Source organism: Anguilla anguilla, chromosome 3 (genome assembly GCF_013347855.1).
Source record: "Anguilla anguilla isolate fAngAng1 chromosome 3, fAngAng1.pri, whole genome shotgun sequence".
Classification (NCBI taxonomy): Eukaryota; Metazoa; Chordata; class Actinopteri; order Anguilliformes; family Anguillidae; genus Anguilla; species Anguilla anguilla.
The window spans coordinates 14,527,109-14,670,487 of NC_049203.1; the positions used below are offsets into that span (position 1 = coordinate 14,527,109).

The 143,379-nt window shown below is 50.0% G+C and overlaps 2 protein-coding genes across 2 annotated transcripts; one reads left to right on the forward strand and one right to left on the reverse strand.

The window, feature by feature from the left end:
• The first annotated feature begins 1,001 nt into the window (after positions 1–1,001).
• ctnna1 (catenin (cadherin-associated protein), alpha 1) lies at positions 1,002–114,163 on the forward strand. The gene is made up of 18 exons (XM_035409060.1): positions 1,002–1,346; positions 6,636–6,754; positions 7,081–7,276; positions 14,386–14,552; positions 15,972–16,091; positions 18,258–18,527; positions 23,842–24,045; positions 68,215–68,295; positions 69,759–69,911; positions 78,363–78,455; positions 78,714–78,870; positions 79,756–79,956; positions 81,419–81,570; positions 87,551–87,661; positions 90,541–90,722; positions 95,809–95,914; positions 109,219–109,353; positions 111,618–114,163. Exons 2-18 carry the CDS (start codon positions 6,650–6,652, stop codon positions 111,906–111,908), a joined length of 2,724 nt encoding a protein of 907 aa, XP_035264951.1. The 5' UTR covers positions 1,002–1,346; positions 6,636–6,649; the 3' UTR covers positions 111,909–114,163.
• lrrtm2 (leucine rich repeat transmembrane neuronal 2) lies at positions 58,311–62,720 on the reverse strand. The gene is made up of 2 exons (XM_035409061.1): positions 61,834–62,720; positions 58,311–60,755 (listed from the first exon to the last, which is right to left on the reverse strand). The coding sequence occupies exons 1-2, from the start codon at positions 61,835–61,837 to the stop codon at positions 58,954–58,956; spliced, it is 1,806 nt and encodes a 601-aa protein (XP_035264952.1). The 5' UTR covers positions 61,838–62,720; the 3' UTR covers positions 58,311–58,953.
• Positions 114,164–143,379: the final 29,216 nt, after the last annotated feature.

A 143,379-nucleotide genomic window follows, 5' to 3' on the forward strand; every position in this document is an offset into this window, starting at 1 on the left:
CTACATTTGAGAACGACTACAAAACTCTGATTATAGCCTATGGCCAATTCTAACTGCTGCAAATTGAATTTAGCAGTGACTACGCCTACGTTTCTACATTGGTCTGTCAATGTAAAACAAATAACAATACGAAGCCATTATATAAAATAGGCTAGTAATAGGCCATCTTTATCGTTCAGTAGGCTAATGTAACAGCATAAAATAAATGACAAATCATGAGTTATAAATCACTGAAATATTTATATTCCCCGTTAATGTCCACAAAAATTAGGCCTACACCACGACCAAACAAATGATCTTAATTTCAGCGCAAATCCAGTTGATTTATCTGTCGGTTAAAAAGCAGTTGGTAGTCGTGGGAACACATTCTACTGAGTAATTCCCCTCGCACTGACATATGCTATGCAAGTAGGCCTACTCAGACAAATCGATTAACTAAAAAAACATGCTTACCAAAACCATGTATGTGTTAATCAAAACCATCTATAATCTTGTCAAATAACAGGTTCTATCGCAGGTTGTGCGCTGTTCTGATTGGAGCAGGTGAAATTTAACTTTAATTTAAGTATTCAGTAGGCTAGTCACCAAAACCAAGGGAGAAACGTTTGAGATAGCAAAAAAATAATGACGTACACAAATAGGCCAACATTGTGTTTCAGGGTTTCAGCTTGTTTGATTTTATGAGGGTATGTTTACAAATCAGCTAGATATCGCAAACATTTTAAGGCAAGGTACACAGGTCCAAACAGACCCCTGGCTTGGGAGTTATGCGTGAGCGTAAGCGCTTGTGCATGTGCATATAGGCCTACATGTTTGCTGAAGGCCCGTGATATTGCTTAAACAATACGTGTAGTTTTAAATTAAACCTTTTAATTGTTATTACTTTCCGCTATTTAAAAAAAAAAATCTGGTTATCACAACTTTAGCATATTCGCCACGCCTTACAAACACCTGATCCACGACGGCTGTGTGGGTGTGGACAGTGCATTGTTCCGACACGCCTGTTTGTCCCGCTGACGCTGTTCTGGGAAGCGTGCGAGCCCCCCTCCGTGGAAAACCAAAAGTTTACAGAGCATTTATTGAAGTCCGTTTCAAAACTCTGCAAGTACCTGTTGACTTCATTCCTGGTTTTATTTCGGGACTTTCGTTTTTGCCTTTTCAATTGATTTATTTTCTAACAGAGGAAGTTCAATCCTGAACTCCTTATTTCTTTAGTTGCAACAACTCGACAGAGTGCCAGAGAAGGGGGGATAGCGAAAGGAAAACTTTTGCGGAATTTAACCACCATTCCTCCATTTTGAAGCGCTCGTATTACTCTACAGTTTCCCTTGAGCGAATTGCTTTGGGTAAGTTTAATTTTGTTTTCATTCGTGTGTCTAGCTAGTGAGAATGTTTAGCTAACAAGCGAACCAGCTGCCAAAAACATTCCTGAAATGTTGTTAGTAAACTAGTTTAATGTTAGGGACTTTATCCTTGTTCTCGGTGGTTTGAATGCTGTTTGGGTGGGTTCAGTCTTTAGCGTGTGTGTTAGCCAGCGACCGTGTTTTCGGAGTTTGTATAACAGTTTAACTAACAAATATACTGGCAATCTCGAACTTCAGGCCGGGCTATATCAACACAATGGGTAATTTTACTGTTTATGGGTGTCTAATATTCGCGTTAAAGTTAGCTGCAACATTCCGCTAGTGGTAGGCAATGTTAGGCTATCTGCATTTGTCGTGCTCCTTGCGTAGAAGGCTTGGTTGGCTTTGGAATACTTGTGTCCGTTTTAAATATACGATTAACCTGCACCTTTTCTGGAACCAAAACCCACTGTTGATTGCCAAGTATGGCAACTACTCTGCCATATTTGGCTTTTTAGTGCGTTTACCATTGCAACGTTAATGCACGTGTGATTTTGTTAACTGGCGAATGTTTTCAAACATTCTTTGAAGGCCCTATATTCTAAATTTAAACGAGAATACAAAATGTAACGTACTTTTGTAGTGGATGCCCTGGAAATAACTTTGGTTTGCTCGCCAAGGCCATAGTATTTGATAGTTTGCAGAACTAGTCAGCTCAGTTGTTATCGATAATTACGATTAGGCTCATACGTTGCTTGTATGGGAGTTTGTGGGGAAAAGGCGCGGCTTCCTGGTCAGTGTTGCAATAGGTAAAGGTGACCTAGGTAACGTTCACAGGGAAATGCAGTGAGTACTGATCTTGGATCAGTTTTAGGTGCTCAATTCCCGCAACCGCTGTAGCAATGCGGTTCGAGTATTTTAAAAATCAGGTCAGCGACTGGGGTACGCTCGTTCTGGAACTGATTCATGTGCGGTAATGTGGTCTCACGACGCAGGAAACGTTTTTTTGAAGAGTTTGGCCTCTTTCCTGGCCACTGGACACAGGATTTTAGCTGTGCTCTGGGTATAGACTAGTTTCCGTCTGTGGCTGTTTGTGCCCTGCAGTTTGGATACGGATTTAATGTGGACAGTTTCTAAATTATGACATCGGGAATGTTTTTTTGAGGATGAGGGAAATACAATTCTCGAAGTACTCGTAGCAATAGGAAATGACTCTGAGATAGACGGGAAATTGCCCCCTTCATTCGTCAACCCGATGACGTCTCCCAAAAGCATTTGGGCAACAGTGGTGGTATCGGGGCAGACACTAGACGATTCGCGTCATTTGGGCTGTAGAAAGCAGACTGACCCACCCGGATGCAGACCGTTTCTGTCAATCAGTCTGGACTATTAACGGCTGCTACAGACCCCGAGGGTTTGCCCTGACAATCAGTGCGTGAAGCCTAATCAATAAAGCTGTCGTCCTGGCACGGACGCTAAATCGAACAAGAGCCCCAGTAATAGTTCTATATGCCTAATAGCTGTCAGTCTAACCCTTCAGTGCGGCGAATATTAACTCTTAGTGTTTTATCACAGTTATTTTACATTCAGTAGACGCTGGTTTTCTGATTGTACGATTGGAAGACACTCTCCATTAAAATCAAATTACATGATGTATATACTTTTTTATACCAGTTATTAATTTTTATTCCTTTTCCTATTTTAGTGATGGCGGACAGAGAGCAGCCTCACTTGTTTATCCGAATCATTTCTTGCCCATTATATACCATTAAGAAATGACTTATGTCAGTTACTTAAAAAACAGTGATGGTGGTTCCACAACAGATTGTAATTGCTTTCCTGAACAACCAACTGAGCAAGTACTACATGGTATGGGAGTAGTACCAGTGTCTGTTGTAAGTGCATCTGGGATTTATAGTTCCAATCTGATTATTTTTCATTACTCTGACGCTACAGTTCAGCCTGTGCATTATGCTGAGATAGGCAGGTCTTGCCACTGGGGTGCATTGGGGGTGTGCAGGCATTGCCAGAAGGGCTGCTCTTTTAAAGGTTTTAATAATGTTCCTGGGAGTGGATTTCTGCCTCAAGTTTGGTACCTCTTAACAGCTGTACTGAAAAGTCAGTGATTGCAAATTCCCCCTAAATTATCTCATTTGCCCAGGGTGATATTTTTAGACCAGTGGTCAGAGCCCCTTCCGGCACTGACACACACGCTCACAATAGATGAGTCAGAAGTAGTCGTGCATGCACGTCAAGTGGTGTCCAAGTTGTTGGGCGGTGATTGGAGTTTGCTTGATGCCACATCTGACTGTAGTAAAAAGGTATTAACAGTTTACAAAAATAGCCCGAGGTGTTGCTTGGATATTCTAGAATAGTCTGCGCCAGTAAAAAAAAAAAAAACCAAAAACTGCATATGTCTGCGGTTGAGTCAGATTCGTCAGTTTCTTAAATTTCTTGGTTGAGCACGGCTCCTTTAGCCTTGTGTTCTGGATAAGAGCATCTGCGTGCTTGCCGTAAATGGACATGGGAATGTGGGCGGCGTCAGTGTGCGGCTTCAAAGGCCGTCATATTAAAAGCACGGTGCAGAAGGACTGCTGGACTGTACCACAGAAAGGGATGCTGGTACACAGTTCAGGTGTTGCATCGAGGGAACCTAAACCGCTAACACCTACCCCGCCCTGCACCTCTACCTGTAACCCATTAACACCTACCCCGCCCTGCACCTCTACCTGTAACCCATTAACACCTACCCTGCCCTGCACCTCTACCTGTAACTCACTAACACCTACCCCGCCCTGCACCTCTACCTGTAACTCACTAACACCTACCCCGCCCTGCACCTCTACCTGTAACTCACTAACACCTACCCTGCCCTGCACCTCTACCTGTAACCCACTAACACCTACCCCGCCCTGCACCTCTACCTGTAACTCACTAACACCTACCCCGCCCTGCACCTCTACCTGTAACCCACTAACACCTACCCTGCCCTGCACCTCTACCTGTAACCCACTAACACCTACCCCGCCCTGCACCTCTACCTGTGACCCACTAACACCTACCCCACCCTGCACCTCTACCTGTAACCCATTAACACCTACCCCGCCCTGCACCTCTACCTGTAACCCATTAACACCTACCACACCCTGCACCTCTACCTGTAACCCACTAACACCTACCCCACCCTGCACCTCTACCTGTAACACACTAACACCTACCCCACCCTGCACCTCTACCTGTAACCCACCTACGCCTACCCCACCCTGCACCTCTACCTGTGACCCACTAACCCCTACCTCTGTTGCATCCTGCATCTCTTTTTTACACACAGATCAGCATCACCATAATGCCCCCCCCCCCCCAGCATCGCCATAATGTCCCCCCCGTGACAGAGTGCAGAGTTCAGAGGGCCTGGTAAAACGACCTTGTTGGGAGAGATGAAGTGAGGCTCTCCTCTCTTTTTTGAGAACGTTGCCGTTTCCTCAAGGTTGTTCCGGCGGGAATCCGCGGCAGATCAACCTCGTTTTTTTTTTTTTGCGAGCCGCGAATCAAGGCGTTTTGTTATTTATTCTTTTGTTGTTCTGTAACCAACTCGGCGGTAATGGAAGTCTCGTACGAATGCCCAGAATGCATTTTTCGCTCCCTTTCAAGCTCAGGTTGAAATGCGCTTTATTTGCATGACAACAGAAGTCAGGCTGTCTTTCTGAAGCAGTGAGTGCATATCTTTCCTTCTCTCTATCTGTATTTCTCTGCCAGACTTGACTGTTAACTTGTTGCCCTTCTGCAGCAAGTGCCATTTGTTTTTGGAGAGGGCTTCCCCATTGCTGTTTTTGACAGAGGGCGGATTTTGCCACCTTAGGTCATCCTGTTCACAGGTCTCTGTAGGCTGGGTTCGTGGGCTCAAGGCTCGAAACCACGGAAACGGCGCCCCTGTGCCGCGACTCTTCCCTTTTCCTCGCCGTGGTTTTTAACAGAGGACAGGAGAGTCGTGGACCTCTGGAATTATGGGATGTTTGGCTCTAGCCCATCTGTCGATACAGAGCTGATGCAGTCGTATTGGTTAATTCACATGTTAATGTTTGATGTCACTCTGGCAGATGTCCCATACCTTTATTTGTTGCTATGGCCATTCGGTACATTTCTAAGTTAGTTTCTAAGAAACGCATGGGTGTCTAAGATATAGGCTAATTCATGGATACATTTTAACTGCTGCTCTTGTACCTGCTCATTTAGGGGTGTGCCTCCCTGGGGTGGTGGGTGGAGGAGGAGGAGGACTGATGGAGCTGCATTGTGTGAAGGGAGCGTTCTGAACTCACTGATTACGGTCTCGTGGTTTGGACCGCTCTCTGTGTGGTTAACCTCGCTCGGTCCCGGTTCATCTCCCTCCGGAACGTGGCCGTCATCAGGCGCCTTGTCAGGGTTGTCAGGCCAGATAGCCCGGAGGCAGTCAGGACTTTGAAGCATTTTAAGAGGGGCGCAGTCCGTTCCTTTCAGCCTCACACTTCAGCGCATCGTCCACGGCCCTGGGGTAGAGGCCTCGACCCCCCCCCTTGGCGATGGCCGGGCAGGGCGAAAGCACTGCTTTTTCCATGGGGGCTGAATGCTGTTTAGGCTGCGCGTGGAAGATTCTGGGTTCCTTTCTTGGCACACCCTGGCATCCCAACTCGCACTAATTAGGCAGCGTTGGCGGTTTCTGTACGGGACAGCTGGCAGGGGTTCAAATTAAATGGGTGAAGGTCGAGGCAGCAGTGACCGTTTCCTCTTGAATCTTTGGCATTGCTGTCCAGTCTGGTTTCCTGTGAGCACTCTGGCTGTCTCTGAGGCTTGTGCTAACTTCTGAGGGCATTTCAGTTCTCTCTGCAGGCTGGCGGTCTGTTTTACCAGTTACTTTAATGCCTCAGGCTATAATCTGCCTGACCACCATGATTATCTGCTTCAATAGATTCCCCATTACCTCCATATTGCCATTCAGCCTATCTATAACTATTGACATTGGCCCTGCCAGTGGGTGATGGACTCCCTGTCAGTAGCAGTGGTGTTCACTCAAAGATTTCTCCCTACTGGGGGGGTTTCTTTCCCCACTGTTTGAGCATTATTTTTAGTGCTTTGAGTGTTATTTTGAGTCAGTTTTTTTGTGGACTGGGGAAATTTGAGGGCTCAGGTTCCCTCTTCCCCCAATATTCCCACTTCCTGTTTTTCTGTAAAGCATCTGTGCGGCAGAGTTCGTGGAAAGCGGGATATGAACGAGGCGGAATCGAGCTGTGATTGATTGGCATGCTCCTCCCCCCTCAGAGCCAGTGTGGAAGATGACGAGCATCAACACGGACAACATCAACTTCAAATGGGACCCCAAGAGTCTGGAGATCCGGACGCTGGCGGTGGAGAGACTGCTGGAGCCGCTGGTCACCCAGGTGAGTGTCCTGCCCCGCCCTGTCCGGGACACGGGGATGAGCAGTTTGGGCGTAAACGGTAGCAAAATGAGCGGTTTTAACAAGGCAAATTGGGTCCGTGATGGGCAACTCTATGCAACATTTGCATGAATTGTGTTTATGAAGGCTTTGAAAAAGAAGCCTCTTCTGGGATTTGGTGGGATTAGTGAATGCACTAGAAAGTTCTGGAGGCTCGCGCGGTGGGGATGCAGACAAGCTGCATTCTAAGAGCCATGTTACGGTTTTGATTGACACCTCTCCTGCATTTGGTACGAAATGCCTACCTGTGCTTCTTTCTCTCTGCGTAGGTGACCACCCTGGTGAACTCCAGCAACAAGGGCCCGTCCAATAAGAAGAAGGGGCGGTCCAAGAAGGCCCACGTGCTGGCCGCCTCGGTGGAGACGGCCACCGAGAACTTCCTGGAGAAGGGCGACAACATCGCCAAGGAGAGCCAGTTCCTGAAGGAGGAGCTGACCGCGGCCGTGGAGGACGTGCGCAAGCAAGGTGAGGGCGGGCGTGACCGTGCGCGACCGTACGCGACCGCGGAGGGGCGGAGGTGACGGGACGGTCACGGCACAGACAGGGAAGCCCAGGATGAAAGACGTTTAGATTCCCACCCTGTTTCCTTGGGGGAAACTCCTCAGCTGGGCTTAGCACGAGCCCTGCAGAGACATTAACATGCCTCAGATATGTTAATCTGTGTGTGAGTGTGCGTGCGCCCACGGGGTGTGTGTGTGTGTGTGTGTGTGTGTGTGTGTGCGCGCGTGCCGGCACCTGCTGCGTACTTGCCGGCCAGAATTCCGCAGAGGGAATTGGACGTTACTCTTCCTTGAAAGTCAATCAATTTGCGCTTAGCTGAAGACAGCGGGGTGGAAAAAAATAGTCCATCACACATCATTCTAGAATGTTCCCTAAATGCTCAGCTAATGTCGCGTGAATGTGTTCACTGTTTAAAGTGCGATCGAGGCGGAGCGGAAGGGGCAGCAGGTCATGGGGGTGTGTGACTGCTCTCCCATCTGCGAGGTGGCCTCCGGGTATGAGATGGGTTTGCAACAACAACACTGAGGCACAGGGGAGGTTGTAAAAATGTGTGGCAGGCTGTAATGCTACGCGCTACGGTATGGGCGTATTGTCATAATGTTCACTGCTGTACCGAGCAAATTGAAACTGTGCATTTACAGTATGGAACGGGCAGCGATGGCACTGGCAGACGTGCCAGGCGTGCTGTAGTCCTGCGTGGGAGGGTATGGCTCAGGGTGTTATTGCGTGCCCCCGTCCCCCGTCCCCAGGGCACAGGCGGTAAATGCGTTCGGTACGAGCCAGGGCGAATAACGCTCCCTCCGTTTATAACCCCCTCCCGGGTGAGAGGTGGGCCCCCGGATGCTTATCCACTTACCCTGCTTATCTCCGCGCTGGAGGGGCTAAGAGGATTTGCGTGCCGCGCGCTGTAAATGGCTGTCTATCACATGCTAATCCCGGCGGCGCGGCGCGGGCCCGGAGGGCGGCGGCGCGGCACGTATGCTGCGGGGCAGCCCCAGGCCCTTCCGCCGGCACCGCTGGGTGGGGGGGCTGCCGTAGAACGCGATGGGGGGGCTCCCCGAATTACTGCCGAAACTCCCTCGCAGCTGTGCCCCGTGGAGAGCGGTTAGGAGGATGTCTCTCGCACTCCACACCCCCCCCACCTCCGACCACCACTACGCCCACCCCCTGTCAGGACGAGCCTGAGAAAGGGGCGGAGACGCCCGGCTCCAAAAACTGTGCCTGACTCAGTGGCCGTCTGGAGAAAACACCTGAACCAGAAGAAATGGCGGTAAAAGGAAGGGGGGCGGGAATATAATTTGTGATGATGATTGACACCTGCCATTCAGGTGTCTTGAACTGCGTTCCAGCTTCATAGTCTCTCGACCCCATTACCCCCATCCCCCAGATTGACCCCCCCACCTTCCTCAGATATAGGTAAGGGGGTCAATTCTGTACATTCCTGAATATATGGAACTGACCCCCCTGCCCCCTAAAATTTGCGGAATAGTCCTACCGCCCCTCATATTAGTCCTGGGCAGGGGCGGGGCCGGGGGCGTGGCTTCACCGGTGCGGAGCGCGAGGGCGGGCCGGCCGCGGGCGACGGAACTCCAGCGACGCGGCGTCAGCTCTCCGCCGCGGGACCGGCCCCATAATGCCTCCGTTGAGCGAGAGTAAATCTGCTCCAGATTGGAGACGCGTTCCCCCGCCCCAGCTGTGGGACGCCAGCTGTTGTGTGGAGGGGTGCGGAGCGCAGGGCGGAATCGCCGTGTTGGTTTAGCAGATTTCTGCAGCTCTTTACTGGGCTTTATTCAGTTCAGTTGACCGGACCTGTCTTGGGTTTAAAAAAATAAATAAATAAATAAAAATTCATTTTCTTTTTCCCTCCATTTTAATGTATTCGGTTTTGAGTCCTCGTCTGTTCCTTCCATACCCCTGTGTGTGTGTGTGTGTGTGTGTGTGTGTGTGTGTGTGTGTGTGTGTGTGTGTGTGTGTGTGTGTGTGTGTGTGTGTGTGTGTGTGTGTGTGTGTGTGTGTGTGTGTGTGTGTGTGTGTGTGTGTGTGTGTGTGTGTATGTGAGAGAGAAAATGTGCGTGCATGTGGGTGTGTATGAAATGGTGCGTGTGTGTGTATGAAAGTGTATGCATGCATGTGGGTGTATATGACACGGTGTGTGTGTGTGTGTGTGTGTGTGTGTGTGTGTGTGTGTGTGTGTGTGTGTGTGTGACAGTGTGTGTGTGTGTGACAGTGTGTGTGTGTGTAACAGTGTGTGTGTGTAACAGTGTGTGTGTGAGAGAATGTGTGTGTATGTCTGTTTGTGTGCGTGTGAAAACGTGTGTGTGTCTGTGCGTGCGTGTGTGTAGTTTGAGCAGGTGTTGTGTGTGCAGAGGCATTAGTGGCTTCAGAGGCAGAGCTCTCTGGCTGTGTGACGTGCATGCTAAGCTGCAGTCTCCTGGTGGTCCTGCAGTGATGGATGGGAGTTTATTAGAGGAACGCTGATCACTATCTGTCCCGTCAAAATGGGCTCATCAATCGAGCCCGCGGGGCGGTGACGGAGACTTTAAAGACAGGCTGCAGCCGTCCAGCTGGGGTGTCCCCGTTTCGCCCCTTCATCCACACCACACGCGTGCCTCGGTCTGAGCGTGTGTGACTGCTACTGCTACCACTAAACTGGCTACCACCAGTTTAGTGGGAAGACTAAACAGGAGTGACCCCCCCCCCTCCCTTCTGTCCTGTATGTAATTCCCCCCCCCCACTAGATCTGTGTTTTTATATTTTTAAATGTGTTTGCACATATACTGCTGTTTTTTCATTTAAAGAATCAATCGGAAATGTATCACACACACGCAACTGGAACTAGTGGGACGGTTTGTTATAATTCGGCGATGCGATTGGCCATTCGGTTGCCTCACTGGTGATACCATTGGTCAGTGCGTGGCCTCGGGCGATCCTGTTGGTCAGCGCGCGACTGCTCACTCGGTATATGATTGGTCTGAAACCGCCAACCACCTTCACCGCCGAAGTAAAGACTAACAGCAAGTTCGGAATGTGTTCTCATTAAATTGGATGACATTTAAATTTCCATGATTACTGCCTCTCGGCTTGTGTTTTATAACGCTTCTTCGCTTATTCTCATGAGTGATCTTAACCTCTTAGCGCATTGCCCCTAGTGGTGGGCACGCCCGCGTGCCTAGATTACTAAAGTCAAACATTCGGTGCTACTGCAACCAACGTGTGAGATGAAAACAGAAACGCGTTGTTTCAGTTTCATTAGTAGACGATACATGACAACTATGCCGAAAACGGAGTTTCGCAGCCCCACCATAGTCGCTCCCGTCGTTCATTTAACACACACCCCCTCCCTGCAGTCTCATCTAAAAAAACACCCCCCACCCTTGACATAATGGACAATATTGTCTATCTTGGCATTCATAAAAATATTCTTTCACCACTAAAAAATCGTATTCCGTCATAGCAACAAGATAAACCCGACAATAGCCCTAAGATTTGCCTATACAGCAGTGAAAACGCTGCTCACTGAATAACGAAATAAACGAGAAAAAGTTTTTAAAAATGATACCATGTCATTCTACAGTCAATATCTGGGACTAAATATTGAATAAATATAAAACCTTACTGTTGGTTTTACGTGTAGAGATGTCCCTTTTGAGACTGCGTGGTCATATATTGTCTTGGACAATCCGTTTGGGAAATATAGGCGCATCTGTGACGCCTGGGTATCTTCCAAAATAGCTGTGCGTAACACCACACCTGTTGTTTACGGCGTCGTCGCCCTTTTTAGTACAGTCTGACTAGATTTACAATTCATTTATTCGGTAGGCGAGAGTATAAGCTTTCTAACGATGTATAACATGTCTAATTCTGCTTTCGGAATAGCGTTTTATAGGTCAGCGTAACAGAAAATATTCTTAGCATAGCATTCACTTACGCAATCACACTCTGTTAGCAGACAAATACGATGCACCTAACGAAACATGTTCAAGGATATTTCGTAATTTCTTGGAAAATACTATTATTATTGAGGACTTCTGAACATAGCTAAGCCATATGTTTGCTGATAGACCTAGCTGACATCGTTTTCTGGAGCAAAACAGAAGCGAATAGAACAATATAATTGATACTGTCTCTCTGTCTCTATCTACTGAACATAGAGGAGATTTCACCATTGCTATGTAAGTATTATCGTTCAAAATATTTCGGTTATATACGTTCTTTTTGAAATTGAGTATTTTTAAATAGGTTAGTGGTGTTATATAATGTAAATATTTCACACTGTAATGTAAGCGTTAGACGGAAGTGTAATAGTTTTTGTGAAGCATGCAACAGTGATGACGTCAGAGCTGGAACATTGCCAAAACGTGGTGGACGGGTGAAAATTGTTTTCATGTTGTCTCATCCCCATACAATAAAACATACGAGAGTACAGAGTATAGAAATACACACGAGTTAATTATTACACATTTAGGGACTGTACCGCATTGTGTGACAATGTTTTTGCATTATTTTTTTAATCTGATAGCAATGTTTCATCTTAAACCCTCATAAGGGGCTCATTTATATGCTTTATAATGGACAAAAAACATTTTATTCAATTTTGGAGAGATTTTGGATATGTTTCTGGACACCTAGCTATTTTAGACCACTGTACTGACTGAAAGCTTGTAATTCCCATTTGAAAATTATGCAACAGTGATTTTCTTGAGTCAAAACAGTTGATTTGTAGTGAAATACATGGATATGTTATGATTTACAGCAATGCATAATTTAGACATTTTGGATAGATTTGGAGATGCTGGGTACACTGCTTAGTTTTTGCTTCATACATCTATAGTAGTTCTACATATCCACCCTTAGATTTTATGAACTTGTGGTCAAGAAGTTTTTGACCTAGCACATGTATAGTTTAACCTCCTGCATATATTAAATCTCGCAGTATTTCATTGCGAACTTAAAAAGTGCAAATTTATTTTGGATTTTTTGTCAAAACAATTGCATTTGTGGCACTTTATTTCTTCCAAAATTATGAATATAAACTAATCTGTGTTAGTATTGTAAATTGTACAAATGTCTTGCTTCATTTAAGCCATTTTTCAAGTCTCTGTGGTGTTCACGTCTGGAGTTATAAAGCTTTAAATAGGGTACCCCCTAAATGGGCAAGGATTGGCAAAATTTGGCTTGTTCCTTAAGAGGTTAACAAGCCAAGAAAATTCTCCCTTTAAAATTGAAAAGCTTAAAAATCTGACTATCGGAGAGCCATCAGACAACCGTGAGGTCATTAGCGCTGCTTTTGAATCCATCTTAGTTTATTGCCTTTTCTAAAGAGTTCTCAGAAGTCTTGAAAGGCAATATAATTTGCACCCGTTCTTGATCTCGAGTACATTTTCTGGCTGCTCGGAGGATTTTGTTCGGATAAGGACTCCTGCGCTCGACATGCTCGACTGTAGCCCGTGGTCTTCGTTTCGCTCCGCAGGCTGTAACGCTTTACCACTTCCTGTTAATCAAGCGGCGGCTTCAACGTTTAACTGCGATTTGCCTTTTATGATGAATTAAAATTTAAAAACGGGATAAAACCGTGGACACATCCATCTCATTCTTTATATGTTATTGTAAATACAATTTTCGTTTTTATTTCTCGATTTTTAACGATGAAAACTTTTATCGTTCATTTCTTTAAACGTCTTCTAATAAAAGGCAGTGTGTACGTTTTTAAGAGCGCGTTGCGTTGATTTACTGGCTGGAGGAACGCGCTGATCCTGGCTGGAGGAACACGGATCACCCCGCCTCTGCGTGGGCCTGGTTTGTGTGCCGTTTTAATGAATTGCAGTTTTTTGCGCCCATGGCTTTCCACGCCGTTTTGAGCGAAGCGTGTTCTTTGCGGCCCAGCGCGACTCTGCTGCGAGGTCGGGCTTTCAAAAGAAACGGAAGCACACGACGCATCGCCTGGGTCGTATGAAGTTTAAAAAAAGAAGAAATTATTGGCAGCACTGCAGTCCAGTTCTTGTTGTAATTGGGTGGGTGTGTGGACTGTATGTGAGCGGAGGGGGAGTTAGCGGTTAGCGGTTGAGGGGTGGCTGTTGGAAGGCCTTGTTGTTGCGGCTGGTACGTGACCCCGTTTGAAGCGCTCTCCTTTGTGCGAGGGCGGGGTTCAGAGGGCGCGCGGTCCTCACAGCGAGGGGCGCTGGGGGGGTCATGTGCGGGAGCTGTTCTTCAGTGAGCGCCTTCCGTCGCAATTAACCGCCGGGCCAGGGTCGGGCCGGCGTCGGTCCAGCGCCGGGCACCGCCGGAGACTGAAAGAGCTGCTGAGATGAGGCTTCTCGAAGATGGAGAACCCCCCCTAACCCCCCTGGTTGCCTCTCACCTGGTGCAGTGCATCTTGGGTATAAACAAGGAGTGGTTTGCGTTCTGGATGATGGCATCTGGCATTTGGCGACTCTGCCTTACCGTCACGTTGGCACGGTCCTCAAACAAATTTGATGCTGGAGGACAGCAGGCTCTCCTACGTGATTGAGTTGCACTTTGTGCATTTGTACCGACTCTCATGCGTCATCCTAATCTTATGATCCTTGTTCTGTTTTTCAGTTATGTTGTCTACTGCTGTGTGAGTCTTAAGACAGACTAGCGTTTGGGACTTTGTGAATGGCTGTGCTATAAGCCAGCCAATGATCAGTCGCGCATGAAACCGTTTTCATTTTGACACGTCTGGTCATCGTAGGGTTGACATAACATAGAGTGCAAAGCTTTATGTACTGCATACCATACTTAACCTAACATACTTAATTTCAATGGCAGTAAAATACTTTTATAGGAAGCCTCTATTTTCATTAGTTTTCTGTGCTAAATTATTATTTCTTATTACATTTCTCTTTGAAAATTCTGAAATATCTTAGGGAGGTTTTTCAAACCAGCGCATGAAGCAGAATGGCATTTGACCCAAATGTGATGTGATTTTCTGAGAACAGATAATGGTAGTATTTTTTTTTTGACGTGTCTCATTGTGGATGCAGGCATGTTTAGAAGCGTGAGTAGCAGCGGCTAGGCTAACCCCTCTGTCCCCCGCCTGCGTCCCTGCCCAGGCGATTCCATGAAGACGGCGTCGGGCGAGTTTGCGGAGGACCCCTGCTCCTCGGTGAAGCGGGGGACCATGGTCCGGGCCGCGCGCGCCCTCCTGTCCGCCGTCACCCACCTGCTGGTGCTCGCCGACATGGCTGACGTCTACAAGCTCCTGCTGCAGCTGAAGCTGGTGAGCCGCTCAACCGGTCCCGCCCCCCCCCTGGGCGGAGCCCTGCTTCGGCCACACCCCCAGAGGGGGAGGGCATCTGGCTCCCGGCCCCTCCCACTTTTCCTTTTTTTTTCCCCCTCCCTCTCCCCTGCAGTGCTTCACTTCTACTCTCCTCCCCCTGCTCGTCTTCTGCTCTCCCTCCACCCTTTTCTCTTCCCTTCTGCCCTCCCTTCTTTCCCCTCGCTCGTCTTCCTCTCCCCCCCCCCAGGTTCCTTTTTCCTGCTCCCTCCTCCTCTCTCCATCCTGGGGCCTTGCTCTGAGATGTGTTCTGGTTTAGAGGCCCTGCCAGCTGGACTCCACGGGCCCCCCTGGAGCCTCAAACTTAAAAAAAAAAAAGAAAAAAGAAAATAAAAATATTCCTCCTTATGTTCCCCTGCCGGGATTGAGATTTTTCAATCTATCCTTTTATTTTATTTCTCTCCCCTCCCCACCCCACCCCCACCCCCTGACCCACATGTCTTCACCCATCCGTGTCCCTGACGTCTGCTCCAGCTGACATTTCATATTCCGCTTTCCAGTTTGCCTTCCAGCGCAATCACGGCTCGGCCTCCTAATTTCCCCCTTTTCACCGCTAATGCTTTCCTTTCCCGGCGCCGCGGCTTCTGCGCGTCTGACGAATGCCTGGCTTTGGACCGCCGCCGCCGTCGTTTCCTTTAATTGGCGTGCTGATTAATTTGGCGGCGCGCGTGCGCTGGTTAGCTCGTGTCGTTTATTTGCGTCCCGGGCGCATTTGGCAAAAAAAGAAGAAAAAATGTGCAGACAAATTGGCTGCCCCCTTCCGCTCTCCCGCAGATTGGAAACCACCCTCCGTGCCTCCCCTCCATCTCCCGCTAATGACGACGCTTCTCCCTTCTCCATTAAGCCAAAGCTTTCACAACAGAATTTTGGAAAAGAAATGTATGAGGAGGTATCGACCGCTTAGCAAAACCGCACCAGGCGGCGCGTTTGTTTCATAACCCGCTATTTTACAGACCCGCTATTTTACAAAACCGCTATTTTACAAACCCGCTATTTTACAAACCCGCTATTTTACAAACCCGCTATTTTACAGATCCGCTATTTTACGAACCCGCTATTTTACGAACCCGCTATTTTACAAACCCGCTATTTTACAGACCCGCTATTTAACAAACCCGCTACTTTACAAACACGCTACTTTACAAACCCGCTATTTTACAAACCCGCTATTTTACAGATCCGCTATTTTACGAACCCGCTATTTTACAAATCCGCTATTTTACAGACCCGCTATTTTACAGACCCGCTATTTTACAAACTGCTTTTCTCGGCGCGAGGGTTAGCGATCGGCGCGTTCTGCGTAGTTTCGCCGGTGTTCTGTCGCGCCTTTCTGACCTATGAAACCCCTTTCCCGTTGCGCAGGTGGAGGAGAACCTGGTGAAGGTCCGCAACGCGGGGACGGAGCAGGACCTGGGCATCCAGTACAAGGCCCTGATGCCGGAGGTGGACAAGCTCAACATGATGGCGGCCAAGAGGCAGCAGGTACCGGTCTCGTCGTCGTCAGCCGAAAGAGAGAGAGAGAGCGCGCGCCTATCCATTTAAACGCGCCTCGCACGTCCGGCCCTCGAGTGGTAGCACTCGAGGTCATGACTGAAGGGTTCTGATTTAATTTGGTATTCAAATATCCCCCCGCCCCCTCCGCCCCCGCTCCCTCTCCGCGAACGTTGAAGTGACTCCCTCCCTGTGCGCTGTGCGAAGCTCCGGCTCTTTCTGCGTCAGCGACCCCCCGCAGAGAGATCCGCGCTCGCTCGCTCGCTCGCACCACCGGGAAAGAACGAGGAACACCGGCGAAACCTCCCCCAGCGCCGGGGTTTAGGCCCGTCCTTCATTAATGCCGCTGTGAAAATCAGATTGGGTTATTCGTCTCTTAATTTTAAGGCGATGATTAGCGATGGTGTCACTCATCACGGCGATGGAAATTGGGGTCTGTGTCCTTCTCCTCGTCTTTGTCATCAAGTGCTGCTCTAAAAAAAACTCCTTTCTGAAGATGCATGGATGTGACCATCCTCATCCTCAGACTGAGAAGTCTGATTGGCTGGTTGAAGCAGAGCCTCTGGAAATTGTGCAGAATTTGATGGACCCATGTTAAAAAAAAAAAAAAAAAGTCCCTGTTGAGCTGGCGCCTGAATGCTCCCCTGATTCACGGGGTCCCACACATCGAATGCACCCCTGCTTCAGTTGGAAAAACGAGCTTGGGTCAAGTCCTAACTCAGGAAGGAGTTTCAGGCCTCGGGGTCAGGTGCAGCCGAACCGCGACAGCACAGCTTGTAGAACAGCAGTTGGACTGCTTTCGTGAGAGATGGGGAACCCTGGTCAGATCTGAAGCAGCTGTATATACTCAGGTCTTTGTTTATACCAGTTACCCTGACTGCGGTCATTACAAAAGCTGCATGTGCAAACAATGCTTTACTTGTAGATCAGGCCTCCGTAGAATGCTTCCTATCAGGATGAGAGAATAGTCTTCAGCAGTCATTCATGAGTTCAATCAGCGAGCATCGCTAAAATACTAGAGGTGTGAAATATGGGGTGCTCAGCAAGGGCCGATCCGTTTCGGGATTTTGTGCCAACTTCGGCTCGGAGTGATTTAATTAGCTCAATCGTATCTTGATCTGACACTCGTGTAAGCACCGGCTACAGCCTCAGACTCCAAGTGTATCGTAAAGGTTTTACTGTGCTCTAGTACCACGGCGAACCGGCGTAGTTTACAGAGCTGTCAGAAAAGTAAAACTAATGTAATTGGTCGGAAGAAAAACCCGCGCACGGATGAGCCCTCCAGGACCGGAGTCGTGCAGCCCCGGCGCAACCGATGGGGTGGAGTAAATAAAGAGCGAAAGTTGGCAGGAAATCCGGAGACGGATGCGTCCCCTGCAGGAACGGGATTCCCCCCACTCCTGGCCTAAGTGATTAATAAAGGGGACATCACCGTCGTGGGTGCTGTGATAAATCGTGAGGCGCCCTGGCAGGCCAGTCGATAGTTATGGCAGGTAAGATGTGAGCTATCGCAGCTATCGAGCGGCGCCCTTGTTTATTTATTGGCGAGAGATGTGTCATTTAATTTCTCGCTATTTTTTTTTTTTACTTCTCCTTCCTCGTTTGGTTAATTGCGATTCTTCGAGAAGAGGAGACGCTGAACGCGGGCCTTTGCGGGGGCGACGCTGTTCCTGGCTGCTGATTGGCTGGAGCGCCCGTTTGAGCTTGTTTATGCGGGCCCGCGAGGCTAATTCTTCCTGCTGCATTATTGCCGTGTGACACCTTTCTGACAGCGGGGAAATGACGGCGGGGCCAGGTGCTGCTGAGGATGACTCAGTTAAACGGAGGCAGTTTGTCAGCGGGCGTGAGCGAATTGTGCTTTCAGAAAAAAGCGATTTTTAAGGAACTGCAAGCTACACTGGAGTAAAAACAAAAAAAACAAAAGCGAAAAACAACTAAAAAAACAAAACAGGAAAAAATGTTTTAAGGGGCGCGGCTGGCTTTTTAAAGGGATTGGGTGTTAACAGGGATGGGGTGTCAAAAGGGGTGGGGCCAGATGTTAAAGAGGGTTTGTAATTAAACATGGGCCGGGCAGTAAAATGGGCAGGGCCAGACATTAAAAGGGCGTGTCATCAAACTGGGCGGGGTTTTTAAAGGGGCGGCGTCTCCTCGTTCCAGGAGCTGAAGGACGTCCACCATAAGGACCAGATGGCGGCGGCGCGGGGCGTTCTGCAGCGCAACGTGCCCATGCTGTACACGGCCTCACGCGCCTGCCTGCAGCACCCCGACGTGGCGGCCTACAAGGCCAACCGCGACCTGATCTACAAGCAGCTGCAGCACGCCGTGTCCGGCATCTCCAACGCCGCCCAGGCCACCGCCTCCGAGGACGCCGCCCTCAACCAGGGGCCCGGCGGCGGCGAGCTGGCCTACGCGCTCAACAACTTCGACGTGAGTCCCTGCCGCGTGTGTGTGTGTGTGTGTGGGTGCGCATTGTGCCATGAAATTCAAGACCCTGTACCGGATACTGTCCATATCAAGGGTCCTCAGCTCTTTCCTAGAACCGCTGGGTCTGTTCTCCTGCGCCCTGATTGGCTGCCTTCCTCAATCCACCCCCCCCCCCCTTCAGCCTGCTCAACCGTGTGCCAGGCTGAATGTCTTTATCAAAGAAAAGTCACTTTATGCAGGGTTTTTTATCGCCCGTCCTCAAAACTTGTTACGCTCCGAGCGTGATTTACCGGCGTGCGCGACGCTAATACTCGGGGAGATTTATAAAATGCTCGGAGCGGTGCTTCAGAGGCCCCTCCAGGGACTGCGCTTCAGACAGCAGGAGATATGAAGAGTGCGGACGGCTCCAATGGCCTGCTCTCATCAGTTAACGTTCCCGGGGTGTTTTACTACCCCGTCTCAACTTGGCCGGAAAAACGCTTCCCACCGCGGCGCCGGGACGATGCGTTCCGCATTCAGAGGGAAAGTTTTAAATCTAATCATCCGCCAGTGACACCCGGAGTTACCCCCACCGGGGGAAAAAACCCCGAAAATGATTTTGGCGTGTTTATAATAGCCGCCCGTGTTAATATTGGCTTATTCTTAATTAGTTGAACTAATGGGCAGACCTTTAATTAGCTTATGCAAATAACAGGCCCCTTGTCCCCGTGTCCGTTCATCAAATATTAATATTTAATATAACCCGGTGCTTGTGTTTTTGCTCCGGAGGTTGAGCGCGCCCAGAAGCGTTCGATTCCGGCGTCAGAATTCTCCGGAAGGTTTCTGATACAGGGCTGCGGGGCACGTTCCGGGGGATTTTTGTTGCCGTAGATACGGCTGAAAAGGCGTTTTTTTATTTCTTTATTTTTTTCTTGCCGTGAAGCTCAGACTCGTCACCTTTGACGGGAAACGGGCACCCCGCCGCGATGTTCGCGGTTTTCCGCGCGGGGTGGAAGACGGACGACGCGCTCTCGGATCAGTACCTTTTCCGACCGGGGATTCCGATCTCCCGTAATTAACGCTTGCGTGTCCGGGGGGGTGACTCAGCGCTGACTCACGCCGCTCCCCTGTCGCTAATGAAAAGTTGCCAACGGGGCCGACCTTTGGAAAGCACCGCTTTAATAAGGGGGTTTATCCAGGTCACACTCGCTTAGCCACTGCTAAATGTCAGGTGGTCTGACAGACATTAGGCAAAGTACGGAGTCGCGCCTAATGCGGCTTTTGCTGAAAGCCCACCGATCGCGCGCGTTAAGGCGGCTCCGAGAACATGGCCGTTAATTACGGAAGCACGCCCGAGTTCAGGCTGCAGCGCGATAGGTTAACGCTCGTCATCCTCATCCCCCCCCCCCCCCCCACGGCTGGCGGACGCGGCGGGCTCTCACCGAGGCGTCTGCGGCCGGGCAGAGCAGCGCTCCCTGCCCCGCGCGCGGTTTCCTTCCCCTTCTTCTGACGTCGACGAACCGCTGACCCTCCCCTCCCCTCCGCTCCCCTGCCCACACACCCACCCTTCAGTCTCCCTTTCACTTTCCCTCTTTTCAAAGCCACCGGAGCCACAGGACCTCGCTGTCTCACCAAAAAGGAGAAGGAAAAGAAACAAAACCAAATGATGTGCTCGGATGTTGGTGTGTGTGTGTGTGTGTGTGGGAGGGAACGTGCAGTTCCTTTGTGCACCTGTAGGGGCAGCTCTTGAGTCATATTTGGCCCGCAGTTATTGAGTAGGAGCAGGCATCCGCGAGCGTGTGGACGGGGTATGAGGACTCGTGCAGACGGAGTCCAGCCATTGTTTTGGGCCAGGTCCCGCTGAGCTTTGCCTCAGATTGCCTGTGACTGCTGTCCTCGCTGATGCACGCGTGGCCTGACTGCAGCGTGCGTCCGTTGACCTGGTTGTACGGGGCAAACATAGTTGTGGGGGTTGTTTCGGCTTCCTCTTCCTGGGAAAAAAACTCTTCACAATCAGTAAGCCGCTGTGTCTGGGGGCAAAAATTCTGTAACTCTCTCTCTCTCTCTCTCTCTCTCTCTCTCTCTCTCTCTCTCTCTCTCCCTTTCTATTTTTCTCCATCTCTTTCTCCCTCTCACTCTCTTTCTGTTTTTCTCCCTTTCCCTCTCTCTCTCTCCCCTCTGTGCCTCTGCGTCTGTGTCTTTTCGTCTCTGTCTTTGCCTCTCTCTGTCTCTTTCTCTACCTGTCTCTGTGTCTCTCACTCTCTATTTCACCATCTCTCTCTCTCTCACTCCCTTTCCCTCCCTCCCTCTCTCTCTCTCTCTGGTTTCACCAGTCAGCAAACGGCAGGGAGGAGTAAATCACGAAGCGTTTTTTTTATGATCATGAAGCAGTTTGCACGAAGCGGGGGGGTTTGCGTTTCAATCCCCCCCCGCGGCCCCGCCCCACAGAGCAGGGCTCCACGTCTTCCGAGAGTCGGGGGCCAAACGGAAGAGAGGGGAAAGTTCAGGGGGGCGGCGGGGGGGGGGGGGGGGGTCACTCAGTGCAGAGGCAGCGCGTCCTTCAGAAAGCCCGAGGCGAGGAGGGCTAACCTGCGCACAGCACATCAGTTTCCCAGCGTGCCTTGCAGCCGGTGACTGCGCCGACGCGGTCATCGCGCGCACAGGCTAGCCTGCTGGTCTGTTTGTTCCCCCCGTTTTGTCGAATTCTTTCTTTGCGCAGCCCGAGCTTCTTTGAGTGAGTCACTGTCTGGTTGCCGTGGAAACGTGACGCGCGGCAACGGGGGTCAGCGGCGATGTCGCTGGTAAACGTAGCTTTTTCTTACCTGACAAATTGTTGCATATTTCAGCAGGGGGGACCGGGGGAGTGGTGGAGGAGGGAGTGGGAGGTTTGTCAAAGTTGAAGATTGCTTATGCAGCCAGAGGCACCAACATTTTTACATACTTATCACTTTCTCAGCATGGTCCTTCACAGCTACCCCTCAAGAAACCGAGCACGAACGAGCTGCCTGTTCCTTACTGCTCTTTAAATCACTGCTGCGCTATGCTACCTGTTTGCCTTAAATGGCCTCTGTATTCTGTGCTTTGAAACAGTGATGCACTCGCTGGACAGAGGAGGCAAGCCTGTCTGACAGGGCTTTATCTGCAACTGCACTGCATTGCATTGTGAAACCCATGCGTTCAGACTGAACGTTGCCTCTGTCGTAGACTAATCCTCCATGTGAAGCTGTATGGTATGACAAGCCTGTCCTGGTTAACACCTTGATGTCAGAACTGCCTGACTCCTGGGGACCTGTTTGCTGATAAACCAATGGTCGGATACTACTTCTGACCAATCAGGATCTCGTTTGGGTGGGGCTGCAGTCTTGGAAGGCAGTTTCAGTCGACTCAGTCAGGGGTCTATAACATAATGCGAGCTGAATCTTTCTGGACCAAATTGGAATGTAGGAATTATTTTTGCTTGAGATTAGATGCATTGTGGTGTCCTGTTCCAGCCACTAGAGGGCATGTTTTGGGAGGGAGCTAGGTGCCGTGCGGTCGGGGTCAGCTGTGGGAGGGACCGGGGCTTGCGGTCACCCCTGGTTGGCTTTGGCTCCGATGCGGGACCTGCCTTTTTTCCACCCGGCCGTTGAATTAAAAATGAGTTTGGAATGCAGAAATGGCCTCGTTATTATCAGCGTGAGCAAATGAATGGGTTTCGAGTGGCGATATTAAATCAGTCAGAGGCCTCAGCAGCGGAACAGCAGCTCTAAAAACCTCGTTTTGGATGCTGTCCGCTCCAATCCCATACAGTGCCAATGGCCATTCCAAGGGCTCTCGAAAACCGCGCGCCCCCCCATGTCTATAGGTTAAGAGTGAGGCGTTATATAATCACTGGGCAGGGTCAGGGGTCAGTTTAGTTAGCGACCGTAGTTTCTCGTACACTAGTGTTAGCGTAGCATTGTCACCGGCTCATTTTGCTTGCGTTTGAGTTTGGGATGGAGAGTCCGGTCCGTAGCGGCGTCCGTCGAGGAGATGGGCCGACGCCCGCGGGACTGTGCTCAGCCCCTTCTCGGCCCCGCCTCCTCCCGGAGGAACATGCGTGCTGTACTACTTGAGCCCTTCTCTACGCATTGATTGGGTTGTTTTTCTTGTAATGTTCTGTGTGTGCAGAACGTATCAGGTGTTATCTTGGTTTATAGCTGGATTTGTGTGTGTTTGTGCGCGCGCGCGCGCGTGTGTGTAATGCAGCCATATCTGCGGAACCTCATGCACACGCAGTTCACACAGTGTAAACGCTGTGTACCGTAATCACGGGTAAATGCTTGCGGTGTGTACCTGCGCGTCGGCACACGGGCGCGTGTGCGAAAGGAGGCTTCCTTCCTTTCACATTCATTACCGGCCATTACGTTTCCAGGGGAGCCGGCGCGGGGCAGACAGAGGCAGATTAAAGCGGCTCTTCTCACACAGCCACTGTCTGTTCTGCACCGCTGCCTGACTGATACCAGCCTTTCATCGCTGCCTTCACACTCATGTTTTTAAATTGCTTACTCCGCTGCCCCCCACTACGCACGCACGCACGCCGTACCACACACACACACACACACACACACTCGCCCGCACGCACACACGCACGCGCTCGCTCCCACTGCAAGTGTGTAAAATTAATATTAGGCTAATGGGTTTTCTTGGGTAATCTCCTCTGATGTGCAAGGCGAATCCTTATCTCAAATAGGTGCTCCAGGATTACTGTATTTTAAATTGGACAGAGTCATTGCCTTTAAATAGCTCGGCGGATCCGAAGCGTAAAACATTCTGAAAGGCGCGTCCCCACGAGTGCGCTCTGGGCGCCGGCACACACCCCGGGCCCTGCTGGCTGAGCCAGGCCGGTGAGCAGGAGTGTGTGTGTGTTTGTGTGTGTGTGAGTGTGTGTGAGTATGTGAGTGAGTGTGTGTGTGTGTGTGTGTTGGGGATAGGATGGCCTGTGTGTGGGGGCCTGCTGGTTGTAATGTTAAGGGGGTCCCGTGTGGAGGCTCTGCTGGTTCTGGACGGGCTGAGAGGGTTTACCCCCTACGGTGGCGCCTGGCCTCTGGAACCGGCCTTCAGTTTACCCCCCACCGCAGCTTTACCGCCGTCTCTCGACTTGACACTACTTGTGCTGTCCCCGTATGAGAGCTGAAGTCTCTCAGTCTGTCCGCCTCTGTTCTATTCTTCCTCCTGTTCCTCCCCTCCTCTCTCACCCCCTGTCCCCTTCTCTGTGCTCTCCATCCGTCTCCTTCGCTCTCTAAATTGAGTAAGCTCCACATGTCAGGTCCGCTCACCCTGCGCCCCTGTCTCTCTCACCCTCCCCTCCCCCCCGCAGAAGCAGATCATCGTCGACCCCCAGAACTTCAGCGAGGAGCGCTTCCGCCCCTCCCTGGAGGAGCGCCTGGAGAGCATCATCAGCGGTGCGGCGCTGATGGCCGACTCGTCCTGCACGCGCGACGACCGGCGCGAGCGCATCGTGGCCGAGTGCAACTCCGTCCGCCAGGCGCTGCAGGACCTGCTGAGCGAGTACATGGGCAACGTGAGTCTGCTTCACACTGTTACGCACCGCGCTACGCTGTTTTACACTGTTATACAACATCTTACACTGCCTTACGCACCGCGTTACGCTGTTTACACTGTTATACAACCTCTTACACTGCCTTACGCACCGCGTTACGCTGTTTACACTGTTATACAACATCTTACACTGCCTTACGCACCGCGTTACGCTGTTTTACACTGTTATACAACATCTTACACTGCCTTACGCACCGCGTTACGCTGTTTACACTGTTATACAACATCTTACACTGCCTTACGCACCGCGTTACGCTGTTTACACTGTTATACAACCTCTTACACTGCCTTACGCACCGCGTTACGCTGTTTACACTGTTATACAACCTCTTACACTGCCTTACGCACCGCGTTACGCTGTTTACACTGTTATACAACATCTTACACTGCCTTACGCACCGCGTTACGCTGTTTACACTGTTACACAACATCTTACACTGCCTTACGCACCGCGTTACGCTGTTTACACTGTTATACAACATCTTACACTTTTACACCATTTTGCACTTTTACACACTGTTTTACACACACATTTTTTTACAGTTTTACACTTTATGGTTTTACACTGCTGTGCACAATTTCACATGATCTTTACACTTTTGCATCATTCTACATGGTATTTACACTGTTCTATACGTTCTACATTGTTTGTACACTGCTCCACATTGTTTTACACTTACTGATATTGGGTACATGCAAATTATGAGTCCCTATTTATGCGCCTTTAAACGTGTTGTGCGGGTCACTCAAACATGCTGACGCTGCTGTTCCCTGTTGATGCATGGGTGTCATGCGCCAGTCCATACTGACACTCCGCTCCTGGCGCTGGGCCTGTTTCGGGCTTAAAGCCTTCCTCCCGCTTCTGTGTGCGTTACGATCGCCACGTACATGTCTGAGTGGAAGCTCTCTAGCTCCTGTTTTGGTGCATTTGGGCCCGTGTCTTAGACTTGGTTAATATGGGTTCGGGTCTATTTGTGGTGTTTCATTAGTGTCTTTGGACCCTGAGTGATGTGTGTTTGCGTTCTGTTCTGTGCACCCACTGCTGTCTTAGGAGGACATTTCAGGAGCCATTTTAACACTGAGTTTATTTCAGGGAGTCCCCCTACATGCAAAATAGTTTTCTTTTTCCCAGTCTATATTTGCATGTTTATAATTATTCATACACTGGTAGTTCAGTTAAAACGTTGTGTGTGGGTGGGTGGGTGTGTGCCATGGTTTTTTGCAGTAATAACCGTCTCTCTTCTGTCACCTGGAGAAATAGCCCGTTTGTGATTCGTGTTTGTGCCGATTTATTTATTATTATTTGCGGAGAAGGGAAAAAAGCTTGCATGTTCTTCTGGGTGCTTGTTTTCCTTGGGTAGAAATGGCACTTTGGTTCGCTCTGTATTATTAGATAAAAATAAAGTACCCCCGCAGTTCCCTGCGTCTATTTTCTGCCTCCCCGGCGCCCGCCTCGTTCCCCGGCCCCCGTTCCGCAGTCAGCGATATCCCAGAATGCTCATTCCAGGGCTTTTTACCTTTCGCAACCCCCTTTGATTTAGGGTCGCGCTCGCCCGATCGCGATTTACGCGCTCGCCTCCGTCACTCATAAAAAGCCTCCCTCCTTTTATATATATATATAGAGTTCCTGTGGAAAGACCCGCCGCCTGGCTTGCGGGATGTCCCGGTTAAAAGGACAGCGGTTGTAGGTTTTAGGGAGCATGAAGCGGTGTGCCGGAGCTGAGGTAATGCTAGTAAAACACCGGTCTGCTCCGCTGAGCATCGCTGCAGGGCAGCCGTACTCAAGCCCCCCCCCCCCCCCCGAGGCCCGTGGCACCGCCATTTTTCTTCTGCGCCCCATAGCTAATTGATCGCCGCCTCTGAGTGGCTGGAGATTTTGCTCCCACGGGTGTCCCCGGTGTAAAATGGTTCCTGATTGGGGGGGAGGAACGAGAACCCAGCTGTGCTACTGGCCTGGAGGGGCAGGCAGGAGCTTTCCCGTAGTAGCGTTTCCCGTAGTAGCGTTTCCCGCAGTAGCGTTTCCCGCAGTAGTGTTTCCCGCAGCAGCGTTTCCCGCAGCAGCGTTTCCCGCAGCAGCGTTTCCCGTAGTAGCGTTTCCCGCAGTAGCGTTTCCCGCAGTAGCGTTTCCCACAGCAGCGTTTCCCGTAGCAGCGTTTCCCGTAGCAGCGTTTCCCGTAGCAGCGTTTCCCGTAGTAGCGTTTCCCGCAGTAGCGTTTCCCGCAGCAGCGTTTCCCACAGCAGCGTTTCCCGTAGCAGCGTTTCCCGTAGCAGCGTTTCCCGTAGCAGCGTTTCCCGTAGTAGCGTTTCCCGTAGTAGCGTTTCCCGCAGCAGCGTTTCCCGCAGTAGCGTTTCCCGTAGCAGCGTTTCCCGCAGTAGCGTTTCCCGTAGTAGCGTTTCCCGCAGTAGCGTTTCCTGTAGTAGCGTTTCTCGCAGCGCTCTGACACGGCCGCTGGGTTTCCTCGCGGGTTTCGCGGGTGAAGCGCTGGCCTCGATTCAGGGAACGCCGCGTTCCCTCCTAAGTTTCAGCCGTGCGGCCAAACGGGCATCGCGGCTTCCCGCCATCACTGGATTTCAGAACCGTAGCGAAAACGTGATTTTTGCCAGATTTTGTATTTTTTTTATTTATTTATTTTTTGCTCAATATTTTCTTGACATTCTGCGAAGAAATATGCTTGAGAACACTTTGCGTTTGGCAAACCGGCCTTACTGGGGGAAAGGGAGTCTGGCTTCACAGCTTGGCGGTGTTCGCGAAATTGGCACTTCATTCTTGGTCTGTGTCACGCAGAGACGACGTGCTGGGCTAGCAGCTTTCAGTAAAATGAGCTCGCGGCTTCATACCTGTTATTAGAGAGCGTACCCCTGTTTAAACCTCTTCTCGTTTTAAACGTTTAGCCCACGCGACGCAGACGCGTTGAATAGTACAGACGGGGCGGAGATACGGCATGCGCCAAATGACCGTTAATTTGCATATTCCGACCGTGAGATCCTTAACTGATCGCTTTGATCCTTTTCGGAGCGTTGGACCAAGGGGAACCCGCCAGAGCCAGTGTAAGACCTGCTCCTCCTCATCAGTATTCACAGAGAGCAGAGGAGCCCACAACAAATAACTGATAATTCATTAATGCTATTAATTTTCCAGGCTCAGTGCGTGAGTGAATGCAGATCTCTTCTCAGTGAAACATGAAAAAAAACGAGAGAAGCATTTTTCGTTCCGCTCTCTGGGGGGGGGTGGGGGGTGGGGGTTGCTGGGTAGTGTTGTTTCTTGCTGATGTCTCGTAGGCCACGGAACGCTTGAATGTCAGGCAGCTCAGAGCCAGGAGCGCCGGAGTGGCAATTTAAAATCAGAAACGAATTTGCGCGGGCGCTTGTTTCACCGAAGGTTACTCGACGTTCGGCGGCCTCGGCGCCCCCCCCCGCCTTCCTCCGTCGTCCTTGGTCCGAGAGTTTTACGAGCCGCTCCTCCGAAAAAGCCCGTCCCGTGGGATTTATACGGGCGGGAAAAACAAAAGAGACGAGAGAACGGCGGAGAGAAAAGCTACTGCACACCGCACCGCCACCCTCCTCCCAATCACATGGACCTGGGCTCCGCTCCCGACGCTCAGGCAACATAAGAGGCGGAGGTTTGGGAAGAGGGTTCGGCGGCCCTCCGGATTGGCTCCGCTCCGCCGGTGACACGGAGCTAACGGGCGCGGGCTCCCCGGCTCTCTCCGAGGGGACCGCTCCCGCTCCGCTAGGCGCTGGGCGAAGTCTCCGTCATCCCGATGGTTTACCACGTCCTCACCGCCCGCCGCCGCTCCCCGCTGCCGGCTAACGGCTCTTACGCTCTCACATCCAGTGCGAAACGGGGAAAAACACTCATCGCATTCCGCAGCCAGTCTGGGGCGAATGCGCTCGCGGCCGGCGAAAGACACCGCGGCGCATTAAGAAAGCGCGGCGGCTAACCGCTAACCGCTAAGCTCTTTAGCGCCGTTTTTCGGGGGCCGAGCGGGCTGAGCAGGCGCTCGGGCCGCCGCCGTTGAAGGTTTAACGCTCTCAGGCTAAACACGCGACCTGAGAGAGAACCTCCCCTTGGTTTTGAAACACTACAGCCGCCGCGCCGCGCATTAGCATTCGAAAGGCTGCCGTCAAAAAAAAAGAAAAAAGGGAGGAAAGGAAAAGGCGCAGTTTCCATTTCCCTGGCGAGTTGGGGAGCGGGCGGTAAGCCGCTCGCGCCGCCGCGAGTTACTGTTATTTACATTTTGTTTACATAATTATGTCTGTTTTTTCAGTGCTGTTTATTCCAGGCGTACAAACACGCCGCCGACTCCACGCTGCTTAACGAGGCTGCTTTTAGCAGGATTCGGGTCGAGCAGACGGCCGCTCTCGGGATGAAGCGATCGCTCGGGCACGCCCTCCTCCCTCCCCTGCCCACCCACGCGGGTAATATTAACGATGCTCCAGTCATATTTTTATATTAATGAAGTTTGTTTCGTTCACTTCTGGCTGGCGTTTGGAGCCTGGTGTTGATTCATTATTTAAGCCGTATGTATCATAAGGCCTTAGTTCTATGAAGATGGTCATAAAAAAACTGCAGTCCCTTGTTGCAGTTTGGACTTTGATGCATAGTTAAAAAATAAATAAAAAAAATAAATAAATTCACCTCCTTCATCCATGAATTTCAAGCCTCGGATTCCAAACTCTTGTTATTGTTGCGGAAGAAAGTAGAAAAACCCTTGTGACGGTGTTTGAGAGGCACCATCAACCCTAAAATGGATGGAGCTCTCACTGTCAATCACTTTCCTTTGCCCGAATCGTAAGACCTTAATGTTCATGGCCCGACACATTGCTTTCATATTGGAGCGTCATTGATGTTATGTGTCCGTACAACTCTATGGTTCTTGGACCCTGCCCCCCCCCCCCCCCCCCACCCTCCTCTGATGAAATGGGTGTGCTGAAGGGGGGGGTCAATCAGGGCCCCTGTAGATGGACTGGTTTTGCTATGGAAACCCAAATTGGTTCAGGAGGAATTGCACAGGGTGGAAGATTCTGGAAAACTATTTTAGCGGGCCCAACATATGCAGTGAAGTTTCACTGTGTTTGTATGCCTCTGAAGAATTGCACATTTCTCCCCATATTAGAGTCTGGGGTTATGAATTAGCAAGTTCCTGTCTGAAACATTTATCAGCATCAGGCCGCAATTTGAACATTTCGCTTGTTAAACTTTCATGAACTTTGTTAGGATCTGCCAGTGTTCTATGACTCTGCAGCAGCCTTTGCTCTGATGGAATAATACATCTGAGAAATGGTCAGCACGGCAGTTCGTAATCCATGAGTGAGTGCTATCCCTATTACACTCATTCTGACACACTGTGTTGAGTGTTATCAGTACAGTCATTCTGGTGTTTCCAGAGAAATGTTCAGTTCCAACCATGTTCAGTGTTATGTGAAGTAACGGTCATTTTGACCCACTGTGTGTTGTCCTCAGTGCGGTGGGACCATACACAGCAGGGCGACAGGTGATCAGGTTCTCAGCCTATCACGGATGGATCATGTGAAGACATCGTCAGTTGTTGTCATATGTCATCCGGTCCTAATGGCCTAATTGGTCCATTTCGCTCAACCGCTTTCTTTCTCTCCCCCCTCCCCATATCTCTACCTCTCTCATTCTTTCCATCCCTATATATCTTCCCCTGCCTCCCTCTTTCCATTTCCTCTCATGTCTCGGTCTCCAGCTCCCGGTCTCTCTCTCTCTCTCTCTCTCTCCCCCTCTCTCTCGTCCGTCTCTCTCCTCCTCCCTGAGCCTCTCCCTGAGAGGCTGCGGTTTCTCACTCTGTCCGGGCCTTTGGCTCCTTCTCTTCCGCTCCATCGAATGCGCTGATGACTCCTGCGGAATTCTCCGGAGCGGACCCAAGCCTGCGAAAACGCCCTTCCCCTCCCCCGCCCACCCCGCGAAAAGAAATGAGATTCTCGGCGCGCCGCGGGGGTGCGAGCGAGCGTGCGGGCGCAGGGGCGTGTGGGCGGGGGCGCGGGCGAGCTCTGAAGCGGAGCTCAATAATTCATGGGCCAGCGGTGCCCGCCGCTGACCTGGTAAAAGCAGGTGGATGCTTTCTAGAAAAGGGAGTGGAGGAGGGGCGTCATCGGGGCGGCATTAAACGTGTGCCCCCCCCCCCCCCCCCCCCCGAATGTCCATTACCGGGATGGCCCGCGTGAGACACGGGACAGCTGGGCCCGACGCCCGCCACTGCGCCCCTCCGCCCCTCCCGCCTTTTAAACGCCAGCGCGTCTCGCGGTACCCGTCTGGGGGAAAGATTTATTCATCACGCTCATCCTGCAGACATCCGTATCCACGGCAACTTGAGCAGCTCGCCGCTTTTCTATTACACAACGCGCCGTGGCCCGGTTAATGCTAAATTCGGCGTTGGCGGCGCCCCGGGGGAGACTGACCTGCTCTCGGTCAGGGCAAGAGGCCGAGCTGCCCCCCCCCCCCCCCCCCCCGCCCCGGCTGGCTCGCCTGTTCCCCCCCTGCCTGTTCGGCGGTAATGGCGAGCGGTCGGTTGGTGCTCTCTCACGTAGCGTCTGTGCTGCGTTCGGTCAGTGCTGTCGCAGTGGAGTCCAGCCGTAATCATGCTACACCTCCTCATGCGTAACGGTGTTGAGTGGAGGTGTTCGTGTGGCTGTCTCATCCTTTTCACTGCCTCTCCAAGCGGAGCCGCAGGTAAGGCGCTGCTTTCCGGCGTCCCCCGCTGTCCTGTTTTTCCCACAGACAGCGACGCGGCTGTTTGTTTGGATTCATATGGAAATATTCTTTGTAAATGGCCTTTCCGGCGAGGTTTCCGAAAGCGTTAGGAAGGGGCGGCGCAGGAGGAACGTGTGAGTAATGCCAGCTTGAAGCCGGAAGCCCTCCAGACTGGGGCTAGCGTACCTGCGTCAGAACATTACTCAAATCAAGTCAAATTAGGTCTCTACTGGCCTTATGTTTTTCCGTCGATTGTACCGTCGAACATGCGGCGGTGTTGATAAAAAGCTAAAAAAGATCAAGGATGACTTAAGGACAAAGTCTTAAACATGCTGCACTTCACACACCGTTTTTCCTGGCCAGTTAAGGACCTGAGTAGACGACTGTGGAAGCCTTGCATAACTGGCTCCATACGCTCTTAATTAACTTGCTGTCCCCAGCCGCGCCCCCCCCCCCACAACCCGCCACCATCAGGAGGCGGAGAATTCAATTTGGGGAATCGGGAGTCATGGCAACAAATCACAGACGAGTCATTGCGAGAGAAGTGCGTGCGTCACTCAAACCCTTTCCAGACAGGACCCACAGCGCAGTGATATGCAAACGGAGGAGGGGTGGGTGGGGACTAAAACTAAACAAAAAAAAAAAAACACAAAGAAACCTACCGACAAACAAAGAAGTGTAATTCCATCCGTGCGGTTGTAATCTCATTCAAATGCATAATTAAAACAAATTACAGCACGCTCCGCCATATCGGGGGGAGAGATTTAATGTCCCAGAGGCTTTTGGAATATTTAAGACCCTCAATAAAACACAGACCTGTCACTAACGAGCTGTCAGATGGCTTTTCCCGGACCCCGGCCGCACGCCACACTCTGATTGGCCGCCCTGGCAGGGAGGATGAGATGTGGTTCCTCGCCGCGCTTTAATTATCGCAGCCTGAGATTGGCGGATGACTAATGCCCCGCCGCTCACCCTTCACCCCTCTCTTTAAAAAAAAAAAAGAAGTAGAAGCAACGCAGCGGTGCTTTTAATCGCTGTGGGCGGGGATGACCCAACCCAACATTAAGTAGTTGCTTGAATGTTCCAATGTGGAAGTACATTTTTTGTAAATATTCAGATTTATTGTGGAAACGATGCGTTTGGATGCTAACCAGCGCTGTGAATGTAGTGTAACAGGTCCAGTCCTCTGGCACACGCCGAGATATTATTTCATTGTCCTGTTCAATAAGCGTACAGGCCAGCCAACTGATTTTTCACACCCTACGTGTCTGTGGCCACTAGTATTTGGCTGTGTTGCTTAAAATTCCTCCTATTATCTGCCGGTGTCAGCTTTTAGTGTGTGCGTGCGTGCGTGCGTGGGTGGGTGGGTATTTCGGTGGGTCAGTGCGTGGGTGGGTGTGCGTGAGTGCTTGCGTGCGAGTGCGTGTGTGTGTGCTTTGCCTCGCATTCAGGCTCTGAAAATCATGATTAATCAAAAAATCACACTTGTGCTTATTGTGTTAGACGTCTACCTTGTGAAGATACCGTGGCCTGGATTATGGGTGCTAATTGTTTCTAATTAAATAAATAATATCTGGGGATGTTCCTGACTGTGCAGCAGTGCTTACAGTGACAGGGTGTCACTTTGTGCGACCAAGTGTAATGAAACATAACTAGGTCAGAAGCTCTTGTGGAGTGCTTCATCTTAACCCAGACCTGCTGTAGCCAGGTAAAAATCTCCTCACCTGGGTCAGCCAGGTAACTAACTCCTGAAACTCCTCACCTGTGTGCTTGGGAGAGGAGATGTGTTTTCTGTGTGCGTGCACGTGTGTGTGCGCGCTCATGTTGCTTCAGTACTCAGTGTGGCAGTGTCTCTGTAAATTGCTGAGCCCATTTCCACACACACACACACACACACACACACACAGCGGCCAGAAAATGGCAGCTTCTGCCCTCTGTAGGCGTCTTCGCTTCCTGTTCAAGCTCTTTCCCTGTGTGTAATCCACACAAAACATTCGAACACATGCGCGTGCACACACATGCACACACACACACACACGCGTGGCAGGCTGAACTGTGTTACATGATGTTGGCAGTGTTTCTCATGCAGTCCCGGTCTTTGGGCTGATTTTCCTGCATCGATGGCGCACAGATTCATCGCAGATTCACTGATCCGTTCATTAAATCATTAGGATGGGTAATCCCATTCACCCTGTTCACCGTAATAGCCCATTCTCATGCGATAAAGATCTGTCAATCTGCACAATATCGATCCAGGTGAGCCACAGCTTGTTCTGACTGAACTGCATGCCTGCAGTCCTGTGAGGCCCCTGCTTTCTGCCATGCTCTGTGACCCTTCCTCCTGTGTGGCCCTTGTTTCTTTGTGACCCTCACCAGAGATTGAATGTTCGTATCATAACCAACAGACGGTGTTCCCTCCAAGACTAGAGTTTGACACCTCTGCTGTAAATGGTGGTTGGTCTCGGCCCTCACTTCCTGTAGGCGGTGTTTTGGTCTCGGGCGTCACTTCCTGTGGGCGGTGGTTGGTCTTGGCCCTCACTTCCTGTAGGCGGTCGTTGGTCTCGGCCCTCACTTCCTGTAGGTGGTCGTTGGTCTCGGCCCTTCCTTCCTGTAGGCGGTTGGTCTCGGCCCTTCCTTCCTGTAGGCGGTCGTTGGTCTCGGCCCTCACTTCCTGTAGGTGGTCGTTGGTCTCGGCCCTTCCTTCCTGTAGGCGGTTGTTGGTCTCGGCTCTTCCTTCCTGTAGCCTGTGCTTGGCTTCGGCCCTCACTTCCTGTAGGCGATGGTTTCTTTTGGTGTTTCCTCTTCCTATTCCATTTGGTTCAAACTCCTTGTAATGTCCATGTGTGCATTTACCATCCCCCCCCCCCCCTTTTCTTTTTAATTTCTTCGTCACCATACGTGGTTGGCTGTTGGAGGACCTTGACTGCCGTTACAAGGGGTCAGGGTAGTGCATCTGTGTTCCTCCCTTCTCCAGTGCCTCAGTAATTACATTTAATAAATATTCAGAGGAAAGGAGAAAATTGCCTACCGACAGATAAATGAATTTCAGGGGAGAAGATTAATTTCCAAAGAGCTCAGAAAACAAATATTTCAATTACTTAGAATAGAACACAAACGACGCCACATGCTGTCAGGAGCGAGACAGGCGTCCAGATAGACGATTCATTCATTAGTGGGCTCTCTCGCTCTCTCCCCCCCTCCTCTCCTCCCTCCCGCTCCCTCTCTCTTTTAGTCTCTTTCACACTCCTGTTAGAGCTGCCTCCCATTAAAAATCATGCACGCTCAGTTACGGGCCTTTAAAATAAGCGCTCCCTGGTAAATGTGTGTTTTCTTTCTCCCTCCAGTGAGATATCGCGTATATTATTAATTGGCCCATTTTGTGCTTTTTATTGTGTGCGGGGGGAAGAGGATATAACCTTTATGAAGGTTGGGATCTAACGAGGGTTTAAAATTTTTGAGAAAACAATCGGACCTGCCCGTTCTGCAGGGGCTCATTGTTTAAGACCAGAGAGCTCGTTTAGCTTCTCAGTTTTACGCTTTGGATCATTGGCTCTAATCTGTCATTTCCTTACAGTAGCTGATCCCTCTGACCTACCCCCACCCCCCCGCCGCAGAGCGAAGCGTCGCTAATTCCGCGTCGCTCCGAGCGTCACGCTCGCGCCAAGTCTTCGCTCGGGCCCATTGTTTGATGTTAATTGCTCGTTCTCTCTCTCTCTCCGAACGCACTTTTGACTCCCGTCTGTACCGCGGCAGCTCCGCAGCGCACGCGTTCAGAGGCGCCCTTAACGGCCTCGTTTCCGACGGTCTGAAAAGCTCGTTCTGTTCTGATCTGCTTCTCTTTTCCCGTTTAGTTTTTAATCTGGGCGCGGCCCTCTTGCGGAGTTCGGTGCGGTACGCGCGGCGGCGCTTGCGTTAGCCGCCGCCGCGGTGTTGCGGCTCGCTGCTGACGCGCGGCAGTCTGAGCTGGAGGTGCCGCGGCGGTTCGGCTCGGCGGGATTGAAGACGTAGCCGCGCGCTAGCTGTGCGTGTGCCAGTTTGCGCATAATGAGGTTGTACCCAGAGGCGGACATATTTTTGGCTTTTGTTCTATTTCTGACTGTGAATTTGAGATATTGAAAAGATAATTGAGCTGTGCAAATAGTCTTGAGGAAGTTAATGTGTAATATTTTATATATATATATATATATATATATATATATATATACACACAAATTTGGCATGCCATGTGAATGTGTGTCTGCAAGCAATACATTGCATCCAATTATAATTAATGTATATTAATGTTACATTGATTCAATTAAGCCTGTTTACTTTATTAAACAGTGTAGTTGTTCATGTTAAACAATAATCTTGTTGCTAAACATTACAATTTAAGAAGAATGATCAAGATATTTTTTGTCTAGGATATCAAAAAAATTAAAGCATCCTTTTTCCACAAACGTTGATTTCATCAAATGTCATTCAGCAGCCTGACACTCCCAGGCTATTTAAAGTCATATCACATGATGCCAGCCATGTGACTGTGGGTCACGTCACAGAGAGGAACCCTGAAGGTCACTGCCAAATGAGTCCATGTCAGTAATTCATTCCCAGTTTTTAAATAATTAAACCTCTTTGCACTCTGGCACAACGTGACAAAGAGAAATACCTGCCATTCAGGATAACATCCAGAAAGTGGTCCCAGACTGAATTTATTAAAAAAAAAAAAATTTGATCGCATATGAAAACGAATGCTTTAAAGTTATGGCAAAAAGCGAACTCTTATATCCGTGTCTGAGCAATTTCTTGTTAGAAATGATTATGTAGGGAATTTATCATTCTGCAACATGGTCATGTCCTTCAGAAACTTTAGCTGTTTTGCCCAGACGTCATCCATTTTGATGAAAAAATCAGTGCCTTTGTGCATTTTTTGCAGATAGATTGTGGTGTAAGATTTATGTTTGATACACAATACTAAAAGGTAAAAAATCCATTTTTATCCATTTAGCCTTTTTTTTTTTTTTTTTAAAACAATGCCTCTATCTAGTAAAGAGATGTGCACATTACAAGGAAACGTTGATGGCCAGTCCAGAAGAGAGGCTAACCAGGACAAGAGAGTGGTGTTTCTGTCATTGGGTTATGCAGTTTTAGTGACCGATGGTGCAGACTGTCATATATAGTGACCAAAAAATGTCGTAGTTTTAGGCAAACCCAATTTGATTCATTTCTTTCACGCGCACATGTGCAAATGCTAAATTATGTGCGTGCCTGCAAACACCAAACACACACACACACTCATTTATTTGAAAAAATTATGTCCTATCCAAATTTGGAAGGTCCAATTCTCCAAGCATGCTCATATACGGCTCCTGCTGCTGGTTTGGGAGAGTGAAGGCAATCCTTGGAAATCCCCTGAAACGCTCGCCTGCCAGCCAGCTGCTTCTTTTCACAGCGTGGCCACCAGCCGCGCAGAGCAGGGGAGGAGGAGACCCATTCATACGCGTGCGCAGCGAGAGCGAGCCACGGGAGCCTGGGCCGCCAGCAGGAGTTACTCGAGCAGCGAGCAGTGCGTACGAGCGTGCATCTGTCTCTCCCCGCAGCCCGTATCCCTCCCCCGAGTGACGCGAAGCCAATTATGCACCGCCCCCGCGGGACTGCCTGCCTCGGCCGGCCCCAGCGCGGCGCGGGTTCGATCCGAGACCGTGACGCTCGCTCACGAGCTGTACCCAGCAGTACCCAGCAGCCCCACACACACGCTCGTACACATGCACAGACGCACACACATGCGCTCATGCGCGTAGACATTCACTCTTATCTCTCTCCCTATCACACACACGCTTGTGTACGCGTGCTCATTTGCGGATGTGAACGAGAATTAAGAAGTACAATGTAATAACAATGGGAAAAATTTTTTTACAGTAGGATTATGTGGCAAAGTTATGAAATTCAAGGACATACGTGGCATTTATGGCTACAGAATAAAGTAGTTAAATTAGAATGAACATGTATCATGTTTATTGGATTTCAGTGTTAAGAGCTATGTTATATTTAAAACAATGTATAAATGTATTCTTTAATTTTAGTTATTGCAGAAGGAAGCAGTTTGGCCAGACTGATCACCCTCCTGTATTTACTCAATCCTCCCATGCAGGCGATAGGAGAAAAAATGGTATTTAATGTTTATCTGGGATTATTCTTAGGTTTTAAGTGCTTGCATCTTGATGTGATTCAATTTAGATCATATGTCACAATAAATTATCTGCCAAAAAGTCTGGATGTCATTCAGAGCAACAAAATCATGTCATTCAGTTAAACTATGAAATTAAACATTAAAAAAATATATTCATCGTTTATTCTACCAAAACGTCTGACGATGATAAAATGTGATTGAACAATATGAATTTAAAATTCATTTAATCTACAAAAAAAGTTTATTTCTACTTTTGTTTTTACTATAAAGATGGGGAACTGGCCGTACAAAAGTTGAGACTTTTCTTATAAAATGATAAATATTTAGTATAAATTCTTTTTTATATTGAAATTGGCCAATCATAATAATTTCTTGTTTGATGGATTTTAGTTGTATTTACAATGAAAGTATTTAAAATAAGTTCATTTTCAACAAAAACCATTGTGTCCCTGAATGACGTTTTAGGGAGTAAAATTGGACAAAATATATATGAAGTACAAAATTTGTTCATGAATAAAACATTTTAAATGCCAAGGAAGCCCTTTAAACGACTTATAAAATGGCTGCTGCTATATTTTACACATATTACGTGTGAGTAATACGCACTTTGTGAAATGTGCAGTTGGTTATGCAAGTTGTGTGCATGTGTATCATTATGGCCAGCTGTGCTGGTGATTCTCAACTGAAAAATGAAGAGTTCTGTGCAGCATAAATCTGCAGTTCCCCCCCCCCTCCCCTCTCCTCTCTCTCCATAGGGCTCTGACACGAGTCCAAAGGGCCCCAGGATTGGCCCAGCCCAGTTTTGGCGATCGTTAGATTTCCCCGGGAGTCATAATTAAGGCCGCTGCCCTCCCCCCGCGGTCGTCCAGATGGGCGTTCCTGCCCGGCGCGGGGCAGGGCGGCGCGGGGCGTTCCTGCTCTGTGACACGTGCACACATGGCCGTGCTCGGCGCCCGAGCTCCGATTCGCCCGTCCGCTCCGTCGGGTTGAATTTATTCGTCTGCGCCGACCGCATCCTGCGCTCGTTGTTGTTGTTTTTTTGTTTTTTTTCGTCCTCCCCCCGACGCTCATAGAAGATATGTTCGCTCTGATTGGATAATTGGCACCACAGAACGCCGAATCTGGCCGCTCGGATCCTCATCCAGATGTCCGGCGATTCTAATTAAGCTCTGAATTTTTAAGAGGCCGCACGCTGTCGAGGCCCAGGTGGCGGGTTTAGCCAGCTACATCACAAAGGCCGTGATTGCCATCAGTGGATGGGCCAGATAACAGGGGTAAGATGTATTCTGTGTTTGTGTTTCTCCATAAGACACAGCAGTATTTAGTCACACGCGCCAGGCACAGCAATATTTAGTCACACGCGCGTGTGTGTGTGTACACACGCATTACCTCCAAGTACACATTGGATCGAATCCAGTGCCCAGGTGCTGGCCTTCAGACATGGTTAGAGAGTCTCTGGCAATGCTGGTGCACACGCACGCACACACACACACACACACACACACACAGAGCTATCACATTCAGAATGGGCACATTGCCATGGTGCTTCGGTATTCAGACAGGCAGTCTCTGGTGTGGTGGTTTACCCAGAAAGGTAAATGGTGAGGAAAGGATGTTTTTTAAACAGCGTTTGGAGATCAGCCATCAGAAAAAGCCTGCTGGACAAACTAACAGCAGAAGCAAATGTAAGCAGTCATAAAGCATCTCCAGGTACAGCTCTCTACGGTATCCCAGTTTAACCTGCATCCTGTACAAAGTCTTGTTTCACCCTCAGCCTTCGCTCGGTATATTCATAAATTGCCTTATATAAACATGTATATCCCAAATCTGACACGCTTGTGCTCTCTCTCACTCTCTCTCTCTCTCACACACACACACACACACACTCAGTGTTGGTCCTAATTCAGCTTAAAAATGCCCCCCTCCCAAGTGTCTGGTTCTTATTTACCGCTATAGAGTGCTGGTTTTCCCTGGACCCCTCTCTTGCCCATGCCCGCCGTACCGCCGCAGAGATTTACAGATGTACTCCTCGACCTTGACTGCAGCCTTGAACCTGGAAGTGTTTTAAAATAAAAAGCTTATTTTATTGTGGAACACAGATCAGGGACAGAGAGCTGACAGAGTGCAAGAGCATACTGCTCTACAGAGGCCTTCGGCACTGTCATAACTTACAGTAATACTTTTCTGCGCTCTGTGCTGTGTAAATACTCGACTGCGCTGTGTGGTGTGTGTAAATACTCTTCTGCACTGTGTGCTGTGGATAAATACTCTGTGCGGTGCGTAAGTACTCGACTGCGCTGTGTGGTGTGTGTAAATACTCTTCTGTGCTGTGGAAAAATACTCCTCACCTCTCTGTGTGCAGTGTGCAGCTGCTCCCCTGTGCTGTGTGCCCCGTGCATGAGCGTTAGCATCATCTTGCTAACTGTTGCGTCTTTGTTCTGTGATCTGCATGAGTGATTTCAGCTGAAGGCCAGTGACATTTGATTGGGCTTCATGGTACCATGCTTCAAAGCGGGGTGCATGGTTCTCTTTCTTTCTCCGGATATATGTTTTTGACAGACTAATTGGCATCGACAGACAAGTTTCTCTTTCTCTCTCTCTCCCCCTCTCTCTCTCGCTCAGTTCCTCTGAGAAATCACAGCTCACTTTTTGAAGTGTGCAACCACTGTACGCCGTGAAACTCCGATCAGAGATTGTTGGTTGTGAGATTGCTAACGATTTTTTTTTGAGAGTCTAATTCAAAAAGTAAATGAGCCAATTATGTTCTTTTAATTGATGTAGTAATTTTATGGCTAAGGCTGAAGGGAAACAATGGGGAGATCCTTAAGCAGCTAGCGTTTTGTTTAATTAGGAGAACAAAACGTTTCTCACTGACCTGTCTTAATAGAGATGGCCTGTAGTCCCTAGGTGGGGTTCAGTATAAGCCTAAATTTCTTACTGCTTGGGAAATGTATGTTTTGTTTGCAAAATATGGAACTGAAATGGAACAGGGACAATAATTATCTCCCCCTGGAGCCTGTTCCTTATGTATTAAAAAGCTCTTAGGCTTAGGGTTCATTGGTCAGGCTATGCATCTGTGGGTCCACAGTTCTGATTGATTGCAAACCTTGTGTGTGTGTATTTGTGTTTGTGCGTATTTGTGTGTTTGTTTGGGGGGGGGGGGGGGGGACACGGGATAGCACTGTACACTTCTCCTGGAGTCCACTGTAAAGGCCCGTGTTGGTGAGTCAGAGGCCCGGCTTGGTAAACACTCCGGTAATGTGCAGTAAATCCCCGGTCACACTGAGGCCCTGCTGCTCTGCCACCCCCGGTGCCGCCTGACAGCGGTGTTGGATGCGTCGGTTCAAAGCGGCTGTTTAGGTGCATTCTGGGAGCGGTTGTCTCCTGATTGCCAATTATCATAAATCCGCGGGCGAGCCCGGGAGTCCCGACGCCTTCCGCCGCTCGCGGGTGATCACCGTTAAGCGGCCGCAGCCCGAATCGCAGTTAAATTGACCCGCAGGTCAATGCGGCCTGCTTTATGTTGCCCCCTCACACATCTCCGCTGCCATCCGCTGCCCCCGACATTTTCATTAGGAGTGAGGAGGACACGCCGTTCATTGTGAAGGAGTTCACCTGATATTCGAAAATCTATTTCAGGCGTAAATTCCCCTTTCGGCGCCGGTGTCCCCCCCCCCCCCCCCCCCCCCCCCCCCCACGCGCAGTTTAAGCTGATAAAAGCAGTCTGAGCGAGAGGGGAAATGACGCTTTGGCTGCGCGTTTGCGCGAGCCTGTAATACGGAGGGGGCGTGGCGAACGGCCAGAGTTCAGCGACGTCGCCGCTCGTTCCTTCGGGCGCAGTCCTCCTTCCTCTCCTGAGTCACGCTGGCCCCGTCTTTATTTATTTATTTCTGGAAGCCGCCGCTTTGGCGCGGGTTAAAAAGTTGCTCCGAACAGCTTGCCGCTCTGTCTCTCGCGCGCGTCGGCCTGGAGCCGCGGTCGTAAGAACGTCTCGGCTCGCTGTTTAAAAGGCTGGCAACCCCCGGCAGCCATATTGCAAACGCGGGGGCCGCCTCAGCCGTCTGTTCCTCGCGTTCTGAAGGACATCCACTCCGCGTACTTGAGTGGGACTCTATCGGGCCGCCTGCAGGTGTTTAGCAAATTGAATATTAAAGTTTAATGGGCTCTGCCCTCACCCGCCACTTCCTGGTGCGCCAGGGCGACGGCGTGGCAGCCGGGTGAACTGCCCTCAGGGTCACATGACGGGATCGATCGGCAGTTATCCGTTATTTACAGCTGGTCGGTCCGGCTGCAGGATCTCAGATGTGTACCCGCTCGGGATGAGCGGGATCTGGGAATGTTCCGCGGCGCGGCTCGTGGCGTTTACCCGCGCTGACGATAGGGCTTTGTCATCCGCGCGCGATGGAGGCGGGGCTTGGGCAGCTGCTCGCGGTGAAGCTGGAGTCTCTGTTCGAAAAGCTAAGAAGCAGCTGTGCTGTTTTGTATTTGTGTGTGCTAAAGGGGAAGCTTCGGTACAGGTCGGGTAAAGACGACGCTATGATACCTCTGTATTAAACGATAGCTTCCGGCTAACATAACCGGCCCCACACCGACACCCCCAGTAACACCACTTACCTGGGGAGGTCATTAATCTTTAAAAACACTTCTAATGTTGTGATTTACCATGGAGGAGACGGACGCTAGTTTGAAAGCGTCTCTCTGCGGCCCGTGTCGGAGCTGGAAGCGAGCGCTGCGCTGGTGTCAGCGAGCGCAGCGAGGTTAGCGGCGGGCGTTCTCATTAGAGCCGCGGCCCCGAGCCCCCGGCCCCCACCCCCCCGCCGGGCCCCGCCGCGGGGCTTCCGTCTGATGTGCCGTTTCCGCGCGGCCGAATGCGACAGGGGCATCCGCGGAACGGGAGCCGCTGACTCCCGGCTGGCTGTTTGGGTGACCGCTGCTTTGAAACCCTCCCCCTCCCCCCATGCCCCTGCCCCTGCCAGTACTCTGAAAAACAGCCGATGTGACGTTCGCGGACGGAGGAATGTTTATCCTTTTCTCCGCTGCGCCGCCGCTCGACAGACGGGCGGGGGCGGGGAGGGGGGGGGGGGCCGCGACCGCGTGCTCGCGAACCCGAGTCCTGACACCCGCCCCGCTGCGCTTCCCGCCAACCTGGCTGCCGCACGCCTGCAGTCTCACAGGCAGACCCCGCGACATCTTTCAGGGATTTCTCAGAACGCTCTGAGGTGCTGCTCTGGCAAAGAGACGTTCGGTTAAAAAGTGACAGTTCTGGAATAACTGCAGTTTTACATTTCGCATTTCTAAGTCATATTTCAGCTGAATTCAGGTTTATAGGAGATTAACGAGTGTTCACCAAGGCTGATTGTGGGATTCGGATCCTATTTGATTTTATATATACAACTGTTTCGTGATTGAGTTGGCGGGCTATTGCATTGGCACATTCGAGCCACACACATCTCCATAGTGGTGGATAATTTGTGTTCATCCCCGTTTAATGCACCAGATAAGACAGCCACACTGCTCTCCTAATACACTATATGGCCAAACGCATCAGGACAGGCCCCTTTTTTCCAGTGAAGGCTGATTTTAGTGCTACAGCAAACAATCACATTCCAGATTATTCTGAGCTTTCCCAACAGTTTGGGGAAGGCCCTTTCCTGTTTCAGCATGACGATGCCCACAGCATGGTTCATATAGAGATTTTTTTGTGGAAGAACAGTGTGGTAGAACTTGACTGGCCTGCACAGAGACCTGACCTCAACCCCATCCAACACCTTTGGGATCAGTTGGAAAGCCAAATGCGAGCCAGGCCTAATCACCCCAATCAGTGCCCAGCCTCACTAACGCTCCTGTGGCTGAATGGAAGCAAATCCCTGCAATGCTCCAACATCTAGTATTAAGCCTTCCCAGAAGAGTGGAGGTTGTTACCAAAGGGTGGACCAACCCCATATTAATGGCCATAAATTTGGATGAGATGTTGTATGTCAAGTGTCTGCGTACTCTTGGGCATGTTGTGTATTTGTTGACCATTTTCACGTGGCATTTGAATTTTAAAAAAAAATTATGTAACAGTGTGAACATAAAATGCTTTATCACCCGAGTTGATAGCATGCGTGGTGTACAGTATACGGATGCTGTTCGCCGTATCGACAAAATTCAAGTTTATTTTCCCCACCGCCCACTACGCACGGTTCAAATTACCATCCTGCACTTTCTGCAAACAGCTTAGTACAAGCTCTTTGCAAACAGGAACACGTCTGTGCTCTTGTTAAGAGCGTCCTAAGATGCTTTTACATGGAAAATCAGAACAGCTGTCCTTCAGATAATAAAGTAGATTAATTCTGAGCTAGATGAGCACCAATCTGCAGGTATCTTGGACTTCAGTATGACGTCATAAAGTCTTGTGCTTTGCGATATAACCCGATTCGCGATTCCCAGAACATAGTTACTAGCACTTCTCTCTCTCTCTCTCCCTCCCTCCCCTGCGCATTCGTATTGGTTCCAGTAGCTTGTGGCGTGCGCCTCGTCTCTTGCATTTTTCTGCCCGTAATTGGATCGTCTTCGTTCGCGGATCACGTTTGCCATTCAAGCAACGGTAGGTGTGAAGTCCGGAGCAGATGGCTTCTATTTTGAAGCTGTGTGCTTGAGTTGGAAACGGCATTTAACCCAGACTTAAGTCTTCTGGTGCATAGCAGCAGCGGTTTTACTGGGGAAGGGGGAAAAAAAAAAAACAACAGACGGGCTGAAATTCAGACCCTTAGAGACATTAATTACCACTCACTGGAGTCTGAGATCTTACTTCTTTTTTTAAAACATTATCGCCACTGCCATTAGTCACTTTCTAAAAAATGAAAATAAAAAGTTTTCATTAAAACTATGTACATTATTTATACAGAAGCGTACATCGTAGGTGTGTGGGATTGATGTCAGACAGCATATGCTGTCAGACGAGGCAGGTTTCCATGGTAAATAAGACGGGCTTTCTCGGTGAGGGAAATTGATGTGTGGTACAGTTGGCAGGCAGGCGGTCGTCGAGGGGGGGTGGGGGCGGATCTGGTGACTGCATTCGGGGGCTGGCTGGTCGCAGCAGATGCGCCAGACGCGTTAGAGCATTGACATGCAAGCCCCCGCGCGGCGGCTCCGGAGAGGCAGCTGCTCGGAGCGCGTGGGCCGCGTCCTGCAGTCACGCACCCAGCCCGTCAGCCGCGTCCTGCAGTCACGCACCCAGCCCGTCAATCTGGGCCCGCGCTGGCACAGCAAGCACCCGCTGCCCGCCTGACCCCGCCCACTCCCGCCTGAAACTAGAACCGCGCACGGTCGCAGGCTGAGTGGAAGAGTCCCGCCCCCTACTGCCTGAAACTAGAACCCTGCACGGTCACAGGCTGAGTGGAAGACTCCCGCCCTCTACTGCCTGAAACTAGAACCCTGCACCGTCACAGGTCTCGCTGTGCTCAGGTGGCGCTGTTGTGAGGGGTCTGTGACGCCCGTGCGTTCAGAACGTGTTTCTGTTCACTTTGCGGTGATATATTAACGCTCCGCTAGATAACGGTTCCATCCTCTTCCTTGGATTTACGGTCAGCTATGGCGCAGAAGTAGTTTACCAGATCTGTAGCTGCTTCCGTTCCCTGCATTACCGCACACTCTTTTATTACGGGATTACTGGGTGCTGTACTCCAGTGCACATTGTACATTGTCACAGTTGTTAGGTCATTTAAAGAATGTTCAGATAATGTATGGAATTGGAATGTTCTAGGCTCTGAGGACAGATATTTCGGTTTTAAGAACAGTACCAGAGTCTGCAGAAAGTGCGGTTTCAGTTAAGGCAGTGATAAATTGAGTACGCTGTGAATGCTCCAAATTCATCTTGGCGTTGACCTGTAAGCATATCACGCCGTGCCTTAAATGGCCGCCAGTCAGGCACCTGACAGAAGATTGAAGATTGAGAGAGACGGTTCCCAGTCCTCCCTCCCCTGCAAAGACGTTCTGATTCACAGAGCGCTAACGGCGGCTAGCGTGCGGCACCGCCGTACGAAAACAATGATGTTCCCCCGCTTCTCAAAGTTGCTCTGGATAAGACTGTCTGGTAAGCGAATGTATAATAAAAGTTCAGAAGCCTATTTGGAGAGCCATTTGTCATCGCTAGCGGCCCGGCTAAGGGTTGGGGCGGCGGGCTAGCTTCGCCGTGTTTGTCGGGATAAAGAACAGCGGGCTCTCCAGCCCCTTATTTACTGCTCTGCGGGGTACGCAGGGCTGGAGCTGACCCTGGAGCAGATTGATTTGCGAGGATGGATGAGTGTTGGCCGAGTCTGGAACGCTCGCGCACCCCCCAACCCCAACACCCCCCACAACCCCCACTCCCCCGCTCTGAAGACGCCAGCCCGCTCGCTGCGCCGCGGCTTTCACGCAGAGAGAGGGGGAGAGAGAGAGAGAGCTTTCCCCGGGCGCTCCCGCGACGCGGCGGTGAGATTTAAAGCGGCCCAGGCGCGCTCTCTCTCCCGCCAGACTCTCCGCCCCCCGGAGGCGGGATTAATAAGGCTGCCGAACGCGGCCGCCGCCGCGCGCCGGAGGAGCTCCGGGGATCAGGGGGGGTTTAACAGCGAGAGCCGGGAGCCGCCTCCGCACCCCGGGACGCCGCGGCTGCCTCCGCGTCCCCCGAGCGCCGGTCGCGCACGCCGAGACGCGCGGTTATTATCACCGCCGCTAGCTTAGCGCGGAACAACCGTTTGACATTCAGAGCCCGTGGGCTTAATGCAGAGGGATCTCAGACTCGCGCTCTGCACTTTCTCAAAGTCTGAACACTCTTTGTGTTTTTACTTCCAAGCAGCAGCCAGCTTAAGCCTTTAGAACAAGGCGTGTTGACTCTTTGGTCCTTAATTTAAACTCTTTTTAAAAAAATTTTTTTTAAGTTGAGCACGAGAACCAAGACACTGCAGTCCGTAAGCACTTGGGTCTGACCCCTGCTGCTACGGGACCTACACACCCAACGTTCAGTCCTCAGCCTTGATGACACCGTCCGTGTCTGAGTAACTGCTCTTGGCAGAGCTAGGCCTGCACCGACAGCTGAAAGCCCTCTTTTTTTCCTGCCATTTTTGAGTCCTTTTAGAATGTAAATGCAGTCATGTGCATTTACCCAGGCATGCTAAGAGCCTGCAGCACGCCGTTGGGCTCCAGCCTGCGCTGAGGTCAGAGAGAGGGCGTGCTGCACGCCCGTCCTGCGCACACGTGTCTGAGACCGCTGCAGCCGCCGGGCGGTCATCGCGGTGCTTTTTTTGGAATCGCCGCCCGAGAGGTGCGAGGGAGGGTTTGGCAACCCGTTTTGGGTTTGGGTAGGAAACTAGGTTGGGATGAACGTTTTTGAGAAGTCGTTTTGAGCCCTTTCACCCTCTCGTCGAGCTGGCTAGCAGGGCTCAGAATGAAGAGCTGCAGTTTTACCGGCTCGGGAGATTCGCCATCAGCCTGTCGGAAGAATGCTGCAGACTGCCTGATTGAGGATCGCTAATCGGCATGTGACACTAAACCCTGCCCGTGGGTGGATTTCATTTGGCTGCCATTTAAATTCATTGTGGCTGCCGTTCCGTCCAAGATTGCTTTGCATCGACGTTCTTAAGAAGCGGCGCAAACAGTGTGGAATTAAAGAACCAGAGCGTATTTGTGTAACTGAATGATACATCACTCGCCTTGCAGTGGCCGCCCCTTTAAGGCTCTTTGTGAGATGCTGTTCACTTGCAGCTCATTGCAGTGGCCGCCCCTTTAAGGCTCTCTGAGATGCTGCACATGAAGCTCCTTGGAGCGACCGCCCCTTTAAGGCTCTCTGAGATGCTGCACATGAAGCTCCTTGGAGCGGCCGCCCCTTTAAGACTCTGAGATGCTGCACATGAAGCTCCTTACAGCGGCCGCCCCTTTAAGACTCTCAGAGATGCTGCACATGAAGCTCCTTGGAGCGGCCGCCCCTTTAAGGCTCTCTCTGTGAGATGCTGCACATGAAGCTCCTTACAGCGGCCGCCCCTTTAAGACTCTCAGAGATGCTGCACATGAAGCTCCTTGGAGCGGCCGCCCCTTTAAGACTCTGAGATGCTGCACACATGCAGCTCTTTTGGCACAGTTTTTAATCTACTTGTCATGCTGGGCAGGCACGCGGCTCTTATCTTTTCCCGAAGGTCGTGCAGTCTCTAAGAAGGGAAGTCTGGGTCTCCTGCCTTTCAGAACATCGCGTTTAAGGTGTGTGTGTGTGTGTGTGTGCGTGTGCGTGTGCGTGTGCGTGTGCGTGTGCGTGTGCGTGTGCGTGTGCGTGTGCGTGTGCGTGTGCGTGTGCGTGTGCGTGTGCGTGTGTGTAGACTGTCAAAATGAAGCGTTTCCAAATATGTCTCAGCCACTCGCCGATTATCTGACAATAATAATGACACCATATTATGGCACAGTGCTTTACATATGACACATTTCTTTGATGTCAGCGCACCTCCAGTACCTCCACGTGTGCTTCTTTGTGTGTGTGTGTGAACGTACTTCTTTGTTTGTGTGTATGTGTGTGTGTGTGTCTCCTGCAGTACACGGTTATTCTGTAGAGCTGAGCAGATCCTGGTGTGGTCTGCCTAGCAGGGGTGCTGTTCAGATCCACAGGTAGCCCCCCCCATAGCCCCCCGCCCCCCCCCACACACCTTCCCGTCGGTGTGAAAGCGCTGTAACTGGGTTTGGCTGTAAATGCATTAGGAATGTATTTGCTGATGAGAGCTCGGATCGATGCGTCCTTCTTTGTAAGCATTTTCCGCGCTTACTGGAAGGCCGGACTGAGCACTGCGGAAGCTCTGCTGAACACAGCAGCCCCCCTGAACACCACCCCCTGCTGGCCGTGCTGCAACCCCGCATTCTCCACTTCCCTTCCCGCCCAGCAACAGGTGGCCCTTTCCATCCTGTGCTGATGCGTGATTGGCCCAGTGAACAACAGGAGGGCCAACGAGCTGGTAGCAGTGGAGGCCTTCACTTTACATTAGTCTAACTTGTCTGGAAAAACTATGTGCTGCTAATGTCTCGCCCCAAAAATTGACCAGCAAAAACGTCCTGCAGTTTTCTAAGGATGCGCGTGTCTGGATGTTAGGCTTTTTTAAATGGGTATATTTGCTTTACCTCGTCTTGTCTGACCTTTCTGCTTTTTTAATGTTTTTTAATGCGGCCAATTAGCGGCTTCTCCGCTGCTTTTGAGTGTAATTACCCCGTTACGCTTCTGACATCACAGGCTAGCGCGAGCGCTCGGCTGCCGGGGCCGTCTGATGTTGGCTGGCTGTCCCGGCGGCCGGCTTTTTAAACCAGGACCGGCGTGTGGCTGGTGAGGTAGGAAGGTAATTGGTGTCTGAGCGGCGGAGGTTGCCGCGGTTCCCTGTGAAAGGCGCTTGAGTAGGCATGTGTCAGCATTAGCGAGCGTACGTGTGGCGTAACCTGCGCGAGCTCCCTTTGATACGTTCCATGATGCTGTTTGTAAAGCAGGTGCGCAGTGTAATAGCTTAGCGACGAAGGTGATTTTTTTAGGGCTCCGCGCGGCCTTTTCCTCCCCCGTCTTCGTTCCCGAGGTTTGGAGCCCTGCTCTTCGCCGTCGGTCAGCGCCCTGTCAGTGATGGAGTGCGCAGAGCCGCGGCCCACCGGGCTGTGTTTACCACGAGGCCGGCTCGGAACGCAGGGGAAATCACCTCGGAAACGCAGAAAAACGCTGCGTGCGCTTTCTCGCCCGCCCGCCCGCCGTAAGCGGTGACCGTGGACGACGGGGGGAAGGGTGGGGGAGAGAGGAAAGAAAGGGGGAATCAAAAAAGCACACACACCAGGTCTTTTGTCAGCTTGCGAGATGATTTCATTCCTCCCCCCTCACTCCTTCCCCCGTTCTCCTTCTCCCTCTCTCTCTCGTGCTCTCGCTCTCCTCCAGAGCTCAATCAATCTTGTACAGTCTTGCATAGGATTAGTGTCCTTCACAATCAGACGGCCAGAGAAGCTTCCGGTAGAGCCTGCTCAGCTGCAGCGGCTGAGATTCCCCCCCCCTTTATTTATATATATATATATATATATATATATATATATATATATTTTAACAGACCAAGGCTGCCCACTGAAATGCTCATTTGCTGATTTGCTGCCCAGATTAGATGCATTAGTGAGTTCTGCCAGTTCCAAACTTTGCAGCATCTACGCATTTTGCATACCAAGTACTCGCGGACCGACTGCGTGCTGTCCTCATTAGCTTAGCCTTCAGACGTAGCTGTTCCCTGGCTGCTAGTAGGGAAAACTGCTGCAGTGCAACAGGCAATACCCTTACAAGGGCCTGGAAGTACCTGCAAATAAAGCAGTAGGGCTGTTTGTACTGTTTATAAGCAGTACTGTTCATTAGCGCTATATGTACTGTGCATAAGGGCTGTCTCTACTGTTTATAAGCAGTACTGTTCATTTGGGCTGTCTGTACTGTGCATAAGCAGTACTATTCATTTGGGCTGTCTGTATCGTTTGTAAGTAGTGCTGCTTATAAGGGCTGCCTGTCCTGTGTATTAGCATAAATGTTCATAAGGGCTATCTGTACGGTTTATATGTAATACTGTTCATTAGTGCTATCTGTACTGTTCAGAAGCACAACTGGCCATTAGGGCTATTTCTACTGTTTATAAGCAGTACTGTTCATTAGGGATGTCAGTACTGTTTAAGTAGTACTGCTCTGCACCGCTCCCATGCCAGCTGATGCCCTGTATTACTCAGCATTAGTGTAAAGGTGTGTGTACAGCTCTGCGAAACCCACACGTACATTGCGTCCGATGTCTGTGCCTGTTAGAAACCTGACATTTTGTGTGCAGAATTAAATGTGCTTTGGGAGCATCACATCGCGAGCTAATATATCCACATCAGGCCCGCCTCGACCTGCTCTTAAGCTTGATGGCATTTTCCATGCTGAGCGAGGGAGACGTACTTACGCTCTGCTCATTTGCAGAGCGTGTCCTGCACTGCGTACGTGATGCACATTTCCCAGCATGCTTTCTTGCATGAGTCTTGTAGACCTACAACATTTTTATACTGCACTTTTTGTACAGTTTCTGAGAGGGCTTTACAACAAAGGGTAATATAATTATCTACTCATGATAACATTATAACAACAAGAATTATAGCACAACGGTGAAAGTATTGTTTTAATTAAAATTAAGTCGACTGCCCCTTCCCCCTCCTGATACACGAAACATTTTGTGCGCCAAGTTAATGTGAAACCAGTTTGAAAACTGGCTGAGCAGGCGCACACACACACACACACACACACACACAGCCCTGAAGAGAGAGCATGAACAGTTCCCTAGCAACTACATGAAAAAGCAGTGGAGAGTTTTTATGCTGCCAAATGAAAATGCTGTGAACCCTGTTCTGCTGTGTTATCCGGCTGGTGCCCTGCTCACCAGGACCAATCGCCTTCCTCCCCTTCACCGTGTCGTTCTCACGAGGACCAATCGACTGCCTCCCCCCTCGCCCCGCCTTACTCATGAGGACCAATCGCCTGGCCCCACGCCCCCTCGCTGCGTTGTAGTCATGAGGTCCAATCAGCTTGCTCCCCCCTCGCTGTGCAATAATCATGAGGACCGATTGCCTACCACCCCCGCCCCTCGCTGTGGTGTAGTCCTGAGGACCAATCAACTGCCTCCCTCGCACCGTTCCGTACTCGTGAGGACCAATCGGCTGCTTCCCCCTCTCGTCGGGAATGTTTAAAAACTGCACGTTGCACGTGTTCAGTCAGAAGACGTTTTTCCCTCGCTATCTGACGGTAACGTATTGTAGCAGGTAGAGAATGAGGACTGGCAGTTGGGCCAGGAGGCTGCAGGCTGAACGGCCGGTTTGGAAACCGCTGCTGTACTCTTTAGCAAATGACTTTACCTGATCGGCCTCGGCGAACATCTAACTCTGTATGTATTGATAAAACATAAATGAAAATGACTTGAGTCCTGACTGGACGGAGCTGTCTGCTGGCAAAGTAAATCACAGGGGCTTTTAGCTTGTTTCACGGTGGACCTCTCCGCCTGCCGCCAGAGGACAAGTCTCTTCACTTCAGAAAAGTACAGAACAGTGGAAGAGAACCAGACCTAGCTTTCTTTTCTCTGTGTGCACTTGGCCTTCTTTTAAAGTGAACATGAATGGCCCACAGCTCAGTGAAAGATCACCGAGTTCTCTCAGCGGTCGAGGTCCTGTGTTCTCTCACCGGGGAACGAAAGTTCTGTTTGCCGACAGAATGTAAACGCCGTCGGTTTGAGAGGCGCCAGCCGGCCAGCCCTTGTGAGCTTCGCCATCGCGGTGTCCTCCACTCTCCCCCATTGACCGGCCTCCTTTCCCGGTTCTGTGTGTGCCTGCAGTCCGAGCTGGCGGGAAGCAACGGCCAATGAAATGAAATTAAGCGCTCGCCGAGGCCTGACCCAAGCGTCCCCACGGCAACAGGACTGACGCGCGATTGGCTGGCACTCGGAGGGAGCGGTTCCGCCACGCAGGCCTTTCGTGCGGATGATGACGATGATGCAGAGCGGGTGGAGGGGGTGGGGGTGGGAGGGGGCCGGAGCTGCAGGGTCGGTACCACCCCCCAGTGCACATTTGCACTCGCTACACTGCACTTAGCCTTGCCTTGGAGTGCTGACCTTTGACCTCCCCCCCACCCCCACGTCAGCCTCTATTCGCTGGCAGCCTTAAGTGTGTCGCAGTACGGCCCTTGTTTGCTTTGCAGTACAGATATGCAGTCCCATGTACATACTCGCAAACTCGTACCCACACACACACACACACACACACTCTCGCATGCACTTTTTCCCTACACGTTGCGTGTTCATTCATGTGTGTCTGTAATATACGTCCACGCTCCAAATAATAAATATTCTACGTTAACTCTTGGTGGAATGTGATATGTAACGTGGTTGCAAATTGGCAGGCTGGAAGCCGCGTGCTGTAACACCGGTGTGCCTCGTCCCTCCTCCGGACGGCTTTGATCAATCAGGGCTAACGAGCTCTACCCTGCGGGCGCTAACGACGGCGCTAATGACAGGACTGCCACTCAGCGCGATATAGGATTAGGAGGCGATGTTGATGAAACATTCACAGTGCGCCCTTCGCTTCTAGCCAAGCCCACCCCCCCCTTTCCCCGACCCCCCTCATTAACGCAATAGCGCAAACGCCCCCGCTCCTGCGCACCTGAGCCGAGACGCCCCCCCCCCCCCTCGCCTCTTTCAAGCGTGCGTTATTTTTAAACGTTCCCCCAGGAGCCATCTTTAAGCGCGGCCCTCTCCCATCTGTTCGCCCGACAGACGTGATTGATCGATCGCTCGATTGATGCGTCCTGGCGCCGGGCGCATCACGGAGACGGCCGCCCGCCCGCCCACACCTTCGCAAACGCGAGGCCCGCGGCTGACGGGCGATTGGCCGAAAGGACGAGACGCAAAGGCGTACTGCGAGGCGTGCAATTTTCACACGAAGACTATTTAATAGCCCCTCACTTTTCCTGCCAAGTTTTGGAATCAGATAAACAGGCTCATGTTATATGGGGAAACTCTTAAGTGGAGCGTCGTAGCCTAGCCTACAGCTTTGAGGCATTGAGTTTAGGGGAGGGGGGTTACATAAGCACAGGACTGCAGATACAATCCAGCTACCGCCATTTCCTTTTACAGCCTGCTAGCAATAATGCTGCTTTTCATCTTGAGTAAAAATACTTGCTCGATTGAAATAAAAAAGCCCTTTTGCATGCTGGACATTTTGCTAGCTGGTGGCAAGAAGTAGTCATGGGAACCCCTTAACGGGGTGGAGCCTTCGTGCGCTGTCAGTCACCTATGCGCGTGAACCAATCAGAAGCTGACACTCTCCGAGGCAGGAAGGCTGTGACTGGTTGATAAATGGCCCGATGCCCTCCCGTTCTCTTTTCACTGCCTGACATGGTAAATCCTGCCTCCTCTGCCTCTCCCGCTGATTTACAAAAGGCGAGCGTCCGTAAATCACACCCAGCTCCGCACCTCCAGGCTAAATAACCACCGCCGCTGTGCTAGGCAACCTGTCCAGGTACCCCACTGGCTGCTTTCCCAGCTAGTCTTCCTCCACACCTACACTCAAACAATCCGCAGTCTTCTGTTAAGACGAGGCTAAAAAATGCTAATGTCAAGGCAAACTAAGTTCATCCATGAAACGGTATCATGTGCTGGGCGGGCTTTTGTGTACCCTAAATTTAAAGGGTCACCACAGGCGTATAAGCTGATTGGACTGGAACTACCAATCAGAGCCTCTCCTTTAGCTTGGATGCTCTGCTGTGGCCTGCGTCTCTAGAGCGTTTCAGGAAGAAAGGCTGTGAAACGTGGGAACGGACGGGGCCCTGCTCCAGATTAATCTCTGTTTTTGAGAAATGCCGGTTATTTGCTGTTTTACCGAGCCCGTGACGGATGGCGCGCTGCGGTCCCCCGTCCCGTTCTGGGGTTTCGCGTGGCCAGGCGCGTCCCATCATGCACCCGGACGTGGACTGCTGCCGGTCAGGAGAGCCGGACGGCGGTAAGGTCACGAGGAGGAGAGAAACGAGCGTGAAAAACGAGCGTCCCCCCCCCCGTTCACAGCCGACGCAGTGATCCAGCGGCCATTTTAAGAGCCTCAGACACGCGCTGTAAAAGCTCTCGTTTGGCGGAAATGTGCCGAGCGGCTCCGTTCCCGTGGCGACGTGCCGAACGAGGCCGTCGCTCGGGCGAGCTGACAGACTTTTGTTTGCGTCTTTGGCTGTTGACAAAGTGAGCGGAGACGATGACTTTGGTCGCGCTGCGACGGTCGCCGTGATCAAGGAGAATTAAAGATGCGGCTCTGTCTGCTCGCGGAATGATAATGCGCAGCGCGGTTCTGTGTGTGTGTGTGTGTGTGTGTGTTTTCCTTGACGAGTGCCATCATGCATGATAACTAGCAAAACAGTGAAATGCCAGCGTGCATTTTAATCAGCTTTCCAGTCAGGTCAGATAATCAATTGGAAGCAGGGGTTGCCAGACGTGTTCCTGAAGAGCCGCAGAATATGCTGCTTTGTGCTACAGTGTTTAATTAATCACTGATTGATTGCGTAGATTCTTGGGTCTAAATTGGTTGCTGGCTTCAAGGCGAAACTGTAAGCCAGCTACACCGTGACTGTTAGGGGCCAGGACTGGCCAAACCCTGCTTTAACTATTTAAATCGTAAGATCACGAACTTGGGATCAGTATGTTCTTAACTGAATGTTCTACTGCTGATGTAACCATGGCTACTGGCAATTAGAATTCTAGAACATTGAATTTTGACTTAAAATAAAAGAAATAAAAATAAAAAAACATTTAAAAAACCTTCTTTAATGTCTGTCTGGTGGCCCTGACATGCTCTCAGCTCTCCATTGGCTGTTTTGATCTGTTCAGCACACTCTGAACCGCAAGTTTAACGGCGCCTTTAAACACCAGGGGCTACAGCCCTGCTTAGCGGTTATCATTTTAAAAGAAAAGATGTCTGAATTCCAACATCCTGCTACAGAGCTTTATTGGAGCGAGCGTTGTGTGGGGGTGGGGGGGGGGGTGAGAATCCGGTTCGCTACGGTCTGCCTGCGAAAAGAGCCTCCTTACATAATGTGCGAAGTGGAAGTCGTCCGAGTGGAAGGCACGGGAAGGAAAAACGCCGGGCGAAACGAACCGCGTTGGCAAATCCTTTCGGCGAAGCTCGCGGCTAAGTGTTAGCGAAAATCTGCGCTGCCTGATTTTAGCCACCCCCTCCCCGGCTTGTCCGGACACACGGCGGGTGTGTAAGCGCCCCCCGCCGCGCTCGCTGCAAACCAGACCGCAAACACGGGTAAATTGTAACCATTTTTATTTAAAAATATATGTCTTAAGGAAAAAAAGATCTTTTCAGTTAAAGCCACATCTTTACCCACTATACAGATATGAAATTGTACATATTACAATACAAAAGGAATAAAAGGTGGTGAAAAGCATTCGTTTTGCGCACGGGGAGGGGGGGCGGGGTGAGGGATGTGACTTTGGGGGGGTGTTTTTTTTTTTCTTTTTTTCCTTGAGGTGGAGAAGGGGAGGGGTTATAACCAGAATAACAAAAGTACAGGAGACAGAGGAGTGCTAATCGATGCACATTTCTACATAATGTGTTTTTTTTTTTTTGTTTTTTTTTTTTTTTTTTGTTCCAACGCATCACAAGCTGTTGCCTTTACGGTGAGATTCCAGAATGTTTCCAAAAGTACTCTTCTTATTCTTCTTCCAAAAAAAAAAAAAATAGTAAATAGTGTTTTGGGGCCCACCCCAAGAGAAGTATGCACTTACAATACGATCTGTGATCCGCCGTGAGCCATTGCCATTGGAAACGAGGCTTGTCCATCACCTTTGGGGTCGAGAAATGACAATCCAAGGAAGGATCTCGATATCCTTTCTTTCCTGGGACGTGCAAGGCGTGAATGAACGAAGGAACGCGGGCACCGAATACTGGAAGCAGGAGCTAAACCTTTTTCCCCAAAAGTAAAAGTTCTAGAAAGCAACAAAATGGCGACACATGGGGTTTGTAAACATGGACACATTGGGACACACAATGCCATACTGCTTAAAGAACCTCTTTTACTTTTGGAGTGCTGTTGGTTGTAATGAGGACTCTCCTAGCCCTCGGGCTGGTGGTGTGTAACGGGTCACAGGTTTTAGATTACTGGGATATGTAGTTTTTATGAGCTGGCTGTTATGCCCACATTCCCCCCGCATTGTCTCTAGGCCTCCTCTTTAAGGGTGTTATGGAGACGAGGGCATTAAAACGGTTGGAATTTTTAAAGCTGTCTGGCTCTTGCACCTATATCCGTGAACTGCCCCAATGTGGTTTTTATATTTAAGATCGTACTTAATTCATAATTAAATGGGTGGGAGAAGACCGGTGAATTAGCAGTGGGTTTTCAGTGGATGTCAGCGAGAGCAGGACGGGATTCACATCATCTTTCGCAGTTAAAAGCTCGAGCGAAACCGTCGCTGCTCCCTTCGGCTCTGTCAGTTCGCCGTTTTATCGCGGCTTCGAGAAGACCCCCGAAAATCAAACGGAAAGACCCCCCGCCCCCCCCCCCGTCCCGCCTCGCGCTCCGGCACTTTCCCTGAAACGACTGAACGCAGCTGCTCTGCACAGACGCCTCTCTCGCTAGCACCCTCTAGGGGACACTTTCGCAATCGCTCCCAGCTCTCCCATAAAGAGGCACTATTTCCAGCCAGCCGCTCGCTCCAGAACAGCTCGTTCCCTCTAACCCCAGACACTCCGCTCACTCCGGGCCAGTTCCTTTCTTAACTGACTGACTCCATAACCCTTTCATTCCCCCCTCAGTCCCATACAGGAAAGCAAAACTCTACCATTTTGTGTATCTGTAGTCTCTAGCATCTGTTGTAATCCAGCTCCTTAAGAAAGCACTCGTTTGATAGCCTGCTCTTTCTCTTTTTCTCTCCCTCTTCATTTTTTTGTGATTTTTGGTTTTTTGGAGTTCTGATTCCCTCCTGGGTGCGGGTTCGGAGCGGGAGGTGTTTGGGGTTCGGGGGGGGGGGGGGGGGGGGAGCGGTGAAGGAGGACCTGTTTGTGGCGAGCGCGGGGGGGAAATGATAGATGAGCCGCCGGCTTCATTGGGATTCCTGGCGCCTCCGGCCGCGGCGCTGAAGCCAGCCATTGTGCTGCGGCTCCCTTCCGCCGCCTCCTGTTAACCCCTCTCTCCTCCGCGCCGGATGGGCGCGCGCTCGCTCTCTCTCTCTCTCTCTCTCTCTCTTTACCCCCTCCACTTTATATCTTTCCCCCTCTCCCTCTCTCTCTAGCCCTCTCTCTCTCTCTCTCTCTCTCTCTCTCTCTCTCTAGCTCTCTTTACCCCCTCCACTTTATATCTTCCCCCTCTCCCTCTCTCTCTAGCTCTCTCTCCGTCTTTCTCACCCTCTTTCCCTCTCTTTTCTGCCCTCTTTTTTGTCTGACCGTCTCCCTCTCTCTCCTTCTCTCACACTCTCTCCTAGTCCTCTCTCCCTCCCTCTCTCTAGCCCTGTCTCCCCTCCTTTCTCTCTCTTGCTTTCTTTCTCCCTCTCCCTCTTTCTAGTCCTCTCACTGCCTCCCTCTCATGCTCTCTTTCCCCCTCCCTCTATCTTTCTTCCTCTCTCTCTCCCTCTTAACAGCCCTCTCCCTCTTCCTCTCTCCCCCTCTCCCTCTTTTTAGCCCTCCCTCACTGTCCCCCCTGTTATCCTCTGAATCCGGTGGGAATATTTCAGCAGCACCCTAACAGTCGTATATTAGCAGCTGCGGCCCATAGACAGCCTCTCACCTCTCCTCCTCTCACCTCTCCCCCTCTCATCCTGTCCTCCCCCCCTGGCCTTTCCTGCCCTGTCACCCTGCTCTCCTGTCGGAGCTGATGAAAGAATAGCATGATGTCTTGCGCGCTGGTTTTTGATGGCTGCCGGGTTCTCATCAGCGATCCTTTTCCCTCTCTCTCTCTCTCTCTCTCTCTCTCTCCCTCGCGAGGAGGGGCCAGTTCTTTACCGCCGTCAGCACTAAATCTTGCGCCAGAGTGCTGGTGCGGGTGACAGAGTATTAATATATATATACGTTTTTCCCCCCCAGACTTAATTGGCTCAATCTTGAGTCTGTCGGACCCGATTACTTTCTCAGCTACAGGCGCTGGCTGCTAGACCCTCCTTTCTGACTATCAAGCATTCTGCCAAATTGGGGTTGGGGGGGGCGGAGTGGGGATTTAATTATTTAATTTTTTATTATATGATTTATCTGAGTTTGTAAATGAAAGTGCTGTCCTGGCCAGCGCTCTTGTAATGGCGGTATGGCGGTACGGTGGAGAGGACGGGCTAAGCCCTGCCCCCCTCCCCCCGCCCCTCCTCCTCCTCGGGACCGGAGGACGCGGCGGTCGCTCGCGGCCCGGACGCGGCGGCGCTAACGAGCTCCGCGGTCACGGCGTCCCACCGGCAGGCGACGCGCGGCCGAGCCGAAGCTCGTTCGGAGCGCTGCGGCGCTGCGGCCGCTAACCTCCTCAGAGGCGGCGCTCGCTGCTCTCCGCGGTTAACAAGAGGTTAATCGGGTTCGCCCGGAGGCCGAGTCTTAAAAAACCCCCCAGCGGCTCGCAGTTTTTTACAACACGGTTCTTAAAGAGCGCAGCTGATTTGGACCCAGGTGCTCTTGCCTCTCTGTCGCAACCCGCAAGTCAGCCTGGCATTCTTTTTCCAATCATTCCAAAAAATGTGGATTTAAAAAAATTTTTTTTTTTGGTAGTTTTTTAAAATTTATATACCAAAATGATGTGCAGTGGGGGTGGTGGGGTGGGGGGGGCTCAAAACTATTCCATCTGTGAATCATACAAGAACTAGACTGAACCAAATTTTCCTTTTTTAAATACAGAGAAACATCCACATCTCGGAAATTGCAGTTCCGTGTCTATCAGAAGAGGGCAGAGTTACTCCTCGAATAGTCATCTCAAGCATCGCAAGTTTCTAGAACGATATTTTCCCCCTCCTTTTAAGTATGAATCTCTCTCCCGTCTCGAACCTCTCATCCTCCATGTCGCAAAGCGGCTCGAGCGAGCGATTGGTCGCATCGCCTTCACAAGCCGACGCAGCAGTTCGCCTGCTCGATATGACCTCTTGTATTCATATTACAAAAATAAATTTGTGAATAATTCTTTACATCTGTTAACTTAAAAAGAGTTAATTCTCCTGGAAATCCAACGGCAAACAAACGGATTTGCAACGAAAAAAAAAAAAAGAATCGGACTCCTCAGTTCTGCTACTTTCTCATTAGCCCGCAAAATCCCAAGTGCCTCTAAGTTTCAGAGCTAAGGAGTGCTTGTTTGTGTGTATGTGCGTGTGTCTATATATATATATATATCATTTCGTTTTTTTTAATATATAAACTGGAAAATAACAAACGGGGAAAGGAAGAAACAAACCCTGTTTTGGACTGGAATGGGCGAATGGCAGCGAGCAGCGGGGGGGGGGTGGGGGGGCAGGGGGTCAAAGGTGAGTTCACACTTCGCACTCTTTGTAAGGCAGCTGCTGGCACTTGCACTGCCCGTAGCCGTTGATGATGACGAGCGCCCCTTCCTCGTGGCTGGGCTCGTACTCGTTGTAGGGCACCTGGGTGGCCAGGTCGGCCATGGGCTGCCGCGCCTGGGTCCTCATCTGCCGGCGGGCCTGCATGGCGGAGCAGTGGCGGATCCTCCTCAGGGTGGGGGGGCAGCACTTGCGCGAGACGTACACCCCGAAAATGATGAGGAAGAAGGAGAAGAGCAGGGCCATGGTCCCGATGATCACCCGCTGGGTGAGCACCGTGTCCCGCTCCGAGAACTCCCCCTCGTCCGTCACGCCCGCCCCCGGCCCCTCCCCCGCCGCGCCCTCCGCCGTGGTGACCCCGGGGCGGTCGGTGCCAGGGGTGGCGGGGGCCGCGGCGCCGGGGGGCGGGGCAGAGGCGGTGGCGTCGGGGGCGGGGTTGTAGGGCGCGTCCGGGGCGACGGCGACCGTGGTAAAGCTCCTAAAATCCTCTGCATAGAAGTCCTGCGTGGGCGTGTGCATAATTCCAAAGGAGTTGCTCGAGGCCTCCCGCGGGGGCGGGGGCGGAGCCCCGGAGGGGGGCGGGGCCCCGGCCGGCGCCACCGGGGCGGCCCCGCCCCCGAACCCTCCCCCGGCCGCCGCCGCCGCCGCCGAAAAATTCTGGCAAAGCTGGAACCCGTAGACGGCGTCCAGGATCTCCTCGCCCTGCGCGTACTCGGGGCTGTGGCACAGGATGGCGTGCTCCCAGCGCCCGCGGAAGGCGCCCAGCCAGGCGGCCAGCGGGCAGATGCGCTTGCTACATTCCCACAGGTTGCTGGAGAGGCCCACGGTGCTGAGCGAGCCCCAAGTGTCCAGGGTGTCCGCCTCCAGGCTGCTCAGCCTGTTGTTGTCCAGCAGCAGCACCCTCAGGCCGGGCAGCGTCAGGAACACGTCCGGCGTCAGCGCCCGGATCTCGTTGCCCGTCAGGTCCAGCTTCTCCAGCGTGGCCCAGCTCCACTCCATGCCGCCGCACGTCAGGTTGCTGATCTTATTCCACTGCAGGTGCAGGAACTGCAGCGCCACCAGCCGCGGGAAGTGCGCCAGGTTGACGCGGGTCAGCTGGTTGTGCTCCAGGTGCAGCTCGCGCAGCTTGACCAGGCCGGCGAAGCCGTTGCGCGCCAGGCTGCGCAGCCGGTTGTTGCTCAGGCCCAGGTACTCCAGGCTGCGGCAGTCCCAGAAGGCGCGCACGGGCGTGGTGCGCAGCGAGTTGGAGCGCAGGTGCAGGATCTGCAGCTTGCGCAGGCCGTGGAAGAGCTCGGGCTCCAGGGCCGTCAGCTGGTTGAAGGACAGGTCCAGGATCTGCAGGTTGACCAGGTGGATGAAGGTGGTGTTGGGCAGGCGGGCGATGCGGTTGGAGCTCAGGTTGAGGTCCTTGAGCTTGTAGAGGCCCTGGAAGGCGTCCTCGCGGACGCCGGTGATCTGGTTGTGGTCCAGGTGGAGCCAGGTGAGCTGGGCGAAGCCGTAGAACTGGTCGGGGCTGAGCTCGCCGATGGCGTTGTGGCGCAGCGAGAGGCCCAGGGCGCCGCGGTCCACGCCGTCCGGGGGCGCCCGCAGGCCCTGCGTGTCGCAGTAGAACTGCAGGTCCTCGCAGCGGCACTTCTGCGGGCAGGTGGTGCACGAGGCGGGGAGCGCGCTCAGTAGCAGCCCGAGCAGCAGCGCGAGCAGCAGCGGCCAGAGCGGACCCATGGCGCCGAGCGCCGCCGGGGACAGTCCCGCCAGATCCCGCCGCGAAGGGAACCCTGCGAGGGGGGGGGGGGGGCAGATTTAAGCACAGCGCGGTGAACCTGGAGCTCCGCTCCGTCCCCCCTCTAACCCACCGCCCCCCCCCATTCGCCCCCCCTCGCTCCGTCCACCCCCCCTCTTCCCCTCTACCTCTGCAGAGCACAGCACCCCCCCCCCCCCCCCACCCCAGCCAGCCAGAGAGTCCGGGAGCCTGCGCTCCTCGATTCATGCCAGAGATCCCCCCACCCCCTCAACACACATTTGCATGTCTGTGCGCACGCATGTGAATGTGTGCTTTATACTTTTAATCCATGTCTCAAGTCTTTATCCCCCCCAACCCCCCCAAGTTTTTTTTTTTGGTCTTTTTTTTGGTCAAGGAGCAGATTGTGTATAGCGATGCTCGCTGACAGACGCGCGTGCACGCATGTATTTTCGTGTTCCTACATCCGTTAACATTGGCATGATAAAATAAAGAACACTTTTTTCCCCCCTCTCCCCCCTCCTGTCCCCCCCCCCCTCCCCCCCAGCGTCTGCAGCTTTCTCTCGAATTCTTTTTGCCACGGGTTCGACGGATACGCTGCGTTTTAATTAAAAAACCGCAAACGCGCTGTGACTCCTCGGTTTTGTGCAAACGAACACTGTTGCAGCCTCTCTTCTCTGCCCTTGCAGTACGCTGTGGGATTTTTGTCCTAGAAATCCCTTTTTTTTTTTTTCTTTCTTTTTAAAAAAAAAAATCTACAGAATAAATTTACCAGCTCAGACAGGGGGTTAAAAATGAGCATTTTTTCACACCAATTGATCACTTCTCATCTTCAAAAAAAAAAAAAAAAAAAGAAAAACTAATGAATAAAAGCACGGGGAAGGAAATGCAGTGCAGTGGCTCCGCTCCAGAGCGCCACGCCAGAGTTTCCCGAGCGGGGGAAGACAAACGCTTTTTCCGCTAAACGGACGAGGGGTTCCAGGAGCCCGTGAGCGGTTAGCCGCGCTCGCCCCCCCCCCCCCCCCCCCCCCCCACCTTCCCTAACCCCCCCCCCCTCGTCCGCACCGAGCCGCACATTCAGAGCCCCGACGTGCCGAACTGAAGAGCCAACTTACCCATTCTTTTGTGCACATCGGAGGCTGCATTCAACTGTCCTCCTGGCCGGACTCCGTGGGCACCCAGTCGGAAGGGGAATCCAGCGCTGAAAAGCCCCTTTCAGGAAACACAAAGGGAGTCGTGCACTGCCGAAATAAAGCCAGACCCAATCCCCTCAGCCCTGACAGAGGCGCAAATTCCATGTCCGACGACGACGCTGCCTTCCACCAGAGCCCCCCCCCACCCCCACCCCCCAATTTCCTCTTTTTTTCGGTTAATTTTTTTCTCCTCGTTGATCCGTGTGCCTTTTCCTGTCGTCGCGCTCTTTCCCCCCCCCCTCTTAAATCTCAATTTGGGAAAAAAGGACCTTCTCTCCCCTCGTCCGCAGCAAAGCTGTAATTTTTTATATGTTTTTTTTAGTTGGAGTTGGAAATTTGCATCCAAAGCGATCTCGGAGAACAGAAATCCTTCCCCCCCCTTCTTCTTTTTTTTCTCCTTTTTTTTTTTTCCTCCCCCCCCCAGATCCCCCCTCCGCGACCGAGGTGGGCTCGCTGGCTGATTTAAGATCCTCCGGCGGGCTCTGCCGGCTCGGGGGGCGCGCGCAGACCCCCTAACTTGTTGATGGGAGCCAGCTTCCGAGCGGCGAAGACACGGCAGGCGATCCGCAGCGAGTCCCGCACTCTGAAGCGATGCAGCGAGCAGGGGAGAGAGGAGAGAGCGAGCGAGAGAGAGAGAGCAGGAGGAGGAGGAGGAGAGAGGGGGGGAGCGAGAGAGAGAGAGAGAGAGAGAGAGCAACGCTTTTCTGTGCTTTAGGTTGCAGGCACTCAGAGCTACAGAGTGGTGGCAGGCTGGCGTCGATCAATGATGCTGTTTCTCTCTCTCTCTCGCTCTGTCTCTCTCTCTCTCTGTCCCCCCTCCTCGCTCGCTCACTCCTACTCGTGTTTGATTCCCCCCTCCCCTCCTCTCGCGCTGGTTCTGTTCTTCCGTCGGAATATTGATAACTTGAATGTGTCACAGCTCACGGCTGAAATTAAACGTCACTATAAGCGGCGGGTTTTTTTTCCTCTCTCCTGCGTTTGCCTGTTTTTTTTTTTCCCCCCTTTAATATTTTGTTTGCTCCTCTGCGGAAGGGGAGCTTTTGTATTTTATTTTTTTAAACTGTGCGCTCACGTGCGCGCGTGTATCAGTAAGAGCGCTGGGAGACGGTCACACAGAGGACTGTCGCTTTCATTAGTCCGCCTCCGCTGACGCATTCTGTTGCGATCGCTTCTCTTCTTTCTTTTTTTTTTTTTTTTGTTTTAATGAAGCCCCATACAGGAAGTGATGACGGCGAATGGAAACTCGGCCCCTAATTGTGGCAGCCGAAGCTTCGCGCCAGCCCGCCTTTGATTAGAGGGTCAGGGGGAGAGTGGCGGTGAGCCGTTCCGATTTATAAACCCCCCCCCCCCCGGAGCGCCCCGTGCGCTGCTTTAATTTTTCAGAGGGGGCGTGCCCCAGCTGAGATTGGATAGTAATTTAAATGTAGCCGAGCAGCGAGGAGTGAAATGACAGGCACACGTACGTGTGAAGTTTGGCAGAGCGGCAGGAGCGAGTGCGGAGGGATTTCGTGCCTTATTGCTGTTTATGTAACGGAGGTCCTGCTTGTTTTCCTTCCTCTGATCCTGCTCGCATTTTCCCTTTGAGGTTTTTCAATGCTTTTGGCTTTTTTAAAAAGATCATCTTTCTTTCTGCTGTGTGTTGTGAGGGACTGAAAGGGGTCCTTCACCTGGTTTTTTGTGCGGTGTTTTTTAAATTGCTGTGCTTGGACATGTGTGCGCGCACGCACTGACACACACACACACAGAGAAACGCACACATTTGCGCATATTCATGTGCGCTCACACATTCACACATACACGGCGTATGTGTTTGTCACATTCTGTCACATGGAATATGTCTGATGTGGCTGTAATTGTCGGTCTGCATATTTTATCCAAATGACAGTCTGCATCAATGATTAAAAATGAGGGGGTGAAGGACCCTCCCCCCCAGTGTGGCCCCCTGGACCGCACATGTGACAGGCTGACAGCACTCCAGCTGTGTGGCACCCAGGGGTGTGTGGGGGGTGTGTGCGCGTGGGTGTTCGCGTGCGTGCATTTGGGGGGCGGGGGTCAGAAGCACGTAAGCCTTTGATTGGCGTCACAAGCAGACAATCACGCCGATTTGGCTTGTGATGCTTGTCCTATGGGAGCATCGCCTGCCTTGTCTCATGACCCCCCCCCCCCCCCCCCCCCATTTCATCCCGGTCTCCCCAATCCTAATGGACAGGGACGTTTAACCTCGTGATTACCTGCCTTTCAGAGGTCACCTGAGCCCGTGTCACCCGGGGATACCAGACCGGGGACCAATCACACGGGCGCGCGCGATGCTTGCCGCGTAGGCCCGCCGCTCGAGCCGAAAGGGTGTTCAGCAAGGCCGTCCGCACCACCCCAGCACTTCCCAACCCCTCCGTGCAGTTTCCTCCTCCTGTCGGGGGTGCCATCGATTTTCCTCTCATTCTGAATCTCGAAATATAGATTTCTTTCTACTTCTTCTTAAAAAATGTTTTTCCCTTTTCTGTAATCCTAAACGTTTTTCGGCTCTGCTGTCGAGCGCGCCCTCCGGCCGCCAGCGCGAGGGCTCTCTCCCCGGCCCGCGTTCGCTTTTTGACTCACTCACCCCTAGTGCCCCCCCCCCTCGGTGAGAATGAGTGTTTACTGATTAGTCAGTTTAAAGAAGGTCACATCCCTGCCTAACGAGCCCGGTAATTCAGTGTGAACCGCCCGGCCTCCACACGCACCGCGGCGTGTGTTCACGCTGCAGAGTTAGCGTGCGCGTGCTAACTAGGGCAGCGCGCGCAACGAACGCGACGTCGAACTCCGCCGATGGAAATGTCAGCGGGAAACCCGCGTGTCCTCAACGCCTCCCATGATGCAGCTTGTTTGGCCCGCCCCAGTTTTGGCAAACCCCCCCCTTTCTTGTCAGGTATTACTCACGGAGGCTTTGATGTGCCTCGCTGCACGGCAGTGCCTACACACAGACGCATCAGACCCCCGTCAGGAAGTTTGGGGAGGTGGGGGGGGGTCCCGCTTCATCATCGACGCGTCTCGGATTCACGCGGAGGTGCGAGGGGGGACTCACGACTTCCTGCCTGGTAACAGCTCGGCCGAAGGAAGCGCGTCGGGGCGTGCGAGGGGGCCTGTGTGCGGGCGAGAGAGACAGACAGACACAGAGAGAGAGAGAGAGAGAGAGAGAGAGCGTGACGTGCGCATGACTCTGTAGAGCCGCCTGGCGCCGCCTGCACTTTTCGGCGCCCCGGTGGACAATATGCGGCGTCCCACTGGCGGCCGGCGCCGCGCTGACTCTCACGGTTTGGCCGAGGACGCCGAGAGCTCGGCGCTCATCCCGCCGGAGGAGAGAGTCATGGGAGCCTGACGCGTCTCTCTCTCTTCCTCTTTCCTTCTCTCGCTCTCTCTCTCTCTCTCTCTCTCTTCCTCTTTCCTTCTCTCGCTCTCTCTCTCTCTCTCTCTCTCTTCCTCTTTCCTTCTCTCGCTCTCTCTCTCTCTCTCTCTCTCTTCCTCTTTCCTTCTCTCGCTCTCTCTCTCTCTTCCTCTTTCCTTCTCTCGCTCTGTCCCTCTCTTCCTCTTTCCTTCTCTCGCTCTGTCCCTCTCCCTCTCTCCCTCTCTTTCTCTCTCTCTCTCTGTTTTCCTCTCTCTCTCTCTCTCTCTCTTCCTCTTTCCTTCTCTCGCTTGCTCTCTCTCTCTCATTCTCTCTCTCTCTGTCCCTCCCTCTCTCTCTCTCTCTCCCCCCCTCCCTCTCTCTCTCTCTCTCTCCCCCTCCCTCTCTCTCTCTCTCTCTCTCTCTCTCTCTCTCTCTCTCTCCCTCTCTCTCTCTCTCTCCCTCCCTCCCTCTCTCTCTCTCGGTGAAGTCCTGGTCTCACGGCAGAGGCCGCGCTGGGAGAACCCCGGTCCGGCTCGCGCCCCTGTCCCGTTCCGCTAGCCCGAATAACGCGAAGTGAAGGCTGCGGCTCTGTGCGAGCGTGTATGTCGGGTGAGAGCCGGCCGAGCCCTGAATAAATGCATGAGCGCGTTGGCGGTTACACGGCAACGGGGCAGGGGGCGGTCATGACCTCTGAGGGGTTTTTCCTTCTTTTTTTTCCCCCCTCTGTGATATTAGATGCTTTTTGACTCGTTCCCCAGCAGCAACGAAAAGCTGGAGTTCCCTAACCTGGCTCAGCCCAGACCTGTTGTCAGCTAGCATTCGATTTCCCATTTAAGTTCCAGAGCTGTCGACGGGCGCGTCTGTGCATAAGAGGATACCGGGGCCGCGTTTGAGGGGAACACACAGATGGGCGTGAACAGACAGGTTGCTCCGTCTCAGCGGTTGTTAGGCTGTTGCTGCCCTGGCCAGGCTATGTGTCCAGCTGCTGGGTCTGAGATTCTGGTGTTCGGCTGACGCCCGTGCAGCTGACAGCGTCGTTGCTCCAGGTCGCGCCCCGCCCCCTCGTCCCGTCCCGTCCCGTCGAGAGTGGCTACGCTGGCGGGGACAGCAGGTCCGCGAGTTGAGCGGGTTTGCGGGCAGCGGCATCTGGTGACTGGGGCGGGTCTAACGAGCCACGCACTCAGCTGTCCTGTCCATTCACAGCATGGCAGCGACCGGTCTTTCTGTGATTGGCAAGTGGCTGGGCCAGTCGCGCTGTGGTTGAAGGGTGGGCGGAGCATGGTGGGCGTGCCTGTAAAGTAAAGAGGTGAGGTTTCTGCATTAGAGCTCCCTCTCGCAGCACATGTACGCTTTCATGCCCTTATCACCCTTTACGCTCTTCAGTAAAACCTCTCAGCTGAGCTAATAGCACACGCATCCGTTGAATGTGCAGTCATGCCTGAGAAAAGTTCTAAAACCGAATGCTTTTGAGAATGATCAGTGGTCTGTTGGGTTTGTACTGAGCGAATGACATTTTCTAGGCTTTTCTACAAGTTTGTGTGCGTGCACGTGTGTCGTTCTGTGCGGTTCGCAGACGAACAGCGTCGAACGGAGCGTAGTAAAATTGATCTAATTTCCTTCAGTCTCTCCCATTCATTTCCTGTCATCTTCCCTGGACACGCATTGAAACGACGAACAATCGAAATATTTTCTTTCGGCTCTGCCGTCAATATAGTAAAAAAAAAAAACAGTTTTTAAAAAGAAAAATTTTTGTTGTACTGTCTGAATTGCTTCAGAACGAGCTGCCTGGGAAGGTGGGGAAACTTGGGTGTAATCGGTTCACCCAACGCCGAAGTTGAGTTGAAGTTGCTGCTGCGTGCGGTGTGTCGCAGTTTGAGCTCTGGGGTGAGGGCAGGACACGGTGAGGCACATTTACAGTAAGAGGAAAAAAAAAAAATCTTGTGTTTTTTACACCAGCTTTTATTTTATGGAGCCGGGATATGGGATTTCACAGTTCGGCTGTTGCTATGGAGATTGTGTGGTGTGCTAATGCAGCGCTGGCTTCCTGCGTGCGTGCTTGTGTGTGCGTGCACGCGTGTTTTGCGTGTTTGCGTGTGTGTGTGTGTATCTGCGTGTGCTTGTTTGTGTGTGTGTGTGTGTGTGTGTACATGCGTGCGCTGGATGGCAGAAGGCATTCCAGATTACAGATGAGCCGGGTTTAGAGCGCTGGATTAGGGAGCGGGCGGGAGGCGAGGAAACCGCTCCACCGCCGTCCAGCGCGTCCTGAGCCGCGCCGAGAAAGTCAGGCGGCCCGTCGCGGCGCGGCCGAACGTCGTCCCGGCACTTCCGCGCGCCCCGAGACTCACGCCCGCACACTAGCGCGCGGGAGCATGGGAATAATTCACTCGCGCGAAACGTGCGTCCGGTCCGCTGAGGGACATGTCACAGGCGTGACACGCACACACGCGACGCGCGGCGACAGCTGTGGGGTCCATCTGCGTTAATTGTTTACGGAGAGGGTGAAACGAGGCGCGAAGCACTCTGCCGCCGCCGCGGTGCTCTCTGATCTCGTAGCGGCGCTGCCCCCTCAGAAGACCGCGTCGTCCGTCTGCGCGTTTCGCCTTTTGCGAATTTGCCCCGGGCGAAAGCTCCTGCCGAACGCCCAGCGTTAAGATGCCGGGAGCGGTGATGTCATGTGACCGCAGAAGCGTGGCGGTGTGTGTGCTTGCGTGTGTGTGTGTGTGTGTGTTTGCGTCTCTTCGCGGGCCCGTGCGTCTGTGCGGAGCAGCACAAGGCTTTTTGGTCATTAGTGATGTTCTGGCTCGCTGCAGCAGGGGATGGTAGTCAGTGCTGACCAGGTTAATTCATCACACCGGTTTCAAATCCCCGCTTCCTGGCCTGTGACCTGGCTCTTTGACGGACGTCGTTCTTAACCAACGCCCTCTGTCTGTCTCCTCCCACAGGCCGGCCGCAAGGACCGGAGCGACGCCCTGAACACCGCCATCGACAGGATGACCAAGAAGACCCGCGACCTGCGCAGACAGGTGAGCCCCGCCCCCTCCTCCTCCTCCTCCATCTCTCCCTGTCCTCCCCTCTCCTCTGTCTCACTCCCCCCTCTCCTTTTTTCTGCTCCACATCCTCCCCTGTCCTACTCTCCCTTTCATCTCTTTCTCTCCTTTCCTCCCCTCCCTCCCTCCCTTCCTCCCCGCTCTCGTGTCGTCTTGGCGATTATCAGCGGAGAGCCTGTAAAGACCCTCGTAATGATTGTGCAGGAAGTAAGCGCATCTCCAGCTGGTCGAGCCGTTCGCAGGCCCGTCGCGTGGTTGAGGGCTGCGCGGAGCGCACGGATGGCGGCGGCCGACCCCACTGAGCACGTGCGAGCTCGCCCCAGAGCCCGCGGCTGCCACTGCTCAGAGGAGCTTCATTAGGATATTGTGTCTGCCGCTTGTCCGCGGGGGTGGTGTGAGGGGGTGGGGGCGGGGTGGAGTTACCCTGCATCTGCTGGATTTCTCTCCTCCCCCCTCCATAGAGTGTAAGAAACAGTTAATTTAGCAGCAGCAGCCCGCTGTCGGGTAATTTGCAGTCTCGCACCCTTATTCAGGAACACACACAAGCGCACACGGCAACTCACCCCCCCCCTCCACCCCACACACATACACATGGTCACACATACACACTCTCTCTCTCTCACACATACACAAACACACACACACACACATTCACAGAAAAACACACAGGTACTTGCACGCATACACACACAATTTCTCAGGCACACACACACATGCGCCCGCACACTCTCTCACACACACACACACACACACACACACACACACACACACACACAGGTCCTCACTCAGACACACACACAAGCGCACACACACAGACGCACACACACGCACACACTCACACACACAGGTCCTCACACAGACACACACACACGCACACACAGACACACACTCACATACACACACACAGGTCCTCACACAGACACACACACACACGCACGCACACACACGCACGCACACACACACACACACACAGACACGCACATGCACACACACACACACAGCGCTCCAGTTGGCAGGGCCGCGGGTGCAGCAGTATGGCTCTCCCGAGCCCCAGCCGCTCATTGCTCTCTGCAGTGATGTTAATGCTGTGTAAGTACAGTCAGCCTGCTCTGGAACCCCCCCTCCCGGGGGACGGACTGTACGCTTTCCATACATATGAAAAGGTCTCCGCTTAAAAAGACCATTTTCAGTCCCATTTCCGCGCAGTTAATTTCTTTTTCTTTATAACCCAGCAGAGTGGCTCTCTGGGATTCTGTCTCTATCTGGGCCTAACAAAGCGTTTCTGTGAAATGTCTTATTTCTTTGGCCTTCTCCCGCCGTCCTCAAATCCGCCAGAATCCGGGGTGCTTTTTTAATTGGCCGACGCCGCGGCCGGGGTCGGCTTCTCCCCTGCGTGTGACTGACTCGGGGTTTTGGGGGTGTGTTTCGGGGGTCCTCAGCTGCGCAAGGCGGTGATGGACCACGTCTCGGATTCCTTCCTGGAGACCAACGTGCCGCTGCTGGTGCTGATCGAGGCCGCCAAGAACGGCAACGAGAAGGAGGTGAAGGAGTACGCCCTGGTGTTCCGCGAGCACGCCAACAAGCTCATCGAGGTACGTCTGCCCGCCCCGCACCGCCCACACACCCCAGACCAAACACCAAGCCTGTCGGTGCTCACAGTGTTACAGAATCCAAACACCAAGCCTGATGGTGCTCACAGTGTTACAGAATCCAAACACCAAGCCTGTCAGAGCTCGCTACCTGAACACTACCGAACCCAATCACCAAGCCTGTCGGTGCTCACAGTGCTTCAGAACCCAAACACCAAGCCTGTCAAAGCTCGCTACCTGAACACTACCGAACCCAATCACCAAGCCTGTCGGTGCTCACAGTGCTTCAGAACCCAAACACCAAGCCTGTCAAAGCTCGCTACCTGAACACTACCGAACCCAATCACCAAGCCTGTCGGTGCTCACAGTGCTTCAGAACCCAAACACCAAGCCTGTCAAAGCTCGCTACCTGAACACTACCGAACCCAATCACCAAGCCTGTCGGTGCTCACAGTGCTTCAGAACCCAAACACCAAGCCTGTCAAAGCTCGCTACCTGAACACTACCGAACCCAATCACCAAGCCTGTCGGTGCTCACAGTGCTTCAGAACCCAAACACCAAGCCTGTCGGTGCTCACAGTGCTTCAGAACCCAAACACCAAGCCTGTCGGTGCTCACAGTGCTTCAGAACCCAAACAGCAAGCCTGTTGGTGCTCACAGTGCTTCAGAACCCAAACACAAAGCCTGTCGGTGCTCACAGTGCTTCAGAACCCAAACACCAAGCCTGTTGGTGCTCTTAGTACTACAGAACCCAAACACCAAGCCTCAGCGCTCACTACCTGAACACTGCAGAACCCAAACACCAAGCCTGTTGGTGCTCACAGTGCTACAGAACCCAAACACCAAGCCTGTTGGTGCTCATAATACTACAGAACCCAAACACCAAGCCTCAGCGCTCACTACCTGAACACTGCAGAACCCAAACATCAAGCCTGCGTTTGTGTGTAAACGGTGCGAGCGTGAGTGTGTGTTTGTGTGTAACCCGGCGAGCGTGAGCGTGTGTGTGTGTGTAACCCGACGAGCGTGAGTGTGTGTTTGTGTGTAACCGGGCGAGCGTGAGTGTGTGTGTGTGTGTAAACGGGGTGAGTGTGTGTTTGTGTGTAACCGGGCGAGCGTGAGTGTGTGTGTGTGTGTAAACGGGGTGAGTGTGTGTTTGTGTGTAAACGGGGTGAGTGTGTGTTTGTGTAGAAACGGGCCGACCGTGAGTGTGTGTTTGTGTGTAACGGGGTGAGTGTGAGTGTGTGCGTGTGTGTGTGTGTAACCGGGCCGAGCGTGAGTGTGTGTTTGTGTGTAAACGGGGTGAGTGTGTGTGTGTGTGTAACCGGGCCGAGCGTGAGTGTGTGTTTGTGTGTAAACGGGGTGAGTGTGTGTTTGTGTGTAACCGGGCCGAGCGTGAGTGTGTGTTTGTGTGTAAACAGGGTGAGCATGAGCGTGCGTGTGTGTGTAACCCGGCGAGCGTGAGCGTGCGTGTGTGTGTAACCCGGCGAGCGTGAGCGTGCGTGTGTGTGTAACCCGGCGAGCGTGAGTGTGTGTTTGTGTGTAACGGGGTGAGTGTGAGTGTGTGCGTGTTTGTGTGTAACGGGGCGAGCGTGAGCGTGCGTGTGTGTGTAACCCAGCGAGCGTGAGCGTGCGTGTGTTTCTCCGTGAGAGAGGAGCTGCCACAGGCTGTTGTCTGGGTAACCTTGTTAAAAAGCATCGCTGCGCTCCTCTGGGAGCCGCGCTTTAACACGCCGCACCCGTCCGCCCGCTCGCCTCGCTCGCCCCGTCTCCGCTCGTCCGTCTCCAGGTAACGGCGCCGCATCCCCTGCAGTGGGAGGGGCCAGCGCGTGCGTGTGGCCAAATTTGTACGAGCAGGAGCACCCGCCAATCAGATCCGCCAACTCACCGGGGGGGCGGGGGAGGTGTTCCTTCACACCCAAGGTTAAGTGTTGCCTCGGGGGTGGGTGAGGTGGGTGAGGGGGGGGGGCACCGCTTCTTATTGACAGATGGACGATAAAGAAGTGCACCGGTTTTATTTCCTTAATAGACGAGGCTCTCATGCCAAATCTCAGCCTTTTAAACTCGCGTTCCTGGCCGCGGGCATGAGCGGGCCTGACAGAAGCGTTAGCCGTCCTCGTTAGCGGCCTTCCCGCGTGACCTCTGACCTCTGACCTCCTGCCATTAAACAGACGGCCTCTCCCCGGGGTTAAATCCCGCCCCTCCCAGAGCGCCCCGCGCGCAGGGAGCATTCACGCTCACGGGATTGTGGGAACGCCTTTTTGGTCGTCTGGGCCCCCTCCCCGCTCCCCCCCCCCCCCCCCCCGCCGGTCAGACCCCGGTGGTCGCCGGGGATACGAGCCGACAGGATGCGGGCTCCACGGGGCTGACATCACGCGCTCGTCAGTCCCGCCCACTCGGCGGCGTCCTTTCAGTCTCCTAATTAGGCCTAATTATGAGTCAGCGGCGCGCCGGGCCCACGAGACCATGTGGCGTGCGCGACGGAGGCAGCGGAAGTGTTAACGGGCTCTTTAACGAGCACGGGGCTACGGCGCCTCCAGACGGACCGCGGGGCTCTCCAGACTGGGCCACGCACGCTTTTCACCGTTACCGCGCCGCGAGGCCTAGCGTAGCGCACGCGGGACGCTTTCACACACACGCCTCGCACACACATGTACACACACTCACTCGCACGCGCACAGACGTGCTCGCATTCACACGCACGCCCACATTCACACTCACTCGTTCACTCGCTATCACGCATCTGCGTACCCACATGGTCACATTCACTTGTTCACACACACACACACACACACACACACACACACACACTCTCACTAACCTCTGCTCTCCCTAAGCTTGCTTACAGGGGAAGGCAGCTGAAGTGCTGTCGAGCTCGGATTGGGGATTGAGTGAATAATTCTGATCTCCGTCCGAGGCTGACCCTCTCCCCAGATGGGTGCAGGTAGCCTGGGGAGCGGGGCTCTGTGTGATCGCTGCCCTGCTGGACCGCGGGCTGGACTCCCAGCAGTGCTCCTTAGCGTGCCTCACAGACATTCACAGCCGTAAGCGCCGCAGATACTCCTCACAGCCCGACACCTGGGCCGGGTGAGAAGATAAGTGTGTGTCGCAGCCGTACCCTCTGCGCGCCGGTGCGCTCACGTGCGCTAGCGCCTATACGCTCACGTGCACTAGCGCCTGTGCGCTTGTGTGTTTTCGAGCCCGTGTGTGCACGTGTGCCTGTGAGCGTGCGTGCAGTCGTACATGCGTGAGTGTAAGGTTCTACAGTACTCCCGTTCTAGGTGCATTTGCTTCTGAAAGTTGATGTGTGCTAACTGGAAAAATCATTTGGAGCGCATCTACTAAATTTGGATGCATTAGTTTGGCTCCTGAGTGTTTCAGCTTAGGAGCACATGTGCTCCTTGGAAAGAATGTTAATGTAGAGCCCTGGAATGCTTCTGTACTTGTATGTGTGTGTGTGTGTGTGTGTGTGTGTGTGCGTGCGTGCGTGCGTGTGTGTTTGTCTGAGAGAGAGTGACGGTATGTGTTCGTGGCCAGACCTGTTCAAAGCCTTTGAGCGCAGGCTGGCGTGTCCGTTCACCAGGGCGTTTAATGTAGCGACGTTCCCCGACGACCGCAGCAGTAAAGCGCTTTCCCGCGGGAGGGGAGGGGTCAGAGCGCGGGGGAGGGGGGGCGGGGCTGCGCCTCTCTTGGGGGATCCCCCGATTGGCGCTTGTGTTTAGCGCCCAGCGACAGCCGCCGCGCTCAGTTAACGCGACCGGACCAGGAACACCGCGCCGCTCCTGGGGGAAATGAACGCCCCCCCGGGGAAATGGAAGAGCGGGAAATAATCGCTTAAAAAGCAATCTGTTTATAAAGAGGGGCCGAGGCTCTGGCTTCCCTTTGCCCCGGCGGGGCTCTCCAGACTCTGGCTTCCCTGTGCCCCGGCGGGGCTCTCCAGACTCTGGCTTCCCTTTGCCCCGGTGGGGCTCTCCAGCCTCTATCGCCATTATCGGCGAGGCACTGTAGCAAGCGCGGGTCATTCGAACAGCTCTGTTAAAGCCGGATTCTGATTGGATGACAGCTGAGCTTATGCCATCTCCTCATGAATCATCGTAGCTAGGCTGCTCGGCCAACCTAACCACGTAACCACTAAATGAAGTCTCGTGTTAATAGGCCAAACATACAAACCGCATAAACGAGGATCGGCCTTCTGCTGAGGCTCGTCTTGGTTGTCAAGGCCAGATTATAATTCTGTTACAACCCTCGCTTACCTAGCAGGCTGTGTATGAAAGCAGATGGGACGAGTGTGCTGGTAGGGGCTAGCTAGCTCACGTGTGTTTCGTGGGCCAACTTCCTCCTTAAATTCCAGAGCTGTTGTGGTACTGTGTGTTGACTCTTACTGTGAAATAACACTGAACAAAGTAATAAATAAATAATAATAATGAAACATTTTTCCTGGCTGATCCAGCTAGCGCTGGATGCATGGGAAATAGTAATAAGCGCTGTTAGGTGGCGTCTCCCTGGGTGTTTTGTGCATAATTATGTAATTACTGCATATGAACGAGCAGCGAGCAAATGGAAGCAAATGCAATAGGTGGCAAACTTGCCATCAATTTCCGGCTCATCAAGGCAGATGAAAGCTTTTTGCGAGTGAACTTCCCGCTTTGTTCGCAAATCTGGGGATTTGTCGCTGAAACATTTGTGATAATTTGATCCGCAGACTGACTAATGGCTGCAGTGACAGACAGCAACAGCAGCTGCTGCTGTGGCACCTAAAAGACGCAGTGCTTTCAGCAGTCCGGATGTTCACCTTGGCTATGCGCTGGCCTCGGATTGGAACCTGCACACCCCCGAGGCTAGAATGTTCCGAAAGGAGTAAATTAGAAAACTGGGCGTGCGCATCAGTGCATGCGTATGTGCACATGCCTGTGCTGTGTGCCTGTGCTGTGCGTGTCTGCGTTCACTTGTGTGGGTTTTTGTGCAAAACTGCTGTGTGTGCGCGGATGTCCATTTGTGTGTAAGTTTATGCATATGTGTATACAGGTGTGAGTACTGTGTGCAGTTTTTTGGTGTGTGGTTGCGTATGCGCGTGTGTGTGTGTGTGTTTGCGTGTGTATGTGTGTGTTTGCGTGTGTATGTGTCTGTGTGTATGTGTCTCTTTGTGTGTGCGCGTGTGTGTGTGTCTCTTTGTGTGTGCGCGTGTGTGTATTGTATCTTGCGGTGTACACTGAAGCCTCTGAGAGATTTGCTCTGATAGCACATCCCTCAGTCTGGTGACTCCACACAGTGCATTCCTTCAGTTATGATTTGGACTTCCTCCAGCTAAGGCTAAATATTGCCTCAGAGTCGAACGTTAAAAATAGGATCCCTGAACTGAAGAAAGTCTTCTGAGACTATTAAATGTAAAACAAGGAAATTAAACTCTGTGGGTGTTAAATATTTTGATTTACCTGCTGCACATAGCACATGGCACATTGGATAAAATTAGTTATTATATATGGAGGGGCGGGCGGGGGGGTATGTATGCTTCTCAGCGGTCTTGTTTGGTTCACACTCTTTTTTGTGTGTATGGTCAAACCATACAGTCAGTTCTTGCTCCAGCCACACACACAGTAGAGCAGAGCCATGTTTCTGGAAGGCCCCTCCAGACCTTGACAATTTCATATATCTTCAGAGATATATATATGTAATATTTGCTTTTGGAACTGGCATGGGTTAGTTTTTTTTCCAGATCAGAGAGAGAGATGAAAGAAACAAGGAAGATGTACAGGAAGCACACACTGGCCGTGCGCTGTCCTCACAGCACACAGCGCAGCAGATCCTGTAGGAGGAGCGGCGCTGATCTCAGTGCTGCTCGGTTATTGATGCCGCGGCTGTGGGGAAGAGCCCCTTTCCCTCCCTGCAAACTGCTGACCTCTCGCCACGCTCCCCGGGCCCCGCGGGCCCCGCTCGACCCCACGGCCGGCGCACGCTCGGATCGCTTATTTATTTAAACAAAAAAAAAAAAAAAGCAAAAAAGTTGCACTTGATGCTAATGACTGCTAATTTTCACGGCGTCTGCATTTTTTTTGGGAGCCTCGCGGATCGATTCCGGCACGTTCCGCTCAGAAAGTTGGCGCAGCCGCGCCGCGGCCCGACCTCGAGCCGAAGAGCGGGCGACGAGAACAGACCCGAGTCCGTCATGCCCCGGTGCACCATGGGAAAACGCCACGCACGCTCTATCAAACCCCGTCACCTGGCCACAGGGGCCCCCGTAACGGACAGCTGCCATTCGCCAGCTCCTGCGTTTTCCCCTCCAATCAGCAGCCAGGGTCAGGGCATGGATACGAGGCGTTTGGGCTCGGCCGAGCAGTGAGCGAAATGAGGCTCCTAAGCGCCATGAAATCCGCCAGAGAACCAGCGAGACGCCGGATCTCTGATTTAGAGCGGGTCTCCGGGAGGAGACGGGGCCGCCCCGAGCCGCTCCGAGCCGCCGAGGCAGGCGGAGTCCGCTGAGCGCCGCGCTCCGCAGGGAACGCGGGGCGGAACTCGCCCGCGAACATCAGATTCATTTCTTTAAAGAACGTTCTTTACGGAAAATGTGCACGTTGAAGCAGAAAAGTCACGGTGGAGAAATGGCGTCCCTCGCGTGCGGAGTGTGCCCCAGCGGCGTTTAATACGCGACGCCCTGTCGGCTTCATTTAAAAGCCATTTGCCGCGTCGTCTCAAGGTTATTTATTAAAGTGGAAAAATGCTCTCAGCTGTCCTCTGTGCCGTTTTTTAATGCATTGATGATTTAGCCATCCGTTTTACTAGACTGACAAATTCCGTGTGCTTTTTTTTTTCTTCTTTTTTTTTCGAGGGCGCGTCTGTGTGGGCGTGAACGCGCGTGTTTGCGTGCATGCGTGCTTGCGTACACGCTAGCACGTGCGGGCGTTCCGGTCTGCGCGCGCCGCCTGTGCGTCCGCCCTTACGCGATTGGATGAACGAGGCGTGACCCGCGCTCCCGATTTCAAAAGGACCGGCTTTGAGCCGAGCCTCTCGGCCGGGAATGAGCGCGTCGATTCTTTCAGAGGCGATAAATAAACCGCCGATGCTCGGGTTCAAAATAAAGAAGTAATTATACAGAAAATGAGCAGAACTGTGAAGCCGTTACCGAGCGGTCCATTAAAACGGGCTCTGTGATTTACTTTCATAAAGCCGCGCTTTGCTTCAATTATAAGTCACATCTCCGGAACAAAGATACAGAACAGATTGATTTTTTTTCTTAAATGGCCGCTGATATCAATCCCCATTCCCGTTTCCACAGATGTTTGAATGGATTTTTTTTTTTTTTTCCCCCCGAGTCGGACCCCGGGAGTATTATGGTCTGGCCGCGGTCTCCCCCGGGAACGGGCCGGAGTGTGGAGTTTAATCAGCGGAGAGAAATCGGTTTTCCTTCGCGGGGCAAAGGGGCAGGCCGTCCGTCCGTCCGTCCGTCCGCGGCTCGCAGCCGGGGCGTCGTCACGGCATTGACCCGGTGTTCCCCGCTCGCACGCGTGCAGTAGCGCGCGGTAACACCTTTGTGTCGCACCCCGCCGATGGACGTTTACGTCTCGTCCACGCTCTCTCGGAAGACGTTCGGTCCGTGTTGATGGGCGGGGCCCACCGGAGAGGCGGTACACTAAAGCGCCTGCCTCCAGGGCGTCGTTTAACGGCGACGCTCCAGGTCCGCTCGGCCCTGAGCGCGTCAGTTCCCCCGTGAGGTACACGCCCCGGTGTAGCCGGTGTGTCTACCTGTCCGCTTACACGCCTACTTAACCTGGTTCCCTGCGCCTGAATACCGGCTCATACCCAAATATATTCCTGCTTTATGTAGAAAATATTATTATACATTCGTATTCATTAACTTAGTGTTCATATGAGAATTTATGACGATGGGAATACATTTTGGTGAAATACAATAGCTGAAATAGATATTATACTGAAATTTTAAGTGTAGTTTGTATGTTTTTCCCCTCTCACAGTGATTCATTCTGGAGTGTGCTTGAAAAAATTCAAACCTGCTGTTGGAATATAGCCATTTTTTGTAGTTTGTCAGTTTTAGTTTTTTTTTTCTTTTTCTGTGTGTTTTTTGCCCTCATCTTTTCTCACTTGCTAGACTTTTGTTTGAGAGGAGTCCCAAAATGCTGTGTGTGTTTCTCTTCATGTGGTATTATTGACTGACTGCGCCGTGTGTGTACAAGAGAGATTGCCTGTGTGTGTGTGTGTGTGTGTGCGCGTGCATGTGTGGGTGTGGGGGTTATGTTATTGACTCACTGTGCTGGGATGCTGTGTATTTGTGTGTGCGTGTGTGTGTGCATGTGTGTGGGTGTCGGGGTTGTTATTGACTGACTGCTGGGATACTGTGAGGTTACAGTAATTGACCGACTGCCAGGATGCAGTGTTTGGGTGTACGTGCGGTATGTATGTTCTGCTATGTACAGACTGTGCCAGACCGTGTTTGTGTTCCTGCAGGTGGCTAACCTAGCCTGCTCCATCTCCAACAACGACGAGGGCGTGAAGCTGGTGCGCATGGCCGCCTCCCAGCTGGAAACGCTCTGCCCCCAGGTAGACCGCGCGCCGCGATCTCCCCCCCCCGCCCCCCCCCCACCACCCCCCGCCCCGCCCCCGTCCTTTTAATCTCGCCTAAACGCTCCCATCCATCCCCGCTTTGATCCGCGCAAAACCTCTTTTTCCTTCCTAACACAAAAACCCCCGCGCCCAATTCACCCGGGACGCGCCGCCGCGGCGATGAATCACGAGGCATTGTGGGAAGGCGGCCCGACGGCAGCTCTTTAACGGGCGCCCCTTAACGTGCGATTGCAGGTGATTAACGCGGCCCTGGCCCTGGCCGCCAAGCCCAACAGCAAGGTGGCCCTGGACAACATGGACCTGTTCAAGGAGCAGTGGGAGAAGCAGGTGCGCGTGCTCACCGACGCCGTGGACGACATCACCTCCATCGACGACTTCCTGTGCGTCTCAGGTACGAGCCGGCCGCCGCCGCGGGTCTTCAGGCGACGGGAGACAAGGGCATCACGAAGGGGGGCCCCTGCTGGGGATTTGGGCCGTCTGTGGTCCCAAAAAAATGCCTGAGGAATATTCTTTCCTTAGAAATGTGACCTTTCCAATATATCTAAAAATATAATGTTAAAAATGTAGACATTTGGCAGGTAGATTTAGCCAAAGTGGCTTAAAGTGCCCTTCACTTCGTACACCGCTAGCAGTAGGAAACTAATCGCGTAGCTACCACCATCAAGGTGTGCATGTCAAGTCCTACAGAACATTCAGCTGTTCAGAAGCACCAGTGGCATCCGTCAGTTGGGTCATGCGCTGTTTGAGTGCCCTCTGGCAGACAAAAGGAGTCCTGCATCAGCACCACTACCGTGACCATCGGCAACCTGTCAGCACCTCCCCATCTTACACACGTGCCACTGTTCCCGCTCTAAACACACACACACACACACACACACTCACATGCATGCGCTCACACACAGGCGCACATACACACACGCGCGCGCACACACACGCCCGCAAACGGCACATATCTGCTTGGTCAGGTTTGGCCTTAAATGGTTCTCATTAAGAGGAGTGACTCTCTGGGCCCAAGGACAGAGCACTCTTGAGGAGAATCCTCTAAAGCTACCCATTAGATTCCTGTGAGCATGCCAGACACAGACACACATGCGCGCGCACACACACACATGTGCACAAACACGTGCACACACACACACACACACACACACACACACAAACACGCACGCATGCTCACACACGCGCACATAACCGCGGTCGTCCTCCGAGCTGGAATGAGCGTGTTTTATCAGGGTATTAAAACGGCGGCGTTTGCTTTCGTTGGGCTCTCCCGCAGAGAACCACATCCTGGAGGACGTGAACAAGTGCGTGATCGCGCTGCAGGAGAAGGACGTGGATGGGCTGGACCGCACCGCCGGCGCCATCCGCGGCCGCGCCGCCCGCGTGGTCCACGTGGTCACGTCCGAGATGGACAACTACGAGCCCGGGGTCTACACCGAGAAGGTTCTGGAAGCCACCAAGCTCCTGACCGATACAGGTGAGCAGGGGAGCGCTGGCACACCTCATCTCTCTGTCCCTTTCTCTCTCTCTCTCTCTCTTTTGCATTTGAATTATTATTTTCAGCGTCTGAATTAAGTGCACTCGTGTCATAATTATGGGTGTGCATGGAGCACCGTAGCCATGGTGAATCTGAGTGCCTGGCCTCCCTGCCATTGTGCGGCTGGTGATTACAGACCACAGGGGACCTGCGTATCTCTTTCATGCATGTGTGCGTGCACAGAAAGCACGTGCACACAAACGCATGCGCACACACACATGCACGGACGCACACAGAAAAGCATGTGTGCTCACGCGTGCGCACACAATCTCTCTGATTTCTCTCTCTCTCTCTCACACACACACACTTGTGCTCCAAACCCGCGCATTGAGAATACTGTGCTTTAATCAGCAGAATGTCCTACAGTAACCCCTAATTCCCTCACACAGTTGGTCAGCTCCTGAGAGAGCTCTTGGCTGTGACTTTGTGGCTAGCTACTTTTAAAGCTCCTCCCCCCTCAATCGGCAGACAGGTCCGATACCCGTACCACCACCCCGCAGGCACCCCGCCCCTCGCCACCCCCCCACGTGTTCTGTCTGGAGCGATGCGAATCGATCTAATTACGCTCTGGATAGGACACAGGTACGCGGTGTGTAAACGGTTGTGTGCTGGGGACGAGCGCCTTACTTCCTGGTTCTCAGAGCTGCGGGGGAGCGATTTCCACGCGCTGCTGCGACCCGGCAGCTGGCCCTCCCATTGGCTGCGGGGTTCGTGTCCCGCGTTGCACTCCGCAGAAACTAATGCCCCTTAAATCCTGTCCAACAGGGCCCGGGAAAACCAATCCCGCAGTCAGAGCGGGAATAAATGGATTAAATAAACGTCCCGGCCATTTATTTCACGTTTAATCATCAGTACACTGCCTCATTAATGATTTAAAGATCGGCTCCTCTGCTCACTTAGTCCTAGAGAATCCTCCTAAAAACATCGGGCCTTCCTCCTGCTTAGCTCTGTCCTCCAGAAGCACTCTGCCTGTGTTCCTGTGTCTGAGTGGTTATTAATCAAGCCGGAATGCGCCCTGTTTATTCTGAGCAGATGCGCAAAGCTGCTTTGAGAAAAGTACATCAGGTGGAGGAGGGTGAAGGTCCCGGAGAGAGGGGACCGTGCGATATTAAATTTGCTAAACCGCAAAAGAATGCATGCACAGTCATTCGAGCAGTGATGTCACAATGGAGGGGAGGGACTCTCAGTATAGTTGTGATGTCACAATAAGTGAAGTATGTCAGTTATACCTCAGTGAGAAAGGAATCTCCTGGTCGTAGTGATTTCGCAGTCAAGAGGACCCCTCAGGAACAGTGATGTCACAGTCAAAGAACCCAACAGCAGCAGTGATGTCACAACGGAGTGTCACAGTGAGGGACGCGGTCTGATGCCTTCGCTCTGTGTTTGACTGCCCTCCCCCCAGTTATGCCCCGGTTCACCATACAAGTGGAGGCGGCCGTGGAGGCCCTGAGCGCCAACCCCACCCAGCCCGTGGACGAGAACGAGTTCATCGACGCCTCGCGGCTGGTGTACGACGGGGTGCGAGACATACGCAAGGCCGTGCTGATGATCCGGGTGAGTCCCGCCCCCCTCGCCGTGACAGCGTCGCCTCGCCAAACGTGCCGCTAACAAGGCGAGCGCCGCAAACGCGTGATAAAAAATGGATAAGCGTTAATGATCTCTGTGTTAAGTGACCTGGTAATGTCACCGCCTTTTCCGCACCGATATGAATTTTCCTTTCAGCAGCCGAGCAGCGCTGTCAGTCTGCAGGTTATTAGAGAGCACAGGGAACCCTGGGGGATGTTGTTTGAGGTGTGTGATCACAAATGCGTAATTGGAATGTTCTTAACCGAGCGTTCCAGTGGTGATGTAACCCGCCCCACCGGCACTTGAAAGCAGTGCAGTTCTAGAACTCTGGCTTTGAATCCTCCTCTGACCATGTTTTCGCTTTAGATCAAAACTGATCTCACTTTTAAGCGCAGCAACTCGCAAGTGAGGTTATATTAATGCACTGTTTCACAGATAAATTAATACCCTTGTTTCTCTCTGCAAAATTAAGCAGGAAAAGAATCCGGTGTTAAATTAAAGATACTCTCTAAAATTCCTTTGAATACTCAGAAGATACACAGAAATTCAGTCACTACTTGCAATTCAAGTACGGGTATTATCGTTATTTAAGTTTTGATGTCCTTAAGTGTTCCGTTGTGTTTTGAGTATAAAACTGCTCACTTCACGCAGCGTAAGTGGTTAGAAATGCCCCCGGGGTTTCAGACCAGCGACCGGTCCGATTGACCGGGTCGTTCTCCCCCGCCTTTGCCGAGCGACTCGGCCACAGGTTAACGTTCTCGGGGGCGGGCCGGGCCGGGCGGCTGCTTTATCGGGCCATTACCGGGAGAAGGCTTTCCGCCGGGGAGCGGCCGGGCGCTTGCTCTGCGGTTACCGCCGGCACACCCTGGCACTGATCAGTGCCGCGCACGCCTCTGTTTGCTTTGTAATGCGGGGGCCGGACGTTCCGGTGATTTCTCAGGCTTTCATTTCCCCGTCCCGCCTCTGCCATAGAGTCCCTCCCTCCCCCTGTCTTGCCCTCCCCCCCTCCTCCCTCTGTCCTGCCCTCTCATATCTCTCTGTCTCTTTCTCGTTCCCTCCATATCTCTGCATCTCATTCTCTCCATATATCTCTATTTCTCTCTAAACACCATATCCAGGTCAAGTATGTATTTGAGTTCATTTCCCTCCCCCCCCCCCCCAAACATGAACCATGTATCCAGGCCGGCACCGCCTGTTGGAATATGACAGATACCTCACCCCTCAATCACAACCTTGACTATTGTCAGGACTGTGCTGAGCGATGAGACCTCACTGGTATGTGTGAGGAATGCTCATTGGTAATTGTGTTTTTTTTTTAATTAACTGCAAATGAGTTTTCAGCCGTTGCGTTTGACTGATGGCAGGCGGTTGAGGTGGGGCTGTTTTTATCCGGGGAGAGGAGGAGTGTGACACGGCAGATAGTCCCCTGGATTCCGCTCGGCGTGACTGAGCGAAACGCGTTAATGCCTCGCTCCCCCGCTCCCCCACAGCATCAGTTTTAGGAGGCCGGGCGGGTAGACCGAGGGGCCCTGGGTGAGCTCTGAGCCCGCCCCGTCCCGGAGCAGACACGCTACATCCCGCGATTGCGCTTTGCGTTTATCAGTGTCTGTCGCGCGGAGCGCGCGTGCGTGTGTGTGCGCGTGTGTTCCTGTGCGTGCGTGTGCGTGTGTGTGCGCGTGTGTTCCTGTGCGTGCGTGTGCGTGTGTGTGCGCGTGTGTGCGCGTGTGTTCCTGTGCGTGCGTGTGCGTGTGTGTCTGTGTGTGTGAGAGAGCCGCCTGCCTGCTCCTATTTGGGCTGGAAATGAGAAGTTGCCGTTAAATGCTCTGCATTCCCCCCCGCCCCCCCATCCCTGAAGGACAGATTATGTAAACTGTAAATCCCCCTCTGAAATCTACTCAAGTGTGCATCCCCTGTGCCTCCTTGATCCAGCAAACCCCCCCTCTCCCACACCTAACACATGAGAATAAGAGGACAGGATGAGGCTGAGTCAGTGTGACACACACACACACACACAGGGACACACACATGCGCGCACACACACACACACACACACACACACAGGGACACACACATGCGCACACACACACACACACACACACACAGGGACACACACATGCGCACACACACACACACACACACACACAGGGACACACACACACACACACAGCCACAGCCCGGACCAGCAGATAAACAAAGAAAGAAAGAAAGGATGCGGGGAGGGAGAGCGGTCGCGTCTGCGGGATCCCGGATGCGAGGGGACGCGTGCGAGGGGGCGGGGTTTGCTGAGATGGACAGCGTCTTTAACCCCGGTTAGCGCTCCGAGCTCCCGGCTCTCACCGAGCGCCTCCCCGAGCCTGACAGCCTGGCGGCCCCCGTGCCCGTCGGACAGACGAGGGGAGGCAGGGGGGCCGCAGTGGGTGCGGGGGGGGGGGGGAGGTTTCACCTGTGTTTACGGCGCTCTTCAAGGTGCCTTTGTCATACGGGGGGGGGGGCTGGCGGGGGCTGTCTGCAGGCCTGCTCTGGGCAGAGGGGGTGGGGAGGTGTGCACCAATCTCCACATCGCTCTCTCCTTTTTTTGGGGAGGGCCACACCCACCTGCGTCAAGGTCGTTGGACCGCCATACGACAGACGCACCCCTGGCATCCCCCCCCCCTCCCCCCTCCAACATGGCGTTTCCACTGCGTTCTTTTTGACTGGTGATGCCGGGCGCCTGTGTGTTTTCTGATGCTGCGGGCTTCTCTCGCCGGTCTTTAGCGTTGTTCTTCGTGACGTCGCCGGTCTGTTCTGCAGTCAGGCTGCGTGAAGCTCGCAGAGCTATCCGACCCCGTAGCGCAACAGGTCAGGCGGTCTGTCTGCGCACCTGCTTCCTCATTTCCCAACATCCATTCAGGTTGTGAACTCGGTGTTAATCCCGCCTATTCCCCAGCTTTAGGATTTTTTATCTGTTGGATTAATATCCCCTCCCTTTTTTTTTTTTTTTTTCTCCTGTGGAGTCAATTGGATTAAGTTTCCTGTGTTCTGATTGGCTAGTCACCAGTCTCCAGTCAAACCTGGATCACGGTTTCAAGAAAAAGCTTTGCTGCACAACACTTTTTTTTCTCAGGAGATCAGTGAAGTGACACTACTTTACTTGGAGTTTAATAACCTGTTAAAGAGTAGAACTCTCTGTGTGTTTTTAACTCATTTTTAACCGGTATTACTAGTTCCTAAAGCCAAACCATGGCGGTTCTAGTCCTGAAGGGTCTTCTACAGAAGGCTTCAGAGCACTGCGCAGTTATCAATTTATCATAAACGTTTCAGCGCGAGTGCATGTAGCCCTCCTCTGCCTTCTAAATAATCACTCGGCAATCATTTAATTGTTACGTAAGGCTCTCAAAGTCCTCGTTTCTGCCAAAGAATGCAATTAGCGAATGAGTAAAGAGCAAATTTAGGCGCCAGCCTTCCATGTGGATGGGGCCACGTTGATACTAAGATGAAATTTGTTTCGAGCACTTCTGTGAACCCTCAGTCCCACTTCACTCAAGGGCATAATCTATTTTGCCGCTCATCGCGCTGATTATATGTAAATTTAAATCCGCTCCCGTTTCTATTATATTTTTTTTTCCGTACGCGCGCTTTTATGTATTTTGTATCTTTAATAGTCCCGTCTTTCCCATGAATGGGGAAAGGCCTGTCGGTGTGCGGTTCTCGTTAGTGAAAGAGTGCGGTTTCGCTCCGGAAGCCGTCCCCGGACTGGGACCTGTGGAGCGCGCGGTTCCCCTTAGCAGGAGGCGGCTAACAGAAGAGCCGTATTGTTCCCGTTATCATCGCCGACGATGGGGCTCCGGGCGAAGTGCACCTGGCTAAATTAAGCGCGCCGCGACCTCGGCGTGTTCATTAAGGCTGTGACCCAGCTAAACGGGCAGCGCTCTCTCACTAGGCTGAATTCCCACGCAAGATCTTGCAACAGTTGTTTTTCGGGCATGATGTTGTCAGTGCTGGTCGGCTAGGTAGTGTGAAACTCGAGTGAGTGAATTTGCCAAACAGAACACGAAGCAGTATGTTTATTGTGTGCGCTCTATTGTAAATTCTTATATTCTTATCTACTTCCTGCCTCTGTTTAATGAACTTCCTGTGCCATGTTCATCTGCTTCCTGCATCTCATTAATAAACTTCCTTTTCCTTGTGTATGTGCGTCCTGCGCCTCATTGATGAACTTCCTGCGCTTCGTTCACCTACTTCCTGCTCCTCTTTAATGAACTTCCTGTGCCTCGTTCATCTACTTCCTGCTCCTCATGAATGAACTTCCTGTGCCTCATTTATCTACTTCCTGCACCTCATTAATGAATTTCCTGTGCCTCTTTTATGCGCTTCGTGTGCCTAATTTATGTGCTGCCAGTGCTTACATGCGCTTTCTGTGCCTCGCAGATTAATTTCCTGCAATTTGTTCATGCACTTCCTGCATCTGACTAATGCAGTTCCTGAACCTCATCAGCGCGCATTCCGCTCCTTGTTAACACTCCTCCTGAATGCCATTAACCTCCTGCACCTGTATTGTATGGCAGTCCGCGGTGCTTTATTACAGAGTCTGTTTGGGTTTCAGAAGCTCTTATTGGCTCTTGCGTCGCTGTTCTCTAATTCCTGCTGCGAGCTTCGTCCGTACGGCGCTTCAAGAAGCCCGCAGCTAAATCGTGAAGGTCCCCCTGCCAGTGGAGCTAATGGCTGTGTCTGCGGAGCTCCGGGGGGGTGGGGAGGGTGGGGGTGGGGGGGTATGACGTCACCGGGCAGCCGCGCGCGGGCCTGCGGTGTCCGGCGGCGCTGCGCTGCATCGCGAGGGCGGCGTGTTTAGCATGCGCTGCAGGCTCTGGAAAAGGCCACGCCGCTGCCAGCGCAGGAAAGGGCAGCCGCAGAGGCGAGCCGGAGCCAACGCCGCGCCCTCCCCGTCCTCCCCCCCTCCCTCCGCCCCCCTCCTGCCCCTCTCCCTCCCTCCTGCTCTCCTCTTCCCCTCTCCGTCCCCTCGCCTTTCTCCTTCTCTCTCTTCTGTCACTGTCTCTCTCCCCCTCCTGTCTCTCTGTTTACCCTGCTCTTCGGTGTCCTCCCACTCTCTCTCTCTCACTCCCTCTCCCTCTCTATCCTGTCTCGCTCTCTGTGCTCTGTCTCTCACACTCTCCCTCTCTCTCTCTAGCTCTTGCTCTCTTTTTCTCTTGCTATTTCCCTTTCTCTCTCTCTCCCTATGTCTCTCTCTTTCTCTGTCCTGTATCTCTCTCTCTCTCTCTCTCTCTCTGTCTCTCTCTGTCTCACTCTCTCTATCTCTCAGTTAGGACAGGGTTCCAGGTTCCAGGTCTTTATGTCCCGTACCAGGCGAGTGTCTGTGTCTCCCCCCTATCTCAGCACATTACCTTTGATTTACAAATTCATTTGCAGCTTTACAGTGTGGCGTAGCGCGGCGGGCCAGGGGAGGCATTTATCTGAGCGCGCCCGGTTTGGCAGGGGGGTAGGGCCCGCCGTAGATCATAATCAAGCCGGCCCCGCATTCTGCGCCGGTCCTAACGCCCCTCTAAATCAAAACCGGGGCCCCCGTTTCCGTGACTCATTCTGCTGGCCCCGAGGAGCACGCCGCGGGTCCCGTGCCGGTCCTCCGTCCGGTTTCGTTACGCTGTTATCGGCACTTTGCTGACGCACTTACCCGCCGAGGAGCGACTATGAGAGTGGGAAATACCCGTGCTGCTGCGCCTACGGGAATGAGAAGGTGCCGCGTTCCCGCAGAGCGGGGCCCAGCGGGCGAGCGTTTAAGCTGTAATTTCACGAAAGCGGCTCATGAAACCCGAGGAACGGCGTCGGCGCCGTCGGCTGAACGGCGTTCCCGTCCTGACGTCTCGGTTAAGATGGCGACCGGGTCCCGCGCAGGTTTCGGGTCCGAGCCGGTTCCGGTGTTCTGGTTCCGGTTCCGGTTCTGGTTCTGACTGCTTTCTTTTTTCTTGCCCTGCAGACCCCGGAGGAGCTGGACGACTCGGACTTCGAGACGGAGGACTTTGACGTGCGCAGCAGGACCAGCGTGCAGACCGAGGACGACCAGCTGATCGCCGGGCAGAGCGCTCGGGTGAGACGCCTGATTGGCTTAGGCGCAGGGCACTCGCGGCCTATCAGGACGCAACACCCTCCTTCACCTCCACCTGTCAATAGCGGGAGACCTAGAATAGCAAGGCAGGCTTCATTTGGTTTGGTTACCGATGACAGCGACTCAGTGAGAACCAATCATAATATTTTACGAAGCAGAAATTCTTTTTAATTGGCTAATTTAGTTTTTAATAACTGAATATCCGCCTGCCATCATGAGTCAGTGAAAAATGTACTGAGTGGAAAAAGCTTTTAACTGTAATCAAATGAGGAAATGTTTCTTTTTTTAAAAGATTTTTTTTTGTTGTTCTATTTCACTTGGATTGAAAAGTTAAGTGGTAGTGTTGGCATGGTTCTCACATGTCATGGATGGTAGCCTCTGGGTAATTAGTGTACCTTAGTGTAACAAATAGATGCATTATAAAAGGCTGGGATGTAAGAATAATACAGTTTTAATAATAATAATAATAATGTCAAATGTGTAGTGAAGTTGGAGTGGAGTGCAGACTGAATGCATCAATAATTTTGGAGAGGGGGGAGGGGGGGTTGGCGTGGTATGGAAACCCTTCAGCCTGTAGTTTTCGGAAGCGATCCGCGTGAGTGTAGCGGTTCACAGCTGCCTCAAACAGGATTCCAGTGTGCAGGATGGCGTAAGCCTGTTTCAGGCGTTTCGCCACGGAGGAGCGGGGTACAGTCGGGTAACCTGGCACCGCGCTGGCACGCCGCGGCGATGCGTTCGTTTAGACCGGCGGTATAATCAGGTGTGAACGTCTGCCTGCTTCGGTTAGCATGCGGTCGGTGATGTCAGCGTGCGGTCAGTGTGCGGGTGGATGTGTAAATCAGCTGGTTAGCAAGTGCACCGCAGTTCGCCCCAAGGGCTTTCTGGGCCTTCCTACCTTGTTCATTTTTCCCCGGTCGTTTCTGGGATGCCCGTTACGTCTGCTCTGCGGAAACACGAACTCTTGAGAACGGAGAGGCGCGTAATGTCTGCGCGGGAGATCGCTGCTGGACCCGCCACGCGAACGGTCACGTGACCGAGCCCCCGTCGCTCCGCCAGAGGAAGCGCCCGCACCGGCCGCCGGGGGTAACCGCGGTAACAGGTGAAACGCCGGCGGGCGTTTGCGAGGCCGCGGCCCGCAGCCCCTTCCTCTCCGTCAGCTCCGCTCGGTTGCCTTGGCAATGCATCCAGACGCACGGACCAATGGGAGCTGGGCTCAGCCACATTAAACAGGCAGCGCAGTGTGATCGGGTATTTAAATCGATCCCCGCAGCCCAAGGCAACGCAAAAGTTTCTCAGGGGGCCGACGAGCGAGGATCTCCTTCGCCGCGCCGTGGGCTCCCCCCTCTCCACCCCCCTCTCCACCCCCCCACCCCCCTCTCCACACCCCCACCTCGCCGCCCCGGCCGCCCAACAGCAGCACTCCTAAAGAGCTCCTTCGGGGATGGCGTCAGTCCTCAGTCCGCGCGGCGCTTCAGGATCCGGATCGCCCGTACCGCCATTCTGCCGCTCAGTTTGAGGACGTGGCCCCCCCTCTGGCCTTTAAAGCGCGCGCTACGGGTACGCGGGCCGTTCGGGACTCTTCTGAGGAGGCGTCCCCAATTATTTAGCACTTTTTAAAAAAGCGTAGTGAAGTAAAGTGAAGCCCGGGTTTTTGTGGCTCTCTCCGGCTCCATAAGCAATTAAACACGCCGATCTGGACTCGCATTACAAAAATGTCACCTTTGCATTTTAATTAGCTTTCCTTTTTTTCCTTTTTTTAATTCTCCGGCGGAATTTTTATTAAATGTTATGGAGATTAATTTTAAAGACGTCGAATGCGATATGAATGTCATAGAATGTCGGGCGGGGTTGAATTATGTGGGAGAGGGCGCTTGGATTTTTACGCGCGCAAAAAAGCACGACCCTTACAGGTTCTCCGGGTCTCCGTCTGTCTAAATGTCTCTTCCGGCGTGGACCGTCTTGGTTTACTTTCAAACGTTGAGCTGAGGAGGTGTGGGCCAGCCCATAATCGGTAATGTCTGGAAGTCCGCCGCACAAGAACCCCCGATCCCGAAGACGTTGTTGGCCGACGGCAGGTTGCGTAAGTGCGGGCGCATGTATTTGCATTTCCAGAATGTTCTGGCGTCATTCCACATCGCGCCGCGTCCCACTCCTGAGGTCTCTCTCTAAATGCCTGATGACTCCGTTGCCTGGGAGACCCCCAAAGGCCACCCTTGTTAGTGTGTTTTGGCAGAAAGTGATGTATTTAAATGAAGGTTTTTTACCCTGGCAGATACCTAACCTTAATAAATTAAGCCCACTAGCCACTCTCCGAAGCTAGTCAATAGAAAGTGCTTTTCCCTGATATTTGTCTTGAGGGGATCATTTTTATTTTTTTCTTAAGTGATGGATACATTTACACAGGATATTAAGCGCTGGAAAATTAATGGGGCTCGTATCGATCTTCAAATTACCCCGGGCAACGAGTGAAATGAATGCAGGTTTGCTCCGAGGTGCGGCTCTTCCCGGGCAGCGGCCAGCGGCGCGACAGCACTATCCTTCTGCGCTCGTCTTTCAGCCCGCGTGCCCCCTCTCCCATGCTAAACACGTTAGCACGGGGAAGGCTAATAAATAAAAATGCGTGCACTGACCCCCCCTCCACGCTATCAAGCTAACATGGGGGGTGGCTAATGAATAAAAATGCATGCACTGACCCCCCCATGCTAACAAGCTAACATGGGGGGAAGCTAATGAATAAAAATACACACACTGACCCCCCCTCCATGCTAACAAGCTAACATGGGGGGAGGCTAATGAATAAAAATGCACACGCTGACCCCCCCCCCCTCTCTCCCCCCCCCCCCCCCCCCCTCCCTCCGCAGGCCATTATGGCTCAGCTTCCCCAGGAGCAGAAGGCTCAGATCGCCGCGCAGGTGGCCAGCTTCCAGGAGGAGAAGAGCAAGCTGGACGCCGAGGTGTCCAAGTGGGACGACAGCGGCAATGACATCATCGTGCTGGCCAAGCAGATGTGCATGATCATGATGGAGATGACCGACTTCACCAGGTGAGAGCGGCCCCGCCCCACTGTGACTGTGACGCAGCTTCACCTGCTCTCTCTCTCTCTCTCTCTCTCTCTCTCTCTCTCACTTTCTCTTGGTCTCTCTCTTTCTCGCTCTGTCTTTTTTTACACTCTCTCGCTCTCTCTCTCTCTTTTGCTCTCTTTCTCTCGCTCTATCAGTTGTCTCTGAAAGTCAGGGGTTGCAGTGAAAAATGCATATACAAGGCTTTTAAAATGTCAGCCCCCCCCCCCCCCTTACAGCATTTGCATAATTCTGCCTCCGACCTGCCGGTACCCTGTTTAGCTGGGCTCTGTATTTATAGATTCACGTAGGAACCGGAGGTTTTTTCCAGTGGAGAGCAGCGTTACGCTGCTCCTGCGCATACGTATGCGCATCCTCCCCGGCCTGCTTCAGATGCAGGGATTTCTGCCACCCTCCGGTCCCTGCACGGTGTGTGCATGTGTTCGTGCGTGTGGGGCCGAAGGAATATGCATGTGTGTGTGTGTCGGTGGGAATGTGTGTGTGTTTGTATGTGTATGTGTGTGTGGGGTGGGGGGGAGCGTGTGTGTGTGTGTGTACGCGTGCGAGTATGTGCGTGGGGGGGGGGGGGGGTGGCGGGGGAGTGTGTTTGTGTATGTGTGTGTGTGTACCCGTGCATGTATGTGCGTGGGTGCCTTTGTTGTTTTTTTTCCCCTCTTCCTTACATGCTGGTAGACATCACAGTAGCTATGGCAGCTAATGTCACCAGGGCGACAGGTGACCGGCTGAGCACAGCCGCCGCCCGGCCAATCCCACGGGCTCGGAGAGCCGTCTACGTTCCGCACTGGAGGATCAAGGGAAAGGGCTGCTTCATCCAGCGTCGCCCTGCTGCATGCTAATGCCATGCAGATGTATGCAAATAGACCTGACTCTCACAGCCAGCACGGGAGAATATGGACATGTTTTGATTAAAATGCATATCAGCTCTCTGTGTGTAGACTGTGTGTGTCTGTGTGTGTGTAATTTATTATACTGCCATTATTATTATTATCATTATTATTATTATTATATTGTTGGCATCTTTTGTTTTGTAGAATCTGCTGTGTGGTTTGGGTTAAAATAGGTTCTAGGTGTTGTAGGCAGGTTAAATTGCAGAGGCAGGTCTAGGTGTTGTAGGCAGGTTAAATTGCAGAGGCAGGTCTAGGTGTTGTAGGCAGGTTAAATTGCAGGGGCAGGTCTGGGTGTTGTAGGCAGGTTAAATTGCAGAGGCAGGTCTAGGTGTTGTAGGCTGGTTAAATTGCAGAGGCAGGTCTAGGTGTTGTAGGCTGGTTAAATTGCAGAGGCAGGTCTAGGTGTTGTAGGCAGGTTAAATTGCAGAGGCAGGTCTAGGTGTTGTAGGCAGGTTAAATTGCAGAGGCAGGTCTAGGTGTTGTAGGCTGGTTAAATTGCAGGGGCAGGTCTAGGTGTTGTAGGCAGGTTAAATTGCAGAGGCAGGTCTAGGTGTTGTAGGCAGGTTAAATTGCAGAGGCAGGTCTAGGTGTTGTAGGCTGGTTAAATTGCAGAGGCAGGTCTAGGTGTTGTAGGCAGGTTAAATTGCAGAGGCAGGTCTAGGTGTTGTAGGCAGGTTAAATTGCAGGGGCAGGTCTGGGTGTTGTAGGCAGGTTAAATTGCAGAGGCAGGTCTAGGTGTTGTAGGCAGGTTAAATTGCAGGGGCAGGTCTAGGTGTTGTAGGCAGGTTAAATTGCAGAGGCAGGTCTAGGTGTTGTAGGCAGGTTAAATTGCAGAGGCAGGTCTAGATGTTGTAGGCAGGTTAAATTGCAGAGGCAGGTCTAGGTGTTGTAGGCAGGTTAAATTGCAGAGGCAGGTCTAGGTGTTGTAGGCAGGTTAAATTGCAGAGGCTGGTCTAGGTGTTGTAGGCTGGTTAAATTGCAGGGGCAGGTCTGGGTGTTGTAGGCTGGTTAAATTGCAGAGGCAGGTCTGGGTGTTGTAGGCAGGTTAAATTGCTGGGGCAGGTCTGGGTGTTGTAGGCAGGTTAAATTGCAGGGGCAGGTCTGGGTGTTGTAGGCTGGTTAAATTGCAGGGGCAGGTCTGGGTGTTGTAGGCTGGTTAAATTGCAGGGGCAGGTCTGGGTGTTGTAGGCAGGTTAAATTGCAGGGGCAGGTCTGGGTGTTGTAGGCTGGTTAAATTGCAGAGGCAGGTCTAGGTGTTGTAGGCTGGTTAAATTGCAGGGGCAGGTCTAGGTGTTGTAGGCAGGTTAAATTGCAGGGGCAGGTCTAGGTGTTGTAGGCAGGTTAAATTGCAGAGGCAGGTCTAGGTGTTGTAGGCAGGTTAAATTGCAGGGGCAGGTCTGGGTGTTGTAGGCTGGTTAAATTGCAGAGGCAGGTCTAGGTGTTGTAGGCAGGTTAAATTGCAGAGGCAGGTCTGGGTGTTGTAGGCAGGTTAAATTGCAGAGGCAGGTCTGGGTGTTGTAGGCAGGTTAAATTGCAGGGGCAGGTCTGGGTGTTGTAGGCAGGTTAAATTGCAGGGGCAGGTCTGGGTGTTGTAGGCTGGTTAAATTGCAGAGTCAGGTCTGGGTGTTGTAGGCTGGTTAAATTGCAGAGGCAGGTCTAGGTGTTGTAGGCAGGTTAAATTGCAGAGGCAGGTCTGGGTGTTGTAGGCAGGTTAAATTGCAGAGGCAGGTCTGGGTGTTGTAGGCTGGTTAAATTGCAGGGGCTGGTCTAGGTGTTATAGGCAGGTTAAATTGCAGGGGCAGGTCTGGGTGTTGTAGGCAGGTTAAATTGCAGGGGCAGGTCTGGGTGTTGTAGGCAGGTTAAATTGCAGAGGCAGGTCTGGGTGTTGTAGGCAGGTTAAATTGCAGGGGCAGGTCTGGGTGTTGTAGGCAGGTTAAATTGCAGAGGCAGGTCTAGGTGTTGTAGGCAAGTTAAATTGCAGGGGCTGGTCTAGGTGTTGTAGGCAGGTTAAATTGCAGGGGCTGGTCTGGGTGTTGTAGGCAGGTTAAATTGCAGAGGCAGGTCTGGGTGTTGTAGGCAGGTTAAATTGCAGGGGCAGGTCTAGGTGTTGTAGGCAGGTTAAATTGCAGAGGCAGGTCTGGGTGTTGTAGGCAGATTAAATTGCAGAGGCAGGTCTGGGTGTTGTAGGCAGGTTAAATTGCAGAGGCAGGTCTAGGTGTTGTAGGCAGGTTAAATTGCAGAGGCAGGTCTAGGTGTTGTAGGCAGGTTAAATTGCAGAGGCAGGTCTAGCTGTTGTAGGCAGGTTAAATTGCAGAGGCAGGTCTGGGTGTTGTAGGCAGGTTAAATTGCAGAGGCAGGTCTAGGTGTTGTAGGCAGGTTAAATTGCAGAGGCAGGTCTAGGTGTTGTAGGCAGGTTAAATTGCAGAGGCAGGTCTGGGTGTTGTAGGCAGGTTAAATTGCAGAGGCAGGTCTAGGTGTTGTAGGCTGGTTTCATAGGCATTCTCCCAGCAGCAGGTCCTCCCGTCTCATGAATAAAACATGCCCCGTCCCTCCCCCTGTCCGCGCGTCCAGCGACCTCCCGCCGCCCACTCTGACTCTCGCACACCCCATCTGCGCAGAGGGACGCTCGGGGTCACCTTGCGCGCACAGCAGGGGCTGCCCTGCTGCTCGCAGTAGACACGGCATCCCCCTCCCCACCCCCCCCCCGAATTCACAGGCTCGCTTCCTGGGGAGGAACGGGCGGGGACACAGTCCACAGCAGGGCTGGGAGGGGGGTCACGGTGCCCTACCTAAACTCCAGAGAGGGTACAGGCGGGACCATGGAAGAGGGACAGGAAGGTAGACGTGCGTTTGTAATCCGTACCCTTGCCTTGGCGTAAGCGTGCCTTGTGGAGCCCGGCTAATAAAGCAGAGCTGGAGCGCGAGCGGAGGAGGAGGCAGGACGGGGGGGCACGACCTTGGGCCGAGAATAACGGCCCCCGTAAATAGAATTATGCAAATGAGCCGACGCGGCGAGGAACGCGGGGAACGTCCGTGTCGTTAAAGCCGCATTACGCGTGTGAAGGGCTCGTTCCGGGGACAGGCGTGTCAGCCCCGCCGCGTCACCGCGCGCAGAATAACCCAGCGGTAATCCGCCTGTAAATACTTTATTTTTTATAGCCTTTTCCGCCGCGGTGTGTTGTGGCGAATAAAAGGCGCTATGGTGGTGGTGGTGGTGGGGGGGCGGGCAGTTTTAGCCTATCATGTCGATAGCGTGAATTGTCAGTGCAGCAGGCTGATGGGGGCTGGGGGCTGGGGGCGGGGGGGGGGTACAGAATGGTCCATCTGCTGCGTGTTGGCCCGATCGCTTGGCGCTGGAGCCCAGGTTACGCCACTTGCCAGGACTCCCCTGTGGCACAGACATGGTGTGTGTGTGCGGGGTTGGGTTGGGGGCAGGGGGGTGCTGAAGTCTCTGGGGGGGGTGGGGCACGGGGCGGGGGTTTAGGGCCCGACCTCCGGAAATCACCGGGCAGCCGGGGGAGGGGAGGGGGCTGGTGGCCGTCCAGCTGGTCTCGTGCTCGGCCAGTCGGCCGCGGCCCAGATCAGATGCTCCGATGGGGGGGCGGGGAGCGTGGCGTCCCGCTCTTGGCCCCGGAAGCCCGTCTTTAATTGCCTGGGAATTTAAATCGCCGTGTCCAATGAGGGTGAAATTACTCGGTGGCTGAGCCTGAGCTTTCCGGAGCGTTCCGTGCTCGCTAAATGACGCGCCGCAGTCGGAGAACGGGCCGGCTGCCGTCACGCGTGCCCAGCTCCCCCCCTCCCAATTCTCCTGTGACCTGTCCCAGAATGCACCATGTCCTGATTCTCACTTCTTAAAGCAGAACTGTTGAAGAGTGAAGGCGTGTTTCTAATAGACTGTAGTGTGCCCACAGAGTGAAGCAGTGTTTATAATGGGCTGTGATGTGACTGCAGAGTGAGACCGTTTGTAATAGGCTGTAATATGACTGTAGAGTGAGACGGCGTCTGTAATAGGCTGTAATGTGGTGGTAGAGTGAAACGGTGTCTGTAATAGGCTGTAATATGACTGTGGAGTGAGACGGCGTCTGTAATAGGCTGTAATGTGGTGGTAGAGTGAAACGGTGTCTGTAATAGGCTGTAATGCTCAGTGATGCTCTCTCCTCAGGGGTAAGGGACCTCTGAAGAACACGTCTGATGTGATCAGCGCAGCAAAGAAGATCGCAGAGGCTGGATCCAGAATGGACAAACTGGGCCGTACCATCGCTGACCAGGTGAGTCCCCTTAGTCCTGCTCTGTCCCTGGCCAGGTGAGTCCTCTTAGTCCTGCTCTGTCCCTGGCCAGGTGAGTCCTCTTAGTCCTGCTCTGTCCCTGGCCAGGTGAGTCCTCTTAGTCCTGCTCTGTCCCTGGCCAGGTGAGTCCTCTTAGTCCTGCTCTGTCCCTGGCCTAGAGAGTCCTCTTAGTCCTCTCTACGCCTGGGCAGGTGTGTCCTCTTAGTCCTGCTCTGTCCCTGGCCAGGTGAGTCCTCTTAGTCCTGCTCTGTCCCTGGCCTGGTGAGTCCTCTTAGTCCTGCTCTGTCCCTGGCCTAGAGAGTCCTCTTAGTCCTGCTCTGTCCCTGGCCTGGTGAGTCCTCTTAGCCCTGCTCTGTCCCTGGCCTAGAGAGTCCTCTTAGTCCTCTCTACGCCTGGGCAGGTGTGTCCTCTTAGTCCTGTCATGTTGTATCATTCAGCCAGGAGAGTTCTCTTAGTCGTGTTCTATCGTAGGCCTGGTATGTCCTCTTAGTCATGTTCTATCGGCCTGGTATGTCCTCTTAGTCACGGTGTATTGTTGGCCTGGTATGTCCTCTCAGTCTTTCTCTATCCCTGGCCTGATGTGTCCTCTGTGACATTGGTGGTGAGCTTGCGTGGGATAATATGAGTGTATCTGTCCCTGCGTTTGACCTCCTTTGAGAAGAACGGTTCGGTACGAAAGCAGCGCTCTGCTCAGGAAGGGAGGAGGCCGTGACGAGGAGGACTTCCTGTTAACGGGCGTGACATCTGGCGGCGGCGGGTCAGGGCTGCGGAGGAGGCGCAGGTTTCTGGCGCCCGGGCGGAGACAAGGGGGGGTCGTCTGCACCGTGCTTAATTATCTGAGGGGGAGAGGAGGCCCTGTGCGCTGCAGCTGAGCACTATCGCCCTATCGCCATCCACGTCTCCTGCGCACGCGCTCACAGGCAGCTCCCCGGGCCTATCAGAACGCGCTACGCTGATTACCAACGACATCATTTCCCTCCTGCCTGTGTGTCTCCGCTCGGAAGCCCCACTGGGCGGTTCAGTGTTAATGCCAGTTTTGCTAAGTGCAGAGTGTGGAGCCGTGTTAGTGACTGGTACCTGTCGAGAAAAAATCACTTCAGCTGTCATGCAGTTATCTTCTTTTTTTTTATTAATATCAAACTTTTTGTTAACTGCGTGTGATCCAGAATGTTTGGGCGTGTGTGTGTGCGTGTGTGTGCGTGGGGCACATGTAGAATGTGGTAAACTGGATCTTAACGCATACAGCTACACGGTGTTTGAAGCTACGCTACGTTTGATATTGATGATATGCATCACACTTGGTTTTTATGTGGCATGTATAAGAGGGACAGTACAGCCCTTCCCTCCAGTTAAGCAGGACTTGAAACATTTTCCGCAGTAATGATTTAGCATATATGCATATATATATATTCCTGCTTGATAAGCATGTCAGTTCCGATGGTGCGCTTTTGAGATTTTATTTACGTGACTCTATGATCGTCCTCGAATCGCATTCCTTTACCTCAGTTTCCTCTGCTTTATAGGGCTGTAGCTGCGCTCTCCGGCTCTGACTGTGTGTGTGTGTGTGTGTGTGTGTGTGTGTGTGTGTGTGCGTGTGTGCATACGCGGTCAATTCAGTACCGCCCCCTGGAGTACAGTAGGGGAATTGACCGTGTGTGCACGTCCGCGCTTGTGTATGCTCAAGGTATGCTATCGCGTCTGTGTGTGTGTGTGCTTGTACGTGCTTTCAGCTGTGTGTGTGTGCATGTGTCTGCTGTACATCATTGTGTGTGTGTGTGTGTGTGTGTGTGTGTCTGCTGTACGTCATTGTGTGTGATTGCGTGTGTGTATGTGTGTGAGTGACTGTGTGTGTGTGTGTGTGTGTGTGTGAGTGTGTGAGTGACATTGTGTGTGTGTGTGTGTGTGTGTGTGATTGCGTGTGTGTGTGTGTGTGAGTGACAGTGTGTGTGTGAAGAGCATGTGTCCTCTGAGTGCTTCCAGCCTCCACACTGTACCCGCGGGGGGTGGGGGTGGGGGGGGGGGGGGGGGGGAAGCGTAGTGGGGGCATTAGAGATTCATGGGAACTGAATCTATTCAAAGTGCAATTCTTCCTTAATTAGCTGCTTAATTACCAGGTGGCAAGTTTTTAATTTATTTACGGGCGGTTATTTTTAGAGCGCTCGTCACCTGCTGCAGGAGAGCCGCGCCGCCAGCAGAGGGATTCTCCCGGCTCAAATCTCCCCCGGAACATTCTGGCGAACCGCGGCTCTGCCACGCCGCGCGCGGGCGACCCGCGCCTCTCGCTCCTCCCTGCTGCCCCTCTCCCTCTTACCGCGCTCCCGCCGGAGCTGCGGCCGCCATCGGCGCCACGCTACCGCTCGCCGAGCTCGTCGTTCTCGGGTTAAGGGGGTAACCGGCTGCTCGTCGGCGTCGAGGGAGGAAGGGGCGGGGTCTGAAACTGATCACACGAGTGTAACGGAACCCCGTTAAAGTTTTAAGGCCCGGCTCCGCCACGCGGCAGGCAGGACGTCGGCGGGGATGTAGGTCAGTACCGAACAAAGGAGGCCTGCAGCCGAGTGTTATTAAGAATTTACAGCCTCCCCCCTCCCCCCACACCCCCCCCCCCCCCCCGCCGGGCGAGAGCTCCGCCCCAGCCAGGCCCCGCACGAATAATGGCGTGTAATTGGGATTTATAATGTAAATGCGCGGGCCCAACGCGGCGTCTCGTAAATCTGTCTGAGCACGCTCAGAACCGGGAGAGAGCACGGAGGAGGAGGAGGAGGAGGAAGGGGGGAGGGGGCGTTGGGCGCACGGGCGAGACAGGGCGCGTGAGAGAGAGTGGTGGGAAGGGGGCGGGGCTTGGCACGCAGCGCCGCGCTTTAGCGCCCCCCCCCCCCCCCCGGTGATGTACGCCGACATGCAGAGGGTGTACCGCTCCCATTTGCATTCGATCAGCGGCGGATTTACGGCCCGTTCCCGCCGGTGGCCCCGGGCCTAATCCTGGCCCCCCGGACCTGTCCGCTCGGCGCCGGGGAGGCCCGTAAATCTCCCATAACCCCCCGCCCCCCCGCCACCAGCCGCGACGCCCCGGAAAGAGCCGGAAGGACACCGGCCGGTCGGCCAGAATTCTGCCCTGCCGCGAAGCCCCCCCCCCCCTTGACTGATTAAACCCTGGATTTGGCCGGAAACCGCCGGTCCGAGCGCCTCTGCTGATCGCCTCTGCTGATCGCCTCTGGTCCGCCGCGCTGATTAAACTGCGATTGGTCTGGACCCCGATCAGATCCCCGCGTCCCCCAGCAGGACGACGCGCCCAAACGTACGCGCCGTCCGACACACGCGTTCGGCAGTCACACGCGTGCAGCGGCACCGCCCCGCCACGGCCGTTGACCACCTGAGAGGTGTGGCTTTGAGCGGGCGGGCACCTGGCGCTAAGCGACGCCGCTCTCCTCAGCCCTCCCTCCCTCCCTCCCTCCTTCCCGGCGCTCGTACGCTCGGAGCCGCAGAGTCCGCTCGGCGTCAGACCTGCGCATTTATTCATTTATTTATTTTAATGCTAATTATCCATTTATATAAAGTTTTATCATTTATCATTCACTCCCGTCCTCACCCTGCATAAAACAAGAGCGTCTACTGTGAACTCCATTTGGCCATGCTTTAATTTCAATTAGAGCTCGCAGCTGCACCACCAACGGTAGCCAGTGAGTAATCCTCACTAACCCAATGTTCCAGCGGCACATGCTCGTGTGAGTGTCTGAGTGTGTGTGTGTGTGTGCGTGTGTGAGAGAGTGAGTGAGTGTGTGTGTGTGTGTGTGTGTGTGTGTGTGTGTGTGTGTGTGAGTGTGAGAGTGAGTGTGTGTGTGTGTGTGTGTGTGCGTGTGTGAGAGAGTGAGTGTGTGTGTGTGTGTGTGTGTGTGTGTATGTGTGTGTGAGAGTGAGTGAGTGTGTGTGTGTGTGTGCGTGTGTGAGAGAGTGAGTGTGTGTGTGTGTGTGTGAGAGTGAGTGTGTGTGTGTGTGTGTGTGTGTGCGTGTGTGTGCACGCGTGCACGTGTGAGTGACTGAGTGCGTCTGTGTGTGTGAGTGTGCGGGTGTGTGTGTCTGTGGGTGAGAGAGAGAGTGAGAGTGTGTGGGCACCAGCGCATTTATATGTGTCTGAGTGCGCCTGCAAATACACGTTTGTGTCTCTGCGCCGATCGCGTTCGCGTGATCAATTACACGTGCCTGGAAATCGCATGTTTCCCGAGATTGGCTTTAGGTATCCAATTAGATCTGCGAGCGCTTCTAAATCCGGGCGTCTTATTGCAGGCGCGTTTATGGGCTCGTCTGTGTTTCCTGTAATTGATCGTTTTTCACCGGTTTATGTTCCACCGCCTGGAGCCGCCGCGGGGACCCCCGCCACACGCGGCCTTCCCCTCCGCCTCCTCGCCACTTCTCACCGCCGTGGCGGTGGAGCCCAACTCCGCGCGAGCCGCCCCCTCCCCCCCCTTCCCCTTCAGTCGCCCGCCTCGTCTGCGCTAACTCCGGCTTCCCGTGTCCGTCTCCGAGCTCCGTGGAGAACATCGCCGTGCGAATAATGCGCCACGGCGTTATTTTTATGGGATGATCACACCTAGAAATAAATACCCAGTGAACGCGCTAGCGGCGCGGCGCTAACAGGACGCTTGGCCGCGCCGGAGCCAGGGGGGGTTGCCGAGCGAGCCTCGGCCCCTAATTGATATTCGCGTCGTGGGCGTTTGACGGACAGCTTGCGAGCGCAGGCCTAATTGCGCCATGTGACAGCGGGCATCTGTGGTGATATTTTTGGTTAAGCGGGCAAAGGCCCTCCCCTCCCCGGGACGCGGGGGCGGGACGGAGGACGGCTCTGCAGAAGAGCTGCAGCGTGCCCCAATCGGCACAGGCCATTTACACTTAGCGCATCAGATTCTGCTACTGAATCTGATACTATTATTGTACATAAATATATTATTGACCAGTAAATGAGTTATTTGAATGAAGTCACCCTTCCTGCTGTAACGTTGGCTTTTCACAGCTGAGGCATTGTTTGGGTAGACTGTGGGGACTGGATGCCCTTGAAGCTGTCTCTTTGTTACCCACGCGCTGGTGTTGCACCTTCCGCCCGCAGGCGGGCTGTGAAAACCCCACTGAGCGCGCTCTCTCCGCCTCGAGCACGATAGTGCCGCACCCGAGCAGGTAGGCTCTGTGCACATTCACGCGACGCGTTGTTTATTAAGCCACGCCCACTTCCAATACATGCCTTTTACACGGCTACCCTCCGAGTCCGGCTGTATCCTTTTACACGAGGCGAAGTAGGCCTCGTCCACAGCACGTGCAAAGTTTGGGATTTGATCCCGCAGCCTCCAGTCTACTCACTGCTGTGCTACAGTGCTTTCTTGGAAGGATACTTCTGCCTTGAATTCAAGGATACAGTTTAAGCATTGACATTTTTCCCTTTAATGTGCTCTCAACATTGACAAAATGAGCTATATTTTAACTTTTATTCCTCATTTTATTTTGGCAGTATGGCTCCCCGGGGCCATAATTATGCAGTGGCTTCAGCGTCCCTCTTGCAGAAACGGCCCTGTAGAAAGATGATGAATTTCTATTTTTTCTGCGCTGTTCTTCAAGGGCCGTTGTTGTTGTTGTTGCTTTTATTATTATTATTATTATTATTATTTTCATCAATAATAATAATAATAATAATATCAGTAATTACTATTTACGCCTCTTAAAGCCTTAACATTGTTCAGCATTGTGTGTTACTGCTTGGCAATGAGTGGAGAGAGAATCATATTCATTGTTTGTATATGATATACTCATACTTTAAAATAGTACATACTTGCTTTTTCTTAGAGTATGTTACTTCCGAGTTGTGCTTATGACCAGTGTTCAGACCTTACGGCACGTTGGGTTAGCGTGTCTTTCCCCTGGAACGCTGGCTGTGCGGTTTGTCACAGCAGAACCTGCACTCGGACGCGACGCGCTTCAATTATTTACGTACGCGGAGAAGGTAGCGTGCGGCCTCGACCTGCGCGGGCGTACGCAAGGACCCTTCCCAGCATGCAACTCAGCATTCGCACCCCTCACCCACCCCCACCCCCTAAACAGGAAACGCATCATTTCACTCTGCGGAGTCCCTGGGGCGCGGGGCTGATTGAGGTGCCCGCGCTCGGGGAGCGGTGGCTGCTGGGATGGCGGCATCGCTCAGAGTCGCCCCCGCGTCCGCGGCTTGATTGCGCGCCAGTCAGGCTGGCAGCCGGGTCTGGCGCTTTTTATGGGGCAGACCAATTCATTTCAGGAGCTCGGACCACTGACAGGCGCTCCCTGCCAAGGCAGTGCCCGTGCCTTTTAAGCAAGTTCATATAAATATGTGATATTTTTATTGTTGTTATTTTGCATTATTTATGAATGTGTTTGAACGTCGGTACTTAACCGTTCGAGCAATGAAAGTAAATGCAGCAGGTGTGGGGGGGCGGGAGGGGGCGGTGTTCAGACGTAGTGCCAGCAGCAGGTTCTGTATCAAAACACTGATTCGCCCCACACACACACACAGACACACACACACACACACACCCACCCACACACACACACACACAGACACACACACACACACACACACACACACACACACACACACACACACACACACACAGACACACACACACACACACACCCACCCACACACACACACACACAGACACACACACACACACAGACACACACACACACACACACAGACACACACACACACACACACACACACACACAGACACACACACACAGACACACACCCACCCACACACACACACACACAGACACACACACACAGACACACACACACACACACACAGACACACACAGACACACACACCCACCCACACACACACACACACACACACACAGACACACACAGACACACACACCCACCCACACACACACACACACACACACACACACACACACACACACACCCACAAACGTACACACACACACCGTTCGCCCACGTCTGAGTCAATACATGATTTAAATAATGGAACAGCCCGGCCCATATTCATGCATTTATATGCGGAGCCTTTGCAAGGAGACCAAATTGATCGTGGCACTGAAGGACAACAGGGCATGCGTTTAGGGCGGAGAAATGAGGTGTGATTGGAGGGACGGGTCCCCCCCCTCAGGTTTATAAGATGAAGCTTTTGATTGTTTTTTTATTTTTATATATATATAGAACACACACTCCCCCACCCCCCCCCCCCTTGTGACTGTAAAACACTCATCAGGGTCCCTCACCTTTATTACCCTTCAGGGTGACCCGGGGATGAGAGGGATGTGATGCCGGAATCTTCCACGCGATGGACACGGGGCCGGTCCCGTTTGTCCTCACACCACACACGTGCGCGGCGCGTTCGTTAGCCTGATTCTCACCGCCGCTCTGATGCTGGTGGCCCGCCAGCGCGCGCCGTGCTTGGCCGTTTTCCGCAGGTCTTAGCGGCCCCCTCCTGGGCTTCGGTAAAGCGGTGCGGCCCCGCGCTTTCGGCCTTTCCGATCCCCCCCCGCCCCACGCTCCCCCTCCCCATCCTCCTCCCCGGGCGAGTCGCGGTTAGCGGCGGCGCTATCCCGCCTAGCCCGTTGTCAGAACGCGGCGGAAGAACGGAGCCGTGGCGGAGGCCCGTAACTCACCCGCCGGCGGATTAGAGGACGCGTCGCGCGTTTAATGAATCTGAAGTCTGCCCGATTTCCCCCCCCCCCCCGTCGTAAATCGCGAGCGCGTCCTGCCGCGGCGACGGCGGCGGCGTTTTTAATCAGCTCTGAGGGTTTCGATGATTCGCGGCGTCGGACCCGGGTCCCGAGCGGGGGGCCCCTTTGGCGGAGAGGCGGCGGTGTCGGGACCGAGGTGCGGTATCCGGGGCAGTGTCCGCACCGTAACCGGGGGCGAAGGCAGATGCCAGTTTTTACTATAACATAAGCGTTAAATGCATCCGGCTGTTTTTCGCAGGGGTGGATTTGAAGCGTCTGCTTCCTCCGTGCGTATTTGGATTTAATCCGTTTGTACCGTTAAATTTGTTTGATCTTTTTTTAAAATAATTTTTAAAAAGATTTTAGAGCAAAGACCCCATTGATTAAAAAAAAAAAAAAAGAATAAATACAGCTGGTAAATGGAGTGTGTGGGGGCTGCTGTTAGCAGGGTTGTGTGTGTGTGTGTGTGTGTGTGTGTGTCTGTGCAGCGTGTGAGTTCTGTAAGCCTCCCCAGGTCAAGTTGTCAGCTCACTTCAGATCCACACCCCTTCCATTATCACTTCGGCCAGCCTGCTGTGCTGTTACCCGAAACAGAATAGCCCGCACGCGCTCAGTGCGGCCCCCCGCCTCGGCCAGACCAAAGCCTGGCGCTGTCCGTCCGCCTGCCTGTCTGTCTGTCTGCTCGTCTCGGAACCTGAAAGCGCTCCCCTTCACATGACCATGGATGTTTCGCCTTCCCCGCCAGCCTCCTCCATCGCACGGCGCGTTTGTATAATTCGACGCGCGTGAGTCGCGCAGGTACGGATGACTGGCGCGTCTTCCCCGCGTTCCTCGTCGGGATCATTGCGGATTTAGACTTGACGGGAGATTGGACGCGGTGGTCGCGCGGCCGAGCGTCGACTGAGGGGGGCGTGGTCTGCCGGACTCCCCGCTCTGAAAACGAGCGGGTAGGATTCCGTACCCCACCTCACTGTGCAGACAGCGGCCGTGCGAATGCTCGGGGAATAGAGGTGTCTGCCGCTCTGGGCCAGGCTCCTTGGAGGCACGGACAGGAAAGCGGTACTGTTCCTTTAAGAATCCGCGTCACTGCCAGCTCACTGCTTTAAGGTCCCCGCGTCTTCCCGCTTCTTCCCCGGACAGGGGAGGCCCTGTGGGATACGGAGTCGCGATTGAGCGGGAATGGGGACAGCGCTCGTTACTTCATGGTCCCATCGCAGCTGGCGTCCGGTCTCGTAAATGCCACGGCCGCGCTCGTGAATGGTTCATTTCAGAAGACCGGCTTTTTTCGGGGTCACGAGGTCGGAGGTCAAGGTCGCAAAGTCAACTGGTGTATTCTTCCCCTGCTTTGTCCACACTAGACTCCGGACAGTGCGGGTTGTGTCCGTATAATACAGCTAGTTGTAATTCTCAGCATTATTGAAAGGCCAAACCTCAAGGTCACGGAAAGCTTCCAGTGCAAGTCGAAATTGGAAGTTTATTTCCTGGAAACTGCAGTTGAGTTCTGAGGCTTTTTCTCACACGCGTGGTTTTTTTTTTTTACCCAGCGTATGAGCGGCTAAGCCGTCCAGCATATCAGCGGGACGGAACATTCCAGCACCCTGCTCAGAAACGTGTTTCCCTTCATCCAATAAATGTTCAACACTTCCAATGCACATTCTTATATACTTATACACGTAGCATCAGACATATTCTATTACATGCGTGCAGTCGCACTGGGGCTTGTTTAAGCATTAGACACTGTACTGAAGAACAGTACAGGGTTTCTTTTCCCAGTTGACAGACTGTAGCCATGAAAGAATATGCAGTCGGTGTTGTTCCTGATATGAAAGCGATAGAGAGGGGGCTAGCTGTGACACTGCATTGTCGGTGAGTATTGTAAATTAGCATTTCCATCCCATAATGTGTCCCGAAAGGTCAGAGCTGACTGTCGTAGTAATAGTTCTCTCTGTCTCTCTCTCCCCCTCGCCCCCCTAATATTTATTTATATTTTTAAAAATATAATTTTAAATGTAATATGTTATATTGTTTTATGTTTATAGTTATGGTTCTCTCTGTTTTATTTCATAAAATTTTATTTTACTTTTGCTCTTTTACTTTTGGTTTGTTGCTCAGTGTGTTTTTTTGTGGTAATGTAGCAGACATAGGTTTTGTTTTCTTATATTTATTGTCCAGAGCTATAATGGAAGAAAAAAAGTCTCTCTTTCGCTTTCTCCCCCTCCCTCCCTCCCTCCCTCCGGGCGGGAGAGGTGGCGTTTTGGGTGATGCGGCCTGACCTTGCTTATTTTAACATGCCGGCCCACACACACACACGCACGCGCACACACACGCTTCCTGCGCGTGCGCTCGCCCGCTGCAGCGGCGCTTTCTCCCACTTGTAGCGCTCGGGCCCGGTGCTCCCAGCTGCCCCCCTCCCCGCCCAGACCCGCCTTCTCTGAGCCCGCTTTGTTGGAGCTGTCGGGGATTTCGCAAGGCTTCAAAAACGCCGAACCTTCTTCTGGTCCTGCGTGGTGCTTTTTTTAAATTTTATTTTTTTAAGGGAGCAACAGATCGTTCTGTGCAGCCCTGAGAGTTCATTCTCCCGCTCCACGTTCTCTCCCATCACCCCCCTCCCCTTCCTCCTCCCCGCTTCGGTCCCCTTCTGTTCTGACGCGCCTCCCCAAAGAGAGACGGCCCCTCCCCTCTGAGGCCAGAGGGCGGAGCGCGGACAGAGCCACGCCCTGTCACAGTCACTGCTCCGCTCCTCCGCTCGTCGCTCTGTCCGTTTTCCCAGTGCTGAGAGAGGGATGATCCCAAACAAACTCCCCCTCTCCCCCCCCTCTTGGCACGTGATTGTTTGGAGGAGGGGAGCATTGAAGGCTGATGAATCGCACCGGAGGACTTTCAAAACGTTTAATTTTAAACCGTCCAAAAAAGAAAAAAAAGAAAAAGTGCACAGATAACTACCGAGGCGTCATTAGTATTCTTGCTGTGTTATTTCAGTCTCTGCAGCACACCAGCAACCAGCCTGCCTCTCTCTATTTCTCTCTCTCTCTCTCGCTCTCATATGCTCTTGCTTTCTCCCCCATGCTCTCGCTTTCTCCTTCTCTCTTACCCCCCTCTCTCTCATCCCTCCTTCTCTTTCTCCCTCTCTCTCCCTCCTTCTCTCTCTCTCTCTCTCTCTCTCTCTCTCTCCCCCTCTCTCATGCTCTGCTGTGCATACATAGGGAGTAGTGAGGTGTAGGGGGAGGAAATCAGTAGGGAGAGAGAGAAGGGGGGATGAAAGAGGGAAGGGGACAGAAAAGAGGGGTGGGCAAAGGTTGAAGGAAGGATGCGATGAGAGAGCGAGAGATGAGGAGGAAGTGAGCTCTGTGTCCCCAGGCAGGGTGATTTAATAGAATTTAGAATTCCGTGCTTTGTCTCAATCAGAGAGAAACGTGAATGAGTATGTAAAAGCAAGTGCTCCCTGTGTGTGTGTGTGTGCGCGCGCGTGTGTGTGTGTGTGTGTGTGCGTGCGTGCAGGAGAGAGGAAGGTAGCAGGAGGGGGCGTAGAGTGTGCGTGTCTGTGACCCCTCCCACACAGCCAGGCTGTCAGAAGACAGCGAGGCTTTTTTAAAATGCGCTGCTTCTGAAGGGGCTCTGCAGTCTGAGTCTCCGTCATGCATAACCCACGTCAGCAAACACCCGCACACCTGCGCGTCCGCGGACCGCTTCGTGCGGTCTGCCCTCACCCCAGCCGGAGGCGCCGCATTTCAGAGGCTCTCGCTCTCAGCTGTTGATCCGCTGGGGGGGGGGGGGGGGGGGTTGCCAGTTTAAATCCCCAGCGGGAAGCATCTCGGTTGCTGTATTTGAAAGGAACCACCCAGCTGGGTAAATGGATCCAGTGTAAATCTGCATGCCGAGTAGCACGCCCTGGCTTTTCCATGCTTGGGTGGGGGGGGGGGGTGGAGGGAGGGGAGGAGTCACAAAAAGTCAAAAATAGAACTAGCACTGATGTCACCTGTGGAATCAATGCTGAGAGGTGTGTGATCCCTCTGTGGAGCTCAGCGTGTAACCAGGGGCCATTAACGACGGCCGCATCGCGCACTCCGCACTCCGCATCGCGCAGCAGCTCTTCCTCCAATCGTCTGCTTCGGCCCAGTGGCGACAGACCAATCGCAGCCGCCCGGACCGAGAACCTGTTTGGGCCAAATGAGAACGGAGAAGATGGATGAGAGACTTTGGGGCTATTAGGCTGAGAAGCACCTCGGTGCATATTGATTTCAATAATCTTATTTATTTTTACTTACTGTATTAAAGCCCGCTCTGAAGTTGAGTGAACACCTGATCTCAAGGAAGAAAAACAGTTAAATTTGTTCCTTGTTTTGTAGTAATGTTTATAATAATTAAGTTCCTTTTAATGCAATGTCGTGTGCCCTGAAGTGCTTTATTGGTAACATAAACTGGTTATACAATGAGTAAAATAATCATGATATAATAAAGAACGCCCTTTAGTCGCTTGCTGTTAATAAAGAACAGGGAAATGAAAGAAAAAATATAAAAAGAAAAATGAGTACAACTGTAATGCCATATCATAATGGCCGTTCTGCTGGTTATGTGCAGCTAAATAAGGTTAAGAAAAGAAATGACTTGGTAGAAGGAATAAAAATCTTTTCTTTTATGTTCTTTACTTCTGCTGGTTATGTGCAAATAAATTAAGTTAAGAATAGAAATGCCTTTTGATAGAAGAAATAAAAATCAGTTATTTTATGTCCTTTGCTTGTCCTACCGATTATGTGCAGCTAAATTAAGTTAAGACTAGGACTGTCTTGGTAGAAGAAATACAAATCACATATGTAGGAACTGGGCTCCTGCAACCTTTCTTCCAGAAGGCTCTGTTTCAATATCTTTGCGTCACAGTGTCTCTTGCAAACCAAAACCTTCACCCTATGAGGGGATGGAAAATATTTTCTTTTGATTGTTTATTCTCACGGTTTTTCTGCGCTCTGTGAACGCGAGCGAGCCTAGCCTGGTTTCTGGTGTCGAGGGTACTGATGCGGAGGGAACGACGGCTTATTTCAATATATCTTCCGCCCATCCAAATAAACTGATGCTCTCTCTGTCTTTCTCTCTGCATTTATGTATGTGTAAACACATTTAACATCTGCTGAAGGACTACTTCGTCCACGACCAATTTCCAAAAAGGGCATAATATTTGCCAGAGTGATGAAAGATTTTGAATGATTAATTTCACGCTGTTTGGATTTAGGGGTACGCGAGCGCTCGGGTTTTCTGGTATTGGTGGCTTTGACTTGACGCAAAGGCGCTTTGTTGGTCACCGTTTTCTGAAGCTTGAGACCGGGTCAAAGTGAGCGATAAGTGTGGCAAAAAGGATCCTCGAGACGCAAATTGCCTCGCAGTCAAAAGGCCGTGACAGGGAGGGCCTTCTTCCTCAGACTTGCAGAAGAGAGAAGGAGAGCTGAAGAGGTCGAGTGCCTTCAATTCAAGGAAGGTTTTTTCCTTCAAACGCAGTTGGTGTCCTTCACCAGGGACGGGTCGATTGGGGCGTCCGTGTCATGTGACACCGTTGAGTCATGCCTGTCCCCTCCCCTCTCCTCCCGCAGTGCCCGGACTCCGCCTGCAAGCAGGACCTGTTGGCCTATCTCCAGCGCATCGCCCTGTACTGTCACCAGCTCAACATCTGCAGCAAGGTCAAGGCCGAGGTGCAGAACCTGGGAGGAGAGCTGGTGGTGTCTGGGGTGAGTGCTCCGCCTGCCGTCCACCATGCTACGTCCTCCCCCCTTCTCCCTGCCCCCCCCCCCCCCCCACCCCAAAATAAAATCTATAAGACCTTGATCAGGAGTAGAGGCTACAATTTCTCTAACATTTCTCACTCTCTCTCACACTATGCTCTCTCATGCTGTCTCTCCCTCCCTCTTCGCATGGTAACAACTGTTGTCATCCGAGCGGTTCAGGCGGCATTCTGGCCTCGCTGCCATTGGCTGTGAGGTTTACTGCATCTGTGTTCGCTGACTGCTTTCTCGCGAAAACGTTTGCACCTCGCACGTGCTTCTGATTCAGTACGCAAACCGTTACCATGGACGCACCGGCCCCGACTGTGGTGATCCAGCCCACGTTAGAGCTGAGAAGTAACACAGCCACATATGCCTGCCTTACGCCTGACACCAAGTCAAAACAAATAAGCAGTTTTCTGCATCTAGGCCCAACAAATCAAACAGAAAGGTGTAGAGGTAAAACCATGGAGACCTCAGATGCACACCTGCACGCTTTGAGCATTGAATAAGCTGTATACCCTAACTCCATGTGTTGCAGTGAGATATGGTGAGCAATGATGAACATAATAAAATAAAATTCACCTACCTAGGATGTTCTTACTCAGAAAGTCCCCCTGGATATGGTTTCTGTATTGGCTCTGGTTCTAGGCCAGGAATCTATAACTCTGGTCCCACAGGGACCCCTGTTCCTGCTGTGTTTAGGTTGTGCAAAATATTAGTCGCTGATTGCCTAAAGGCCCCACACTTCGTTTCCAAAGCCTTAATTGGCTGCCAAATGAAAGGAAGAAGAAAAGAACCTGCAGACACTGTGGCCCTCCAGGACTGGAGCCTGTCAACCCCTGGAAGGCTCAGTGTAGGCTTGTTCTGTCATTGAGAGTGCTGCTGCACTCAGCATAGTGTACACACCGCCCCCCTCCCTCCTCCATCTCCCCCCCCCCCCCCCCCCCCCCAGCGTCCTAACTCTTCACTGGTAATGCAGGCACTTCACAGCTCATGTCAGGCGAGGAAATGGCGTAATTCGTTTCAAAACTTTCGCACTAAACCGATGACGGAGATAACTGGATTCATGGCTCCAAGAGGCCGGTTGTTTTTTTTTTTTTTTTTCTTCCTCCATGTTCTATTTTTTATGGGAAACCCATGGCAGCATTCAATGTGAAATAGTGTTTTTAAACTCCGGCTCATCTTTGTAATAGTCTCTCACACACACAGGCTGGGGACTTCTCTTTTCCCTGGTAATTTGACACTGCCTTTCTCCCGCTTGAAACTTCTGTCCTGTTCATTTTTGCCAAGACAAAAGAAAAGGGAAAATTAACTGATCATTTACTGATTTTACAATGCATTGGTTCTTTGAAAAATTATGTGAGTATGTATTTTGCAGCACAAACAGTTAAAGGTTGCCATGTAAATCGTCTGCATAACTTCATGTGATGCACAACATCCCTCCGTACTGGAGTCTATAAGCAGTGGACAGACATGGGCCTCTTCCAGTCCTTGTGCTATTCTCTGCAGTTAGACCTCTTGGAGTTCCCCAAGGCCCTGTTTTTGAACTCTCTTATTTTCTCCCTTATATTCAGACTTATTTCTCTCTATGGTGTTCTCTTTGTCACCCTGGGAGATGCTGAAGTTATTTTTTTCTGTTTATTTTTTTATTTTTAAAGGATGATCTTCTGGGATTTGCTGTGACTGTATTAATCCAGGAAGCATCTCTCAGATCATGCGTGCCTTTCAGTAGTTATTCACATAAGCAATTCTCGCTGAAATCCGTGTTTTGTTCTCTGTGCAAATGTATCATTAGCCCATTTGCTGGCTTTAATCTGATTGTGCCCCCAAGTCATTTACAGGAGTTCTTTTGTGTTTTAAAGCGTCTGATTTATGTAGAAGCAGGAACCGCTTTGCAGTCTTTTTTTGTTTAAATATAGGCGCTCGCGCGTCAAAGAAAATGATGGATTCCACCTCGTAACAGGCCCGAGCCCGTATTTAGAGTTTTAAATGTAACCACCAGGAGTCGAAGTGAAGGCGGTTATTAAAGTCACGTTATCGAGATTAAATTAAAACGGCAGTTAGTCACTGTCACGCTGCGCTTTATTTTTAGCCTGTTTTGTTTAAATAACAACAGCAGAACCAAACTCTGTTCATGTTAGTGTTCATATCAGACTCAGGTTTTCCGCCATCGGGAGCAGGAGCATGATGGTTTTAGCTTACGGCTCCCCCTCTACCCGTCTCCCCAGGTGGACAGCGCCATGTCCCTGATCCAAGCCGCCAAGAACCTGATGAACACGGTGGTGTCCACCGTGAAGGCGTCCTACGTGGCCTCCACCAAGTACCAGAAGTCCCTGGGCATGCAGTCCCTCAACATGCCCGCCATCTCCTGGAAGATGAAGGCCCCCGAGAAGAAGCCACTGGTCAAGCGCGAGAAGCACGACGACGGCCAGACCAACAAGGTCAAGAGGTCCTCCCAGAAGAAGCACGTCAACCCTGTGCAGGCCCTGAGCGAGTTCAAAGCCATGGACAGCATCTGAGTCCTCGTCTCTCTCTCTCTTTCTCTCTCTTTCTCTCCCCTGCCCGCCCCCCCTTCCCTCCCCTACTCTGTTTGTTGAGAAACAGCTAACTGGAATTAAATATGCAGAGAAAATGATTTTTGTTTTGAAATTTAGATGAGGCCTTTCTGTCTGTCAGAAAGCATTTCAAAACATTCCCCTCCCTTGGTAGAGGTTCCGTCTGTTTGATTTACAGTTCAGTGCAACTTATGCCCTATCCCCCCCCCCCCCTCCCTTGTTCTTCAAATTTCTACACAATCTGCAGTCTTCAAAAATTGCTGTTGACCATCCTACACTGAGGTTTAGAATTGATATAGGAAGGGTATTGAGGTCTGAGGTCAGGTTTTTTTTTTCTCCCCTGGGGAGGGGCTCATTTTCTAAACATTTAAATTAAGAGCACATTAATAGTTTGGCTTTTACTGGCTACTTTCACGTGTATTTACTTGGGTTTGCTCGTGTATTTCTCATTTTAACATGGGAGATTTTTCTGAAGAGGTTATAGACCATTATCCATTGTAATATGTGCAGCAGGTAATTTTGAACGTATGCAAGCTCTAAAATGCCTTATTTACTTTCACAATAATAATTCTAGTCCCTTTTGAAGAATGGTTATGTAGAACTTTTGTAGCCCAAAGCCCATTTTTCTAAAAGTATATTTTGTACCTATAACAAACTTTTTAGCTGGTAGTTATTGTTCTTGGATTTTCAAATGGTGTACCAGTGCAACGCTGCATTGCTTTTTTGGAAGACTCAAAGTTTTAAAGTGATTTTTATTATTCATTTAATTTCTGTCAGTTCCTTTCCTTCTAGGCCTTTAACATTAAATACTTTAAGGAATTTTCATAGTTTGCAGTTGTTTAGTTGTGTTGAGCAAAATTGATTTGGTATTTGAATTTCCTCCTGTCAGACCATTGTAATACTGTAATTAACACATCGTGGCTGACTTTCATGCTTTAAACTGCTCAATAGCTCACACAAACACCTGTTAAATGTCTTTTTTATCACCTGAGGGATCAACCAGATACAGAGTTGGAGAATGCCTAAGCGTTATCTACTGTACTCCGATCACTATTTCCATTGGAGAGGATCCTTATAATGGTCCACTCTGATCAGTATTCCATAAGGGAGGATCTTTATAATGATCCACTTTGATCACTATTCCTATAGGAGAAGATCCTAATGATCCACTCTGATCACTATTCCCATAGGATAATATCCTTAAAATGATCCACTTTGATCACTATTCCTATAGGAGAGAATCCTTATATGATCCCCTCTGATTACCATTCCCATAGGATAGGATCCTGAAGATGATCGAGCTCTGAGCAATCCCCTTGTAGAAAATCCTTTAAGGTCAGTTCCAAAGAGAGGATCCTGTAATGTAAACTCTCCACCCTCAGGTCATATGATCCCCACAGGTTTCAACTCAGGTGGGCAGAGCTAATTACACCATTAACATTCCTGGGCACTGTCATGACTGAAAGTTTGACAGTGACGATCCAGCTTTGGTGACTGTTTTTATTGTTATTTCTGTTTTAAATCACAGCGTAGACTGCCTTTGGGCCATCTTGAAGCACTCTCTTAGTGCTTTTTGTATTTATTCTTCATTAATTGAAATCTCAGCTTTAGAGAAGTAATCTCGCTGTCTTGGGCTTGTGTTGGGTGGGGGTGGGGGGGACGTATTTTGCGTAGTTGAAATGCAGTGGAGTTTTATCGAGTGTGTTTCTTTTTTTTTTTTTCCCCTGGAAATAGAAGGTTACTTAGTGCAGGGACAGCGTTTTTGTGGAAATAAGGTGGCCTTTGATGTTCCAAGTAAACTGGAAGTGCTGTGGACCGTGTCACCGAGACGTGTGTGTATGTCAAGTCTGTAGACGGCTACCTGGCTTTGAAGCGGTGCCACCTCTATCTCTGCCTGAAACACGTCGGGTTGTTTTATGACCAAAAACAGTGGTACTGATTGCAGAGGTCCTGACAGAAGTGGTGTAGGGAATCCCCCCCTCCCCCCCTCGATTTTTGTAATGTTCAGTGCGCATTATAGCGTGTTTTTGGAAGTGGGTTGTGTACCGATCATTTTCTGAAATGCCCCCTACCCCTTTAAGCGAGATCTGGACCTACGTTGTACTTTGTTGCAGGCGTTTGTGACACTGTTTTTTTTTAAATTTTTTTTTTACTTTTCTCCACTACACACTCGTACGCCTTCGTTTTATGTATTAAATGAATAAATCAAAATGAGTAAACTCGTGTCTGTCACTTTTTTTATGAATCCACTGAATATAGGAATTTCCGCAGTCTTCTGGAGAAATGGAAGAAAAATAGCCTGCCGTTTGAGAGACCAGACAAACCTGTCTTTCTCAACATCGCTTTCATGAAGGCTTACAGCCAAAACAGGCTGTGGCCGTGTTTTTGTGATATTTGATATTTTTCGTGATAAAATAAAAACTTATTTTTTAAAACTTCTGTTTCTCTTGAAGATTAATTCAATTTCTTACATATAGCACAATTTTTTTTTTCATGCTCCTTGGTAGAACTGCAAGGTTGTGCCAAAAGGATATTTATTGTAAAATAGTATAGCTGTATAATACAGGTATAGAAATAGTCGGTGGGTGAACAGGATAAATTGGAACAACTACAGTCAGTATGAATTTGTTTTCAAAGGCATTAACAAGACCAGTATAAATCCTACTGAAATTTGAGGATTTTTTTTTTTAGTCATGTTTAATGTTACTCATTGTGTAGTTACATTGTAATTAAAATGTAATGACTGTGTACACATGCCTTGTTCCCTGAGTACAGTCCATGCTTTAATAAGCCTGCCTACAAGCGTATCCTGAACTGTTCTCCAATTACGTGAGCTGTGTAACCATACTTATCTACGTTGCTCTTACACAAGCCTGGCTGCCAGTGAAACTGCTCATTTGCCTGTGGTGTGATTATATGGCCTACTTAACATTAGACTCAACCACACATCCAAATGGGTAACATTATGCATTTAAAAAAAAAAATAAATCCCACATTGAACATACACAGTTGGACACCGGGCCTCAAGAGAACGATCTTAAAGGCGCTATTATTCCCTCGATTAAAAAATGAGTGCTTTTTAACAAGCCTGCCGGTTTGATATAACTGGTGACGACTGCCCTCTTGCACATTTTCCTACATTAGTCCTTCCCCTGGAGAAAGCAGCCCTCATTGGGCATGCCATGTGCATTGGATCAGTGAGTCCTGAGTGTTCATAACATTTGCCTCTCCCCATTTGTAGATATTACGGTCTGTATAAGATGGGAACGTGGATCGGGTCATGTGCTGTAAGCTTGGCAGATTTCTACCAGTGTTGTGGGAAATCCTGTTTTGTGTACGCCGACCGTTTCTCCAGTTGAGCCGTATTCATGTTAAGTAGCTGTGCGTTCAGTGCTTTCCTCGGCAACAGCACCAAAGCCCCTGCCCTGATGTTCTTTTACCCCTGCTCTGTCAGTCAACATCAATGTTTCCATTTTCTCCTGGCATTAATGCCCCCCCAGCTGCCTGTTCTTTTGATTCTTTACACGAACACCGCACACACATGCGCCCCCACACACACACGCGTCATGCTTTGTGAACGTTCATGTCATGTCATGAACTTCCTTAGGTTGGCGAGTATTTTTTTTTGTATGTGTTTATTAATTTTTTTGTACCATCAAAAAGATTCCATAAATTAACTCCCTTGTTGCAAATTTACTGCTGCAGTGCACTTCTGAATTTAAAAAAAAAGACCTGTTTTAGCCAGTATAATAACTGTGACATCGTAGAACATAATTAGAGTTTAATTTTCCTTTAATTGCATAGGTACCTTTTTAGACTCTCGCCCTCATTATAAGCAAAGGGCATGTTGCTCACTGTTCAAAAAAATAAAATAAAAGTAAAATAAATTAAAATTGGGACAGTGGTACAATTTTTGTATTTGCTGTGTACACCAACATTATGGATTTGAAATGAGATGACCATGAGGTTAAAGTGCTTGCCGTCAGCTTTAATGTGAGAGTATTTGCACCTATATCATGTTTTTTTTTTACATAGCCCCAAATTTAGGGGAGCTAAAGTAATTGGACAAATGGCAGCACAGCTGTTCTTACGCTCGCTGTGTGTCTGCGGCATTAGTTCATGCACAATAAGGTTATCAAAAGGTCTAGAGTTTATTTTAGGTGTGGAATCTGCATTTGGAGTTGGTTGCTCTTGTCTTAAGTGTCAATACCAGTAAAGCAGGCCATTATCAGGCTGAAAACTGAATAAATCGATCAGATATAACTAAAACACCGGGTGTGTCACTGCTTGATATGCTAAGGAATCAGGAACTCACTGATCAGCTCAGCAGTAGCAATCAGCGAATACTTTTCAATTTGACTGTATACATTGATTCTTTGGCTAACAAAAACTCACTGCATTTCACAAATTCTCTCACTTGTCAATCATTTCTGTCCATGCAGTCTGAAATCATGCTGGACTTGTAGTGATTGTGTGCGGCGAATGTTTGTTATGTAAACGATACGTGAGTCATGGCGGTGAGCATTCAGAGCTATAGTGCTGCACCCTTAAACTTAAGAAATCGAGAAAAACGAAACAAGCCAGTGTTAATTGCCAATAAAAATACTTGTTGGACATTTGATTTTAAATTCCTGATGCATAAAAAAACTCCTTAAATTTCCCAAATTCATGAACATCTTTTCTAGGCTGCAGCTTGAGTGGAACATCATCCTTCATCAAAATTCATTTCTCACCAACGAGAAGAGAACTCGGGCTTCGCTGTGATCTCAAGGTCTCGGACTGTGAAACGCTTGTGCTGCTCCCTCTCTCATCCAAGTCTCACAGAGGAAAACAGAAAGCAATTTCTGTGGCGGAGTATTTTCCCAATGCAAGGTTTCTCACGCAAGTTTATATGCAAGCCTCTGCTCTCTCTAAGGCATTGTCCAATAGCCAGCAAGGCTCTCTTCCACTTACCAATGAAATGCTTTGTAATCTTGGCACAGTGTCCACGTAAAAAAGCTGAACTGGGAACAGTTCAGGGGCAAGGAAACCACGTGAACTCAAAAGGGGCTTCTGCAGGAATCCCAAACGCTGCCAAATACCTTTTTCCGTGTCACCGGTGTCATTTGGTGACATTTATTCAAACGTTAGTTTGCTGTAGTCCTATTTACATTTAGCGTGCTTACTGTAAAGCAGTTATAAGCTCCATGTATTCTATGTGTGTGTTTCACAGTTTTCCACTCACTGTAAATAACTTGTGTTGCTCCATTTATTGTTCACCAAAATGTTGTAAATCTTTTAAAAGCATATGGCTATCTCACCATACCTTCTGCAGAGGGAATTGGGGGGAGGGGGGGTAGCAGAACGAGTTTTGCTGCCAGTAGCAGATAGTCCCATGAAAACAGCAGAAAAGAAGGGCGACCAAACTTTGCTTACTGGCTCAGACCCACGAAGAGCTCTGCCCAACAACTGAGCTCAGCAGCAGCTCGGAATGTGGGACGGACTTCCTGTTCCCTGTGAGCCAATCAGCACTTACTGATTAGAGAGACAAATCTCTCTATGGCTAGAAACTCTGTTCTTTTTATCTAGTCTTGATCAGTAGATTCAAAAGTTATGTAAAAAGCTGCAAAATAGAGACATTTTGTCTGGCAAGCTGACCCACTTCTCTGAAGTACCGGTGACATGAAGTTTTTGAGCATGTCTGGGCTGGGGGTGGGAGGGTGGGGTGGACTAGGGAGCTGGCAGTGGCTGAACAATGACAGCTACTCTCTTTGCAGTCTCTCCATAGCAGGAGGATTTTATTTGCCTACTGGCTGTCACTTCCCATTATGTTCTTTTTTTAACATCTTTTTATTTGGGGGAAAAAGGTGTACAACAACCAGTGCCAATGTATAAACATAAAAAAAACATAACTTTTTTTTATTTTTAACTTTTTTAAAAACACTTTTTTAAACATAAGCACAAAATATCCCGTCCCTTCCCTTCCACCGTACACGTACACAGACGCCTACATGCACAGACGATCACAATCTACGTCCCGTGTGCTCGCAGGTCATGCGTAACAAACACACACAAACACACACACACACACGCACTCAAACAAAAATAAGCAGTGACAGAGTTACATTTAACGCAAACATAGTCGGCCCACGAATCATAGTGCAGCTTCCACGGATGTTCCGAAGGCGGCGCTGTTTCGGCCATTTTCCCCTCTCGCCTCGCCGTTAAATCCCGTCCTCTTTCCGCCCCGCCCGCCCAAAACTCGGTAGCATGCAGCGAGGGGGGGGGGAACAGTAGAGCTGGCTGAGTCAGTGCCAGCGTTTAAAGGGGGAGCCGGTCCGGCGTGTCGGCGGCTGATGAGTTGTGCCCGGCTGCACCTGGAACGCGGGCCGTAATGACACTTATCTATATTGGGCGACCGTGAAGCGGTGACTTTTATTGCGGGACCCGTACATGGGGGACCCGTTCTCCGGGGACTCCGCATTAACTTCCCCGAAGGCCATCGCTCGGAGAAGTGGAGGGGCTGTGAGTTACAGAATTGTATATTGTGCTTACAGTGTCAGCTTTATAGTAGCACAGTAACCCACATATCATGTTTAATGGAAGCATTTTCCCCCGGGAGAACTTAACTCTTTTCTGCCCCCCTTTTCGTGGAACTGTAATTAGTAACGTGGTATTGAGCTTTCAATCTCCCCTGTTTATCTCATAAAAAGCTAAAGTCCCCCTCCCCCTCCAGCCCCCGCCCCGCCCCAGCTCAGCCCACCGCACACAGGCCAACGAGCCGAAGCTTAATCGTGACTGTAGATTCTCGCAGCCAATCACCTAATGCGAAACAGCTTACCTAGCGCCCCCCCGCACAACATGGCAATCAAGCAAATTCCACGTGCCCCCCCCCCCCAGGGAAATGAGCAATTACTGATCACTGAAACAATTACTGAAATGCATATGCATGCATGCATGCACATGCATACCTTTGGTTACTTTTTGCGTGTGCATCTGTGCATATGCATGTGTAATTCAGCCTGATAATTTTGTTGATCATGCATGATTTCTTGACTGTATTTGCATGTGTGATTATTCCTGCGGAATGATTGTGTTTTGGGTTTGTTTGTTTTCCCTCAACATTGTCTATGGAAAAATTTCCTAGAAAATACCCATGTCCACGAATTCTTCCGTGCATAAGGTGGGACACCAACCATTTGGCAAAACGGAGTGCTTTGTAGCTCCATCCACGCAGTGTTGAGTCACTGAGCATCCTGCTGGTGTGCTAAACTCTGGGGCAGCTATGTGAAATGGGAAGACTGCTGGCACTGTGTGGAGGTAGAGGAATGCGTCTTCTCTGGCTAAGTATCGAAGTCCCTGTCCACCTCAGCTGATGGCGCAGGGTTGCTGCTGTGCATGACCCAGATGGGGGCTGCACATCGGTGGAGGATATGGTGAGGTTCCCTCTTCGCTGTAAAGTTCTTGAGATTAGGAGATGAGAAACACTACATGCAATCCATTTTTATTGTCGTCATCACCATCATCATCATTAGTATTAATTAATATAATAATACTATACTGTGCATCTTGGGCCTTTTTTGTTTTTCTCCATAATGTAAATACCAGCAGCAGCTGTGCCTCCCATCTCATCACGAGACGATTTGCGCAGTGTAATTACATCTAGAATCCTTTCATCCCTGGCTGGGTAATTGACTTCCCACTGTGATCTGCTGCCATTGTGTTCCTCCTGGTGACATCACTTTGCCTTCATTCAAGGACCTGGGCCTCTGGGGTGGGGCAGGGTGGGTGTGATGCATTTAATTGCCAGGGCAACCACTCTTGAGTTCTGGCACCCTGAACTTCTCACTAGGTTCTGTTTATGGTGCAGGTCTAACAGGGATGGAAGTGGAGGAGTAAGGATTCCCTCCCCCCAACTTTGATTAGCGTGAATTGTAATGCACACCAATTGAGCATGTACAGCTTTATGAGCTCTGTCCCATGGTGTGCGCCCCCCCCCCACCCCCCTGCAACTGCCTCATGTTCACCCCTCAGTTACAGTAACCTCAAGCATGATGTTGCCATGGTGAGCCATCTGCTGCAAAAGAGCTGACTCCTTGATTACCAGGACCGCTTATGATCAAGGCTGATAGTCCTGCCCATAAGCCCAATTAAGCCTGAGTTCTGATGGGGCATGCAGATACAGCAGAATGGGTGCATTAGTGACCACATCCATACCTTTTGCTGCTCAGTCTCCTTGCACTATTCAGATCTGTGGTTTGCTCTGTGGGATTTGTAGTTTTCTGTAATTGGGTTCTGGGGCTTAAAATTCACTCATTGGGACTTGTAGTTTCCTGTTTGGGATTTGTAGTTTCCTGCTTGCAGGATTTGGTGCTGAACTGTTGGTTCAGATTGTGCTGTAGGATCGCACAACCAGCCTAGCGGATTGAAGCGTTCACCTGTTCTTTTTGCATGAGTGGCTGAAGGTGTCTAAAGTGCACTCAGTGTCTCAGTGTGATTTCCTGTGTCAGCCGCCCACACAGCAGGGTCTCTGAGTTCAGTGTGCTAATGTATCATAACCAGATATTTACCAGGGTGAATGATCTGAGTACAGTACCTGAGCTGAATATTTACCAGGAAGGCCATTTTTGTAATTTCACCAGGGGTCTCAGCCCTGATTCAATCTATAGTGACTGGAATCAGTTGTGCTGAATTGTGAATCGTGTTTATTACAGTTAATTCTGGCAGGCTGCAGCCCTAGTTTTACACCTACGTCTCTTCCTTGTTTTAATTTCTGTAGGTGGTGCGGTGTAGTGATGGGCTGATGTTTGCATCAGCAAACTACGCTTGTGGGAGAAAGGGCGATTGGCCAGAATTGAGAATCTGATGGGTTTTCACTGTGCGCGTACAGTGTAAATAAGAGCCACAGCACCCTCATTATCGAACTATCTTGTATGTTAGCGTGTTACAGTTCAATCTCCCTCAGATTGGCCTGGCACAAATGAAAATCCAATGGACGGTAATCAAAATGGCTTATTTCCTGTCCTTGGCTAATCAGTAGTTTTGAACCGGCATCAGAGGAGATACCCTCGTACTGTCTTCAGGTTAAAAGGTGAGAACATCACCGTCGCTATGGTAACCAGGCATCGGGAGCGGAGAACCGAGGCGCGAGGATTAAATCTCCATCATAATCTCCATCGGCATATCGATCCGCACGGGTCGCAGAGTTAATATTGAGTTCAGCGCCGCTGCCTTCTCCTCTCCCAGCATGCTGTCCTGTCTGCACCGGTGTTTGCCTTTCCACTGACCTTTAATTTCATGTCCCTTCACTTGTACAGTTGTTTAATCTCAGAGTATGCTGTCACGAAACAGGACAATTCACCCTTTGTCCTTTGAGCAGAAACGAAGCCACATTACCCTCCGGGCCGCTGGCGTCCACATAGCAGGAGCTGAATGGGAGGAATGCAAGAGGAACAAAAGACCCAGCAGAGTAATATCACAGCCAGAATTTGATTTCACTTTTTTTTTTTCTTTTACAAGTGAGTAGACAAGCTGTACTTCTCTTGTGACTAATTTAACATAATGGAACAGAAAGACAAATGTTCCAACTTATTCCTCACATAACTCCCCCCAAGCACCCCCACACGCCCCCCCCCCCCCCTCCCAGATGAGCAGAGTGTCCAAAAGATGCATTATCTTCAGTGTTCTGGCTTACATAGCTCGGCCTGTGTGGATATTAGTGCTATTTTTCCCGAGGGCAAAAAAGAAAAAGAGTGGAAGAAAATAAGTGCTGTGTATTTACCAGAGGAAATGAGAGAAACAAGGGGCTGACTGGTAAAAACAGAGCTGCGGTAATGGTGGACGTGGCTGCGCAGCGGGAGGGGAAATGCTTTTTTCCTCGCCTCGCGTGATTTTGCGTGGAATTCGGCTAAGGTCATGAAAACTGAAGTGTAAAAAAAATTCATCTTCGGCAATTGAGTGGAAGAGAGGGAGGGAGGGAGGGAAACAGTGAACTGACACTAAGTGGTTACAGTAGCAGTCTGACTTGCCTTTGTTCCCTCTACTGAGCTAATGTACCACTACACCAAACAGTGCCTGGGGCCTGTTAGCCAACATACTATCTGCCCTGGCACTGGCCCTTCCAAAATGGAGACAAAATAAAGGATATAAAATAAAATGGGGATCTGTACAGCATTAGTTTATGAAAGATATTTATATCATTTAAAAAATAGAGAATAGTGACCTCAAATGAATTATTTTATCCATTGTATTTTTATCATTCAATACTGTATGCATAACTCAGAGCATACAGGAACAGGAAGTCAATTACTGTTAAAGAATATAACAGAAAACAGATACCTGCTGAGATATAGCCTGTAATAGCTTGTATTGAACTGACATTTGCCCTAAACGTTGATTTACAAGTGAACACTTGCATTATATATTTTCTGCACAAACTCAGTTTGGCAAGTTCATTTTAGTGATTGCTGCTCTTAATTATTAGTCTAAGTTAAGGACAAATATTTATTGAATCCCAACTGATGTATTGGAATGAGGTGGTAATTACATTTGTCTTTGTGTCCTTTGCAAACAGCGTGCTCATTTTATCATCTCTTACAGACCCATCTACTCCACTGGTAGATATAAATATTCCTGTCTTGAATGATGCTAAAATGCAAATTTGTCCCTACAAACTGGCAGCGGAATTTGGCTCTGGTCAGCGTGATGCAATGGAGCCCTCAAGGATTGTGTGAAAGAGTTGGAGAGAAAAATAAAGAGACAGAGACCATCGTAAAAAGTGCCACAGCAAAGAGATACGAGAAGTATATGTGAAATATGATGACTCATGGTATGTTCCTGTGTCCTCATCCTGTGACATTTGGATGCGATGTCAGCTCTGTGATTAAAATGCCAACCTAATGTGTGAACAGGAACTTGACAGAGAATATTTTGAAATCCAATTATCTCCAAGGAAAAAAGTTGTCTTTCATTCCTTCCTCCAAGCATCTGGATGTAGCAGAGTTCATCTGGTTTCACTGTTTATTCCATCTGCCCCTATTCCAAAGCCGGTCTGGGCACCTATTTCTCATTTTTTTAAAAAGAAAGAAATAAAAGCATAAAAAAATGCTTTTCTGTCATTTTGTTTTGGTGACAGCAACCAGTAGTGCAGGAGGCAGACACTTCCTAGGAGGCAGAGGGTGCCATTAATCGAGGCTCAATTAAGAATGCAATGACATTACCATTACAATTGTAGCAGAGCATCAGAGCTAATTACTGCCCTGCCCACTATTGTCTAGCACAAACATGCCTCGCCCACCAACGCCCGCCCGTCAAAACACCACCTATTACAAAACAAGCTTTACCTCAAATTCTACTGAAATCATAACCTCTGATTGTAACACACACCCACCACACATACACACACACTCACTCACACACACATGCAGTATTCTCTTTCATTTTTATTTTTCATTCTTTCATTTTTATTTTTTACGTATCTCCAGAGCACTACAAGGGTCATCATATTCTACATTATTAAAACCCGATTGGTTTGCTGTCTTTCTGGACCTGTGTTCTAGAAAATTCCGTAGCTCTCACATACCTTTTTATGTACTAGGGTCCCGGGCTGAACACAGACGCACGGGGCCCAATGGTCCCACTCGCTGCCTACTTCGCCCTCGCTGGGCGCTCAGGAGAAACCCTCACCGGCTGGACCTATAACAAACACCAGTTAAAAGCAAAACACTCTGAAAGAGGCCTGCACAAGGCTTCTGTGGAGAGCGGGAGAGAGAGCACAGGACTTCAAGTGATCCTGGATTTTGCCCGCCATTTTTGCTGTGAAGAGGGGGAAAGAAATGAGCAAAACTACCACCCAACCACCCACACATGCCGCAACTACGTACCCCTACACACCACAAACCCCCAGTACCACCCCACCCACATGCACACAAAGGCTCCAAACACGCATGGCTTTCTCACGCCTCATTGGCCTAATACAGTGCTTAATAGGGCCCTTAATATATTCTACTGCATCATGCGTTCTTCATTATAATAGGTCAGTATTGAACCATTTGTTCTTGATGAATGCAATTGAGCAGTATTTCAAACATACAGTACACAGAATAATGATGACTACCCACACTAATAAGTATACCAGTTATAAAGCAATGACCCCGTATGCCACGGGTTTCCATTTGGTGCTCCTCTGGCTGTGTGGTTCCATTAATTTGCCAAACAGTACTGGCTGGGGGAAAGCATATCATGTTATTAAGGATAAAAGCTTTCACATACCAATGTATGCACCATTAGCAGTTGTACAAAGACGGTTTGCATATAATTTCGGTTTGTGTTCTGTTCCTCTTTCTGCCCAACTTGTTGGTCTCATATGAATTATCTGTAAATTTGTTCTCTCATTAATTTCACTCATTACAATAATGGTAAGTGAATACAAAAAGATAATATATATTGAATTAATGAACTAAAATTGGTTCCAGACTTGCAATCTCGTACTGGTGAATTTGAAATTACTAATGCAGTAATTGTTGAGTGGGGGAAGATTACTGAACTCAAAAATGGACACTGTACAAGCCACATAAAGCAATATAAGAGTTTGATGTGTGGAAATCCCCCTAGCCATGCATTAAGATATTCTAACACAATAATAAAATGAAAAAAAGATAATTAAATACATGACAATATTACAGTATAGTCCACATGTACATGATATATGATGACTTTTAGTCTTATCATTATTGAGTGGAAGCTTTAGAAATTGTACAGAAAAGCAACAAGACTAGTACCCGGTTTTAAACAGAGGACTGAAAGAACATTCACTAACGTAAGCGACCAGATGGTTTTATAATAGGTGATATGAGGGCATTTGAAGGTTTGTGCTGAAGAAGGTATCTAAATCAAGAAAATACGCTTTAAGCAACTCCAAAGCAGTCTGTGCTGTGATGTTATGTTTCCAAGGAAAGTACATACGAACAAATTACATGGCTTTTATTCCACTTGTAATCATAAATATCAGTTTTACGTCGTGCTGGTATTTCTTTCTCAGTTCTGGAGCAGCACAAGCTCTTCACTCTTAAGGACTCTCATAGTAATGTTCATACGGAAAGCCATGCCACAATTTCCTTAACTGCAGATTGCATGCACCATAGAAATTGGCACCAACTGTAAATTAAGTTAAAAGCAGTATATACACACGTGCAACATCTGGAGACATAAAATCATGGAACAAGTTGCTTTCAGTCAATTGTCATGAACTTTTAAAAATATCTTTCATTGCACACAAAAACTCTCTGGCCAATTAAAAACATGCTATATACATAATAATAATAATAATAATAATAATAATAATAATAAATAAAAACCCAGAAAGGGAACTATCCCTTTAATGGTGCATTTCATTGGCTCTAGAGTTAGAAATGTGGGGAATAGCGAGCAAATATTTATTCTGCAGATTAAGAGCCTCAACCAATATTAGAGCATTCACTCAACTGTGATCTTAAAGTGTGCATACACATATGGATTACAGCTCATATAATTACTGCTTCTGGCACTGCATACATTTCCTTGTCCTGGAAATTCTCGTTTGGTGTGTTGATCAGAAACTATAGAGAAGGGCAGCCAGTTTCAAAAAGAGAATCATTTGGAACGTTTGCTACTTTATGCGGATACTTTTTTGATGATGAACCAAACATAATCAAGGCACAGAAAGTCATTGCAACATGTTAATATCAGCATTATTTCACCATCCATATTCCCTGTTCATGATTGGAAGTCCGCTGTGTAAATCAACAAAAAATCATTCATTATGCTGTCATTAATTTCTAACCGCATGCTAATCACAGATTAAACATGCATTAAGTAAATATTTCACCACCAGATGTGTGTAATAGGCTCTTCTCTGCTGTGAAAAAAATTGGCCTCAGAATCTTCGAAAATTAATCATGAAAGCAAGCATAGCCACTCCAATGACAGTACCAAATGCTGACAACCCCCCCCCCCCCCGTTCCATTTCCTGTTCTCTTCTCCGACAGAGAAAGGATAGTAACATGGTTGGTCATCCACTGGTTGAGTGTAGAACTGAGTCAATTACTTCATTCGAAATACTGTAAAAAAAAACCCTTTAGACCCCAGTCAAATATCTGCCAGTCTGCAAAATGTCATTGAAAATTCTCTTTTATTAAATTCAGACAGGATATAAAAACAAACCTGCAGATTCTTTGACAATTTACAACAAAACAAGTTACTAATAACGATGTACAGCCATAAGAAAGAAGAATGTTGTTTTGAATATTGGTGAAAAGATTTTGATTTTAAATAAATCAGCAATCTGCAGAAATTGGATGAAAGTAGACATTTTGTGTCAATCACAGTCTTTCATGTATGTCACAGTTTCCAGGTATTTGTCATCTTAACGGTATACGAGCATCCTTACAGTATAATATAAGTGGGTCATGAGCTCACTGCAGCCACTGCTCAGGACTATAGGAGAAGGAGGAGCTTTGATGGCCTGAATGACATTTTTGTATTACGCTGTGCGGTGTGTACATATAAAAAACCAGGACACACTCCAAAGTGACATCCACTTGTCACCACTTCAACAGCAGTTATCATTGATGGCTTCAGTGCCATGAAAGGGGAATTAAATAATAATTTCATTTTCCCACATGAAATGTTCTCCTGTTTAATGTGCAACGCATAAATATTAAACCGTGTAAATAATTTGTTCACATACATCCAGGGCTTTTTAACCACATACTGCAGTGAGCATTTTACAGAATATATTAAATATGGATTAGGACACGAGAGTAATGTTTTGATAACATATTTGAAAAAGGCAAGTTGTAAGGCGGTTGGCAGGCTTCAGGCCCTGCTTCTTACTGAAGTGTGAAGAGAACCTCTGTTTACTTCTCAAATATAAAATTTCTTTAGCTGTTTTGCCATAAAAAAAAGGTTTAAAATGTGCTCACGACCTGAGCATGTGTCTCTGGAGGTTGAAGAGAGCCCTACAGAGTGGGTCAGTCAGTGAAGGCTCTCATTACAAGCTTAGGCTGGGCCCTACAGAGTGGATCAGTCAGTGAAGGCTCTCATTACAAGCTTAGGCTGGGCCCTACAGAGTGGATCAGTCAGTGAAGGCTCTCATTACAAGCTTAGGCTGGGCCCTACAGAGTGGATCAGTCAGTGAAGGCTATCATTACAAGCTTAGGCTGGGCCCTACAGAGTGGATCAGTCAGTGAAGATTCTCATTACAAGCTTAGGCTGGGCCCTACAGAGTGGATCAGTCAGTGAAGGCTCTCATTACAAGCTTAGGCTGGGCCTTACAGAGTGGATCAGTCAGTGAAGATTCTCATTACAAGCTTAGGCTGGGCCCTACAGAGTGGATCAGTCAGTGAAGATTCTCATTACAAGGTTAGGCTGGGCCCTACAGAGTGGATCAGTCAGTGAAGGCTCTCATTACGAGCTTAGGCTGGGCCCTACAGAGTGGATCAGTCAGTGATGGCTCTCATTACAAGGTTAGGCTGGGCCATACAGAGTGGATCAGTCAGTGAAGGCTCTCATTACAAGCTTAGGCTGGGCCATACAGAGTGGATCAGTCAGTGAAGGCTCTCATTACGAGCTTAGGCTGGGCCCTACAGAGTGGATCAGTCAGTGAAGGCTCTCATTACAAGCTTAGGCTGGGCCATACAGAGTGGGTCAGTCAGTGAAAGCTCATCATGAGTGCTGGCTGGGCCCTCAGTTGGAGTAGCGCACTTGTAACCTGAGATGCACAGATTGGGCGATACCCACTTCCCTACAAAAATTGCTCACAAACAAGAAGTCAGTCCCCAAAAAATGTGAAGCACATCATAACCCTGGGAAGAGGGGGCTTTACTGTAGAACTGAAAAATGTACATTAGACTTCATTGGAGGAAATAGGTGCAGTGCTGCTTCATGACATGGAGTACATGCTGTACTGTAATGATGTACACCAGGCCTCCAGTCTTAGAACAGGGCAGTATAAATAAGCAGATGTAAAATGTTATTGGGCTGGGAGACTTGCCTGCAGTCGTTTTCCACAGTCTTTTCATTAGGAGGAGTGGGGGTGTCCGGTTGGGGCAAACAGAGCCCGGATTTACAGGTTGAGTGTATTTCATTTTTAATGAGCTCGGATCCTGGAAGGAAGAAATTAAATTAGCACAATGAAGTACAACTGCCCTTCCCTGCAACCCGACTCTCACCAGTTTTATTTGGGATTCTGGTGATGTTGATTTACGTCTCTCTCCCTCTCTCTCTCTCTCTGTCTCTCTCTCTCTCTCTCTCCTTATCACAATAAATGGTTGCAGCTGTTGTAAAAGGCTTTGAATTTTTTACCATCTTTCTGACCACTCTGACTCGATTGACTTGGCGTCTCTCCTTGTCCTTGTTCTAGCTGGTTCTAATATTCCTTAGAAAGCACCATTCTTTTTTTTAGCTTTTTTTCATATGTTGATCTAGGATAAATTAAGCCATTGAACTAGTTAGGGTATGGTCAGGGGCAACCAGATCCTTGATCAGCGCACCTACTCTGAGATCCATTTTGAAATTGAACCAAGATCCAGGATCAGTTTTTTCTTTTAGCTCATAATGGAGAAGTTTTGAATATGGGTCCCTGATTCCCGATCCTAGATCAGTACTCCTGTTCTTATAGTCTCGCTCATAGAAAAGACACACCTCTGGCCGCTCGCTAACAATCTTTGAATGCATACGAGCCTGGGTACTCTCTGACCGTGAGAACACACGCACATTTGGGCCCGTATTTGTTGAGTCAATTTCAAGGGGCGACATAGCTCAGGAGGTAAAAGCGGTTGTCTGGCAGTCGGAGGGTTGCCGGTTCGATCCCCGCCCTGGGCATGTGGAAGTGTCCCTGAGCAAGACACCTGCCCCTAACTGCTCTGGTGAATGAGAGGCATCAATTGTAAAGCGCTTTGGATAAAAGCGCTATATAAACGCAGTCCATTTGAGTCGCAGAGTGTTGGAGCTCTGCTCTAGGAGCAGTTTATCCCTTTAGCTTGTATGGATAAAGTCTGGATATGGACAGGGAAACCCCAATCCTTGATCAGCACTCACACTCTGAGGTGTTTTATGAATCTGGGCTGATCCGTGCAGCACAAAGTATATGGGCAGGACATGGAAAGAGAGACAGATACGCCGGAACAGGACGAATGGGGAAATATGCTGACTTAATCAGCTCCCATCCCCCCGCCCCCCCCCACCCCTCAGCCCAGCCACATTGGGCCGGCTTAATTAAAAGTGATGTTAAATAATTTCTCCGCCTGCTGGGGCTCTGAACCCTACCCCCTCCTTTTACAAAGAGCCACTTCATTTTTGTCAGGAAGCAGCTTCAATCATGCGCACTCGAAACGAAGCAGCTTTTCACAATTCCTCTCCTTCAGCACATTTCAGAGATTAGTTCTGACTGTTTTTTTTTAACGTCCTTCATTGTGGAGATTTGAATTAGGTGAGTGTGATTGGCAGATGTGGATCTTGTGAAGGACACAGAGAGCAGCGATGCTAAATGATAGCCAAAACTACGGGGTCCTTCTTCTACCCTGGTCCGAGATGGAGTGGTGGGGCATGTTGTGGGAGTACGGGGGACTGCAATTTTGGACAGAGCCGTTTAACAGCCCCTCTTGTTCCACACGCACACACACACACGCACGCACACGCACGCACACATGCACACACACGCACACACACACACACACACACACACACATACACACACTGTTTTCGTATGCACAAGGATGTGTAGATCTACAATATACAAGATACAATAACTGAAGGATACTGCTGCTGAGTTGAAGAGCTGGTTGCCGGGCTGTGGTCATGCTAAATAAAACAACGCTAACACCATTTAGCCATCGCGCTTACCTCCAAATAGCTGGTCAGGACTACTCATTTCCTTTTTGATCAGTTTTTCCCCATTACACATTACCCACTACAACCAAGGCTAATGGCTCAAAAACGGAATCTGTAAACACAGTGATTACCCTGGCCGGCAAGGCCATACTGCATTAGTGAGATGGAGGGCAAATATTTTCATTTCTAAACGGAATTATCTAGAAGACAACAGATATTTTCCTCTGGTCCAGCTCAGACATGATTATTAATTTTAATTCTTTTTTTTTCAGTTGGCAAAATTCAAATTATTCATTCTTTTTCTTCCAAGCCTCAAAGTATTGTGAAAATGTAGGTGCACAATTCAAAACCCCAAAGATGCCTCTTTAAATACAATTATTTGGCTTGAAGCAGCTTTCAAATGTTAATGATGTATTTGTGAAACACTTTAGTCAATTTAATTCATTACAAAGTATTGCATGCTATTGTGAAAAAAAACATACAAATATAAAAAGAAAATGAATAACAGGACATTGTTGATAATCTTTTGCATATTGTATTGGTTGTGTGTGAGAAGAGAAAAGCAGAGAGTATGGTCAAAGGTGTTAAAAAGCAGGACATCCATGTTTGAGACCAGGATAATTAGGTTTTGTATCTCAGCTTCCTGCAATTGAGCTGTACCTGAATTACACACTAATCACACTAATTGTTTTCTGTTTTTTGTTTTATTATTTTATAATTATATCCCATATTTGTTTCGTTCTTCATTTTCTCTGTTGAAATTCCTTCTGGAAAACATCTTTGTTGAAGGGTTATGCAACTGATTGTAAATACCATTATACGACGTCAATTTTTTTTTGCCAAATTGAAATATAGATACGGTCCAGTGCTGTGGTTTTACAGTGCTGATACCAAATTAAAATAGAATTGGCTTCCACTGGGCTTTTTGTGATGACTGGGTGAATTGATATATATGTAGTGTTTGCCAACTACTTTTTCCTTTTGAGTGTCAATGGAAATGTACTATTTATAAAACACCCCTTACCTGCACTAATCAGTCATTCTATCTTTAGTCACTCTAAAACCTTTTATCTGAAATACCTTGGAAAAAATGCATTTTTTTTCCCATTGATCAATGGAGCATTATGGTAACATTATTTGTTGATTTGTGAATTTATGATAGTACATGGAGAAATGTAAATTTAAAAACCAGAATGGCACAAAATGGATTTACAAGAAAGTGATGCTAATCAGAATTGAAAGAGATGAGCGTAGAATACATTAAAAAAAAAAAGAATTACAAATATATATGAATTGTAAGCAAAAAAGAAAAGAAAACATGAAATACAGGCTGCATCACACACACACACACACATACTCTATAAGATGTGGATAATTCTAAAATTCACTCCTAAAGATTTATGAAAATTAACATGTAGGCTAACTAATAAAATATCCAATCTTATCGTCATCTTAGGAGAATTTAGTTTTGAATATTATTGTTCTGCAATAATAAAAAAAAAACTGTCTTTTAAACCAATCTGCAAGAATTGTACTGGTCTCCAAAGGTTTAAAATATTCCAAACAATTACGTGACCCAGGTCTAATATACATTAAAATCACTGCTCAGTGTGGTATATAACGGCGCTACCAGACGTCACCCGCTATACTTATCAAGTATGGCCATTCATTCAGAAAACGTTGGAAGCGCTCGCAAATTGAGTGTCACGCACAGGTACCGCGGCGCTCCTGCGTTTGGTAATTTGTCTGGACTGCCTCGGATGGATTTTGACCCTGGAGGGATGCAAGGCGCCGCCAAATTGTTCCATCGCACGAGGTCAGGGTGCACACTGTGCACGGCCGTACTCTGCGGTGATGATGATGATGGCTTGCCCGCTTGAATTGAGCTCAGCCGCTCTGACACGGGAACGGGCAAGCCCCGCCCTCCGATTCATAGCCTGCTCGGCACTGGTAGCCTCAGGCTGGTCGATTGGCTAATTGACCAGTAGCACTATGTGACCAGAGGCCTTCCTTTTGCATTGCACGGTCAATTAGTCGGTTAACTTTCTAGGTCGGAAAACAAGGTCAGAAATAAACACGTAACATCCTTCTTTTCATTCTTTCTTTCCTTTTTTTCACGGCACATACACATTCTTTGAGCAGCTGAAATGACTGAGTACGCTGCATGGTGTTTGATGCGCTGTACATTTCTGCAAAGTGCAGGGCAGCAATGCTTAGCAACAAGAAGCATGCAGTTGCATTAAAAGTAAATGGAATATCTCGTTCTCTTCATTAAACAGCCATTACTCTCTGTTGCACGCACTAAGCTCTAGATGAAGCTTTCAGCTAATATTACCAGCCTGTTGCTACTGTGCACTTCCTTTGAAAATAACAGTGTAAAGGTAAATACTCAGATGCTTTTGGAAGCATTGTAATGGGTCTTCTGAGCTGGGCTGCTTTTTCGTAAATCACTGCCATGGACCTTCATAACCACAACAACATTTTGTTTTGCTGTTTTATAACATAAGTGTTTATAAGCATTGATCTGCATTTAATTTGATGAATAAATGATGTGTGTATTCTCCTGCCTACAGGCCTGCATGACCTACTTGTCACAGATCTGAACGACATGCACACTACCTGGGCCTGAAAACAGAAAAGAGAGTATATGTGTGTGTGTGTGTGTGACCAAGGGAGTGAGCTAGTTAAGGAGTGAGTGACTGAGTGCACAAGCACGTTTGGATGTATGTGAGTAAGTAAGCAGGTACAAAAGAATGTGAGTGTATGTATGTCTGTAAACAAGGAAACAAGACAAAGGGCTCTCTCTCTCACACACACACACACACAATTTCCTGCATGTGTATAATGCAGTCTACAAAAAAATTGTTTAAACAGTGGTGCCCAGCCCTGGCCATGGAGAACTTGGCTTCAGACCCAAGAAAGCAGGCAATGCAAGTGAACTGGCGAATCAACTGCTTTAATTGATAAATTGAGCACTGCGTAACAGGGAAAACCACCGGACCCTGCAGCTCCCCAGGATACAGGATTTAAGATGTATGCCAAGTGCTTTGCCTGAACAGGGTCAGCTGCACTGGACAATGAGAGTGATGTCACAGACTCGCTGCTGCAGATGCGCTTTAGGATTGGAGCCTTGGTAACGTGTGACTTCTCCTCAAACTCCCGGCTGCCTTCAGCATAGGCACAAGCAGAGAACGGTAGTTAATAAAGGCTTTGTGTTTCTCACTGTGTGGGTGGTGTACACGTGAAGGCAGGCTTCAAGAGAAGAACATACTGTCAGACCAAAATAACTTTGTGCCCCGTGGGCACAAAGCTCAGGAGAAGCGTTGATATTTTATTATTTATTTGTTTATTTATTTATCGCTGAGTGGATTAATAAGGATTGTAGCTCACCACCTGGTCTCATGCCTCTGTGATGATCGGAGACAGGGAGGCAGTGATTCGATGATGCCCCCAAAGAAAAACTTTTTAAAAGCTGTAGAGGAGAAATTAACGGTCCACTTAAGATCTGCCATTTTGCATTAGCTGCAAGCTCAGCGTCAGCATCAACAACTAGCAGTAACAGCGACAACAACAACAAAATATGCTAATTAAAGCTGAAAAACTAGAAGGAAAATGATAGCTCACGCTCCGATAAGGTTTCCGTTCTTATCCGTCGTGCTTTGGCACGCGGGAACACTGTTTGGCGAGAGGTTGAACCCTCGAGATCTTTTTACTAAGCCCTCAAATCGTGACCAAGGAAGTCCATTTTCCATGCTAATTATTTATCAAAGGACATGCAAATATTTAGACCCTTGGAAGCATATGAGGAGTAATGATAGGTTGTAATTACATGCAGGCAGCCATTCAAAGACAAATACTAATTTTCCTGTTCAAAGAATCCTAAAGCAGGACTGAGATTTCAGACAATTAGCAATGCCAAAATATGGCGTCTATGTGATATCTCCATGAACAATGTGGTTACTGCTTTTCCTGAATAATTGAAGTTCCCAGTGCCCTGAGAATGGCTTATCTGTCTAATGTTAAAAGGAATAGGTTAATATATTAGAAGGTGCAAGGGCTATTTCTGGAAGACATGTAAATCAATTCAGTTGTGGCAAATTATGCATAACATTGAAGATGAAGGCCCTGAGACAATGGCAGGAGGGTAATGGGTTTGTCTCTGTCCTGCAGCATTTGTGCCACATACGCCATTCAGTAACCCAGGCGATGTCCAGTCAGTTTTGACACCTCAACCTAATTAAGTTCCATCTCACCACACCAGCAATCCTTAAATCCACTGAGGTCTGAAAGGGGGCAGCAGGAGTGGGATGACCCTAACACTAGAAAGGCCGCATTTAATTTTTTTAAAAATTTTAGCTTGATGTCAAGCTGATCCAGAATTACAGCATCAATTTGCGACATAATTTCTTAAAGATTATGTAACCATACGTTGCATAGCTGTTTTCTTGAAATAAAAGCGCTAAAATGCGCAAAACAAGGCAAAACACAAAATGGAAAAAGCAGTTAAAGAAATACAAATTGCAATATTTAAATATATATATATATATATATATATTTAAATATTGCAATTATATATATATATATATAAGTAAATTCTTCAGTCATAACAAATTCCCTTCCCCTTTTCCTGTTATGTGGAGTGTGCATTTACATATATACTATCTCTCTCCTCTTACTCATCGATTCCACAGGAAACGCACAGCTTTGGTTGTATTTGTGAGCAGGGACCGCACACAAATCGATGGCATTTCACATAGTCGTCTTTAGCCAAAGTCGCAGTTTCAGTAAAAAAGAAACCCAAAAGTATGTCAGAGGTGTTATCTCTGTGGAGCTATAAACTTATCATTTCTGTAACTACAATGCCCACAATTATTTATCCCCATGCTGAAGTCAATCATCAAAGTAAAGCAACTTCATCAAAAAACCGCAATGAATTAATTTTGTGTGATTATATGTGCGAAATTAGTTTTGATAGCGCTTGATCAAGCAATTTGTTTCAAAGCATCGGCCATTCAGTTGCTGAATAGCGTGCTGGAGGAGAGAGCAACACATTCACACCTGGGTGCCAGCACCTGCTACCTATTTTCTGGTAGGGGGGTTTTGTGAAGAAAATGGCACAAGCTGTTTGTATTTCTTTAATGAGATTACTTTTTTATGAGTCGACAGTTATTTTTAGCCCAAATATTTAGGATAAGTTGAGGAAGGAGGATGGTATTGCACTTGCGGTGTTGGAGTAATTCTAGTTTTAAAGTCCAAACACCTGATGTCACCCGATGGCCTTTCTGGCCTTAACATTACAAATCCATCATCCTCCGCCCCTCCCAATAATTCATTACAGGAGGAATTTAATGTCTTTAAGTCACCTTTTCCTTGCATTCTGCTGGGCACAGTGCTGTGGCAACACACCAACCTCACCTATAACCTTTTACCTTAGGTATATCCGTATGTGTTTACACCTGGCATATGAACACAACAGAACAAAATTTTGTGAGGCACAGACGTTTCTTTACGGACCAAATATTCAGCCTGGCTTGCTCATCTTTTTATCAGCATGCTCTTAGCTGTAGATATTGTGTATTTAATCAAGTAATTTTTATGACTTTTATGATTCATAATGAGCCAGAAAAAAGAACACATTTCAGTCTCATTTAATGGCAGACATGACTATTATTGTAAAAAAAAAAAAAAAACAGAGCTGACCATCTGGTCAGTATGTCAAACTTCTATGGTGGAGGGGATGGAAGGATGAAAGCTAGTCATGTGACAGGAAGCGAAACTCTAAAGGGGAGGGCCAGATGAAAATTAGTCACATTACAGGAATGGGAAAACTGGGAAAAAACAGCAGCTTGCCTGTGTGGGAGGTGAGAAAAGGCCAGAAGCCATGCAAATTAACATTACCTTCAGGTCTTACTGCGAAAATAGAGCTGAGAGACAGCTGATTTCAGGTCTGTCTGAACACCTGAACAGCCGTGCGGGTGGCAGTGGGCGGTCAACGCAGGTGTCTTCCTTAGAGTGATAATGAAAAGAGAAAAAATTTAATCGCTTTGCAAATCTGCACCAGGGAAGAGTAGTTAGTCACATTGAAATGGCCTAAAAATAAAGAAGTCTGTCGGAGAAGGAATAATCGCACTCATCTTTTCACACAGAGCTCTATGCCCTGCAGAGCTAATCACTGGACTCGCTGTGAAGAGAATGTCAGGCCTATTTTACTGACGCTGCAATTATTTGTTATTGATGAGAATTAGAGGACCAGGGTCTTTCAGAAAAAAGGAAGAAAGAATGCTTTATACGGTGATACAAAGCACAACGTGTAGACTCAATGAGCAGGATTGTATTACTGAGGGAGATCAGAATGTCCTGTTTTGTTTTCGGAAGAGAATATGGCCACATTCAGGATATTAAATTCTATCTTTTTTTTAATGGCTTAGCTTTTCCGACTATGCAGACCAAATATTGCTTTGGGAGTAAGCATTTTACATAACCTTCAAGGGAAATGAAACTGGCAGCATTTAAGGTACTATATATCAGCACTTAATTTCTTAGAGTCCCAAGTCCATCAACAACAGATCTAAACATGGAGATCATCTGCATTTTTTATCTGTAACATTTTTGATGTTTTTACATCTAATTACCATGCCATTACTGAAGCCAGGCTGACAATAAGAATGCATTTTAAAGCATCGTTAATTTTGGCTATGTCTGGAAAAAATCGGATGCGTACGCCAGGGTTTGCCTGCATTCAGAATCAGTGGGTAGTGGCTCAAAAAAAGACATTATATTCTATTACATTAATTGCGCAGACACTTTTATCCAGAATGACTTATAAAGCAAGAGAACGTAAGTAGATAAGTGAATTATAAGCGAACAACGGCGATAGACCTGACTAAAAGCATTCCCAGACCACTAAAAGCATTCCCAGATACGCCAATGTGAGTTAACTATGGCAACGTCGCACCAAGCACAAATCATAAAGACATGCACAGATTCATCAAATACCACTAAAATCTGAATGAATTATTAGGAAATTATATAGCGGTGTAAAGTGCTGGGGGTGCGCGCAGGAGGGATCCAAGATGCAGTCTGAAGAGGTGGATCTTCAGTCTGTGTAAACCATGGCCAGTGATTCTGCTTTCCTGATCACTGTGGGAAGTTCAATCCACCCCTGGGGTGGGGGGGCAGTGCGGAGATAAATTTAGATTTGGAAAAGTGACCGTGCAGGGAGGGAACAGCAAATAAAATAGAAACATAAATCAGTAAAACGACTTAAATACAGTTTTGAAGGGATTAGACACTCGTTGCACAGGGAAATGGGTGAATGGCAAGAAAACTGGCCAAATTTGTGACTGGTAGAAAAAAAAAAAACTAAACAAAAAAATAGAAAAACAAGTTGTTTTGCCTTCACTATAATGTTACAAAAGCGCATAGCATGGTGCACTCAGAATGGAACTGTAACTGTGGGACAGAGACTAATAGCTAAAGGTCAATATGCCTGCCTGTGTTTATATTAGGCTTAAGCGTAGTTCCGGAGACAATTATCCCCTTTGTTGGCCACAGAATGTCCGTTACAGAATTAGCCCACATGCTTGTTAACAAACTTTGTGGAAGAGGAATCAATTCACCTGATTCAATTAATTATGGTTTGCCTGCACCAGACTGAATGCAGTGTGGGACCAGTGGCCTTCTCATAATGAACAGAAATCTGAGCGCTGACACAAGCTGGTCTCCTGATCAGGGCTCAGCTGCAGGGGTCACGTTATGCATATTAGAGCAGAAGCTTCCGGACCATACCAAATTAATCATCCGCTGCGACAGAGTCGCAGCCACTGCTTCTGAAGGACCTCCTGCTCTGGATAAAGTGAGGAAGCATTGTTGGGTTAGGAGATCAATGCCTACAACTCCCATCATGCATCTGTAATTTTTTGACAGAATATTTTATACGTATGCTTTATTATCTGTTAGTTATTTTTACCCACGAGCAGGGTTAGAATTACACTGAGGCTTTCACGTGTTTCGCCAGATGGTGGAGGGAAGGGGGCATGGGTGAATTGGGATGGGTGTTCAAGTCTGTTTTGGGGAGCTCCGCTCTCTTTCAGGGGGGCTGAGCTCCCCCCCCCGGCCCCCCATAATTCAAAACCTCTTATTTTCTGACTCCTCTCACTGGCCTTCCTCTTGCTCAGGTAGACTTTGAGAATGAAATCTATCTGAGCACAATACCGGCCTCTGATATTTAAATTGATTCAATGATTACTACATATATGATGAAGTAATTCATGCATCAAAGGGGTGGTTTTGTTCATTACTGGCAAAAATGCATGCGGATATCAAGCATGAAAATGAACACAAAAACCAAAGGGAAGAGCTAATGATCAGATCATGCCAGCTAGCTAGACAATACTGATATGTTTTTTTGTTCTGAATATTTAGCTTCGCTAGCTAGTATCATGTAATTTTATGCACATATGCAAAAGTTTAATACAGCTCAGTTAGCTTGATAGTAACTTGCACGTTTTCATTCGTACTAGAAATGGTAAAGACACACAGAGGATACACTGGCACAAAGTGCAAATGAGACGTCAAGTGACCATGGTGGGAGTAAAACCTAGTGGACAGCTGACAGAGAACCATGATAAATTTCCTCACTAGAAAAATAGCCAGCTAGCATCATATATTCGAGAACACTAGGAATAAAACTACGTAAGTCAATTGGTGTGGCAAATGAATTTATAAGGCATTTAACACAATTCTGTTTCAATTGTGAGACAGGTTTCCTGTCTAGATACTTTTGGTAAAGTTGTCTCTTAACAGTTAAAGTGCTAATTTAATGAGTGAGTCAAGCTGTCTTAGGAAACCTCAATGGTCAAGAAATTGTATGATTCACTACAGGGGTGTTCGTGCAAAACACATTAGAACACTTACTATTAGAATTACTTCGTAGATTAGAAGATTTTAGAACCCCCCAAACCTTTTTTCGAAGTCTCTATTGGACGTTTAAACCACCCTAATCTGTACCCTACCCATGCCCCTTGCAACTTGCAAAAAATATTTTGTATAATTTAGCACCATTTATACAGTAGAAAATGTTGATCTATTCCAGTGCATGACTCATCCCATTTCTCAGTATTCAGTACAATATAGAACCTTGCATTATCTATATGTGTTCATTCAGTGAAAGTACTGATACAGTTTGTGCTGTACACCAGAAGGCTTATTTTGTCCTGAAACTGACGGCCAAATTGGAACTCCTGCAAAAGCTCCCGCACCTCTTTATCACCTTCAGCAGATGTGCTCCTATGATGTCAAACAGAATTTAGCTCCAAATGGAAAAAAGGGTTCCTTTTTCTCCGCTTTACTTTTTGCACTGCTGATAATTTCTTCAGTGTTCCAGAATTGATTTTGTTGAAGTCATACGCAATTATGCACAACTATATTAATGTTCTATGGTTGAAAACATATTGTAACTTATTAATATTGCAAAATGTATAATAATGCAAAACTTATAAATAATGAAAATGCAGTTAATGGCGTGCAGGGGCCACTGTAATGTCTCATCCAAATTGTGCTGTCTCCTTCGGTACAGGGACCTCATCGCCGGGCTGGAGGGGCGGAGTTTCAGAGGGAAGAATGCCCCCTTGCAAGAGACGGCAGTTTGTCTTTCATAATTCAAAATGAACTGAACTTAAAGATAATTTCTTCCAAAATGTATTACATGATAGGCTGTTCCTTACCTCTATCGCTTCAGATGCTGTGTCATAGTGAAACTATTAAAACATTTTTAAAACATTAAACAATATTTCAAACATTAAAACATACGATTAATTACCCGAGCAGTTCTGAAATAATTTTGAGGCTTTGAAACCAAAGCTCAGAATTAATTTTGCCATCTCACCTCACACATTTGTGTTATTGGACTAAAAACTATCCTTACCAACCCAATCATTCCCGGATTTAATTGGCTAAAAAATGTTCTCTCCCTCTCCAGCTTGCTCAAGGGGGTTTGTAACGGAAAAAAAAGAATAAATGAAAGTAAATCATTCACTTGCATTTAAGTTTGGAGTCAAAAGTTGTAACCAAATTTTGACTGAATCGAGGTGCATGTTTCAAACCTTTGGTCACATGAAAACTGGCTTAGCTTTTTTCATTTAGTTTTTGCCTTCTTTGTCAGTGGGCATGAAACAGGAATGAAATTGAAATGCGGTTTCACCTACTCAACAGGAGTGAAAGCTGCACTCGCAATGCTTATTTCACATCCTCTGAGCGTCCATTCACTATCTCGCATTTGTATATTGATAGCACTGACTCACATCCTCGTGTGTGGACTTTCTAATTAGCCTCCACCATGGCAACCGTATCCTGGAAGAACAGACTGTTACTCCATTTGAGTTAAATTACTAAATGGGCTGGGAGTTATCTCTACTGTTCTTCAGTTTTGTTTTTTTTGTAAACAAGGTGAGAGTTATGAGTTATCTACACAATTGCAGAGTAGCTGCGGGCAATAATTCATATTGCAGTCAAAATGACCATCCTACAGAGGGTGTATTTACATAGTCTCCTTCACTGTGAGCGCTTCTGCCTTAGAGGAGTAAGCTCAATAGCTGGCCTTATTGTATTAGCGGAAGAGAGGTCCTGGAAAACGAGACTATTAAAAGATAAATACATTACGTGGCTAATTTGATTTCCTCAATGTTCGACTCAAATGTTCCCTTTTAATGTGTAAACAACTGACCACAGCAGACACTGAAGAAAAAAATGTTAAGAAACACCATTTTATATGCACATTATTAAGAGAATGTCTATCACAAAACATCTTTTCTGGAATACTGGAAAAACACCAATCGGAATATCCATGTAAATGAGGAGGTTCTTAGTATTATTTCACTTGAGGTACTTTATTTATTATCTTTTTCAAGCACCCATAGGTGAACTTGCCACGTGTGCATCTGTAAATGCTGTGTTCTTTAAACTAACTTGGACATAGAAACAGTCAACAATTGGGAAAATATGGAGTCGTATTTACATCACCTCTGGATTATCAATCAGTCCTCATACTCTGTCTTCAGAATGATACATGGTCTGTTGTCAGATTTTAATGGCATCACTATGGCAATGTCCTTTTTTTGGCAGGGCATCCAGTAATGACCCTGGATTGTGGAATATGGGTCTATTTGTCGGTGTTATTATTTTTGATGGTTTGTGCCCAAGGGGACTGGAAACCTGCCCAGTGTACGCTTTAATGCATCGCTAAACAACACCATCCATCACCTTTAGCTTCTCATTAAACATTTAAATATTTACAGTACCAGCGCTTACCTTTCCTTAGAGGGCATAAGTGTAGTGGTGGCTTCATGGGCCCCCTAAATGGAACCCTAATTTTGGGGGAGCGGAGAGCACTAATATGAGCATTTTTGCAATAGAAGCCAAGAGTGGTTTTTTTTGACTGATTGATGCTGGTTGGTGATTGGCAGTTCTCTTTATGATGCTAACGCAGACGCATTCTATACCAATACATGAAGGGTAAATCCAAAACTGCACCAAAAGTATGCTTCCTTTACTCACTCTTTATTTGCAATGAAATGCAATGTAATGAAAAGCCTGTTGAAACCTTAAGGTTGTATGTGTTATGTGTATGAGCAAGGCAGTTAATTGGAATTGCTTTGGTAAATATCTAGCTGTTTATGATCACATGAAAAGGGCAAGCTGTGTTAGTCACTCACATGGATGATGACATCAGGTGAGGTTCCCATGGCACTGCCTGTCCATACTGCAGATGCCAACATGAGTTTCTTTCACCGAGCCTGGCAAATATTAAGTGACAACTGGCTCCTTCACTGTGAATGACTACCTCCACACAGACCATGAGTGTCAACACTCTGTCATCGTAAGCCCTACATCACTGGAACATGCCAGTACACTCAACCCAGTATCACAGGGGCCTTCAAATCCATGTTGTCACTAGTGATAAAGTAACATTTGTGTGTGTTTGTTGAATGAACCAGTTTAAAACAGAATAAGCATATGTGTGAAGGCAGGCATATACTAGTAGTTTAGGCTTGATGTCTGTAATGATCATAATTACCATAATTATAATTTCTGCAACAAGTTATTATGCTTTTCTTTTGTTTTTCTGTAAAAAAAAAAAAAAATCATTATCATGTATTTTTCCATATTATTTTTTTAAATGTATATTTACAGTACAGTGTAGCACCTCCCACCAGCTTTCAAAATTTACCCACAAATGAATTGTTGTCACAAACTAAAAAAAAAAAAAAATAAAATATATACAGTATATACATTTTTTTGACTGCATTGCATTTAAATAGACATGCAGGCCATGTTATGCAGAGCTGACTGAAATATAAATAATTGTAACTCATGAGACGATGCACAGTATGTTCTTGTTCTCAACTTGAACACTTGAATTTGCTGCAGAAGGATCAGCTCTCAATTTTAAATAGGTAATATCACAAAAGGCATTTGAATAAAATGAGATTTTTAGTGCATCAGAGGAGCTGTTCTTGAGATCTCATTTTAATGTATTAATATGTTTCATGTCTTCATTTCCGTAAGAAATGTTTTACAGTTCACACTTAAATATTTGTAAGTGGTTTCTCTGTAGCTGACATTCTGAATAAAATATAAGATGTGAAATATCTCAATTTAAACTATAATGGATTTGTCTGAGTCAGAAATGACTACTAAATTATACCAGATGATAGTGAGTATTCTTTTCACCCTCTCTCACGTTATCAAATCAACACTTCCTAATCAACTATACCAATTTGATGTAGCATTCAAACTCTCATAAACTTTCTTCAAATCATTGGAGATATTGCTAAGTGTTATCTTGATTTTTTTTTTTACTGACCATATAATTAATATTGTCAGATTCTGATAGCTTTGTTGCGATCATGTGAATCTGAAATAATTTCAAAGTCACCATCAGGATACTTCCTCTGAATCAACGGGGCTGATGGGAGCCCTACGGAGGGACCAGTTACTTATGGAGTGTTTGCAATGGTTTGAGAGCATGGATACTCAAATCTGGACCTCAAATCCAAATCCAGCCCAGGTTTTCTTTTCCCCCTGGTAATTAACTGCACAGTTAGTGCTCCTGATTGGCCAGACTGTATTCACACCTGACTTCCAAGGAAAGGGAGGGCAGAAAATAAGCAGTTATTGCACTTGAGGGTCGCGATTTGCATAACAGGTTTCTAGAGTATACCAAGCGCCTTAGTTTTCCCAGAATATGAGAACACCTGGGAAAAATATGTTTCTACAGGTAGAGGAGTTGGTGGCCCAGTAGGCGGTGCTCTTCCCTCAGGGGGAATTTGGAAATAGAAAAAAAATAAAATTTTTAATCCAATGCTCTAGCACAGTGATTGGGGCACTGAGATCATAATCTGAGGTCTTGAGTCACTATAGTCATTAAAGATCCCATGGAACTATTTGAAAGAACAGGGGTGTTAACCTGGTGTTCTGGTATTTATTTAACTGTTTATTTGATCATTTACTGCTACAAAACATTGACACATTGAATTTGCCACAGTCAAATGCACCATCACTCTTATTCTGATGATACAGTACAGCGTTT

What these genes read in the sequence shown, in the direction of transcription:
- ctnna1 (XM_035409060.1), top strand. Translation starts at nt 6,650, where the DNA reads ATGACGAGCATCAACACGGACAACATCAACTTCAAATGGGACCCCAAG. An exon ending in TGGAGCCGCTGGTCACCCAG is followed by an intron (nt 6,755 to 7,080) that starts GTGAGTGTCCTG and finishes CTCTCTGCGTAG; the next exon opens with GTGACCACCCTGGTGAACTC. An exon ending in ACGCGCTCAACAACTTCGAC is followed by an intron (nt 18,528 to 23,841) that starts GTGAGTCCCTGC and finishes TCCCCCCCGCAG; the next exon opens with AAGCAGATCATCGTCGACCC.